This window comes from Ruditapes philippinarum, unplaced genomic scaffold, assembly GCF_026571515.1.
Source record: "Ruditapes philippinarum isolate M1 unplaced genomic scaffold, ASM2657151v2 ctg1064_1_1_1_1, whole genome shotgun sequence".
NCBI lineage: Eukaryota > Metazoa > Mollusca > Bivalvia > Venerida > Veneridae > Ruditapes > Ruditapes philippinarum.
In genome coordinates, this window is record NW_026854044.1 from 254121 (window position 1) to 398299 (window position 144179).

The following is a 144179-nucleotide window of genomic DNA, read 5'->3' on the forward strand; positions in this document are numbered from 1 at the left end:
TGGTGGTCCAAGGAACTGATTCCAGGGTGTTTCAATAAGCTTAAAACTTCCAGCAAAATTTAACTTAAATGTTAAATGTTACAATGTTAACTTAAAACAAAGTTATTCTACAATATATCAAGCCGTAAAATTCACACGTATACTTTTGCAATGTTTTTATCGTTTGCACCTGGCAAATTGCTCGCATATTTTAACATTCGAGTAAGGTCACTGTGAATATCTTTTTTAGCATTAAAATTGTAAAGTATTTCGCTTTGTTAGTTATCACCCCAATACAATGTCTTTATACGTATGTTTATTAAAGGTAAGGGTATCCTACCCTTTATTCTAAAATGATATACTGAAGTTGCGGGGCATCCGAATTCTAGTTATTAAAGTAGTTGATTTCAAACCACTTGCACCGCAATGCACGACTGTAGGCTCTAATCCCGTTTGGGACCTTCGATTAATCAATTTTGGGAAGCTTCCAAGCTACCTTACGGAGCTCAGTCTGAATTCATGCACGGTCGGTCACCTGAAGTCTTCCTTTACTAGTAATGCTTGAAAATCACCGTAGGACTTTAACAGAGTTTGTTTGACGTAAATTACAACAAGAAAAAATATTAAAAATGATTAAGATTAAAAAAAAAAAAAAAAAAAAAAAAAAAAAAAAAAACAATGACAGAGTCACCAAAAGTTGTTATCCTTAAAATACAAATCTACGCAAAGCAATATACTTAAAAGATGAGTATTATAATTATGCACCTATCATATTGCGTAGTTACATACTGCATGGCATACACATTTAAAATGAGTTGGTATTATGATGAAAAATATCCAATAACTTTTATCTTGAAAGTATCTTGTGATAAGAGAAAACATGAAATAATTTAATATGGATGTGGATGAGAAAATCTTTTGAACCAAGTAAAAAGGGGAAATTTAATATTTGCGTAATTTAAAATTTTCAAAATATTACAAATTATCATGTTTGAATTTTGATATAATGTATTAAAAATTTTTTGCATCATTCCGAATTCTGTCCCCTAAACGTTAAAATATAATAATACATCCCCCGGGGGAATAAAAAAATTAATAATATTATAAAACTGATTTAATTTTCCGTTCGAAACATAGATCGTGCATGGCTATCTCGTGTTTAATAATTAAACATTTTGTGTCATAAATAAAGGTACAAGGGGTAAACGTCTGTTTGTATCTAACTGACAAAATATACCTCAAATTTACCAATATACAAAATGGATTTATTTTTTGGATAATTTATAAAGTCAAGGATTAACTAAAATATTTAATTTCCCGAAAATACAATTTCAACATCATGAATTCAACTTCATGAATGCATGCTTTCAATTTTACGAATTCAAGACTTGATCTTCACGAATTCAAAATTTCAACTTCATGAATTCACGATTTCAACTTCATGAAGATGAAATGATGAAATTCAAAATAGGATTTCATGAAGTTGAATTCATGATGTTGAAATCGTGAATCCGGGAAGTTAAAATCGTACATTGTGATGTTAAACTCGCACGTTTGTGAAGTTGAAATCGTGAATTCATGAAATTTAAATCGTGAATTCACGAAGCTGAAGTTGTGAAGTTTAAAATGTAAATTCACAAAGTTGAATTCATTTAGTTGAAATCGTGATTTTGTGAAGTTGAGTTCGTAAATTAATTAAATTGAAATATCCCATCCGGTCATTGGTAATATCTCATTTCTATTCACCATTTACCTACGTTTAGTATTTTTTGTAAAATAAAAAATATCATTAAAAAATAAGAAAATAAAAAATTAACTCATATTTCTTTGCATTATCTTCTAAGAACCTGTATCATTTTTTATAATATTGATTATTGTATAAAAAAAATCATGCAGAACACAGTATACTGTAAGCTGTTCAGTCAAGATGCTGTATTTTGCATTTTATCATATGCTCGTAAAAGCGGTATTGCACGATCGTTCATATATTTTGACGTGGTGTCATTTGCGTTATACAAAATTTAATATTGCGTAAAGACGAGCAAAATCTTAGCGTTACAATATAGGCGCGTCTTTGAAAAAATGATTTTTTTCTCTTTAAGGACATTTTCGGGAGTTTTCATATAGACTTCAAAATTAAAAATGTTGAATTGCATTTCTTTAAACTGAACAGCATGTAAGAATATGATAACAGAAACATTTTAATCGAAAAAATTTGGGTCACCCTTCTCGTCTTTGAGTTATCTGCCCTTGAATCAGAATTTTCTACTTATTTGAGGTCATTTAAAGGGCAGATAACTTATACTTACGTAAATGAATACTTGTTAATGTTTTTTTGTTTTTTATTGTTAAATACATGTCATTCCTTATATCGTTTCTGTTATTTTTTTTCAATGAAAATAAAGGTACTTAAAAATCATAAAAGATATGCCATTTTTAAGAAAAAATGCACAGGTTAAGAGAAGAAGTGGAAAAAAACTATCCACACTAAATATGTTCTTGAAATTTTGCATATTGACTAAGACGAAGGTAAGCTTCGTGAAAATAAGAAGAAAAAAAGGTTTTATTTCGCTTCATTGCAAATTATCTGCCCTTGAAGTCAACGAAAAAGCCCAATTCAAGGGCAGATAACTCGAAGACGAGAACGGTGACTTCAATTTTTTTTCGTTCATAATGTTTTTGTTATCATATTCTGAAAAGTATGACGACAAGGTCGCTGCTACGGCATAATTGATTACGCCGTTGACTTCGAAGACGACTGCGGCATAAACTTTACGACTATAACAAAGGCTACGACTACGACAATGACGACGCGTTTGGCCACGAATACGACCTCTACATCTTTAAAAACAACGAGTCAAGCTAAGACGTCGGTAACGACGATGTTATTTGAGAATAAGTTTACACAAATGCTATATTAAGGCCATAAACGTTTAAACAAAACACTTTTATTGAAAGTGAATGTACGTATTGTATGTAAGTAATTTGGATACAAATAATGATAATTGACCAGTGACATCTGTATAAGGTACAGATATGCCCTATATTGCATTATTTCGGGCACAAGCACGCCTCTGGGTAGAACTACTGGCGTACTGTTAATTAGTTTGGTAGTTTCCCGACATGAAAGGATCTGACGGGATTCAAACCAACTGCGGTGAAAGGGCAAGTGGTTTCAAGTAAACGGCCTTATCCATTCGGCCTTGATCAATATTTTAACAGTGCTTGCTTGAAATATGCTTGCAATCTAAATAACTTGATCATTGTTGAATTAAAATGAACATATTTATAAAAAAAAACATTGAGACAAAATCTACATATTGCTCTATCATTTGATATCTTACTCGTAATCAAAATGGCTCTCTTCCATTTTTCATTGCAAAATTACAATTATTGCATACATACTTGAGTTTAAAAAACAAATAGCTTGAATTTAATTGCTATGTATACATATTTGTAAAATTTAAAGTTATCTTCATTATGCTTCCGAACAACATTTACAATGGCGTTAGCGTTTGTTTCTTTGTATTCTATTTGAAGATATTGTTGTCAAATCTATCAATTTATATACGTTATGGCGTGCAAAAAAATAGCTGCTGATTTGTGCCATTTGTGTTTTCCGCACCTCGAGAAAGTCGAGAATTGAGATTGCAGGGACGCAGTGTGAAAACACGTTTATTAGCAGGGCGCGGGGCAAAGTTAATTAAGCAAAACTTCGCCACGCGGGGCCGCAGGCGAGATTTAAGAAATAAAAAGAAGACGGCGCAGTGCGAAGTTTTGTTTATTAAAGTTCGCCTCGCGCCCTCGCTAAATAGCGTGTTTTTGCTCCGCAGCCCGGTCATTTTAACTTGTTAACTCTCGCTTTTTCGGGGATGAAAATAAGGTAATTCACGAGGGCAAATGTCAGAGCGTCATGTGTAAAAGAAAAGTTAGTAATAGGAAATAGTAAAACGTGTTTTGTATGCATTGATTAGGTGTACAAAAATTAATTAAATTGGTCGAAGGGCTGCGCCGTCCTTCACCAATTTAATTTTGTTAATACTTACTTACTAATGAACTCTAAACATTTAAGTGTCTGAAATTATAATAATAAACATTCCATTTACTAGACTGTTTAATGGTTAGCCGACTTACTAAAGTAAATTTGTTACATGTATCATTCATTTGAAATGCCGTAATCCTTCTGGCACGCCAGGTAAAATATAGGTTATCGCCGTTTATATGAAAAGTAAGGAAAAAAATATATTTTACGATGAAATGGTCCATTTCAACGCTGGTAAATGCTGCAGCAACAACAATTCAAACACGGTTAAAACAACTAAACGTTTTCTGGAAAATATACTTAAATCTACATTAGTTAAGTATTCCCGAAATCTGATATTTGGTGATCAGTTTACAAAATACATGTATATATAAAAAAAACTACCCTTTACCTTTGTTGACACCTGATTTTAACGTTATGCACTAGCTCAGAAGTGGCGATAGAGCGATTTACCGTATGCCTCCGAAAGAAGTAGCTCTAATGTTTACCTGTAAGTTAGTAATACTTATTTAATTTCATTTTGCTAAAGATCCTGTATGTTGCAATTAAGGATGTATCTACACTAACACGTAAATTTTCCTCTAAATATCTCGTATGCCAAGAATATTTTACCTATAAAATTCATGCTTGCATTTTAGTGAATAATAGCCCTTTCTGAACTTTTGGTTTCACCACGTTTATCACCGTATTCAAGTGATGGAAGGAAAATACGTAGTTGTTATTGGTGGAGGAACATTCAGAATGAGAAATTTCTGGCCGGATGCTGAAAAATATGGTATAAAGGTATACGTGCACCAACTTCTGTTTGTAAAAAAACTGATTACATGATTACCCCGAAATTGCAGTTGATATAATTGGTTAATATATTTATACATACATGTATATATGTTTTTTTATGTCAACCCATCTTCGTCTTAATTATATGATTTGCCATCGTCGGATACCCACGATTGAGAATCATGTCACATAACATGAACCGATGAATGTAAATGGTTCGGCCGTGGGTATCCGACGATGATGATTTGCTTACTTGTTCAGCTAAAGACGATATTGTTAACATGTGCTGAAAATAATATGAAAGAGGCATTTGTTATTCGGAATTAATTCATTTATAAATCATATGACCTTATTATCTAACTAACTTTATAATACATGTATGTGTTATATGAATATACATGTATATGTTTAAGATCATATAATTAAACTTTTGTAATATATTCTAGATATGTGACATGTTAATCATAATGTATGTTTATATATTCTGATGATATACAGAACAGACGGAACATTTTATGATACTTATACATAAGTACATTGTACTTGTGTTTAAGAATAAAAAATGTTTGACCTGTTCTGTTCTGTTCTGTTCAATAAACTATGTCTGGTTTTAACATTTCGGCTTAGACAATGAGATACAGATGATAAAAGATAGGCTCTAGAAAGTTGTGAAGATATTTGTCTCACTATAAATATTGTAAATACAATAACTATTACTGATTCCAGGTTTTACTTGTGGAATCTGATCCAAATCATATTGCACGAGATCTTGTGCATTGTTTTATAGAGTATGATTTCACCGATCATACGAGGGACCGCATGCATGCCGAAAAAATTATAAATACGATACATAGCATGGGAGTGAAGATTGACGGTTGCCTATCATTTATAGACATGTTAACACCCTTAGTGGCGCTCATTTGTGAATCATTAGAATTAAGAGGTATAGTATTAATTCTTAGTTTTTAACTTTATGAGATAAATTATCATTCAAAAGTAGTTCCGGATAATTTTGCAAAAATAAATGAATTTCAGTTATTTGACATGTTTTTTTTTCTGTTCGTTGGCCAATGCACAATTGCAGAAAACCAATTAAGAGTATAGAAGAAAGAAATGTCTAATTTAGTGATAAATCTCTAAATATAGTGCCAACTGCTTTTTCCGAGTTGTTGTGTTTTTATAACACCATTTGACTTTAAAACGAATTTTAACACTGGTGTTCTAAGCATTGACTCTTATCTGTATAATGCATATAAAACATAATGTGATAAACATTTAACTTTTTCAGGTCTGAGTTACAAATCAGCGATAATAGCGAACTCGAAATCACAAACACAGAATGTGCTGAGCATGAACAAAAATGAAAATGATGCTTTAAATACTGGGGTATTTTCTTCACAAGCAGTTCATCTAAAAAGTGATTCGGACTGTGAAATGTTACCGGAAAGGTTGCGTATTACGTCTAATTCCCTAATTACCTTTTTGTTAAGTACGTTAACGTTATTAAAAATGTGTGTACATAACGCTCCAATTACACGCCTTGACTAGTTCAACACATTAAAAAAGATCTTAGTTCATTTAAAGCGGCATTCATTTTTTTTATCTTTTTTATATTTTATTTATATTTTTTATAAAAAAACAACAACTATGTGTTGCTTCAAACTAATTATCTCAACTTTATAGTGACGAGCAAAAGTCCACGAAATACAGAGTTGAAATTTACTGAAATACTTAGTTTGAAACAACGCAGAATTGTTCTCCAACAAACAATACAAGCTGAAGGCCGCTTTAACTTTCCAGCGATATCAAAACTAAAAACAATTCCCCCTTAATAACATGATGTATTCTTGATCTTTTTAACTTTTTTTGTATCATAACTTTCAGTTTTAAGTTTCCGGCGATTCTCAAACTAGACAATTGTGCAGGAGGTGTCGGGGCTTGCATGGTCAAAAGCAAAGAAGAAATGAAGAAACAATTTCAACAAATAACACGTTCTCTATGCTCAGATTCGGCCTACCCCGGGATTGGACTCAGTCGCGGCAATTCAATGACAACCTTTGAATTTCACTCTGGTACAGAACATAATGTTGATGTCATTTTATATGACAAAACTCTTGTATGGGCATCTATAACTGATAGCGGGGTAGTGAGACAGCCCTATTATATAGGTAATGGAGCGAGATAAAAATAAAACAAGAATAAATGCTCGGATTATACTACAAACCTAACAATTTTAAAGTTGGTATATCCAAACACCTCTTAACACCATTTTAATATGAATATTTTAATAATTGAAATGCATGAATCAAATGAATTTTGTCAAAAAAAGAGAGATTAATGGCAACATTTAAAAAAAAAACATTTTTCGCTCATTAGGTACTGCTAAACGTCTACCTTCATTTCTACCAGACGAGAGCCGTAAAAAGCTAATAGACGCTGCCTTCAAATGTTGCTTAGGGATAGGTAAATATCAAATTTATTCAAAATCTATCTATATTAAAATATAAGATAAAATAAACATATTGAGACGCAACTCCTACGATAATAATTTCAAACGTATTTGTACATAGATATTGTAAACTATTAAATTCACCTTATAAAATGATGCTTTTCTATTATCTAAAGAAACAATGAAGAGAAAGGATAACACTTTATCCGAGTGATTATGAAAATACGCGACAAATCGCGTTTTAACAATACAATGATAATGAGTGCGTTTGTGAATGAGTCAGTTGGTGAGTGTGTGAGTGAGTGTCAAATGAAAATAATTTGTACGTGATAAAAAATACATAAGTCAACTGTTACAGTACATATCAGTAAATCAGTTATCCAATTATGTATGTAGATAATGATAACTATAAAGTTTATTACAAAAGGTCTAACGGATGGAACGTTCAATGTTGAGTTTATAATGACAGCAAACGGGCCAAAACTTGTAGAAATCAATCCAAGAATGTGTGGCTACGTCTTCAGGGAGTGGATAATGAAATTGTACGGACTTGATATGATGTTATATACAATGATGATCTCTTGTGGTATAAAACCTGAAATACCAAACAGTTCAACAGACACAATACAGATGGGCGTGATGGTGATTCCATCTTTACATGGAAAACTTCTTACAGATGATTATTACAAAAATAAATTGAGTGAGATGATTGATCGTTGCAAAGTCTTTTTTCTACAGTTTGAAAGTTTAGAGCATCCTCCCACTTACGAGGAACCTAGTTTAGGGCATCTGGCCACTTTCGAGGAACCGTTTGGAAATGTTTCTGTGTCTGGAACAAATCCGGTGGAGGTAAAGAGAAAGTTGATGGATATATGTAGAGCGCTCGACATTGACCAAAACGATTACCAAGTTGACACTTTTATAAGAAACTTCTGAGTGTCACACTAGATTATGGACAGAGTTGTCTTCCTATGTCAATTGAGGGGTAGAACGAGCATAAATATAATCAAATATGTAAACAATTTATATGTCTATTAACTTAAATATCGAAGACATTTAAATACCGGTTACAAACATAAAATAAAATGTAGTCCTTGTATTATCACTTTGTGTTTATTTCTCTCTGTTGTACGCCGATTTGACCACCTTATTTAGCCATATTACGGCGGTCTATTGATATAACTGGCTTTCCTGGGTAACAAACAAGCACTCAAGTGACTGGATACTTGAGTTGTGCCGACGACAATGAACATGGAAAGCGGACCATGAACTATAATTATATTTGGGAGATTCTCAAAACACGTTAAGCTGTAAGCAAGTCAAATACAAATTATTTCTGATTTTAAGACACATTTTATTAATGGCATTTGAAAGCAAAATAAATCTAATAAGATTCAGACGAATCGCAGCCAATGTCTCTCAAAAGCTTTGGCATTTTCCTTTTCATAAATTTATTATATAGTTCGTGATTTTCTCGGACTAGTTCATCGAGCGGTGGCGACGTCTGTGCCTGTTTTTGTTTTCTTGGGTTTCCCTGTTGCCATCGTTGTCACTATCGTTCTCAGAAGAGGAAAGCCCAGCAGCTATATCGTGGCACATGTCTCGTACGGGGGCGATTGCTGTATGCGGGAGCTGCTGTTCCGGCTGTGCTTGATCGTGACCGGCTGGTTGTGGTTGCGGTCCATCTACAGGCTGTGTCCTCGGCTGTTATGATTGTCCAGCTGCTTGTCTGTCACAAGCATGCGTTAACCCATTACTTCATGAGCTTTTTGTGAAAAATGGCTGTTTTCATTGAAAAGTCTCCCGTTACAAGTTCAAATTGTTATAAAACTATAAAAACTGCTTCAATACTTATCAAACTTGGCACAAATGTTGACTGGACCATTGCCTTTGCAACAACATGCTCAGGCTTAAATTTTCTGTTACCATGGCAACGAGGGGGCATCTCAAACTTGACATATGTCATTATTTTGCGTTTATTTTTTCCATCAAAATTGATTTCAAAGTGCTGCAACTTCTCAATGGATTGAGATAGAGTCAAATGCTTTTCAGCATTGGTTACACGTGACCTTATGATCGATCTGGGTTCATTTTTAGCCTCTCACAAGTCCAAAAAAAATTTGGCGATGAGGGGGACTGCCGCCCCCCTTCAAACCCCCCCCCAAACAGAAGGGGCACCTCTGGCAACCCCCTGATGTATCTTTTGGTTGGGGGCCGCGCCGAAAAAGTGGTCACTTTTTTTAACAACATTTATATACACATGTATAAATTAGGCATTTTTTCACCATTTGAGACAACAAAAAAGGGAGGGGGTGAAAAGGCGTTAAAAGGCGTGTATATCGCGTAATGGGTTAAGTGTCTTTTATGGCCGTAAATAATATGCATATGCATATAACAGTGTTTATAATTAACTTAGATTTTGTTACTGGTTGCTTATTGGAAAATATGGTTGTACTGTACGAAACCAGTATTACATTCATCGTAATGGTTTCAAATCTAATCTAATTTTGTGTAAAAATGCCTTAAAATCGTCGTGTATTCAAATATGACCTGTTTTGTTAATGATATATTGTAACATTTATTTGAGCCGCGTCATGACAAAACCAACAGAATGCGTTTGCGACCAGCATGGATCCAGACCAGCCTGCGCATCCGCGCAGTCTGATCAGGATCCATGCTGGTCGCAAACGCACTTTGTTGGTTTTGTCATGACGCGGCTCATTTTGTTTTGCAAAAATAATTTCTTTTAAAGTAGAATGCAACGATTTTTACAACAATTACACTAATATTCTTGCAATGTTTTCAATCTGATTCTGCAGTTTGGCCATCAACTTGCTACGTTTTGTTGACAGACGGTCCCATAAATGTTTCCCAGTTGCATTTCTATAAAGATCTTTGGCTGGCTGGCTTAACTGATTAATATTTTGTTTTATATCTCGATAATGTCCAACTACTTTGTGGGGTGAGCGAAATAGGATCGTTACATCAATTTTACTTCATCGTCTGTTATTTTCACAGCTTTTTTCTTGCGCTGTAATATCGTTACTGAAAATAATAATAATAATAATAATAATAATAATAATAACAACTGCTAGCATTCACAGATAGTTATTGTCAACACTGGCAAAATACGTCACGTGGAAACGGGAATTTTTCCAACAGTATCAGCTCATGCGACACATTGGAAATGACTTTTTTCCAGCTTCTTAATAGATATGTATGTCGTTACAGAGTTAAAGTAGAACATGCTATATGCTTAGTTAAACAATACAGAAGCGTACGCTCAATTTGGAGACACCCGGGTGATTTACGTACGGTTGTTGTTAGAATGTGTTTGTTTCATGTTTGTCGAAAAAACTTAGTGGTATAATTGATTAACAATTGTTGTTTGTAAAAAAATAAAAACTAACATATTGTTACATTTTACAGTAGTTGTATGATTTTCAATAAAACATGAAGCATTTTTTTTATTTTAAGACAACCCTACGAAACAGTACGTACTTCACACAGTCCGTTATCGTCTGCACAACTTTACTACTCTCGCACGATTTCCCATCATTAGACTCAATGCCCGAGCCCAGTTGTCATGGAGACATTTTGCCTTGCACGAGAATCGAACCAGAGGCCTCAGGATAACTAATCCGATTTTCTTTCCATGCGTAAAGTGGTACAGATACATTTAATCTCGCCTTTGTAAGCACTTATCATGTTATGCTAACTATTACGCGGAAAGTCCGAGCGGGGCCGAAGGCCCCGCGAGGGCTGTAGCGCTCTTAGATAACATGTATGACGCGTATCAATTCAAATGAAATCAAATTAAAAGTAAATGAAAATTTCAAAAAAATATATATCCTATACCTAATGAGCTGTGAAAAAATCCTTAGTTAATGGGCGCCGCCATTTTGAAATCCTTTTGAGCTAAATATAGATATCACAGCGCTTTTAATGAGCGTCTACATAATTCAGACTATTGCTAGCAGACGCATGCTTAATTACACTTCCGGTGAAAAAATGATGTACAAAATCAGAAAATAAACATTCATTTCATTCATAAGAACTATAGTAACGATGATAAATGTAAAATGTTACTTTTAAATCCTTTGGATAAATTAGCACATTAAAAATAACGTAAAATCAACATATGTGATTAGAGATTAACAGAAAATGGCGGACGGGATTCCAAACGCCAACGCATGCGCAGTGGTCCCTTTTCCGATGATAGGTTGAACACCACCAATTTATTCTTTTCTGCTTACACTACAAAATACCTGCATAATTTCACCATAGATCTTTTAACATGTACACTAAAGATGTTATGCTTAAATCATAAGAGCTTTCCGCGCCATCGGTAGCACCTAATTTCATATTAATTTATCACGTACCCGTGCCGTTTTTGCGACTTCTTAAAAAATGGTATCGCACGGCTGTGCATATATTTTGACGCGACGTATCCATATCGGTACCCTCTCTGCGAAATCTGCTGAAACGGTACCCTCTTTGCACATGCACAAGCCACTCTCTGCTAAAAACAAACCAGCGATGGATAACAATACAGTAAAATTTCAATATAATAAGGAAAGAAGGTATGACACGTAGAAAAGATGTATACCACGGAACACTAGAATGTTTAATCTATGTGCTGATTTGTCATGTTCCCGTTTTTCATGTAATACAAATTCACAATAAGCGACAAAAATCGACATGTCTTGCTTCGCCCATCACCTCGACATATTTTTTGGGCTGAAATGAACCTGTGGCTTGATTATACGCGGAAAGTCCCAGCGGGGCCGAAGGCCCCGCGAGGGCTGTAGCGCTCTTAGATAACATGTATGACGCGTATCAATTCAAATGAAATCAAATCAAAAGTAAATGCAAATTTCAAAAAAATATATATCCTATACCTAATGAGCTGTGAATAAAGTTTCCTTTTAAAGAGAAAGGCTTGCACAGTTGTGCCTTCATCCCAACCCTTTAAAATTGTTTTTTTTTTTGGTTTCAATTTATTATCACAATTTTTTTTGAATTAAGGTATTTGTATATCATAAAGGGTTTATTTAGTTTTTTTTTTTTTGGAAAACCGAATATTTTTTTGTCAAACGATTTAGATCTATTCTCTATTGTATAAAACTAATAAAGAAAATGATCAATCGTAAAAATATTAACGTGATACTGAAGGAAAACAAGTGTGCACATCTCATTTCCCCTTTTTCGCAGCGAAATCATTCCTTTGCTTTATAGACAAGTAAATGCACTAAAATACTTCGTTACGTGGTACCAATTAAAAAGCATGTATCAACTATGATACATAGATCAGCAAGTGGCAAGGTTAATGATATGCATGGGCTATTTTTAGATTACCTCACCAAGAAGTTGAATTGCGTTCAGTAGATCTAAATATAACTCGATCATGCGTGATTTGGTAAGCAGGACCACACTTTGAAGACGGAATAATACTACAGTCACCATCCTCTATTGTATAAAACTAATACAGACAAAAAAACAATTATAAAAGAAACTAACTTTTGCGTCTTGAAAAACAAATGAAACGGAACAATTTCGTTTATAATTTATTACGGTTTAAACCGATAAATCAAGTAAAAATAGAAATCCTATTTATAGACACAAACTGGGATTACCGAAGTAACTAAAATAGCTTAGATTTCCGTAATATTACTCCGCAGTATGACGGAATCGCCCGAATTGTCACGATTGCAATCGGAACTACATCGGCTATTATCATTAATCCGAAGACTGACGGAAAAGGCCGAAAAGTTGCGATTAGCACGATTGCAGCTGGTTTCCCGTTCAATCATGCACCGACAGATGTAAGCAGGAAACCACCTAACCGGAACAAGTTTTCCAAATGAAATGGCTTGCAGCCGTGGCTGCAAGCCAAAAATCCTTAGTTAACTGGGCGCCGCCATTTTGAAATCCTTTTGAGCTAAATATAGATATCACAGCGCCTTTAATGAGCGTCTACATAATTCAGCTATTGCTAGCAGACGCATGCTTAATAACACTTTCGGTGAAAGAATGATGTACAAAATCAGAAAATAAACATTCATTTCATTCATATGAACTATAGTAACGATGATAAATGTAATAAGTTACTTTTAAATCCTTTTTGATAAATAAGCACATTAAAAAATAACGTAAAAACAACATATGTGATTAGAGATTAACAGAAAATGGCGGACGGGATTTTCCAAACGCCGACGCATGCGCAGTGGTCCCTCTTCCGATGATAGGTTGAACACCACCAATTTATTCGTTTATGTTTACGGTACAAAATACTTGCATTTACTTATTAACGAATTGCATGATAGATCTGGTTAACATGTACACTAAACATGTTATGCTTATATCATAAATCATAAGAGCTTTCCGCGCCATCGGTAGCACCTAATTTCATATTATATGCATTATACATATTTAGTATGTTCATTTACATATCATCTTCGGACAAATGGCAGTACATTGTCAAAAATAATTGTAAAATTCATAAAAACACCCTACTTTCAGTTTTGCAGCGGCACGGGCTACCTCTCTTCATTTGAATTTTTATATCACAGGTACCCTCTCATTTTTCTACACATAGGTACCCTCAAGGTATGACATATGTTTTTATTTGCGTTAATCGTTAGGTATGTAATACGGGGAAGTCAAAGTCCGGGCCCACAAAGCGGACCCGGGCTTTGGCTTGCCGGGCTATAGACTACACGTGTATATTTAAAAGAAAATTCAAATAAAAAACAATTAAAAAATATATAGAATTCTATACCTATCAATGAAATTTTCAGTGTCAGTTCTAGTTAGGCGCCGCCATTTACAATGTAACTCAATGATAAAAGGCGGTGTATTCCGATAACGGAACAAATCTCAACTTTTCGGATTATTAATAATCGTCGAGTGTTCCGAGTGAAAAACGGAAGTGGTACATATAATACCGAATGACACCTTTAAAACGGAAAAATGAAAGGATTTTTTACCGACTTCCCCGTTCATAGGCTTTGCCTAATTTCATATTACGCGGAAAGTCCGAGCGGGGCCGAAGGCCCCGCGAGGGCTGTAGCGCTCTTAGATAACATGTATGACGCGTATCAGTTCAAAGGAAATCAAATTCAAACTAAATGAAAATTTCAAAAAAATATATATCCTATACCTAATGAGCTGTGAAAAAATCCTTAGTTAACTGGGCGCCGCCATTTTGAAATCCTTTTGAGCGCTTTTAATGAGCGTCTACATAATTCAGACTATTGCAGACGCATGCTAAGTAACACTTCCGGTGAAAGAATGATGAACAAAATCAGAAAATAAACCTACATTTCATTGATAAGAATTATAGTAACGATTATAAATATAAAAAGTTATTCAAACATATCCTTTTTGATAAATAAGCACATTAAAAATAACTTCTTTTTTTTATTATTTTTTTTTTTAATAAAATTAATAAAAATAACGTAAAAACAACAACTGTGATTAGAGATTAACAAAAATGGCGGACGGGATTTTCCAAACGCCGACGCATGCGCAGAGGTCTGGAGTTTTTCGGAATAGTCCGAGCGTTCCGATGATAGGTTGAACACCACCAATTTATTCGTTTTGTTTATTCAAAAAAGATCTGGTTTACATGTACACTAAATATGTTATGCTAAAATCATAATTCATAAGAGCTTTCCGCGCCATAGGTAGCACCTAATTTCATATTATTTCTTTATTTATGTAAACATACTGGCTTGTTCTCCATCGCTGGTTTGTTTTGAGCAGAGAATGGCTTGTGCATGTACAAAGAGGGTACCGTTTCAGCAGATTTCGCAAAGAGGGTACCGATATGGATATGCACCGTGGTCTTTTGCGTTATACAAAAGCGCTAAAATGTTAGCGTTACAATATAGGCAAGCCAATGAAAAATAATTCTTTTGAACTTTATTTGGGGTTTTGATGAATAGAATAATATACTCATTCAATTTTTTTATTAAGCATTGAACTGACACTCATTCAAGATACTCTCTATAAGTTGTATTCGATTAAAGTCATTTCATATACTATTTACCGTCTATTTTATTAGTTGCTACCGATGGCGCGGAAAGCTCTTATGATTTAAGCATAACATGTTTAGTGTATATGTTAACCAGATCTATCATGCAATTCGTTAATAAGTAAATGCAGGTATTTTGTACCGTAAACAGAAACGAATAAATTGGTGGTGTTCAACCTATCATCGGAAGAGGGACCACTGGGCATGCGTCGGCGTTTGGAAAAACCCGCCGCCATTTTCTGTTAATCTCTAATCACATATGTTGTTTTTACGTTATTTTTAATGTGCTAATTTATCAAAAAGTATTTAAAAGTAATTTTTTACATTTATCATCGTTTCTTTAGTTCTTATGAATGAAATGAATGTTAATTTTCTGATTTTGTACATCATTCTTTCACCGGAAGTGTTATTAAGCATGCGTCTGCTAGCAATAGTCTGAATTATGTAGACGCTCATAAAAAGCGCTGTGATATCTATATTTAGCTCAAAAGGATTTCAAAATGGCGGCGCCCAATTAACTAACGATTTTTTTTCACAGCTCATTAGGTATAGGATATATATTTTTTTGAAATTTTCATTTACTTTTAATTTGATTTCCTTTGAACTGATACGCGTCATACATGTTATCGAAGAGCGCTACAGCCCTCGCGGGGCCTTCGGCCCCGCTCGGACTTTCCGCGTATTATTTTGTTAAAGGATCACCTGTTATTGTACAACACGATGAATTGATAAAGGATATTAAAGTCTTTTTTTTCTATAAATACTTTCATAACCCATTTGTGCCGGAATTTTATTTTTATATAAGAAATGTATAAAACATATAGTAACCATATAGTTATAACATATATCCGTTTATTTTTCAAATATAAGTACTGTATTTTTTATTTTAGTGTTTTAATATTTTGTCTACAAAAGTAGACAACAGGCGCAAATGGGTATATGTAAAACACATATAGAATATATGTCCAGATAACCTATTGTTGGTTTATTTGATAACTTTTACTTGAAAAAATCCTTAAAGTTTATACAGGCAATGTTTTCTATTACTTTTCCTACAAAAGTAGACATTAGGAACAGAAGTGTTCACTCTGAAATTCATTCTGAATATGAATTATTATTGTTCATGTCTTTTGGCTTTGATCGTATGAATACCTAAACACTGTGAAACATTTCAAAGCATTTCCTGTGCACTCCAACATTACATTTGGAACATTGTGTCCTGCATTTTTTTCCACACAATGAACAGCGCACTTCTTTTGCTGGCTCTGCGTAATGATTTTTACCATCAAGTCGGATATGGTCTGGAATTCTTCTTGACAATGGCCTCATCCTACCTCTTGGTCTGCCAGGGCTGACAGCAGGTGTACGCCCCTGAGCAAGCAGCACAGTAACCAGAGCTCGTCTGACACCTAACAGATCTAATGGTTGCCTCAATCCTGCATCAGTAGCACGGTTAATGTGCCAGGTTTGCTGCACCGCAAGGTCAATGCAATACATAAACACTGGCCACCACCACTTCTTGGATCTGATAGAGATACGATACTTCTCAACATTTTGATCCATCCTGTCCACACCTCCCATTGTCTGGTTGTAATGCTTTATAAGGTATGGCTGCGGAAGGCGCACCCTAGCTTTTGCCTGCTTTGACCACCGTGTTGCTTGTTGCAATGGTTCAACTCCATGGCAATTTGACACCACATTCACTATATTGTTGTCATTCCACCTCACCACTATCAGACCTTTGTGTGCGTCATACCTTTTATCATAGTTTCCTCGTTGCGTTTTTCCCATGTCTTTTATATTTTTGACAGGACAATCTTCTATTCGGTTGGCACGGATGGTTCCTGTGCAAGATATTCCCATATCTGTAAGCCGGTCCACGAGCTTCAGGGAAGTAAATAGATTATCAAAAGTCAGATGGTATGCATCATCTTTCTGCAGCTCTGAAAGCAGGTCCATAACTACTGCTCCGCCCATTCCAAGGAAGCCAGGATCATGGGTTTGGTGGCCTTTTGCCCCTTGATAGGGCTCAAATTGTAAAACATATCCAAGTGCTGTCGTTAACGCCCACATCTTATAACCGAACCTAATTGGTTTCCCACGAATAAACTGTTTCGCTCCGTGTCGCCCATAGTACGGGATCATGCTTTCGTCGATTGAAAGGTTTTTCTCTTTCAAGAAGTATAACAAGAAGCGCTCATTCAGCAGACATAGCAGTGGTCTTACTTTGCTAAACTTGTCCTCTCTGTCAAGATTGTTGTTATCGCAAAGATGTACATATCGCACCAATATGTCGAATCTGTCTCGCGGCATTGTACAAGCTATTGCCTCATTCCTTACGTCATCATCCCGGCTCCAGAACTGTCTCCGTCTTGGCACAGTGTTATAGCCTGATATAAGCAGAATTGCTAGGAAGATCCTAATTTCTTGGGGTGAAGTTGAAAACGAATGGTTGCCCTTTGAACCAGCATATCTTATACTCTGTTCAACAATCATGTTGATCACGTCATCATCAAAAAATAAATTGAAGATGCCATCTGGTGTTTGCGGCCATCGACTTTTGTCTATATTTGAGCCATGCCAAGTGAATCTGTCTTTATCTTGCTCAGGTAGATCTTTATTTTCCCACTTCCTCTTTACTGGTGCAGGTCGTTTGGGACGCGGAGCTGGATCCCGTAGTGCAATTCTTACTTGAGGTCTTTTTGCAATATTTGCAGGCACTTCGTATTCATCTGTATCAGAAGAATCTGAAGAATGGTCAGTTTCCTGAAAAATAGAATATGATAAATATAAAAAATCTTATTCTCAACTGGATTTACTGTACACTATTTACTTACTTGCTTCGTATTTATTTATTTATCTATTTATTATTTATTTATTTTATTTATTTATTTTATTTATTTATTACTGACTAGATCGGAGTCTGATGCTGAATCAACAACATGACGTCCATCTAGGCGAATAACTGTCGCTGTTGCTTGTTGGTCTAACTGACGTCCACTGAGGTTGTTGTAACCTACTTCTTCATCTTCACTTGCACTATGTTCATCTGTCAGTTCATCTACAGGAGGTGGTTGAACATGTATATCTGCCTTTTCAAAGTTACCTTCATCCTCAAGCATTGATATGATTTCATTTACTGTGTATCTTCTGTAAACAACAAAATATTTTCATAATGATAAAACGTACCCATTTGATCCTATTGTCTACTTTTGTAGACAAAATCTAAATTGACTGTCATAACACATTTTATACATATTTCTGAATTATAAAACAGGAATTGAGCAGAAATATAATTATACAATATAAAACAATCATACTTTATGATATAAAATAAAAACAATATAAAGTTTTACATACCTGTTTCTGCTAGCCATTTTCAATAATATTTTCAAGGCAATTTTTATCACATTCTTGTTGAAAACACACTGCAAATAACGTAGTGGTCTGCATTTTGTCTAGCAAAATAGTCCAATTAACGCTTATCATGACAACAAGTATAGAATAACAATGATAAACAAATGTGCGCTCATAATTAGGTCCTAGTGTACTGATAACTGCTAGTGTCTACAAAAGTAGACAACAGGCGCAAATGGGTTTTATATCATTGAGTGGTAAGAAATTAAATATTTCATGACTAGCAATATGACAGTTTGCTAAAGTATTTACCTGTAAATCAATACAGTTAACAGATATGCTGACATTATAAATGGCAAAACTTATATAGCTATAGTGTAATCTTACTGAATTACTCAATACTTACTGAACCATACATACGGTCATAGTGAGTCTAGCACAACATTTGCAAAACGTCAAAATGTCTTATTTTACTTCATACAAATTGGATGTCAAGTCTACATACGAGGAGAAAACAGATGATAACTTTCCCAAATCAATGTTAAATCATCAAAGTTTTTATTTTATTTTATCGAAAGTGTCATTTAATTTGAAGCTTATTGCTCTTTACTACATGCAAAATGATCCACTAACTCAGTCAATATAGTTAAAACAGTTGGGGCATACCGTGAAAAAATATTACTTTGATTAAGAAATATAACGCCTTTTAAGTCCGTTTAGTTTAAATACAATATAAATATATACATTATTGTCCTTTCAACAAGTTATACAACATTAATAACCTACTTTTGTATATTTGGTATGATCTTTACGCTTTTAGGCACTGTACAACTTTGCAACTAAGTCACTAACAAGCATTATTCGTCCTTAAAATCACCTCATTTTTTTCTGTTGTTTTCTTTTTTTTCTGTGTGAATATGTTTGAAAGAGACAATCCACACACCACAATGTTGGTACCGGCGGTCGAGGAAATATCTTCCCGTGTGTGGGGTTTATGCGTTTGGTGAAATTCGAAGACTTACTTACCAATTATCTTACTGGTATTTTGACACAGATTTGTCCTTCATGCCTTCCATAACATTACCGTATTAATAAAACTGTAAGTGATCAGTCTTCAATCAAATAAAACACATTTTTAGGTAGATCTATAATTCTACAGAAGAAAGAGGCATGTTATCCTTCAGTTTTATTTGGAAATAGGGGAGAGACGGGGTTTTATACCTGTTCGCAATAGAAGTTGGTAAATACTCAGAGTCTTGTATGACTTAAAATCGTTTAACTTTGTGAATCTATTACATGTTACTGTGTAAACGTACTCTTGTAGTTCTACAACTGGAAACACGTTTTCTTCAACTCTATTATCTGTATTTGAGTTTTACAATTCATTTGTATATTTCAGGTACAGATATATATCTAAAAGTGTGCAAGCATGCTTATGTATTACTAGTATATGCAATGGAACATACGAGCTTGTAAACTTGTTGATGTTTTCCATGTTAGGTCAGTTGTAAAGATTTACATGTAAACTTGTTATTTAAAAGCGGGTGCCTTCAATTAAGAGGCATATTATTTGCGGTGAACGAATACAATCAAAAATGCTGGACATGCACCTTCGCATTTTCAAAAATAGTTTTCAAAAAGAGCACTTCACATGTCTGGAATTTTGGCAACAAACGCCCTCCATAAAGCGGGCTAAATTTCTCAGCCGACTTTATAGGGTCAAACGCACTCTGGGATCAAAATCGAGAAATTGACACCAACATTCGTTTATATGCTCTATATTAAGAGTTCTGTAGGTGTCATTTGAGTTTGGCTCTAAATACTGACTTATTTTTGATAGGGTATTGAAATATTTGAGGTGGAATTTAAAATGACGGTCGATATATACTTATATACATCACTGTTCAATTTTACAAAGTGTCTACTTAATCTGACGTAGCAGTAATAAAACACGTGTGGTAAATGTCTTATTTATTTTACAACATCAAATACCTGATAAATTGTGATCATATTATAACAACCACTACTAGTACTTAAATTACTTTTTGTGCCATATTAAAACCCATTTTAAATAGGATGGTGATGTAATAAAATGCGGTTAATATCATCTCAATGCATTTTATTGTCTGTTTAAATGACTTGTAAACAGGTAAGTAAGACAAAATATGTTTAGTGACGGCAACAGCTGCATTTCATTTCAAGATTATTTTACAATTCCCGATATTCCAACAATGTCGAAAAATCATTCAAGTTTTAGAAAAAAAAATAAGTTTTTAATTTTAATCTTCTTCATGATCATGACCATGATTACTTTTTCGGTTTTCATCTCGTAGAAAGCTGCCGTTTTGACATTTTTATGATTTGTTTTGTACGTCAGGAACCAATTACGTTATTTTATCAAAGTAACTGCTGTTGAGTAAATTTAAACTTTTGTAATGTTTGCAACTACTTATTCTTAATTTGTGGCCATTTTGGACGACGTCTTGAGGCTAAGAAATAAACTGATAGGAGTAAAATGTAATGTAAACGTTAATCTTATAGCACGAGACAGTTTATATTCTGAATCAATAAAAAGCAGGTTATTTTGGGTAATATTTCAGGTTTTGCAAATCGTATCTGTTTTATGTACATGTGTGTACCACCAAAAACTGCTGCCATTTTAAAATGATACGAGATGACAAGTGTTTTCCGAAAATTACTATATACGTGTTTGAAATAATTCCTGCTATAGTTGGACGTGAATTTCATCTTAATATACATGTATCATCGATCATGTTGAATATGATGAACTTTTTAAAAAAAATGGTATCCTTCTTGGAGGCCATGCAACACCGCACTTTGGGGTCAAACGCACTTTGGGGTCCGACCCCAAAGTGCGTTACGTACTTTGGGGTCCAACCCCAAAGTGCGTTACGCACTTTGGTGTCAAAATTTGACCCCAAAGTGCGTTAGACAGGTACATCTGCATTTTTTAACATCAAACATACGACCGCACTTTGGGGTCATAAATATTAAATCAATAAGAATAAATTTTAGTGATCTTTCAAAATAATGTCTTGTAGTTAATGTTAATTAATAACTAAAAAATCTCTAAAGAAAGTTCAAAACGGCAAAACGGCATAATTGAAAATGTTGCAGGCTCGGTTTTGATTGAGCATATACATGGACGATACTCTCAAGTACACTAAACTAGAAAACAATTTGCGGAAATAAACAAAATGGAATTTGAAAAGGGATCAGAGGCTATGAAGCCTGCATATCATAGATCAGACGTCAAAAGAAAATTTAAAAATAAGGCAACACATTCATAATCATATTTTCAAGCAGGAATATTGGAACCACCCTACTTGAAAATGCCAAATGATTTCCACAAACACTTCTTAACGATCTTTAAGTGTCGGAAATATAACATATCTATTTAGTTAACAATAGCAGACATAGAGGATATTGAATGAGTGTAGGTTTAATACTAAATTTATTGAACGAGTTGAATAAAATCATATTATGCGTTGTTTCAACGTTGAATTATGGTCAGATTTCAACGTTGAAATAAGGTTGGATTTATATTCGGATTTGAAAGTTTAAACAACGTTGAAATTTCAACGTTGATACAACGTTGCAGCTTCAACATTGGCACAACGTTGAAGTTTCAATGTCATTTCAACGTTGAAAACCAACCATACTTTAATTTTTGGATATAAAGCAAAGTAACCAAGTTTAACAAAATATCAAGACAATATTAAATACTTCAGATATTTTATTTCAAAAATACAGTTCAAGTGCAGCTTAAATTCACTTTAATAGTTTTAACAATTAAGCTACAATATGTGTATGTCAAGTGTTTGAGTACTTCTTTGGCTGTCTCTTACTGCTTCTGCAAATAAAAATAAGAAGTTTGTAGTTAAAAGTGACTTGGTCAATCTCAAATTATACATATAATTACTCAACTTAGTGATTTGTTTTCATCTTAAAATGCTTATCTCTAAGATTAACATCATTAAACAGCATAGAAATTGAAACATATCTAAGTTTCATATTGACAACAAAAACTGTACATAAGACAACAAAATCTTTTAAAAAAGAAGCTATTTAAAAGTCTCACCTATGATTGGTAAGAAAAACTGCTCCCCGTCTGTTACTTTCAGCATATTCCCAAGAAATTATCATTCTAGGCTCTAGCTAAGACCATTTTATGCAGCATCATGAAATCAACAAACATGTAAATTTTATATTAATAATGTTACAGGAATATTCTGAAAATAATATATTTTAAGACAAGATAGTTGAAAAAATTATACTTTGTATTGTAAAGAAATTCAAATATTAATTTAATAAGAATTAATTTCAATTTAACAAACCTAACAGTCCTTTTCATGTTGAATGTATGGTACAGGCTATGTACAGCTACAATACTCTAAATTTCAGCCAGGACCAGGATCTAGAATATAAAATAATACATTTATTATTCCCTATAAATTAACGTACTCACATTCCTCATAGTAAAACTGAGAGAACTGGCTTCCATAACATTATATGTCACTTTTATTTTGATGTTTGCTGTTCAAAGTCTCTTCAGCTAACAAAACTGTCATACACACCCCTGGAAAAAAATTACGAAGCGTATCGCTAATTAGTTTTTTTTAAATATCACCTTAATGCAGTTTATTAGAAGGGAAACAACCCTGGTATGTCATTAAGTTTTCATATACACTTCATCTCCCTTTACAAGTCAGGTGCCTTCTGAGTACCGTATACAACGGAGGCAGGCGACTTCAAGAATTCGAGCCGAGTTGTTACGGTTGCAACGGAGGCTGACGAGTGTACCGGATGCAGTAGTTCCGAGCATACCGGTATTAGTGAGGTTAGTGCAACGTGCAAAAGTAGTGTTCAGTGACGCCATTTTGACGATCTATAGAAGAGTCTAATTTATTTAGCTACTGCTCATCCAAGAAAGGTAATTGCTATGATTGTATTTACAACCCTTTGTAATCAATCTACACAGGTTCAATATTAGTGGCAGCGGTAATTTTTACCAATTCCGCCCCGGAAAATCGTCGCTACCAAAATTTTATTTTCCGTTACGGCGTTAGTGTAAGAATTTGCCCTCAAATTCTGTACTTATAGAAGGAAGTTTACCTCAATTTTTGGTTTCGTTCATTTATAGTCTAATCTACTTGAACGATTTAAACCGGAATTTTTATCGGAATCTCCGTAGTTGAGCAGGAATTGCCATATAGACTTGGGAAGGTCGGCGTGACGTCACTTCCCGTAGAAACCGATATTCTAAAAATAGCCGAGGTGAAAACAAATACATAGCAACGTATAAAATTATCGTTTATTAGTGTTTAGCCTGCGTTTTTAATCAAATAATATCAGCCAAAAATAAATTATTTTCTTTTAAATTATTTGTTTATCTATCTACGTTGTACTGGTCAATGTTTCCAGCAAATTGTGTTTGAAAAAGATTTTAATGATAATCTGATTAAAACACAGCTATATATAGCGTGCCAATAAAGTATTTTTAAAAAGTGGTTTACTGTCCATTTGAAACTGTTTGGAACTGGTTTTTTCCCTTTAAGAAAAATAAAAGTAAACATTAATTAAAGATGATAAAAACAATTCTTTAATAGCTCTAATAGATATTTTATCTAAGTATTTAATAGAGTTTTTGTCAAACTATAATTAGTGCAGTGTCTATTCTAAGATGCGCGATTGCGCGATTCACGCTAGTATTTAACAGATCGCGCACAATTCAAAATCATGTGCGTGAAAATCGCGCATCTATAAAAAAAGTTAATAAAACCGTAAAACTTCCATCCCTCATTATATTTGGTTGTTTTGTTAACATTTACACCGAAAACCGAAGGGAGGTAACTGTAAGCTAATAATAATAATTTAGTACCGTATGGTACTGGTTACGTGAGTTGACGGAAATTATTGGAATGTTCCGTATCGACCGGAACTAGTGTGCTAGGTCTGACAGTTGGGCGCCATTTTAGTGTAGTAAATAATCAAGAAAAATGAGGCAATTCCTAGCTTGGCTACGATCTAGACGTGAAAGATAGTTCGATTATTTGTATTGCCAATCCCTTTATAATCAATCGCGGCAGTTCTGTAATAATTTGTTTTCGTTTAAAAATTAAGGGGGGACAACTTCTACTGCCTTAAATAAATATAATCGTTTTAATTATTTCATCGGTTGAACGCCTCAGTGTAAACTTAATGCAGACGATTTAACATTGGCAGTTTATATTGGCACCCTTTGATTTTGAAAATCGCCCCCTTTTTTGAAATAGAGGGGGGAAAATCACCCCTATTTTTCAATTCCTAGAATAGACACTGTTAGTGGCATCTACTTTGAAATACATTCATCCATTCTTATTGCTAAACATTTTAGAAAGTGCTTGTTTGATACCCTATATTTTCTTCTAATCCAATTGGGCTATTTGAAGGGAATTTGGCAGATATATTAAATTTTTTGATTTCTAAAAATTATCAATCTTTATTACATGCTTTTCGGTGGTTTATAGAAATATATCAATGATAAAAAACTAGTAATTTCACTGTTTTAAACAGTGAAATTATCAATTTGATAATTTCACTGTTTTGAATTTAAGCCCCTTACGTTGTTTCAGTGAAATACCAGCGTGCACAGTACTGGGAACCAACATTATGACGTGACGTCGTAAATAACGTCACGTTGTATTATTATTTGGCGCGCTTTTCATTCAGTATTAGGTTTCATGCCATTTTAAAACGTTTCTTTGCATATAATAAAAAGAAAATTTGTTTAGTTTAGTGTAAGATCGAATATATTTCACCTTGTGAGCACCAAAAGTTCATATTTCACTCGTGGCTGCGCCACTCGTGAAATATATCTTTCGGTGCTCACTCGGTGAAATATATAGAGGATATTCAAGTTTTTTTCTATAAATACATGATTTATTTTCATAGAGTGGTATGAAAATAAATATTTCATGAGTGGCGGTAGCCACGAGTGAAATATGGTAATTTTCATGCCACAAGATGAAAATAAATCATGTATTTTTAGAAAAAACTTGAATTTTCTGTTTATTATATACATTTTTCTCTTTTTTTGCGATAAAGACAGACTTTCCCTTAAATTTTGTGTACTGGCAGAATTTGAAAGAAAGTAGTCCGGCAAGACACCAGTGAAAATACGGAAAATATGTTTCACTGCAGTGAAAAATAAATTTTTACAGTGAAAATACAGAAAATGAAAATACGCATTTTATTTTATCAATATTTCTCAATATTTCATTTATAAGTATATAATAAATTCCGATCTTACACTGAACTAAACAAATATCCTCTATATAACATGTGACGAGAATGTTATTCTGACAGAAAGTGTAGGACGGCTGAATTCGGATAGTGTATATAACTTATAATATTTATTATTTCATTGTCAAGTAAACATTTGATTAGTTTATACAGTGTTTTTTTTCTCTACTTACGGAATGGTGCCGGTACCAAACTGATTGGGAAAAATGCGTTATTTTGACTTAAATTGGGATTTTTTTTTTTATGCCTTTTTTCAGCTATAAATAAAATTAATCATCATGAATAAAGATAGCTAACAGCTTCCACTGTCCAGGTAGAACTATTGAGTGATGATGTATATGAATATGTTGGATTTGAATGATTTCAGAGAAATTACTTGGCCTTGTGGAAATTTTGAACAGGCATTTTGGGAATTAAAACATTGGAAATTGGAAATTTAAATGTCTATTTTCTATTGGGAACAGTACCGTTTTAGGGTAGTAGTTATATAGAGAAAGAAAACACTGTTATATACAGTAGGGTTGCTATATATATAATCATTATAAACTCTACTTAAACAGTGTCTATTCTAGGAGGGGGGATTCACCAATATTTTTGAGAATTCCCCCCTATTTTTTCAGGGGCAGGGGGAAAATTTTACATAGAGAAAGAAGGAAAAAAATCAACAAATGTTATAAATTCTCATTTTTCGACAAAAATCCCCCTGTTTTTCAAATCCTAGAATAGACACTACTTAAAAAGCATTTAATCAATTATTTGAATAACGAAAATGCCATATATGTCGTACTGTAGCTAGTAATTTCATGAGTGACATAAACGTCATGATCATTACATAATGCTATTAATGCTATTAATCAACTAGAAAAATAGTTTTAATGAACAGTTGCGCGTTCATATTTTTATATTTTGTAAATGTAGGCGATCCTTGTTTCTAATCGCATCTGGTAAAGTACGTAATTAATGATATTTTTCTTTCTTCCAAATGAATATTGTTGCAACACTTCAAATCGTTGGCATGGTGAAAAATATTCAATTATTTGTTTAATTCTACAGAGCAACAGATAAGGTGCGTATTTGCGTATTTACGCAATTAATTTTATAAAATACGCAATTGATTTTTGTGCCCCCACGTTAGTGGCGGGCATTTAGATTTACCCTTGTCCGTCCGTCCGTCCTTCCGTCCGTCCTTCCGTCCGTCCGTCCGTTCACTTTTGTGTCGCACGTAACTCAAAAAGTATTTGACCTAGAGTCATGAAACTTTACAGGAATGTTGATCAGCATGTGTAGTTGTGCACCTGGGTATTTTCGTCTGGATATTTTTAGTATTTTCAGAGTTATTGCCCTTGACTTAGTTAAATTTTGCAATTTTCAACTTGTGTCGCATGTAACTCAAAAAGTATTTGACCTAAAGTCATGAAACTTTACAGGAATGTTGATCAGCATGTATAGTTGTGCACCTGGGTATTTTCGTCTGGATATTTTAAGTATTTTCAGAGTTATTGCCCTTGACTTAGTAAAATTTAGCAATTTTCAACTTGTGTCGCATGTAACTCAAAAAGTATTTGACCTAGAGTCATTAAACTTTACAGGAATGTTGATCAGCATGTGTAGTTGTGCACCTGGGTATTTTCGTTTGGAAATTTTTATTATTTTCAGAGTTATTGCCCTTGATTTAGTAAAATTTTGCAATTTTCAACTTGTGTCGCATGTAACTCAAAAAGTATTTGACCTAGAGTCATGAAACTTTACAGGAATGTTGATCAGCATGTGTAGTTGTGCACCTGGGTATTTTTGTCTGGATATTTTTAGTATTTTCAGAGTTATTGCCCTTGACTTAGTAAAATTTGGCAATTTTCAACATGTGTCGCAGGTAACTCAAAAAGTATTTGACCTAGAGTCATGTAACTTTACAGGAATATTGATTAGCATGTGCAGTTGTGCACAAGGTATTTTCATCTGGATTTATTTAGTATTTTTAGAGTAATTGCCCTTCACTTAGAAAATTTTTGCAATTTTCAACTTGTGTCGCAAGTTTCTCAAAAAGGATTTGACATAGTCATTAAACCTTATAGGCAGGTTGCTCAGCATATTTTAGATTTGCACCTGGGGTTTTGCTTGTGGATTTATCCAGTATTTGTAGAGTTATTTCCCTTGACTTAGTAAAAAGATTGACAGAACAGTGGCGCGGTGGGGGCACCCGTGTCCTATGGACACATTTCTAGTTTAAGAATGCGTATCAAAACCCATTGAAAAAAATAAAATATGCGATTGTCTTAAAAACCCATGCGTATTGTCATTTTCATCACCGCAAAATTAACCTGTCGTTCGCTCGTAGTTTTGGACAAATTATATCGATATGCATGCTATGCGAATATTCCCGAATCAATGCTAACTAATCAACGGTCTCCAGTCTTTGACAGTCCCCGGTCTCCAAAGACCGACTAAGCCATATGAATAAAGCATGAGACCGTCGATTTGTCTACTCAGGTCGGCTGTCTTAACGGACCGGCAGAAACCGTTGATTTCGCTGAGACCGTCAATAAGTAGGTCTCAGCTGTATCAATAGACCATTTGAAGGCAATATGGCGTCGAACAACAGGGAAAATGATTTGAAACAAAACAGTCGTAAATAATCAAAAATCAGTCACAAAACGAACTTGTTAAAAATATTATAAAATATAACAAGAGCATTTTATATAAATAATAAAACAATTCTGAAAAGTTCTAGTAAATTGTAAATCCTATTTTCTTTATAAAACAGTTTAAATTTTATTGATATTGAAACCATAAAATTCATATCTTCATAATTGAATACCCAATTGATCTTGAAATCATAGGGTATCGAGTTTTGGAATACCCAATTAAATGGAGCCAATACCCAATTCCAAAGGAAATGATGGAGTAATACCCAATTCACTTTTAAAGCTTATCTGTTGCTCTGATTCTACAAAATGCAGTGAAAAACAACGACTGTCGCTAGCTTTGTCAAATACAAAATGGCGTCTGTTTTCACCATCGGCTTATTGCTAGGCAACGCTCTTCAATAAAGTGCCCTGATATCCGACCTGACCAATTCCGCTTGATTAGGACATTGCCTGAAACTCAAAGATGTGTTTCTGACTTCCTTTTGGTACTGCTGCTACTGTGGCACTGGTGAAATTAACTATTTGGTACCTTGAATCCCTCGTTCCAGTGTATCCTTTTTGCTTTTTAATTAAATAGCAGTCATAATGAGGCAAGTTGCATGTTATTGTTATGAAATCTATTAATAGTAACAAATTGCTGATAAGAGATACAGGTAACTTGCAAACAATATGGTGGCTGATAAAATGAAAAATATAGTAATTTTATATTTATAATAACAAACTTATTTTTCATTTAACAGCTTAGTTATAGTATTTTATATCATTAGAAATTTCATTTTACTCATATTTTTTTACATTGAAAAATAAATTAACAAAACATTTTCATTTTTTCATGGTAAAGAGTTAAACTTGGTGCTAAAAAAACTATTGAAATAACAGTTGAAAAATAGCTGAGCTTTCTTTTTTTAAAGAAAAAAAAAAAGAAAATTTGCTTATATTTCAAAAATATGAAAATATAGAACTTTCAAATGATATAAAAAAGAATCTAATAATAAAGTTATTAGAGTTTAAAAATTCTGCCGCTATATAATGAATATAAATATTGGTTCTTCTTGCCAACAGGTAAATCTGCTAAATTCTGGCAGCAGGTGCTTGTGATGTCACCATGCAATGGGCCTAATTGTTTTTTTAATTGAACCATGATTTCAATTTTAATATAATATGAAATTTGGCAAAGCCTATGAACGGGGAAGTCTGTTAAAAAATCCTTTAATTTTTCCGTTTTAAAGGTGTCATTTGGTATTATATGTACCCGCTGCCGTTTTCACTCGGAACACTCGACGATTATTATTAATCCGAAAAGTTGAGATTTGTAATCCGTTATCGGAACACACCGCCTTTTATCATTGAGTTACATTGTAATATATTTTTATTTATTTTTATTTCATTTTCTTTTAAATATACATGTGTAGTCTTTGACTTCCCCATATAATTTCTGTGGATTCATGGAGGGGGATTTACTTAAAGGTGAATCCTTAGAGTTTCCACAGGATGCAGAGGTTACGCATTCACCCTTGAATGTAAAGTCTTGGAGGCCACCCTTGGTCGCCATTAATTTTGCACCAGTGTAACAGTTGAAGGCAATTCGGCATGTTGGTACAAGCCTTGCCAAGGCTATTGTGGCTGTGCGGGAAAGCTCTGAAGCTCTGGTAATCTAACCAGGGATGTTTTACAAACAGGTGAGAGTGGTTTCGTTGAACTACCGGTTCGGCTAACTGATATTATATAATAAAACAGGTAGTGGTTTGGGCGAACTTAATTTTTATAGTGCAAACAATATCTATTGTATAATTGGCATGTCAATTACTGTGTGTCTAAATATGTGGTTTATCACATATTTTCATGCAATTAAAAACAAGATATTGAAAATTTAAGCCTATTATTTTTTCTTTTCTTTAGTTTAATAGTAATATTTACATAAAAGCATTACACAATACAAAAGAACAATTAACATCATAGAAATATATACACAACTATACATGTAAGTAAAACCTAAAAAAACGAATAATGATTTAAAATTTACACAAATTACATTTCACAAATAAGTGAAGCCTGTAAAATAAAAAAATATTATTACTTTTATTATCTATGTCAAACTATATATATATTCACAAATAGTAAAAGCTGAAAAAGAAGAAACAATGTTTTTAATCAGAATAAAGTCGACATATACACAGAGAAAGTAAAACATGTAAGAGAAAGAATTAACTAAGTATTTTATAATCTATATATATACACAAAAACAAGAAAGACAAAAAGCATATAAAAACATTAATCCAAAAAATCCAATATAAGAAAAAATTGTACCATTATTTTGTACTTAATAACCAACACATCTTTTTTTAAATTTTTTATTTATCACTATATAAACAATTGACACATGCATAGTATTTATGTATGGGTAAGAGTTCGTATTAAGACAACTGTAGGGAGTCTTATCGAACTCTTACCCATATAACTGCAAATCGGCTCTTACAACTCGATATCAGATAAAAAATATAGAGTGTCACCTCTTTAATTAAGCATAACATTATTTTTCCCCAGCAGTCACGTACAAACAATGATGGGGTCCAATTACTTAATCTGGCATGTAAAACAATGAGTTTTCAACAATACCTAGGATTGTTAATGCAATTCATTCCTGTCATATGAAACAAAATAATGATTTGCTTACTTTTTCTAGAAAATATAAACAGTCAGCAAATAATAATTGACATTTTTCTTAGAGTTAAAAGGATATCAAAAAGTTACTGTGTTTTCATTTGTCTCTGCGAGCTGAGCTTCATGTGCATTATCTATGTAATAAATTTGAATGTATCCTCACATTGCTACAGTGTTATCAGCCTTTTTAGAAACACCTGACCAGGCTAATTAAAATATGCCAATCACAATTTTCACTATCAGCACTGGTTTCTTCATGAAAAAGCGGCTACACTAATTACTAGGGGTGTAACAATACAGCAAAAACCGTATTGCAATATATTGCCATTTTGCTGAAACGTATTGCAATATATTGCAATACGTATTGTCGTGTATATGTTTTGATGTAAAGATGGAGTAACATTTATATATTATTATTATATGTATATATTTTAGTAGACACTTAATAAAAATGTAAGGAATAAATAGAAAGTAAAGTGTCTCACAATTTGAAAAACAAAACTAGTCGCGTGTGACCTTTCACATCTGGGCCGCTTATGTAAATTATGCGGCCGCTTATTGACTTTTAAGTGTACTAGTTGTCGGATACTTTTATCTTACGTTGGCGCCAACAAAATTAGCCAATTAAAGATTTTATGTGAAATTTGTACAAAATTAGAAGGCAAATAATTGAAAAATATGATTTTTATAAAATACCGGTTTTCCAAAAATCGTACCGCGGTACGAAATTAATTTTTTCATATTGCAACATATCGGTATACCGGTAAACCGTTACACCCTTACTAATTACTGCCGAGTAAGAGCCGATTTGCAGTTATGATTAAATAATACACTATGATTTTACGTAATAAACAACAACAATCTGCATTTATTCTTTATTCATCACTCATATAAAACTTAAAGATAACAAACAAATCATTATCAAAATAAGTAGAAAATATAGACATACTTGTACAATATATAATATTCATTAATGACATTTGGGTCAAAATTTAATTATAACAAAATATTGATGATAAAAACACTTAATATATATATGAACCATGTATTCTTTGCCTTTAATTACTATATAACATAAGATCTAGGAAACCACTTTCGCACCTCTTTTGATAAATTAAGTTCGCCAAACCTGTAGTTCGACGAAACCACCACAATTCTTACAAACAATCTGTCGACACAAGTTCTCCCCTGAGATGCTTTGTCAGATAGATTTTATACAAAATAAGTCTCGACTGATCGTAGTGACAGGCTAGACCATACTAGCTTGGAAGACGAGACAGACGACGAGGTTGATATAAAACCCACTGCACGAGATTGGACAGAGATGGTGAAGGTGGTGAAGGCGGCGACAACGGTCTTTGCTGCACATAATGACAGAAACATCAGAAACATGGGTCTTTGTCTGTGGTGAGTTCAGTTCCCATGAGTTAAAAATAATTCTTAGTCGTAAAATTTTTTCGGGATTATAAATAACAAGAGAACTCGATCAGTTTCATCTGGTTTTATTGTATATTTTTTTTTTAAACCAAAAAAAGACAGTTTGAATAATTTATTCCAATGTGTTTGCATATCTAAATTTGTTCCAATATATTGATGTATCGTTGATATTTATTTTGATAGAAATTTTGATATATCGATACAAAAATTTCTATCAATGACAGCCCGAAGGCCTAAAAAAAGAAAAACCCTGTATTTCAGGGAACCAACCCTACCTAGTAAAAGTCACCGACCCTAGAGTTTTTTTTTTCACATGTCCAATAAAATTTCAAAAAACTAAAAATATCTAATAATGACCTATTTGATACAATGTATTAAAAACAAAATTACTTGAAAGATATTGACCCCATGTGACCAAATTTTGACAAGTCAAATAAACAGCAGTAAACTTTGTCTTCAAAAAGATGCATCAGCATTGGAAAATTTTGCCGTAAATTACAAATTAAAAAAAATTGGTTTACAATGCCTGATAAAATTGCAGATGAATAACAAATCAAAAATACTCATAAAATATTTAACTTGATATGATCAAAATCAACAACAGCTAGAATTGCGAGTATTTCTGCAGTAAATAAACAAATTCTCAATTGTCACATATTTTTGCGATGCCGATTTTTACGATGAAAAAAAATAAAGTAACCAAAAGGAAAAGTTTGTTTTGTTCAAATGTGTCCAATAGCACTTAAAAAGGAGTTTATTAATTAAAATTACTTTTAGTATTGATAACATTAGTCTCCGTGGTCGATGGGTTAGAGTCGATGACTTCTAATCCAGTTACCTCTCTGGCGTTGGTCGATCCCGGGGAGATGCTTTAGTAGTTTAGCACGGAGTAAGGTAGTCTTGTACTGGTGTAACTCTCCAGGAACGATGGTTAGGAAAATACCCCCCTATATACTGTTGGGAAAAGGCATAAAATGAAACAGACAAACAAACAAACATTAGTCTAGATTGAGAAATTTGCCAGTATGTGTTGTAAAATGAATAAATTTTTAAGGGAGGAGGGGGGTTTGAGTTAATCAGGAAGAAAACAGTGTACAGTAGCAGGGCCTTTTTACCCTTATGTACTGTAGCCGGTATTCGGCTACTTCCCCAAGCCAACTTACTACCTTTTTTCCCCAAAAAACAGTCTAAAATTCCCCTTCTTGCAAAGATTTTCCCTTTCAGAGAAATGTTACATCAAAGAAAAAAACTTGTTAACAAACTTTCTTGTTTAAAAATAGATCATTGTTTTTGTCCAATGAAAGCTAATTACAGTGTAACTTCCGAATTCCGGAACGTCTGAAATCCGGAAACTTCTAAAAACCGAACATTTTTTTCGGTCCCGATTTTTTCCCTTCTATTTTCTATAAACATAATACTTCTGAATTCCGGAACTTCTAAATTCTGAATTCCGGACGATATTTTCATTAAATTGGAGTCAAATCAATGCAATTTTACCTCCAAAATCCGGAAATATCCTAAGGTGTGAAATACATTGTAAATCGAAAATGTTTACCCTGCAGGAAGATTTAATCTCCCTATCGATTGTTTACCAATTAGCGGTGATCGTGTAATTTGACACACGTTAAAATCACAAACTGTGAAATGGTATGTTTGAAATGATTAATTTACGGCGGTCAGTTAATTTGAAGTGTTTATTAGCGGATTAAATGACAATTAGTTGGGACAATGTATGCATCAAACGTCTTTAGGGATTTTATTGCATTTGATGTACTAATTAATTAACTAGCATCGGACAATATGTAAGTTTATGCAATTAACAACATTTCTACAAACTGATAGAAATTCAAAGGCATTTGCAGTATTAAATAAAGTGTTAAATATAAATGTTTTCTTTTCCTTCACATCTTTATTTTGATTAAAAGACTATTTTATATGATATTACAGTAATGGCCACATTTTCCTTGACATTTAATGACATTTAGTGGCTTAGTCTTGTCCACATTATCCGAAACCTCTGAATTCCGGAAACCTCTGAAATCCGAACTTTTTGACAAGTCCCATGGGTGTTCGGTTTTCAGAAGTTACACTGTATTCAATTACCCACTAGAGGGATACCTCAAATCAAGAACCCTCACATGTCATACGTAAATTTTCTATAATTAGGAAATATGAGTTAATGTATTCTTAGGCAAATAAAAAGTGGCAATAAATTGATCTGTAAAAAAATCCCTGTAACTTATGTTGGACAGAAAGCTCCTAAAATAAGTGTGTTTGGGGGAAAATATGCAAATATATTATGATATTTCCCCCTAATGTATGATTTAAATAAGTCTTTATTCATAGTAATAACGGTTAAACTGCCAGTGGAAAATGTGATTTTTTTCCCCAAAAGTATTAAAACCGCACATTTTTTCCCCACAAAAAGGGCTTGGGCGCCTTCCCCAAAACTAGTGAAAAGGCCCTGAGTAGTCTTATGATACAGGGTTTTAGAAATTATATTAAAAATATTTTCAATCACAAAACATGCAGTGTTTCCCATTTGGAACATGTATATTACCATTTTTCTAAATAAGCTTTGTCAGCCAGTGACACCCCCTTACTCTGCTTATTCATCATATTCATCAACTATAAAAATGCAGGAAAGGCTGCTTAACATATTCAACGCGATTTGGTATTCCCTTTTCTGGTTTGGGAGTATCAGGACTCCTATTTTGAAATTCCTAGTGAGAACCCTATGGTCCTCATTTTGCTTTGTTTCTTCATTGAAAAAATCTGGAAACAAAGTAATCCCTCGGAAGCATGAATCACAACAAAATTACATAAGAATTGCAGACTCGGTTTGATTGAGTCTGTACAAGAGGGATAATGAATAAGTGCAACATTCCTAATGCCCCCTAGCACCATCTTGATTGATAATCAATTCTCAACACTTAATAGTGCTGGCATCAATGATCCGGAAGGACCAGAAAAATATTACGACACTGAAGTGAAGTACGGGGGCAACTTTTTACAGCTGCCACACAGCACTTGACACCTGCGGTTGTGAAGTATAAAAATCTGGAAACCAAGTGATCCCTAGGAAGCATGAATCACAACAAAATTACATAAGAATTGCAGACTCTGTTTGATTGAGTCTGTACATGAGGGATAATAAATATGTGCAACATCCCTCACGCCCCCTTAGCACCGGCTTGAGCGGTACTCAATTCAGTACTTAATAGTGCTGGCATCAATGATCCCGAAAGACCAGAAAAATATATAACAACACTGAATCAGTTACCTCTGGCGTGGGTTCGATCCCCAGAAGATGTTTTGCTACCCGCCTTTATGACTGAAATACTGTTGGGAAAAGGCGTAAAATGAAGCAAACAAGCAAAACAAACAAACGAAACATCAGGTGCGATGTGTCCAATACCACCACACTTGCGGGAGGTCTATGACATGTCTTGTGGCAGCCTTGATGAAAATCAATGAACTCAGTTGGTGCAATTGCTTATTGAATTTCAAGATGTTTTTGCCAAGAGTGAGTTTGATCTTGGTAACTTCACTGACGTAGAACATGTCATTGATACTGGGGATGCAAGGCCTGTAAAGCAACGTATGCGGCGTACGCCGGCATGCTTTGCAGGGGAAGAAGAGGCCCATCTTCAGAAAATGCTGGAGGCAGGAGTCATACAAGACTCTATATCAGATTGGGCATCCGCTCCAGTTTTGATCCGTAAACGTGACGGCTCTGTGCGCTATTGCATAGACTATAGGAAATTGAATGAGGTTACAGTCAAAGACGTGTATCCTCTGCCTTTAGTCGATGATTGCATGGACACAGTTGCTGGCAGTGTTTTGTTTTCAAAATTGGATGCCAATTCTGCATACTTCCAGTTAAAAATCCAAGAAGAAGACAGGAAAAAGACTGCCTTTATTACAAGGTACGGTCTTTTCGAGCATGTTTACATGGGCTTTGGTTTGTGTGGCGCCAACACCACATTTGCCAGAGTGATGAACTTAGTTCTCAGAGGCTTGATATGGAAGACTGTCCTGGCATTTCTAGACGATATCATCATGCTAGGATGCAATTTTGAGGACCATCTCTCAAACTTGCGTGAGGCCCTTTCGAGATTTCGGAGGCTGAAGCCAAAGGAATGTATCTTCTTCCAACAAGAAGTAGAGTTTCTGGGCGGAAAGGTGAGTAAAGAAAACATTGCTATGACCAAACATGACATAGCTGTTGTGACTGATTGGCCTGTTCCTAACAGTGCCAAGCAGGTAGAGAGGTTTATGGGGTTGGTAAACTATCATAGAGGGTTTGTAAAGGACTTCTGTAGGATAGCTGCCACATTGTACCCCGCCACAGGCAAAGCCAATTTTGTCTGGGGCGAAGAACAAGCAGTCATTCAGAACTTTGAAGAGCTTGTTGACGCAACCTCCAGTGTTGGCATTGCCTAACCAAACTGACAGCTTTATCTTTGATACGGATGCTTCCAATGGATCGATTGGAGCAGAGCTCTTGCAGGTGCAAGATGGCCAAGAGAAGGTTGTCGCGTATGGTAGCTATGCTTTCACTTAGGAGCAACACAGGTACTGCGTGGCCATGAAAAAGCTGCTAGCAGTGGTTCGGTTCACAAGACAGTTCTGACATCACTTGTTAGGCAGACCATAATGGTTAGGACTGACCATTCCAGTCTGAGATGGTTAATGAACTTCAAGAAGTCACATAAGGGCAACTGGCGAGATGGCTGGAAGAGCTTTCTCAATTTAACATGGTTTTGAAACACAATGCAGGCCATGAGCACTCAAATGCTCACACAATGTCAAGAATACCTCTGCAAAGTGGGACATGTCGAGGCTTGATTGCTGGGGCACGGGTGGATCAGTTGCCTTGTGGTTGGTGTGTCTATTGTAAAAAGGCCCATGAAAATTTTTGTAGGTTTTTTACAGAAGTAGATGAGGCGGTACCATTGGTCATAAAACCAGGGGGGTCATTGCCCAGTTTTGAATGCTGGTTCAGGTGACCAGTAGGGTGCCGGTGTCTCTGCCATCTACAGGGAAAGGGATTTTTAAAATAACCTATCAGAAACAGAAACGGTCCTTACCATTGAGGTCGGTGAACATGGTCAACAGGGTCTCTCTGAAGGCCAAATCTTCAGTAGAGATAAAATCTGTGTTGAAAGTGGTTGCGAGAAAGACCAAACCTGGGACATCAGGGCCATTCCTGATCCCAGGGATGCATTAATGCTGGCAAAGGCTTTGGAGTATGTTTGATGGGACATGCATGGCATGTCTAGAGGGGATGAAGTTGCTAGCATTAATATAGTATCCACCAGGAGATCAAAGCTTGCTACCAATGCAAAGCATTCTGATCAGATGGGAGATGAGGAGAAAGATCTCCTACGGTTACTAATCCAGTGGACAGGTCAAGGGACAGTGAAGCCCTGCAAAGTTGGGGTTTTTCTGTGGAAAGCCTTGATTATGAGTTGAAGCTTGTTCTGGATTGGTTATGTGATGGAACAAAGGCTGACCCTTCAGCTTTGTTCCAGTCAAGTCCAGGCACCAAGTATTACTGGTTAACTAAGGGTTCGATGCTCTTGATTGCCGGTGTGTTATATCAAACTGATAAACATACTGATGACAAGAGGCTTGTTTTACCTGGTGTTTAAGGCAAGAAGCACTTGCTTTGAAAGCCCATGAAACAGCTCGCCAGTCCATGAATACCGCTTCAAATTGAATGAAGTGTAATTATGATTTAGAGATCTGGCGAGGGAATTGGATAAGCTCCAGTTCTATAGCAATTTATGGATCAGCCAACATGTCCATGAATTGCCAACTGCCAAAAAGCTGCAGTGAGAGCCAATGGAGAGCCAACAGGGACCTCCAAGGACATTCTCCTGGCTAATTGGACCCTTCAATCAAGGTGATTCGCTCCGACTGTGGAGCCAAATCCCACACGTCATCTGAGTCCGTTGCCCTTTTGGACGAATTTGAGGTGGAAGTGAAGTCTGGGGATGAGAGGAAGTTGCTGGCAAGTCTTGCCGTTCACCTCTCAAGCCAGTACCCCCTGTCAAAGCAACTGTCAGGGTCAGTTCCCCAAGGAAGTCATAGGCTGAGGACCATAACACAGTCTGCGGCTCCGAGGTCATACGCCATTGTGGTGACTTCAGGGCCTTCAGAAAGCCACAAGCTGAATGTGGTCGAGTGTCTCGGGAAAGGCCTCCACCAGTTCTGACCAAGCCAAAGGTCAGAACAGGAACTCTAAGGGTAGGAGAAATCTGAGTGGCCAAAGCACTCAGATCTCACACTATTCTGTGGGTGAGCGCCTTGACTGAAGAAGACTGGCACCGACCACTGGGGACCATAGCTCCGTCCTGAAGGAGAAGCACTCCAAGGTGGTGCCCTCCAGTGCTTTAAGGACATCTCGGTGCTGGGGTGTAGTGGGGACTTCACCCAGAAGCATGCTTAGTGGAGGCCCACCTCCTTGGCATCTTGGTTTTGTGTCAGTGGCGAAAGTGTTACCAATAGGAGGATAGGAGCACTGAAACTAGTGGTCAGGTGACTACTGGGGTTCAACAGCACTTTGTTGAATCTCATAGCCTATTTGGAGAGTGTTGGTGTGCCGGTTTTCCATGAAACCTGCACCAACAATCTCCAGAAGGTAGCGCATGAGTTCTGTAAGGCTCTTAGGGTGCCCATGCCCAAAGACCTCACTTCAAAGAAACATGGAAATGCTGTGACAGTATTGTTGCAGTGGCGTTGTCTTCTAGCCTTGGTTTCGATGCTGGAAATACATCAGGAAGACAGTTTTAAATCCATGTTAGAACAGTTACTGTCTCCTTAAAAGAAGGAACTCACTCTGAGTCTTTCGAAAGCATTTGACAGCCATTGTCATTTGGATAGGACAGGCAGAGAATTAGCTTTGTAGGTTCCATCATTGGCGGCCGCGAAGACTCTGAGTGAGGAATTCAAGGTCAAAGTCACGGGAGCAGCAACCATTTGATGTGACCCTGATAACTATCGGATTCACTGATCCAATGATGGGTAGATGAAAGGGTTGTTGTTATCTGTGGCATTCATCCCAAAACGGATGTCACAGATAAGAGGTTAGAGCGCTTGGCCAAGATTTTGGAAAATCCAAATGTTGCCGGCCTCGACGAGGTTGGAGTGGATCACACTAACGCGCCTGATACCTGGTCCAACCAGATTTTAGGCCTGGATAGGGTCCTGAACCTGCTCAAACCTGAGCATATCTTGGTGTTGCATATGCGCAGCATGTTGGGAAGTTGGGGATGAGACCATTTTGTCCCTAATGTACCAACTAGCTAGCCATCCAAAGGTTCAGAGGGAGCAGTTGTTACATCTCCACTGCTACTCTGGTACCAAGGCAGTCATGGATCGTTGGATTGAGCAGTTTTTGGGTTAACCTCCATGGTAAGACTGTTTAAGCCATTGAATCCTGACAAGATTGCTGCTGTCTGTGACATTCAGCCCAGCAGAATGTTACTGGGGACAGATGCGCCGTATTTTGCACCACAGGGTACAAACGTTCGACTCCAGCTTTGATCGGAACAGCAGCTGCCTGTGTCGCCCATATGACACATTGTCATTGGTGGAAAGTTTCCAGCAAGCCACTGCTAATGCAGAGCGCCTGTATCTTGATCGGAAGGCTCTTGCCTCTGATTGAGTACTTGGAGTGGCGTCCTGGCTGGAAGGATCCAGTCATGTAGGTCCTGTTGTCCAGCCCTCTGGCGCATGGGCGAGTACCAGTACTGGTTTGATTCTGGGAAGCTCTAGTCTGTCCTTGGACTAGAGAGGCGTCAGTGATGGGTTAACTTTCGTGAGCTACAGACCCCTCCTAAAGAATTGGACGGGGAGGAGTGTAGTACCGTAAGGTATAGGTTCCGGAGGTTAACAGAGGCTGACGAGTGCTCCGGAAGCAGTAGTTCTGAGCATACTGGAACTAGTGAGGTTAGTGCAAATGCAAGCTCAGTGATGCCATGTGGACGATCTATAGAAGACTGATTTATCTGGTAGATCCTGCTTAGCTACTGCTCATCCGAGGAAGGTAATTGCTTTGATTGTATTTACAACTCTTTGTAATCAATCTGCACAGCTTCTATATGTTCTTAAAATTTTGTTTTGAGTTTATTTCAATCATCAAGTTTAGTTCAAAAACTTATAAACTTTGAATGCATGTTTTACATTGTTTGTGAATATCTTGTTTATGTTCAGGTCATATTCAAAGTTTTGTAATGCTTATACATGTATTGAAGCCATCCGAAGCACATGGTTTTTGTGTCGCCTTGAAAAAGGCGACATATAGGGGTTACTTTTGTCGGCGTTGTCGTTGTCGGTGTCCCCTAAAGCTTGTCCGGAGCATAAGTCAGTCATTATAAGTCGGATTGACTTCAAACTTGGTATGCATGCTTCTTATAATGACCCGAAGTGCAGTGCACAAGAACCGGTACTCTGCACTTCTTATTTTTTGAGTTATTGCCCTTTGTTTATTTTCATACTTTATTTTTGTTCAGGCCATTTCTCCTAAAGTATAAAAGCTATGGACCTGAAACTTCATAGGATGATAGATCTCATTAAGAAAAAGTGCAGTGCACAAGAACTGGTACTCGGCATTTCTTATTTTTTGAGTTATTGCCCTTTGTTAATTTTCATACTTTATTTTTGTCCAGACCATTTCTCCTAATGACCTGAAACTTCATAGGATGATAGATCTCATTAAGAAAAAGTGCAGTGCCCAAGAACTGGTACTCTGCATTTCTTATTTTTTGAGTTATTGCCCTTTGTTAATTTTCATACTTTATTTTTGTCCAGGCCATTTCTCATAAATTATAAAAGCTTTAGACTTGAAACTTAATAGGATGATAGATCTTATTGATAAGAAGTGCAGTGCCCAAGAACTGATACTCTGCATTTCTTATTTTTTGAGTTATTGCCCTTTGTTAATTTTCATACTTTATTTTTGTCCAGGCCATTTCTCATAAATTATAAAAGCTTTAGACTTGAAACTTAATAGGATGATAGATCTTATTGATAAGAAGTGCAGTGCACAGAAACTGCTGTTCTGCATTTCTTATTTTTTTAGTTATTGCCCTTTGTTGATTTTCAAATTTCATTTTTGTCCTGGCCATTTCTCTTAAACTATATTGTTCACAAGGCGACACATCCGACTCGCGGAGTTCTAGTTGTGGAAAAATGGCTGCCATGATGCAATATTCTGACGATATCTTTATGCCCCCCTTCAAAGAAGAGGGGGTATATTGTTTTGCTTATGTCGGTCTGTCTGCTGGCCGTCGGAGACCACATGGTTTCCGCTGATTATCTTGAAAACTATTTATCACAAAGTCTTTATATTTCACATAGTGATTGGTCATAACTAGTAGATGACCCCTATGGATTTTGGGGTCACAAGGTCAAATGTCAAGGTCACAGGGGTCTTGAATGGTAATATGATTTCCGCTTGTTATCTTGGGTTACTATTTATCACAAAGTCTTCATATTTCACATATTGATTGGTCATAACTAGCAGATGACCCCTATTGATTTTAGGGTCACTAGGTCAAAGGTCAAGGTTACAGGGGCCTTGAATTGTAATATGATTTCTGCTTATTATCTTGGTTACTATTTATCACAGTCTTCATATTTTGTTATATCGATTGGTCATAACAATTTGATGACCCCTATAGATTTTGGGTCACTAGTTCAAAGGTATAGGTTACAGGGACCTGAAATGTCTCATTTTTTTTTTAAACTATTTATCACAAGGTCTTCATTATTTTTCATTTTTCCATAATTGAACATATCCATGTACCCATTTATGGCAAATCCGTGGCCGAGTGGTTAAGGTCGTTGACTTCAAACCACTTGCCCCTCACCGCTGTGGGTTCCAATCCCGACAGGGACTTTGGATTCTTTCATGTTAGGAAGCTATCCAGCTAGCTTACGGAACGTCTGTGGTTCTACTGAGGTGCCCGTTCGTGCCTGAAATAATGCACAGAAGGGCACCTGAGGTCTTCCTCCACCAGTAAAGCTGGAATGTCGCATTATGACCTATAACGTGTTGATGTGACGTAAAACTCAAAACAAACAAACAAAAAAATTATGGCAAGTATCTCTTACAAAATTACCATTAATGTGAGTCAAGGGCTAGAAAGGGGGGCATATGTGTCGTTCGACATTTCATGTTCAATTTTCTTTGTTTTGAATGACTAGCTTTGTATGTATTGTTGCTACAAATCAAGCTAAATGTATAGTTACTCTAAATGTGATAAAATATGATAAACAGGTGCCTGCATCCTGTCGCCTGCTTAACAGTCATGTTAAAGTCACTTGACCAATATGTCATAGGCGAAGTAGTTAAAGTTTAATTTAAGACTGATAGACACCCTAATATGATTAGATTCTATAATGAAATTATGAATTTTTTTTTTTCTTTGCAAAAGCTTTACCATGAGAAACCTTGGAAATGAATATAATTTTAAAGATTCTATTTATTCCAGTATGTTCAGTATGAAACTTCCAAACTGCCCGGCTGACTAACAGTATTCCTAAATAATTTTATATTTAAGGCACATTATGTCGCAGACGTTCATAATTTTCATTTATTTTTCTTAATTCTTTAGAAAATGAAATTTGATAATGTTTTAGTAATGGATTCAGGGCGATTGACATAAAATTAGTTATGGATTCGGAGACTCAGTATTTAACATAGCGATAGACCGAATGTGCAGTAATGCGTCATGAGGGAGGCAAAATGTAAACAAAGTATTTTGACTTCTATACAAAATACTTATTCACTATAATTAAATCTTTACCAGTTACCGGCATGGCGGGAGTAGCAAAGGGTTCATGCATACGGTCAACGAGTATTTTTCATGAACTGTAAATAAAATTTTTTAATTGATAACAAGAAAAAAAGTGATAGCATTTCTGTGGCATAGTGGGCCTTTAAAGTTAAGCTTGCCAATATGCAAGAAGTATTTTTATGCCAAATTGGCTTTTAATTTGCACATGTTCATGATAATCAATATGACATTTCCAACTTCAGGAGTTATGAACTGTATAATATTATATTAGTTTGATACTTCCGATTTCCGGCCCCGCCACAGGGGGTCATTGGTTTCCCTATATGCATATTGTAAAAACTTAAAAAATCTTCTTTTAAAGAACCCAAAGAGCTAGAGCTAAGATATTTAGCATGAAACATCTTCTAATGGGTGTCTACCAAGTTTGTTCAAATAAAAGCCCTGGGGTCAAAATTAGCCCCGCCCCAGGGGGTCATTGGTTGTTCCTATATGCATATAGTAAAAATTTAAAAAATCTTCTTTTAAAGAACCCAAAGAGCTAGAGCTAAAATATTTAGCATGAAACATGTTCTAATGGATGTCTACCAGGTTTGTTCAAATAAAAGCCCTTGGGTCAAAATTGGCCCCGCCCCGGGGGTCATTGACTTTCCTTATATGTGTATAGCAAAAACTTAAAAAAAAAACAAAAAAAAAAAAAAAATAGCTAGAGTTTAGATACTAAGCATGAAACATCTTCTAGTGAGTGTCTACCAAGTTTGTTCAAATAAAAGCCCTGGGGTCAAAATTGGCCCCGCCCCGGCGGTCATTGATTTTCCTTATATGTGTATCACAAAAACTTAAAAAATTCCTTTGAAAAAACTCAAATAGCTAGAGTTTAGATATTAAGCACGAAGCATCTTCTAGTGAGTGTCTACAAAGTTTGTTCAAATAAAAAGCCCTGGGGTCAAAATTGGCCACGCCCCGGGGGACATTGATTTTCTTTATTTGTGTATAGCAAAAACTTAACAAAAATCTTCTTTGAAAAAACCCCAACGAGCTAGACCTTAGATGTTTAGCATGAAACATCTTCTAATGGGTGTCTACCAAGTTTGTTCAAATAAAAGCCCTGGGGTTTAAACTGGTCCCGCTCTGGGGGCCTATATACAGGTGAGCGACTTCAGGGCCATCATGGCCCTCTTGTTTATTGTTCTCTCTGCTAATAAGTACAATAACAATGAATTAATATTTGTATGGAAGTCAAAATACTAAATTGTTTACATTTTGCTACTTTAATGACAGATAAATTCACATTCAGTGTTACTTTTTCAGGAGATAAGCTTCTGAAGTGCTCTAAAACCATTATTTAAATGTTATAAAACCCATGTTTGACTTTTCTAAAGAATAAAAAGAAATGTATTCATTTCTGAGGCATATTGTGCCTTTAAAAAATACAAAATAAAATAAAAAATAAATAACAAACATAAATAGAAATTAAAAAAAAATGAAAAGTGAAAAATAAATGAAAAGTGAAAAAAAATAAAAAATAGATAAATAATAAGTAAAAAAAATAATAAGATAAAAAAGCTACAAAAATAAAGATGAACACAAAAAAAGTATAATAAAAAAAAAAAGGAATGATGGTTAGGAAACTTAACCCGCCTACAGTATATGACTGAAATACTGTTGTGAAAAGGCGTAAAATGAAACAAACAAACAAACAAACAAATATTATTAGCTTAGCGTTAGAAAAAAATTTAAATTTAAAAGTAAGTAAAAATCATAACTGGTAATGTAAATGAGGATCAGAAATCCTCGTGTTTTAAAAATGCAACAAAACTGATAATTTATTTGCAACAGTTTCATTACAAAGGTTAGCTGGAAATTCAAATAATATCATACAAAAATTAATTCATTCTCGATCAAACCCCTATTAAAAATGGTCACTTTAAAAACAGAAGTGGTACATGTGCGTACATCTTAATTGTTCAGACTTCGGTTTCAAAACTTTCTGATTTATAACATGAAAACAATTATTCGAAGCACTTGAATAGGCAGATCAAATGAGAAATGAAAGTTAGGTACTCATTTAAGTAATTCTGTGTTTGGGGTTAACAGATATTAATAACGTCCCCCGCATTTTTCATCTCTTTTAACCATAAAATTGTTAAATGTAATCCAAGGTAAATGTTCCTGGATACTCTATCTGCAGAACGTGAAACAACTTCGAAGAACCTGCATTTGCCGCAATGACGCTATTGAAAGGCGAAGATTCCCGTACTAATGCATGTGAAAACGTATTCCAGTACCATATTCCTTTACCCATATGATCACATGGCAGGGTTTTTTTTTACTTACAAATTGACACCGATAGTCGGCGTCTTCCCCTCGGTAAATAGCCAAGTTTTTTCCCCAAAAATTCTATTTTCCCTTTGAACTGTTAAGGGATTAAATACTTAAAAGGTAAAAAATATTAAGTTTTTCCTTTTCAGCAAATGAAACCCACCAATTGTTGCCCAAAATATCCAAAAACATTGCAGAAAACTGCAAGTAGTGTATGAAAAATGGAGGCTGCCTTTTTTTTTCTTGGCTATTTTCCGTACTGAAAGGTACTTTAATTTCTGGAAATCAAATGCTATCAAAATATCATCATTTTCTTGGTTATTTTTAAGTAAGATAGTATAAAATCATTCACCACTATACATATTAAGATGCTATACTGCAAATAATAATACTTTGCATGATGATAAAGTATTTAAGGAAAAACAGATGTTGTTGTGACTCTGTACAATATGTAGTTAAGTATACAGTATGTATAACAGGATTTTCTGTTTACATTTTAACTTTCCCCAAATTGACTTTTTTCGTATATATTTTTCCCCTCCCTACCAGCGTCCAGCGTCTACCCCTTTTCCTGCATGGAAACTTATTCTAGTATCGTAGTCCTTTACCCATATGATCACGTGGAAACGTTAATTCCAGTACCGTAGTCCTTTACCTATATGATCACGTGGAAACGTCAATTTCAGTACCGTAGTCCTTTACCTATATGATCACGTGGAAACGCATTCCAGTACCGTAGTCCTTTATCCATATGATCACGTGGAAACGTATTCCAGTACCGTAGTCCTTTACCCATATGATCACGTGGAAACGTATTCCAGTTCCGTAGTCCTTTACCCATATGATCACGTTGAAACATATTCCAGTGCTGTGGAAACATATTCCAGTGCTGTAGTCCTTTACCCATATGATCAAGTGAAAACATATTCCAGTACTGCATGTAGTCCTTTACCCATATGATCACGTGGAAACATATTTCAGTGCTGTGGAAACATATTCCAGTGCTGTAGTCCTTTACCCATATGATCACGTGGAAACATATTCCAGTACCATAGTCCTTCACCCATATGATCACGTGGAAACGTATTCCAGTACCGTAGTGCTTTACCCATATGATCACGTGGAAACATATTCCAGTACCATAGTCCTTTACCCATATGATCACGTGGAAACATATTCCAGTACCGTTACGTCCTTTACCCATATGATCACGTGGAAACATATTTCAGTGCTGTGGAAACATATTCCAGTGCTGTAAGTCCTTTACCCATATGATCACGTGAAACATATTCCAGTACCATAGTCCTTCACCCATATGATCACGTGGAAACGTATTCCAGTACCGTAGTGCTTTACCCATATGATCACGTGGAAACATATTCCAGTACCATAGTCCTTTACCCATATGATCACGTGGAAACATATTCCAGTACCGTTACGTCCTTTACCCATATGATCACGTGGAAACATATTCCAGTGCTGTAGTCCTTTACCCATATGATCACGTGGAAACATATTCCAGTACCATAGTCCTTTACCCATATGATCACATGGAAACATATTCCAGTACCCATATGATCACGTGGAAACGTATTCCAGTACTTTAGTCCTTTACCCATATGATCAAGTGGAAACGTATTTCAGTACCGTATTCCTTTACACATATGATGAAAATGTATTCCCGTACCATTGCACCTGGAAACATATTCCCGTACTGTATACTTTTACCATATGCTTTGAGCACTCTATTTTACCCTATTCTTACAATCTTGATAGATCTACATTTGGGCATCAAATTTATAATTAAAAAACCCATAAAAATAATTAGTTACAGAATCTTAAAATTTCTATATCCTTCACAATATTTTCATCTCGCCTTTTTATTTGGATAATTCTTTTAATGATTCTGTACAAATAAAAAGATAACATGTTAAATCAATACACTAATATTGATAATTATTGAAGTTGATTGTATAACTTTTAATGTAATTACATTGTATTTGGTTAATCACTTGAAGTTTACCTATGTTTATGTGACTTAATCTTTTAATGGACTGCGGTTGTATTTTTAGAACTGGCGAAAGTTCTGTTACTCTCTCTCCCTTTGATTGAGAGTAAATTAATTACTCCCTAATCTAATATAACAAACCAAAGACAAACATAGGAATGACACTCTGTATTTGGCAATAATTATCAACAATTCAATCGAGCAAATTCTTTAATATTAATCTTGTCCAAGTCAAACAGCATTTCTGTAGTATTCTAAAAGGCACTGAAACGAGACTAACACTAATGTTAATAAAATATCGTAAAAATGAATGGCGATGTTACAAACTGAAAAGAAATGTTGTCTTAATATTGTCAGTTTAACAATTAATAGAAATAAAATATATTTGTACATTTTCTTAATTGTATGGGCAGGACAGTGGGGTGTACATGAATATCTACATGTAAATACTGTAGTACTGGCAAAATACTTGTGTCGAGTAAAATAGGCGGACTAACAAGTCTATATATATCAGATATTCACGAAAAAAACTTGAAATTAATGAGGAAAACTAAAACATCTTAAGGTGGTATACACCTAAGCAGTTAATATATTGGACACAAGAATAATTTCATTTTATCGTGCTCGCACTAAAGTAATAAAATTTGCAGTTTTCACAAGCTAACTGTGACCTAACAGTTGTTATGTTTCACTTAACACAGATATAAACAACCCTTTTATTACCCCCCCTAATTTATTGTTCAAAAATGGTCTAAACATTTATCCATAAGAATTCGAAAAGTGCGACATACCTATAGTTTTGACAGCGACAATGCTCACGTTTATGTGACAATTGATCACATTTTTCCTCTTAACATCTATTATGCCAAGAATATTTTACCAAAAAATTCATGATTGCATTTTGAGTGAATAATAGGCCTTTCTGAACTTTGGTTTCAGCACGTTAATTTCCGTAATTAAGTGATGGAAGGAAAACATGTTGTCGTTATTGGTGGAGGGTCATGCAGAATGAAAAACTTCTGGCAGGATGCTGAAAGCTATGGTATAAAGGTACGTGCATTAACATCTGTGCACCAATTTGTTTATAAAATAACTGGTTGCATGATTACCCCAAAATTGTAGTAAATATAATTGGTTAATATATTTATACATGTATATGTATTTAGCTCACCTGTCACAAAGTGACATGGTGAGCTTTTGTGATCGCTTTTTGTCCGGCCGTAAATTTTTACTTTAAACGACATCTCCTCATAAACTGCTTAGCCAATTTCATCCAAACTTCACAGGAATCTTCCTTTGAATCAACTTTAAAAATTGGTCAAAGAATTAAATTCTAAGCAGAACTCTGGCAACCGAAAGAAAAATCCTAAAATATCTTCTTTTAAAAAACTGAAAGAGCTAGAGGTTAAATATTTGGCATGAAACAACACCATCAAGTCAGTGTCTACCTAGTTTGTTCAAATAAATGCCCTGTAGTCGAAATTGGCCCCGCCCCAGGGGGGGGGGGGCATTGATTTTCTTATTTGTATGTAACTTAAAAAATCTTCTTTTGAAAAGCCCAAATACCTAGAGCATAGATATTAAGCATGAAACATTTTCTAGTGGGTGTCTACCAAGTTTGTTCAATTAAAAGCCCTAGGGTCAAAATTGGCCTGGCCCCATGGATCATTGTTTTTCCCTTTATGTATATAGTAAAAACTTAAAATATCTTCTTTAAAAAAAAACCTAAGAGCTAGAGCTCAGATAGTAAGCATGATACATCTTCTAATGGGTGTCTACCATTTTTGTTAAAAAAAGGGCCCTTTGGTTAAAATTGGCCCCGTCCCGGGGATCATTGATTTTCCTTATATGTATATAGTAAAAACTTAAAAAATCTTCTGTTAAAAAACTCAAAGAGCTAGAGTTTTTTATTAAGCATGAACTATCTTCTAGTAAGTGACTACCAAGTTTGTTCAAATAAAAGCCCTGAGGACAAAATTGGCCCGGGGGGGGGTTCTTTGTTTTTCCCTATATGTGTATAGTAAAAGCTTAAAAAAAGCTTCTTACAGCTAGAGCTTAGATATTTATCATGAAACAGCTTCAAATGGGTGTCAACCAAGTTTGTTCAAATAAAGGCCCCTGGGTTAAAATTGGCCCCGTCCCAGGGGCCTATAGACAGGTGAGCGATTTCAGGGCCATCATGGTCCTCTTGTTTTTATGTCAACCCATCTTTGTCTAAATTTCATGATTTCAGCTAAAAACGATATTGTTAATATGTGCAGATAATGATATGAAAGAGGCATTTGTTATTCGAAATTTATTCATTTATAAGTATAATGACCTAACTTTAAAATACATGTATGTATTATATGAAAATATATATGTTTAAGTACATATGATTAAACTTTTGTAATATGTTATTATAGATATGTCACATATTTATCATAATTCAGATGATATACATGTACATAAAATGTTTGGTCTGTTCTGTTCTCTACAACATATGAGCCGTGTCACCACAAAACCAACATAATGGGTTTGCGACCAGCATGGATCCAGACCAGCCTTCGCATCCGTGCAGTCTGATCAGGATCCATGCTGTTCGCTATCAATTTCTCTACATGTAATAGGGCTTGTAAGCGGACAGCATGGATCCTGATCAGACTGCGCGGATGCGCAGGCTGGTCTGGATCCATGCTGGTCGCAAACCTGTTATGTTGGTTTTGTTGTGACACGGCTCATATTAGGTTCGGCTAGAGATGATAAAAGATAAGCTCTAGAAATCAATGAAGGGATTTTGTCTAACTACGAAAACATTTATTATAAATACAATAACTATTACTGATTCCAGGTCATACATGTAGAATCTGATCCAAATCACTTTGCAAGAGATCTTGTGCATGGTTTTATAGAGTATGATTTCACTGATCATTCGAGGGACCAAATGCATGCCGAAAATATAATAAATACGATACATGGTATGGGGATGAAGATTGATGGTTGCATATCATTTATAGACGTGTTAATACCCTTAGTTGGGCTCATTTGTGACTCATTAGAATTAAGAGGTATGATATTAATTTTAGTTTTTAGCTTTTTGAGATAAATCATCATTCAAAGTTAGTTCTGAGAAATTTTGCAAATTGAATTAATTTCAGCTATTCAACATGCTTTTCTGTTTGTTGTCCAATATACATGGCGGTTAATCCATTTAAGATATAGAACTGTCTAATTTAGTTATATTTCTATAAATCTCTTTATATAGTGCCAACTGCTTTTTTCCGATAGGCAGTGTGAAGTTGTGTTTTTATAACACCATTTGCATTTTAAAACGAATTTTAACACTGGTGTTCTTAGCATCAATTCTTATCTGTACATGTATATGCATATAAAACATAAACGTGATAAACATTTATAACTAATTCAGGACTGAGTTACAATTCAGCGATTATAGCGTTGTCGAAATCACAAACACAGAATGTGCTGAGCATGAACATAAATGAAGATGATGCGTCAAATGCTGGTGTATTTTCTTCAAAGGCAGTCCATCTACAAAGTGATTCGGACTGTGAAATGTTACCGGAAAGGTTGACTATTACATATTATTCCCTATTTAATTTTTTGTTGAGTTATGTAAGGTTATTTAGAATGTGTGTACATATCGCTCAAATAACTCGCATTGATTAGTTGAAAACATGAAAATAGATAGCTCATTTAATGTGGTCATCAATTTTTGTGCCCCTTAATTGCAGGCATTTAAATTTACCCTTGTCTGTCCTTCCATCCGTCTGTCTGTTCTCTTTTGTGTCGAAACTCAAAAAGTATTTGACCTAGAGTCATGAAACTTTACAGGAATGTTGATCAGCATGTGCAGTTGTGCACCTGGGTATTTTCCTGTGGATTTATTTCGTATTTTTAGAGTTATTGCCCTTGACTTAGTAAAATTTTGCAATTTTCAATTTGTGTCTCATGTAATTCAAAAAGAATTTGACCTTGAGTAATGAAGAATGTTGATTATCATGTGAAGATGTGAACCTGGGTATTTTTGTGTGGATCTATATAGTATTTTAGAGTAATTGCCCTTGACTTAGTAAAATTTTGCAATTTTCAACTTGTGTCACATGTCAAAAGAATTTGATATGGAGTCATGAAACTTTACAGGAATGTTGATCAGCATGTGTTGTTGTGCACCTGGGTATTTTCCTGTGGATTTATTTCGTATTTTTAGAGTTATTGCCCTTGACTTCTTAAAATTTTGCAATTTTCAACTTGTGGCACATGTAACTCAAAAATGATTTGACATAGAGTCATATAACTTTACAGGAATGTTGATCAGCATTTGTAGTTGTGCACCTGGGTATTTTTGTGTGGATCTATATAGTATTTTTAGAGTAATTGCCCTTGACTTAAAAATTTTTGCAATTTTTAACTTGTGTCGCATGTAACTCAAAAAAGGATTTGACATAGAGTCATTAAACCTTACGGGAAGGTTGCTCATCATATGTAGTGGTGCACCTGGGGTTTCACTTGTAGATTTATCCAGTATTTGTAGAGTTATTTCCCTTGACTTAGTAAAAACCGTTTCATTATGTTGTTATTTGTTCCTTAAGTGCTTGAGTAAGAATCAACACACTTTACAGGAATAATGATCAACATCACTATGCACTTGGGACTTTGCATGTGGATTTTTTTCAGTTTTGTTAGAGTTATTGCCCTTGACTTACAGTAGTATAAATTTGCAATTTTCATCTTGTTCATGCATAGCTCAAAAAGTATTTGACTCCTAGGCCTGAAAGTTTTCAAGAATGTTTGTCAGCATGTGAACTTATGCACCTTGGGGTTTGCTTATGGATTTATTCAGTATTTGTATCAGTGCCCTTTACATAGTAAAAGATTTTTAGTTATCAACTTTTGGTACATGTAGTCCAAAAAATATTTGACCTAGAGTCAAGATTGACAGAACAGTGGCGTGTGGGGGCACCGTGTCCTATGGACACATTTCTAGTTTTTCATCTTTTTTTATGCCCCCGCCATGTAATGGCCGGGGCATATAGTGTTACCCTGTTCCGTCCTTCCGTCATTCCGTCCTTCCGTCCTTCCGTCATTCCGTCCTTCCGTCATTCTGTCATTCCGTCATCATCAGTTTCCGTTCATTATCTTAGTAACGGTTGCACATATTCAACTCAAATTTGACATATGGATATGTCATGAGAAAATACAGGTCAAGTTCGAATTTGGTCATGGTTCGATGATTTTTGGCAGAGTTATGCCCCTTTTACTTTGAAAATAATATGAAATTTTCAGTTTCCGTTCATTATCTCCCCAACCGTACAACACATTCAACTCAAATTTGACACATGGATATGTCATGAAACAATACAGGTCAAGTTCGAATTTGGTCATGGTTCGATGATTTTTGGTAGAGTTATGCCCCTTTTACTTTGAAAATAATATGAAATTTTCAGTTTCCGTTCATTATCTCCCCAACAGTACAACATTTTCAACTCAAATTTGACATATGGATATGTCATGAGAAAATACAGGTTAAGTTTGAATTTGGTCATGGTTCGATGATTTTTGGCAGAGTTATGATCCTTTTACTTTGAAAATAATATGAAATTTTCAGTTTCTGTTTATTATATCCTCAACATTACAACACATTCAACACAAATTTGACATATGGATATGTTTTTGGAATGCCCAGGCCCAGTTCTAATTTGTTCATTGTTCAATGATTTTTGGCAGAGTAATGCCCCTTTCACTTTGAAATTAATATGAAATTTACAGTTTCTGTTCATTATCTACCCAACAGTGTTACATATTCAACTCAAATTTGACATATGAATATGTCAAAGGAATGGGCAGGTCAAGTTGGAATTTTGTCATGGTTCGATGATTTTTTTGGCAGAGTTATGTCCCTTTCACTTTGAAAATAATATAGATACATCTTAGGAATAAGCAGTTTAAGTTTGAATTTGGTCGTGGTTCAATGATTTTCGACAAACTTATCTTTCTTGAATATTGGAAAAATTTTGAACTTTCAGTTTCAGCACTCATACTTTTGTGGAAATATATGTAGCCATTATTTTGGCTACAAATATGAAATATGCTATTTTCAAAAGGTTAAGACTGAATAATTTCAGTGCCTTGAAAATTGTATGGAAATGGTTTGTGTTAACATTGAAAAGTTTTAAGGGCTTTGAACTTAAAATGAAAACAATAATTTGTGCAAACAAATTTGGAACTAAATATTATAACATCTGAAATTTTGGCTGCATGCGGGGGCATCCGTGGCATGATGACACATTTCTAGTTTTTATTATCCCTTGCTGAAAGGCGGCAGGGGATATAGAAATAGTCTCCCTCCTTCCTTCCGACATTTTTGTCCAGAGCATATTTCAACAGAATTTGAGGTAACAACTTGAAACTTCATAGGTGGATAGATCATATTGAGGAGGAGTGCAGTGCACAAGAATGATAACTACCTTGCATAATTTTTCAGTTATAAGCTATACTTTTTTTTTTGAAAAAAAAGTAGATGTATTGTGATAGTCCTGGTGGCGTTGCCGTAGCCGTTGCGGTATGCAAACTTGTACCTGGATCATAACTTTTTAGCTCACTTGTCACAAAGTGACAGGGTGAGCTTTTGTGATCGCTTTTCGTCTGGTGTCCTGCCGTCCGTAAACTTTTACTTTAAATGACATCTCATAAACCACTAAGCCAATTTCATCCAAACTTCACAGGAATGATCCTTTGGTGGTCACCTTTAAAAATTGTTTAAAGAATTTAATTCCATGCAGAACTTTGGTTGCCATGGCAACCGAAAGAAAACAACTTAAAATATCTTCTTTTAAAGAACCCAAAGAGCTAGAGCTAAGATATTTAGCATGAAACATCTTCTAAAGAGTGTCTACCAAGTTTGTTCAAATAAAAGCCCTGGGGTCAAAATTTGCCCCACCCCAGGGGGTCATTGATTTTCCTTATATGCATATAAAAAAAACTTAAAAAATCTTCTTTTAAAGAACTCAAAGCATATATGTGTATAGCAAAAATTTTAAAAATCCTCTTTGAAAAAACCCATTGAGCTAGAGCTCAGATGTTAAACATGAAACACATTCTTATGGGTGTCTACCAAGTTTGTTCTAATAAAAGCCCCTGGGTTAAAATTCGCCCTGCGGGGGAGGGGGGGGGGGTTAAGGGGGGAGGTCATTGTTTTTCATCTTACATATGTAGTAAAAACTTAACATTATGTTATATGTGTAATAAAAACTTAACATCATGAAGCATCTTCTAGTGGGTGTTCAAATAAAACTGGCCCCTCCGGGGGCCTATATACAGGTGAGCGACCTCAGGGCCTTCTTGGTGTATTGTCTTCATACTTGGCCACAACAATCCTTGGGACGAAAACTTTCAGTAGACCACACCAACCTTGACCTTCATCCATAAATGACCTTGACCTTCAAGGTCCAAAGTCCAAATTATGCTTGTTCTTGCTTTTATTGGGTGTAACTTTGTTATTTTTGAATGGATTGTCTTCAAACATGAACATAATAATCATCAAGGATAGCCCTTAAAAATAATCTGAGAGACCTTGACCTTCACTTATAAATGACCTTGACTTTGAAGGTCAAATTATTGAAATTTTTATTCTTTTGGCTATTATTGGCTGTAATTTTGTTATTTTCCAATGGATTGTCTTCAAACTTGAACATAATAATCTTCAAGGATAACCCTTAAAAAAACCAGACAGACCTTGACCTTCACTCATGAATGACCTCGACTTTGAAGGTCAAATTATTGAAATTTTCATTATTTTGGCTGTAACTGGCTGTAACTTTGCTATTTTTGGAGGGATCAACTTCATATTATAACAGAACATACTTAAGGACAAGACCTTGTTGTTTATCAAACACTTGGGATCTTTAATGACCTTGACATTGAAGTTAAATAACTGATTTTCTCAAGATTTGTGCATTAAATGATCATATATATTTATAGGTGTGTATATATATATATATATATACAGTCTAACTTGCCCATGCGACCACGTGTATTAAGCAACTTTTGTCTTAAACGACCACTTTAAATTCCCCCGGATCATTTTCTCTCTATATCTTTAATGTATTAAGCGACTTTTGCTCAACGTGACCAGCGACCGCTAATTAGTCACCTAATTGACATCAATCTTTTCATTAAACGACCACTTTTACCTGTAATTGTGTTTTTAGCGAACGCCACCTCGTTATGTCACAAGTGTCAGCAATCAAAACACAACAAGAAACTTGTGAAAAATTCTATTTCCCATACCGTTTTAGCGTATGCAAATGAAGTGAAGTATACACGTGACGTGTATTATCCAATAATATCGGATAAACAATGCAACGCTCCGCCCATACTGAGATGGTGTATACGCTTCGCTTGTTGACATTTAGACTGCTTTGAATTGACCTTGAACTTGATCAGCCATTAAATTAATTGTAACAAATAGATGTAGTTTGTTTATTTCAAATGAAAAAAAGCACAACAGAAAACATCTTCACTAATAGGGTTTTCGTGTTGGAGTCAAGGAAAAACAACGGAGAAGTTAAAAAATTCTGGAAAAAATGTCAAACATGATCAAAACTGTTTTGTCAATAAATATCAGAACGTTATTTTTACATTTGCATCCGTTTAAATGTTTAGATTATCGGAGTGTACTTATTATTCAACATTTATATAAAAATTAGGTTGATAAACAATCCCATCGAATAAAAAAGATGTCATTTATAAATTTTGACTTTTATATCATGCTGACTGTCTTAAGAGACCGTTTCATTAAGCAACTGTTTTTGGTGTTTCCCTTGCCTGGTCGCTTTATACACGTTTGACTGTATTTATATATCATCAACAGCGGCAGGGGCTGCTGCAGCTGATGATGATGATGATATATGAGGTCTTTTTGTAGAATGCATAGCGTGTATCTGTTTATAGAATGCATCGCGTTTATCTGCGGCGGCTGTGACAATGACGACAACAGGTGTATCTGTTTATAGAATGCATCGCGTGTATCTGTTTATAGAATGCATCGCGTGTATCTGTTTATAGAATGCATTGCGTGTATCTGTTTATAGAATGCATCGCGTGTTTCTGTTTATAGAAGGCATCAATTGTATTTGTTCATTATAGAATGCATTGCGTGTATCTGTTTATAGAATGCATCACGTGTTTTTGTTCATAGAAGGCATCGCTTGTATCTGTTTATAGAATGCATCGCTTGTTTCTGTTCATAAAAGGCATCGTGTGTATCTGTTCATAGGAGGCATCGCGTGTATCTGTTCATAGAAGGCATCGTGTGTTTCTGTTCATAGAAGGCATCGCGTGTATCTGTTCATAGAAGGCATCGTGTGTTTCTGTTCATAGAAGGCATCGCGTGTATCTGTTCATAAAAGGCATTGCGTGTTTCTGTTCATAGAAGGCATCGTGTGTTTCTGTTCATAGAAGGCCGTGTATCTGTTCATAAAAGGCATTGCGTGTTTCTGTTCATAGAAGGCATCGCGTGTTTCTGTTCATAGAAGGCATCGTGTGTTTCTGTTCATAGAAGGCATCGTGTGTTTCTATTCATAGAAGGCATCGTGTGTTTCTGTTCATAGAAGGCATCGTGTGTTTCTGTTCATAGAAGGCATCGCGTGTATCTGTTCATTGTACGCATCACATGTTTCTGTTTATAGAAAGCACTCAAGTTTCTGTTTATAGAAAGCATTCCATGTTTCTATTTATATATGCAAAATATATAGACAAAACTAATGTGACAAGACAGACCGATTAAATTTATAAAATAGAAACGTTAAGATTTGTTCAAACATTTCTTTGTTTGCTTTTAGAAAAAGTAAAAAAAGTCAAGAGTTGCCCCCGCCCGGCGGTGGCTCTGTTGCCCGTTGTTATTTTTCAAACTTTTTGTCCAGAGCATAACTCAAAAAGCTTGTGACATATCAACATGAAACTTCATAGGTGGATATATCTCACTCAGGAGGTGTGCAGTGCGTATGAATGATAACTCTACCCCTCATAATTTTTGAGTTATTGCCCTTTGTTATTTTTTGTACTTAATTTGAGTGGAGCATAACTCAAAAAGTCTTTGAGATGTCAACATGAAACTTCATAGGTGGATAAATCTTATTAGGAAGAGGAATTATATGCACAAGAATGATAACTCTTCCCATTATAATTTTTGAGTTATTGCCCTTTGTTATTTTTCATACTTTCTGTCCAGAGCTTATCTCAAAAAGTGTTAACAGGTATCAAGTTGAAACTTCAAAGGTGAAAAGATTTCATCAAGGAGGAGTGCAGCACATAAGAATGATAACCTACCCTGCATTATTTTTCAGTTATTGCCCTTTGTTATTTTTCATGCTTAATTTAATTTTGTCACGAGCATTACTTAAAAAGCCTTTGAGATATCAACATGAAACTTCATAGGTGGATAGATCTTATTGAGGAGGAGAGAAGCACACAAGAATGATAACTCTACCCTTCATAATTTTTCAGTTATTTTTCATGTTTAATTTTTGTCCAGAGCATAACTATAAAAGCCTTTGAGATGTCAACTTGAAACTTCATAGGTGGATAGATCTCATTGAGGAGGAGTGCAGCACATATGATAACTTACCCTGCATTATTTTCCAGTTATTGCCCTTTGTTGTTTTCAGCTATCAGTATTCACAAAGGTTTCAAATCTGTAATCACTTCAGCCATCAGTTTTCATTACCAAAAGACCTCTTAAAATTGAATTATTCTGCTCTACTACATATACATTCTTCCAATGAGCAAACACATTCGCCGAGGGATGGCCATGTTGACATGGCTCTTGTTTTATTCATATTTTTGTAGAAAAACAACTCTTTGTTGCTTCAAACTAAAATTATTTTAACTTTAATATGACAAGACTCACTTGATCTGCCTTTCAGTAGGGAAAACATATTTTATTTGTATACAGTAAAAACTCGCTAATGAGACCAAAGAAGGGACTTTACAAATCTGGTCTTAATAGCGGGTTGGTCTCATTAATGAGTTTGGCCAAACAGAAAACTAGGCAATATATTAAGGGGTACCATGTACTGTATACATGTTTAATTCTGGGCTAACCTATTTCAAATGAGAAGATATAAAGCATACTGTACACTATTATTTTTTTTATTTTCATTTATTTTCTTTTACTTTTTAACATTATAAAAATTTTAAACTTCTTTAGAGGTACAAAATGTATTATGAATGTCTTTAAACACAAACATATTTTTACATTCTTGTTAAAAGAATGACACGACTTACTCTATTAAATCACCATTTTACTACAAAGCACACCGAACAATTAACCTTTAATTATTTTCACAGTTTTCATCGCCGATAACAACTTCAAAAACCTAATCGTATTTGTTTAAAATTATGGAACGAAAGAGATAATGATAGCAGCAACACCTCTAAAAAACTTATTGAAAGTTTTCTGTTCAATACTTTGTTGTTTTAATCCCCCAGTTATGACATTAAAGGTGTGAAATTAAGAAATTATCGACAATATTATTGATCATTTCCGGGTATAATACAAAGTAACCTTGACCTCTGCCATAAACTGGATGTCGTTAAATGTCGTAAAACTAGGACAACTGTTGTTTACATCACGTGTCAAAAAGATTTCAGCAATATACACGCATGTCAATATCAAGGTGAGAAAGTGCCCGCGGTCGTATTTATGGGTTTCCAAATGTACAGAATTTACGAAATGGGACTGAATTTACTGGTCGCATTACGGAATAACGGGGTGGTCTCAAAATCGGGGTTAGCGACCATTAAAATAAAGAATAAAAAATTCGGGTCTTTAAAAAATCGTTCGTATTAGCGGGTTGGTCTCGAAAACGGGGTGGTCGTAAAGCGGGTTTTTACTGTATTATTCTATGAAAACAAATCGCAATAATTACCATCAAGACAAAAAAATAAATTTAACATCAACCATATTTTCCAATGTAGATGTAAATCAAACGCAGTATAGAAATGCTTGAATAATGCTGTACATGCATTAGCACTTATAATGAATATGATGCACTTTTGCAAGATAAAGTCACTGAAATACAGAGTTGAAATTTACTGAAATGCTTACTTTGAAACAACACAGAATTGTTTTTCCAACAAGCAATATAAGATGAAGGCTGCTTTAACTTTCCTGCGATATTAATAATAGAAAAAAAATCCCTCGTAATAACATGATGTATTCTTGATTTTTTAACTTTGTTTGTATCATATCTTTCAGTTTTAAGTTTCCAGCGATTCTCAAACTTGACAATGGTGCAGGAGGTGTCGGGGCTTGCATGATTAACAGCAAAGAAGAAATGAAGAAACAATTTCAACATATTACAAGCTCTCTGTGCTCTGATTTGGTCTATCCCGGGATTGGACTTGGTCGCGGCAATTCAATGACAACATTCGAATTTCACTGTGGTACAGAACATAATGTTGATGTCATTTTGTATGACAAAACTCTTGTATGGGCATCTATAACTGATAGCGGGTTAGTGAGACAGCCATATTATATAGGTAATTTCTATAGGTTAAGAGGTATAGGTAAATTGGTAGAAAATATTTTCGAGTTCGTGTTTTGCTGATAACTTTAAAACTTAATGCTAATACACTGGAGCCGTAATATAGCGCTCTTCAATATAGCGCTAATCTCAGTAGAACGCTCACATGCCTTGGCCCCCCCCCCCCCCCCCCCCCCCCAAAAAAAAAAATCGCATTTTTCGAAGATTATATTTTTTTCATGTATATCAATACTGCATCTTATCCACTATAACCCTTGTTCAATGTGTCAGGCGAGTGCAATAAACAGTCGTAATTACTTCAATCATGATCAGAAGGTGTGAAGTCATACACAGGTAAGCGTTAATCCGCTCTTTTGTTCATTTTGAACTGTTGATCAGTCAGGTATCAAACTGTTAGCTAAGACATGCAAACACTGAAGAGTTGAGTAAATCACACAAGCATACAATTAATTTTAAAAAGCATGCACTTTTGATCTATCGGCAAAAAATTTGTTGAAGATGACTGATTTTTTCACAAGAGACAGCAGGAAAGACGATTAATTTAGTCCCATCAACTAGGTATCAATTTTCATGACTACATTAACACTGTTGTTAGTCCCCTACCGGTTTACCGGAGGGGACTTTAGGTTTACCCTCCGTCCGTCTGTCCGTCCGTCTGTCCGTCTGTCCGTCTGTCAGTCCGTCAGTCCGTCCGTCCACAAAACTGGATCCCGCGATAACTTGAAAAGTACTGAAAATATTTACATGAAACTTGGTATATGGATAGATGGCAGTATGGAGATTATGCACGTCTTTTTCTTTTCTTCCTATGTTGAAAATTCTGGTTGCTATGGCAACAAATAGGCTGAAAATATGGCAAATTTTACACATAAACTGGATCCAGTGATAACGCAAAAAGTACTTTAAATATATTTATGAAACTTGACATATGGGTAGATGGCAGTCTTGGGATTATGCACGTCTTTTTCTTTTCTTCCTATGTTGAAAATTCTGGTTGCTATGGCAACAAATAGGCTGAAAATATGGCAAATTTTACACATAAACTGGATCCAGTGATAAAGCAAAAAGTACTGGAAATATTTTTATGAAACTTGACATATGGGTAGATGGCAGTCTTGAGATTATGCACGTCTTTTTCTTTTCTTCCTATGTTGAGAATTCTGGTTGCTATGGCAACAAATAGGCTGAAATTATGGCAAATTTTACACATAAACTGGATCCAGTGATAAAGCAAAAAGTACTGGAAATATTTTTATGAAACTTGACATAATTATGGGTAGATGGCAGTCTTGAGATTATGCAAGTCTTTTTCTTTTCTTCCTATGTTGAGAATTCTGGTTGCTATGGCAACACATAGACTGAAAATATGGCAAATTTTACACATAAACTGAATCCAGTGATAACTCAAAAAATACTGGAAATATTTTAATGAAACTTGACATATGGGTAGATAGCAGTCTTGAGATTATGCATGTCTTATCTGTTCTTCCTATTTTGAAAAAATATCAGTTGCCTTGGCAACAAATAGGCTTAAAACATGGCAAATATAACAATATTTGTGATTAGTCAAAAAGAGCTGAAAATTTTTATGAAATTGCATCTTTAATTCAAGAGTTATCTCCGCTTTAAGAATTTTGCTTTTAAAATGTTATATTTTGGTAACAGGGATGTTTTAAATATTAACTTTAGAGTGTCCTTCAGTCCGTCTGTCTTTCTGTTCATAAAAACTGTTTCCTGTGATCACTTTTAAAGAACTTTTCCAACAAGTTTACTTAAAATGGAGAAAAATTGAAACATTAGTGAATGGCCAATGGCCCTTCAGAATGTTGATGGGGTTCTAACCGGTAGGGGACATATGGATTGCTTGCAATACTATGATAATTGCTTGTTTTACTGGAAATTTATATACATTTGTGGTTTATATTTTTTAATTTCATGGTTATATTAAACATATTATTCAGTAATGCTTTACAAAATAATAAATAATAATATATAAAAAAGTTTGGACTGATATCAACTGATAGGTAAGTAAACAATCAATTCCACTAACAAGCGTCATATGTTTCGGCGATAGGTGGGGTAATGCGATATTTTCGCTATAATTACAAAATGAGCGTTATAAAAAGTTACTCGTTACAACGCTGTCTTGAGATCATTGACCCCAACATGAGCGCTATAACGGAGCTCCAGTGTACAACTTATTTCACACGAGATTGAATGTTTTTGCTACTCCTTTGCAAGTAATAGAAAGAGCATTGAAACACCAGGCTATTCTATTTGTACAAGGGGGCGTACCCACCGAGTATAAATCAGATTGCCTAGTGCCTTGATGTTCTTTCTCTTTTGTATCATAGACACAAATGATATTAAACCCCAGAAAAATGTAACCAATGCATGAGAATCTGAGTATGTTCTTTTCTATAGTTATCTTGTGGTTGCAATAAGTAAACCACAGCTATAGAGTGCAGGTAAACTCCAGTTAATTCATATTGCATGCATATGTATACGAAACAACTCCAACACATTTTTAACAGAAAAAGTCCCCAAACTATGACACAACAAGAATAAATACTTGGATTGAAACATTTTACACTACAAACTTAATTATTTTAAAATTGGTATATCCAAAACACCTCTTAACACCATTTTAATTTGAATGCATGAATCAAATGAATTTTGTAAACAAGAGATTTATGATAACATTTTTTAAAAACATTTTGCCTTCATTTTTCACTCATTAGGTACTGCTAAACGTCTACCTTCATATCTACCAGATGACAGCCGTAGAAAGCTAATAGACGCTGCCTTCAAATGTTGCTTAGGGATAGGTAATTTCAAATTTATTCGAAATCTATCTATATTAAAATATAAGATAAAATACCAATATTGAGACGCAACTCCTACGATCAAAATTTTAAACGTGTTTGTACATAGATATTGTAAACTATTTTTATGGTCCCTGAAAAATTTCAGGGAAGCATATAGTCGGCGCCTTGTCTGTCCGTCCGTCCATCTGTTAGTCTGTTGGTCCATTGTCTTGTCACGAGCATAACATGAAAACCCTTGGAGATAATTTGTTTAAACTTCATAGAGCGGTAGAGGGCATTGAGGCGGAGCGCAGTGTCAAAGAACCAAAACTCTATTATACCTGGTTTTTGAATTATCTCCCCTTATAGAAAAATTTTGTCCGGACATAACTCTAAAACTATAAGAGATATCAACTTGAAACTTAATAGGTGAATAGATCTCAATGGGTAGATGTGTAGTGCATAAGAACAATAACTCTTTTTGTCCTAATTTTGGAGTTATTGCCCTTTGTTAATTTTAACACTGAACTTTGTCCTGAACATAACTCTAAAACTATAGAGATATCAAGATGAAACATTGTAGGTAGATAGATTTCATTGAGTAGAAGTGCAGTGCAAAAGAACCATAACTCTGTTAAGCCTCATTTTTTTATTATCTCCCATTTTAGAAAAATCTTGTCCAGGACATAGCTGTTAAACTATAAGAGATATCAACATGAAACTTTGTAGGTAGATATATCTCATTGGGTTGATGTGCAGTGCACAATAATCATAACTCTGCCTTGCCTAATTCTGGAGTTATTGCCCTTTGTTTATTTTTACTTTTTGAAGTTGTCTGGGACATAACTTGGAAACCATAAGAGACATCAACAAGAAACTTTGTTGGTTGATAGATCACATTGATTAATAGTGCAGTGCAAAGAACAGTAACTCTGCCTTGCCTCATTTTGGAATTATTGCACTTTGAACTTTTTCCAGGGACATAACTCTGAAACTACAAGAGGTGTACTTTCCTGTGTCCAAAACCTATTAGGGGAGCATCACCCGGCTCAAACCGGGCTGTTGTTATTGGTCTTTTACTTTTTTTCCTCCATCTCTATAGATTTTTTATTAGTTTAAATTACTACGTTAATTCACACTCTAAAATGATGATTTTCTATTATCTAAAAAAACAATGAACAGAAAAGGATAACACCTTATCTGAGATATTATGAAAATACGTGAAATATCAAGTTTAAACAATACAACGGGAATGAGTGTGTGAGTGAGTGAGTTGGTGAGTGAGTGAGTTTCAAATACAAATACTTGATAAAGATACATAAAACAACAGTACTTATAAGTATATAAGTTATCATGTATGTGGATAATGTTAACTATAAATTTTATTACAAAAGGTCTAACAGATGGAACGTTCAATGTTGAGTTTATAATAACAGCCAACGGACCGAAACTTGTTGAAATCAATCCAAGAATGTGCGGCTACATCTTCAGGGATTGGATAATGAAGTTGTACGGAATTGATATCATGTTATATACAATGATGATATCTTGTGGAATAAAACCTGAAATACCAAACATCACAACGGGCACAATTCAGATGGGCGTAATGGTGATACCATCTTTCCATGGAAAACTTCTTACAGATGATTATCACAGAAATAAATTGAGTGAGATGATTGATCGTGGCGAAGTCCTTTTTCTACAGTTTGATAGTGTTGAGCATCCTCCCACTAACAAGGAACCTAGTTTAGGGCCTCTGTCCACTTTCGAGGAACCGTTTGGAAATGTTTCTGTGTCTGGTACAAATCCAATAGAAGTAAAGAGAAAGTTGATGGAAATATGTAGAGCGCTCGACATTGACCAAAACGATTATCAAGTTGACACTTTTATTATAAACTTTTGATTGTCACACTAGATTATGTACAAATCGTGCGTTGTTTTCAATTGAGGGATAGAACAACCATGAATATAATCAAATATGTAAACAATTTGTATCTTTTTTTAGCTCACCAGTGCCGAAGGCTCAGGGTGAGCTATTAGTATCAAAGGGGGATACTCCGTTGTCATGCGTCAACAAACATCTTCTCTGAAACCGCTGGACAGATTTACTAAAAAATTGGTCTGTAGCATCCTTGTGACAGCCACACCTAAATTTGCTCATATGATTTCAATTGGCCCCTTTTAGTGGTCAAGAGAGCTAAAAATAGAAAAACCTTTAGACAGCTTTTTCTACAGAACTTATTGATGGATGATCACCAAACTTTGTTATTAGCATTCTTATAGTAATCTTTTATAAAAAATTGCTCATATTTATTTGATTGGCCTCTTTTAGGGGCTGCTAAAGCTAAAATACCCCTGACCATGGCATTTCTTAATGAAAGGGAAACAACTCATGTTGGAATGTCTTTCATACATGTGAGTGATCTGTATGCTGATGAAATTATTTGAGGTCATGACCTCAGACAAGAGAAATGATATCTATGAAATAACTTGAGCACATTATAAGGACTTAGTATCAAGCTTTATTTTGTTCATTCATATTCATTTAATTACATCACTACATGTCTATTTATATTAACGTGGTTCTATGCCACACTTTGATAAAAAGAAGGCCACTATGAACAGATTCTGATATAGTATTAACGGTGTTCTTCTATGAAAATAACACAGAATTTTTAAGAAATGCAGCATTTTCATAGGACGACAAATAAATATGGACACTAAATATGTTAGTATTTTTCCGAAGCTGTTCTACAGAAATTAGAAACATTCTCCTGTAACTATCATTGCCTTTCTGAAAGAACACTAACATATACATAATAATTACCAAAAAGCCTGTCACTAATGATGATTTTAAATTGTAAGTGTTGTCAGAAATGGGTAATACTTAATAGAAAAGACAGTATACAGCTTTTTAATACAGTAAATGCTTATTTTTTTTGTGAATTAAGAATACTTTTTACATTGAATCAATAATTACACTATGTGCTTTGTATCTGAACAGAAAACATAATTATCTGCACATTGTTTTTCATTTGACATGCTTAAATAAGACCCTGAGCCCAAAACTCACTATGGCAAATTATATCTGTGGTACTATAATTTCTTGTGTATGCATTCTTGTTAGCTTATAATTTAATGTTGTGTATGCAATCTTGTTTTCTAGGTAACAATAAAATAAAATCATCAAATAACATTTAGCTCTAGAATTCAGACTCCCATTAACTCCCATTCTGTTCATCTTTCTAGGTCAGTGTACTCAGTAGAGAATTTTTCCACAGGAAATAAAATTAGGCCTAAAGAAAGAATACATTTGATTCTGTAACTTACAAACAAAGATGCTCTATTTTTTTATTGAATTTTGTTAAAAATTGTTGTTTTTTTTTGTCAATTTTTGTTGAATTGGATTCAAACTTGGAGAAAGCACATTTCAATAAAATTTGCCTGATGTTTTTCATGTGCATAATTGAATTTTGGTGTCAGTTGAGCTGTTATTTATATTTTTGAAAGATACCACCTACTTCCTTGTTGTTTTTTATGGTACAGACTTGAAATTTGGGTCAGGAATGTAATTTCTGATGCAAATTGAATTAAGATAGTAACTGACTACTTTTGATAGTAATGATATCGTTTGACCTTGTTTCTTGTTTTTTTATGTACTTAATTGAAATATTTGGATAATGGGTTTAATTTCTGATCCTGAATTGAATTTTTATATCCTCTAGCCTACTTTTGATATCATATGACCTTTTTTTAGCTCGACTTTTTTTGAAAAAAAGTAGAGGTATTGTTATAGTGGCGGCGGAGTAGCCGTTGCCGTCTGTCCAACTTGTACCTGGATCATAACTTTTTAGTTCTTGATGTATTGTCTTCATACTTGGCCACAACAACCCATGGGACAAGACCTTTCAGTAAACCAAACTAACCTTGAACTTCATCCATAAATGATCAAGGTCAAAAGTCAAAAATTTGCTTGGTCTTGCTATTATTGGCTGTAAAATGGATTGTCTTCAAACTTGAACATTATAATCTTCAAGGATATCCCTTAAAAATAACCAAACAGACCTTGACCTTCACTCATAAATGACCTGATATCAGTTTTTTTACTTACATGAACATACTTGAAATTTGTACAAGGGGTGTAATTTCTAATGCTGAATTTAATTTTGTTATCATCTGGCCTTCTTATGATATTTTTTTACCTTGTTTGGCCTTTTGTCATTTTTTTTTAAGTACAGTTATGCTACCATATAGGATTTATAAAAAGTTTGTTGTCCCAAACTGTCAACACCTTACATATTTTGCATGTGACATTTTGTGTATTCATTCACAAAAATTATATAAAAAATTGTTCCATCAAAATTAATTGTGCTAGTGGTCATTTATTCTGCATTATTTTATTCTACATAGTCTCATGGGAACACACTTGCAACATAGATATTTTTAACAAAGCCTTTTCAAAATATTAGGGCAAAATATTTCAATAACTAGAAGGGCAAGTAAAAATTGAGCTGGACTGGCCTTTTAGCAAGTTTATTTGAAAAATAACACTGAAAAACAGTTATTTCTGGTGAGCAACTCCAGGCCATCATGGCCCTCTTGTCTTAAATATTGAAGACATTTGAATACCAGTTAAAATACATAAAATAAAATGTAGTGCAATGCTTTATATCATAGTTTTTTTTTTAGCTCACCTGTCACAAAGTGACAGGGTGAGCTTTTGTGATCGCTTTTCGTCCGGCGTCCGTAAACTTTTACTTTAAATGACATCTCCTCATAAACCACAAGGCCAATTTCATCCAAACTTCACAGGAATGTTCCTTTGGTGGTCACCTTTAAAAATTGTTCAAAGAATTTAATTCCATGCAGAACTCTGGTTGCCATGGCAACCGAAAGAAAAAACTTTAAATATCTTCTTTTAAAAAACCATAAGAGCTAGAGCTAAGATATTTGGCATGAAACATCTTCTAGTGAGTGTCTACCAAGTTTGTTCAAATAAAAGCCCTGGGGTCAAAATTGGCCCCGCCCCGGGGGTCATTGATTTTCCCTATATGCATATAGTAAAAACTTAAAAAATCTTCTTTTAAAGAATTCAAAGAGCTATGGCAAAGATATTGAGCATCAAACATGTTCTAATAGGTGTCTACCAAGTTTGTTCAAAGGAAAGCCCTGGGGTCAAAATTGGCCCTGCCCCAGGGGGTCATTGATTTTCCCTATATGCATATAGTAAAAACTTAAAAAAATCTTCTTTTAAAGAACCAAAAGAGTTAGAGCTAAGATATTTGGCATGAAACATGTTCTAATAAGTGTCTACCAAGTTTGTTCAAATAAAAGCCCTGGGGTCAAAATTGACCCCGCCCCGGGGGTCATTGATTTTCCCTATATATGCATATAGTAAAAACTTAAAAAATCTTCTTTTAAAGAACTCAAAGAGCTATGGTTAAGATATTTAGCATCAAACATGTTCTAATAGGTGTCTACCAAGTTTGTTCAAATAAAAGCCCTGGGGTCAAAATTGGCCCCGCCCCGGGGGGTCATTGATTTTCCTTATATGCGTATAGCAAAAACTTAAAAAATTTTTTTGAAAAAACCCAAATAGCTAGAGTTAAGATATTAAGCATGAAACATCTTTTAGTGAGTGTCTACAAAGTTTGTTCAAATAAAAGACCTGGGGTCAAAATTGGCCCCGCCCCGGGGTCATTGATTTTCCTTATATGTGTATAGCAAAAACTTAAAATCTTCTTTGAAAAAACCCAAATAGCTAGAGTTTAGATATTAAGCATGAAACATATTCTAGTAAGTGTCTACAAAGTTTGTTCAAATAAAAACCCTGGGGTCATAACTGGCCCGGCCCCAGGAGTGTCATTGTTTTTAACTATATGTGTATAGTAAAAACTTAAAAAAAATCTTCTTTTAAATAGCCCAATGAGATAGAGCTTAGATGTTTAGCATGAAACATTTTCTTATGGGTGTCTACCAAGTTTGTGCAAATAAAAGCCCTTTGGTTAAATTGGCCCTGCAACGTTTGGGGGGGCCTATATACAGGTGAGCGATCTCAGGGCCATCATGGCCCTCTTGTTTCTTTGCTGTACGCCAATTACCTTATTTGGCCATATCAAGGCGGTCTATAGATTTAACTGGTTTTCCTTGGTAACAAACAAGTACTCAAATGACCGACTTCTTATCCCACATGATTTTGCATCATTAGACCTGAGATCAGTTGTCATGGACAAATTTCCCCTTAACTGAGAATTAAACCAGAGACAACTTCCCCTTGCGAAAAGCAGCCGGAAATTCTGTTCATATTTTTGTAGCATCGACTTTTTGGGTACTTATCATCTTATGGAAACTATTAATTTATCACATACCCATGCCGGCTTTTCGACTGTGTAAAATGGTATTGCACAGTCGTGCATATATTTTGACTTGACGTCATTTGCGTTATACAAACGCGCTAAATGTTAGCGTTACACATTAGGCGAGCTAATAAAAAATAGTTCTTTGGAACTTTACAACAGTCTTTATTTAGGGGATGTGATAAATAGAATATATTACTCATCTTGGGTGAGCTTTTGTGATCGCTTTTTGACCGTCCGTCTGTCGTCCGTAAACTTGAACTTAAAATGCCATCTCATAAAACACTAGACCAATTTCATCCACACTTCACAGGAATGTTCCTTTGGTGGTCACCTTTAAAAATTCTTCAAAGTATTTAATTCCATGCAGAACTCCAGTTGCCATGGCAACCGAAAGAAAAAAAATAAATATTTTCTTAAGAAAAAAATCAAAGAGCTAGAGCTAAGATATTTGGCATGAAACATCTTCTAGTGAGTGTCTACCAAGCTTGTTCAAATAAAAGCCCTGGGGTCAAAATTGGCCCCGTCCCAGGGGGTCATTGATATTACCTATAAAAAGTATATGCTTCTAGTAAAACCTTAAAAATCTTTGAAAAGAACCAAAAGAGCTAGAGCTAAGATATTTAGCACGAAACATCTTTAATGGGTGTCTACCAAGTTTCTTCAAATGAAAGCCCTAGGGTCAAAATTGGCCCCACCCCAGGGGGCATGCATTTTTCCTATATGCTTACAGTAAAAACTTGAAAAATCTTCTTTTAAAGAACCCAAAGAGCTTGAGCTTAGCTATTAAACATCTTCTAGTGGGTGTCTACCAAGTCTGTTCAAATAAAAGCCCTGGGGTCAAAATTGGCCCCGCCCCAGCTAGGGGGTCATTGCTTTTCCATTTATGTATATAGTTAAAACTTAAATAATCTTCTTTAAAATAATCTTAATAGCTTCTTTTAAATAACCATAAGAGCTAAAGCTGAGATATTTAGTATGAAACATCTGCTAATGGGTGTCTATTATTTTTGTTCAAATAAGGGCCCTCGGGTTAAAATTGGCCCCGCCACGGGGATCATTGATTTGTCTTATATGTATAAAGTAAAAACTTAAAAAAATCTTCTGTTAGAAAACCCAAAGAGCTAGAGTTTAGATATTAAACATGAATTATCTTCTAGTGATTGTCTTCCAAGTTTGTTAAAATAAAAGCCCTGGGGACAAAATTGGCTCGCCCAGAGGGGGGGGGGGGTCATTGTTTTTCCCAATATGTGTATAGTAAAAACTTTAAAAAAAAATCTTAGAGCTAGAGCGTACACATTCATCATGAAACATCTTCAAGTGGATGTCGACCAATTTTGTTCAAATAAAAGCCCCTGGGTTAAAATTGGCCCCGCCACGGAGGCCTTTATACTGGTGAGCGTTTTCAGGGCCATCATGGCCCTCTTATTTTATTAAGCTTTGAACTAACACTCATTCAAGATCCTCTCAATAAGATGTATTCGATTATAGTCATTTGATATACTATTTAGCTCGGTATCGTCTATTTTATCTTTAAAAATAATTTAACTTTTTTATTTAGTTTTTGGCATTTAATGGTAAAATAATATACTAGGACGAAAAAGAAACGCCGGGTAACCTATAATGATTGTTTTAAGGGATAAATTGTATTGGATTATTATACCGGTATTCATTTTTGTATGAAATGTCATCTGTAAGGAACCAGCTGTTGAAGTTTCAATCGATTTCCGATGCTGATTATGTGAAAAAATACCACCTTTTAACGATGACCCTTCTTGTTTTGCGAAACACGACCGGACATATCAGTATCTTGTGTGTCCTCCATGCGCAGCTGTGGCAGCCCTGATCCGTCTATGCATGGAATTCACCAGGGTGTTAATCATGGCCATGGGGATGTTATTCCCTTCTTCATGCAAGGCATGTGTCAGCTGGACATGATTAGTGGGGGCATTTGGACGTCTCCTTACCCTCCTATCCAGTTCGTACCACAAATGTTCAATTGGGGACAAATCTGGACTGAATGCTGGCCAATCGAGTGGGTGTATGTTACTGTTGGCAAGAAATTGCTGGCAAACTGGCGACATGGGGCATTATATAAATCTGACCGATTTTCATTATTTTAGGCCAAGTGTACCGGCGTTTCTTTTTCGTCCTAGTATAGATCGTTTTATTTGTTTGGGTCGTCAGACCAAACAAATAATGGTACCGAAATTTCAGAGTCTAATGTTGTTAATTGCAAATGCCGAAAGTAGTCCACTTTTTTGAAGCGGTTACTTCCCTTTCTATGTACACTAATGCCGAAAAATTCAGGGGAGATCACTGCGTAAAGATGGTCTAAGACAGGCACATTAATTTTCAAGCAAAATAATTCCGGAATGGTCGAAGATTTCTAATATTGTTTTATTGTATTTTCTGATCGAAAATAAGTAAATACAAAGCGGACATTCAATCTCTGACACAGAAGTTTACGACAAACCTAACAACAAGTAGTTCTCAAAACAGCTTAAAACTATCGATTTAAAAGAAAGAAATATTTTTATTTTGTTACAAGTATCCAACAAATTACAACGCATTCAAAGTTTAAAAATAGCGGTGGCTTATAGAATTGTCAATAAATGCATAATCACAAATTACGCGGATGAATATGATTTTATCAATGAAAATACTATTTTTAGCGATGTCGATTACCGAATACTACACAAACCGAGTAGTGGAATATATAGATTCTACATGTCGGACTGTTTGGGTGAGAAGATTTTCGCTAAATTATTTACTACAATTTTAAACAACAGGTTTATCATGAACTACCGAAATGCAATGGAAGTTCTAAATTAAGAATGACTTGATGTTATTCAGATATTGTTTGTATAACTTCTCCGTGGGGCAGGGGTAACGCGCTCGCTTAGTGAGTGAGAGGTCTGGCCCCGTGTTCACAAAGAAAAGATCAGGATCAAGTGATCCTGATTTTTTTTTATATAACTAATATTGATCGTATTTTGCTAGAATTGAATGGTACATAAAGTTAATGTAATATTTTGCTGATTTGCAAAGAAACAATCCTGTTTTGGAATAAAATAGACAAATAACGAAACAAATACAAAAATAATGGGATCAAAATGAGGATCAATTTTAGGATCAAGATCAATATTTGGATTAACTGTAAAATGCCCATATCTTTCAAAAATTACAATAAATTTATTCTTTAATTTCAAAAACATGCTATTTCAAGTCCCGTATTATCAAGTTAATATTAGATATCTAATCTATTAGAATTTACAATGGATAATATTTGAGTTTTTAGATTTGATCTTGATCCTGATCCTAAAATCTTTGTGTACACGTACGGGGCCTGGAGTTCAAATCCCAGTAAAGGAAACTTTTTTAAATTCTTTTTTAAGTGTCAAAAAACGTGTCTTTGTTACGGAAGTAGCCATGATATGCAAGGATAAAGTGTAGCTGTCATAAAAAATGAACATAAATGATATTTTGATGCAACTCTAAGTTATGCAGAATTCCGTATGTATCAAACTCTGGTGCCTTGCAAAATGAGTTATAATACATAAAAATAAACTTATACAGGAAAATACATACAGATATACAGTACGATTTTAGATTGCAAAGATCAGAAAATACCACAGAACTTGCAGCCCTTTGATTCTTTATAAATATACATATGCTTATAGTAAGCTCCAGGATTATTTACATCTGTGTTAAACAACAGTTAAAGTCATTACAAGCCCTAATTTAGTATAATGTGGTTTTCTTAAGGCCGTTTACATATAAATTCACCGTGGCTGAAAGGTTTTCGCGCTCGCTTAGGAAGCGAGAGGTCTTGAGTTCAAATGTAAAGGCAACTCATTTTTTTTCAAATTGTTTAAGTCAAATAAACATTGGATTGAATATCAGTGTTGCAATTAGTCTTATAGCCAATTTACTACAATTAAACCGCTGGAAAGCATTGGTGGCACTATACATATAATCCCACAACCTGTACCTTTCTTACATTCTGAGACCCAAACAAATTCAGCGCCTTCTGTGCTTTGATTCATATATTACATTATTATCATTAATATTATTTTGTAAAAGGATCACTTTTTATTGTACAACACGATGAATTGATAAAGGATATATTTAAGTCTTTTTTTATATAAATTATTTCATTAATAATATTGAGTGGTAAGAAAATAAATATTTCATGATTGGCGGTATGATAGTTTGCAAAAGTATTTACCTGTAAATCAATACAGTTAACATATATGCTGACGTTAGAAATATCCTAACTTATAGCCATAGCGTAATCTATTGAATAGGAACTTGCTGAACTACTCAATACTTACTGAACTATACACACGGTGATATCGACTTTTGCAGCTTACTCCGATAATGATAATTTTCAGGGGTTTCCTCAAAGTAATAATACTGTATATAATTTAAAGTTAAAGGGAAAGTAAATGAAAATAAACATCTAGTTTTCAAATTTATAAATTTGAATCTATTTCTTTCCGTCTGCAAACAATCATTACAGTGTTACTTAACAATTTTCTTGAATGTCTCCACACCGAGCTTATAGCAGTTGGAAAATTGCATGTTCGCAATCACCCTGTATGATTTTACATATACCTATTATATTTTCGTGAAACCCAACAGTGTGCGTTTGTGACCAGCGCAGGCTCATCAGGACCCATGTTCTTTATAAAAATGTTGCACTAGCTTTTAGCAAGCAGTATGGATCCTGATGAGACTTTGCGGATGCGCAGGAAGCTGGTCCAAAACGCCCATTGTTGGTTTTCACGTAGAGTGGCTCATTTATTTTTTAATGAATACTAATAACGTTATTTATCTTGGTTTTGCAACCAGAATAGCTGAATCAAAGTTTCAAAATACAATTCAGAAAAAAAAAATCCATGACTTGATCAAAACGTGATTAATCTCTCTATACTCATACACGCTCTAAAACCGGCAACCATGGATCAACATGCCGGAGAGAACAACAATGGCAGGGGCAGGGGTAGAAAAAGGCCACTAGCAGCATTGATAAGAGAAAATCAGCTGGCATACAACAAGTTCATCACAAAGAAAGTTCCCAAATTTTTAAGAGAACTCTGAGTCAGCTCCGATGATAAATGAAAAAGAAAATACATAAATGCACCATCGGACAATTAAATGTCATATAAATATTAACGTGTCTTTGTCTTTATCAACAGACAAATTGTAACTTCCGATACACCCATGTACAGTATAGAAGAGAAAGTTCGATGTTCTGAATTGTGACTCTTTTTCAGTGAGAAATTCTCCGCAACATTTGTTCGTTATCAGATGTCTGAGTGAGCTGCAAAAGTTTGATAGGGCGTTTAGTACAACAATTGCACGACCGAATAATGTTAACGTCATCGTGTTCGACTTTTAGTAATTCAATAACTTTTTAACCTTTCACTTTAAGAATTTTCACGGGTTCACTCAAGCATGAGATTTTCTTAAATATGTTACAAAAAGACTATCTCATCACATTATGGGTAACCAAGTTATTATTATTATCCATATTTGGGACTTAGTTTTTTCTTTATTCTTCTATGAATTGTTTAAGTAATAGAAGATTAATTATTATGCGTGATATCTAGATGCATAATAATTTATATGCCATGAGACAGTGATAAATAGATAAGGCCGTTTCCACTATGTTTTAAATATGATATTTGTTTTATTTTAGAAATAAAGTTGGTAAAAACTCGTGTACATTGGAATGCAACGGGCACCCGCAAAATTTCTATCCAGTCCGCGCGACAAACTTGTCGAAATAGGTCAATACAAAACTTGCAGAAATTTCAAGAAAATCGGATTGACCTCCTTATTTTTAAAGAAGAAATTTTAGACCAATGAGAACAAAGGAGGCAATCTTCTCTAAACCAATCAAAATTAACTTCATAAAGCGGGTGTTCGGTAGAACTCACAAAATCTACAAAATTTAAAACAAAGTCTGCTAATTACAAACATGTAATTAATCATATGCACCCCAATGTATTCGGTTTACAACATTTAAATAGAACCAACATAAATAACAGTCAGCCCACATTGCATTGATCAGAAAACGTTCCTTACATGCCTTCTTCGCATGTGTATGCGAACACTATTATAATTATAGGTAATTATTAATTTTTTTTTTAGTTATATTAAATAGACCTGTTATAAAAGACGGTAACTTATATAAACGTCTTGGCCAATTTCAAATTAAGTGCATTTTAATTATTAACTTTTAGAATTCTTAAACTTAGTATGGGATTGCCCCATCTTCCTCCCATGGCAGAGGTTGTACGTGGAGACTACCCTGTCATGGGGGATATGGTATGCACATAAACACATGTACGGATATAACAACAAGTAAATAAACATCAGCTCCCCCTTTTTAGCTCACCTGAGCATATGCTCAGGGTGAGCTATTAGGATCACTCTTCGTCCGTCGTACGTCGTCCGTTGTCCGTTCACACTTCAAACGACATCTCCTCTGAAACCATAAGGCAGATCATAATGAAACTTCACAGGGATGTTCCTTGTGTGAAGCCTTAACAAAGTTGTTCAAAGAATTCCATTCCATGCAGAACTCTGGTTGCCATGGCAACCAAAAGAAAAAAACTTTAAACATCTTCTTCTAGAAAACCCAAAGAGCTAGAGCTTAGATATTTGGTATGAAACATCTTCTAGTGAGTGTCTACCAAGATTGTTCAAATAAAAGCCCTGGGGTCAAAATTGGCCCAGCCCCAGGGGGTCATTGATTTTCCCTATATGCATATAGTAAAAACTTAAAAAAATCTTCTTTTAAAGAACCAAAAGAGCTAGACCTAAGATATTAAGCATGAAACATCTTCTAATGAGTGTCTACCAAGATTGTTCAAATAAAAGCCCTGGGGTCAAAATTGGCCCCACCCCAGGGGGTCATTGATTTTCCTTATATGCACATAGTAAAAACTTAAAAAAATCTTCTTCTAAAAAACCCAAAGAGCTAGAGCTTAGATATTTGGCATTAAACATGTTCTAATGGATGTCTACCAAGTTTGTTCAAATAAAAGCCCTGGGGTCAAAATTGGCCCCGCCCCAGGGGGTCATTGATTTTCCCTATATGCATATAGTAAAAACTTAAAAAAATCTTCTTTTAAAGAACCCAAAGAGCTAGACCTAAGATATTAAGCATGAAACATCTTCTAATAAGTGTCTACCAAGATTGTTCAAATAAAAGCCCTGGGGTCAAAATTGGCCCCGCCCCAGGGGGTCATTGATTTTTCCTATATGCATATTGTAAAAACTTAAAAAAATCTTCTTTTAAAGAACCCAAAGAGCTAGACCTAAGATATTAAGCATGAAACATCTTCTAATAAGTGTCTACCAAGATTGTTCAAATAAAAGCCCTGGGGTCAAAATTGGCCCCGCCCCAGGGGGTCATTGATTTTCCCTATATGCATATAGTAAAAACTTTAAAAAATCTTCTTCTAAAAAACCCAAAGAGCTAGAGCTTAGATATTTGGCGTAAAACATGTTCTAATGAGTGTCTACCACGTTTGTTCAAATAAAAGCCCTGGGGTCAAAATTGGCCCCGCCCCAGGGGGTCATTGATTTTCCCTATATGCATATAGTAAAAACTTAAAAAAATCTTCTCTTAAAGAACCCAAAGAGCTAGAGCTAAGATATTAAGCATGAAACATCTTCTTATCAGTGTCTACCAAGTTTGTTCAAATAAAAGCCCTGGGGTCAAAATTGGCCCCGCCCCAGGGGGTCATTGATTGTCCCTATATGCATATAGTAAAAACTTTAAAAAAATTCTTTTAAAGAACCCAAAGAGCTAGAGCTAAGATATTTAGCATGAAACATGTTCTAATGGGTGTCTACCAAATTTGTTCAAATAAAAGCCCTGGGGTCAAAATTGGCCCTGTCCCAAGGGTCATTGATTTTCCCTATATACATAGAGTAAAAAGTTAAAAATCTTCTATTAAAGAACCCAAAGAGCTAGAGCTAAGATATTTAGCATGAAACATGTTCTAATGGATGTTTACCAAGTTTGTTCAAATAAAAGCCCTGGGGTCAAAATTGGCCCTGCCAGGGAGAGGGGGGGGGGCAAAAGTCATTGTTATTCATTATTTGTGTATAGTAAAAAATTAACATCATGAAATATCTTCTAATGGGTATCTTCCAAGTTTGTTCAAATAAAAGCCCTTTGGTTTAAACTGGCCCGGCCCTGGGGGCCTATGTTCAGGTGAGCGGCCCCAGGGCCATCATGGCCCTCTTGTTAAAAGGTTATAAATGAAGTATATGCTCGCCCATATGGTCTCTTTCCGGTGGCGAGGGTAAACACACCCAAACACACACACATTTTTACGCTAACATTCTGTTTCAATACAATCGTGGCATATAAATTTCAACTCGTATTATGCCTATGATCAGAGTTGATAAGAGAATTGCAGAAAAGGTGGTTTAAAAATACCCGTATTTTACTCGTTGTTTTAAAAAGGAGGTTAATTGTAGCCTTAAATTCTAATTACTCAAAATTTACGCCTTTTAACATAATGGTCATATATTATCAATTATTAAGTAAAAATACATAATTGAAAATATATATTGAATTTATAATTTTCATTATAGTCAAACTACCAAACAATTCTATTTTTATGAAACGTTTTTATTCCAATTTACTAAGCTGATCAGAGTAACATAACACAACAACACAGCATATGGATCTCAATTTTGAGCATCGGTTAAAATATATGAAAATTTCCTCTTATCACGAAGTGCATTAGACTAAGTGTAATACCATATGTGAAACAGGAATTAAGCCAATTACAGTTTTTTTTCCTCAACTCTTTTTAACATTTATATATAATTCAAAGGTTATTTGAACAAAACCGAATTGTGATTTCTTCCCTCCTGACTTTCCTCTATATTTACCACTTTGTGTTGCAAATATTTATGAAGACCGCCAATTTCAGTTTTGAACTACATATTTGGTTCATCCAACGTGAACATGTACTTTCTGCCTAACGAGTGTCTATTGCTAGTATTGCGTTTCCTCTTAAACAAGACCATGAAGACGTTGGTTGTTTTTTGTTTGGTATTTGTATATATATTTTGTTTGGTTGTAATTTACATCCCTTTAACATTGAAAAGTCATACGTCGATTTACAAGCATTACTGCTTGAGGAAGACTTTATGTGACCGACCGTGCATTAATTCAGAATGAGCTCCGTAAGGTAGTTGGGTAGCTTCCCAACATTGATGAATAAAAGGTCCAAGACGGGTTTAGAGCCAACAGTGATGCGTTGCGGAATCAACTACTTTAATAACTAGACAGTTAAAATAAGCGAGCAATGCAAGGTTCAAAAGATAAAACATTGCAAAAGTATGCGTCTGAATATTGCGGCTTAAAAAATGGTAATATGAATTTGTACACCTTGTTGTAAGATACCCTTCAACAATAATATCGTTTATGACACGACTTGCGTTTTATTGCTTATTTATTTTCTTAGTTCATTTATACAGTATCTATTTAAGTTTAATTTTGTTGGAACCAACCAGTAATAAGCGACAGGTTGAAAGTTACTCGGAAACAACGGGTTGCCTCTTAAACGAGTTTGAACCAACGCGGCCAATAATCCGACGGAATTTTAATTCAATATTTGTAAAGAATTAAAACGCTACATATACTTTTAAATAAAAACCAGCCTTTAACGTATAAAAAGAAATAAAAACAAACAGAAAACATAACATTATACGTATCAAGTGACACTGTATAATTAATTATACATGTACATGTATTATGTACTATATTTCTTTTTAATAAAAATCTCAATGGTATCTTGATCGATAATGACGATATTATAATTATCTATATTTTTGTGATCTGGGTGATTTATAACTAAATGATATATGCATTGTAAACCAGTCCGTGTTTGGTTTAATTTAATGGATTTGTTTTATTGAAATGCTTAATTCATTCATGTATATATTTCTTTACAGCTTTATAACTTTGCAGGCCAACGCCGTGATATGTTAAACATTAATTGATGTAAAATATGATATTAAATAAATGACGGTCGGTATCGTTTAATCTTTACTTGAAAATGAGGTTTTCCTGTTCACTTTTCTAGTGTCGTAAATAAAAACCCGAACCAACCAACCAACCAACCAACAAACAAAATTTATTTCTAAACATTCAATTTTATCCATTAAGAATTTGTACGCTTACTTTTTGCTTTAAATAGTACAGGGTTATTGCATTTAAACTCGTATTATGTTTATGGTCACAGTTGATGAAATATTGAAATACAGAATTAATAAGCGAACCAGAATAACATAACAAAGCACGGGTCAGAGAGAACAGGAATGGTAGAGCTAACCCCATATGAATCTCAAAATTGAGCATCGGTAAAATATAAAGGTGAATTTCTGCTGATCAAGATGTGCAATATTATACCATATTAAGAAAGAAAAGATAGGTCAATCAAGTGTATGTTTTCAATAGTTTTGTTAAATTAAATGTTTTCTTTGAAGAAAATTGAAATGTGATGTTTCCCTAGGACTTTCCTCGGATTTTTATGCAATCTCCGTCAGTATATTCTTTCCGTTCGTGGCTCTAGTGTGTTCAAAACATTCAATCTCAATTTTGAAATACATATGTGGTTCAAGCCCCGTGAACAGCTTTAATTGAGATTGCTTGTACAGTGTCTTTCCTTTCAAACAAGACGTAACGTTTCATGACACTCATCTACTTTCTACATATATAGCTAAACTCTGGTGAAATATTTCGTAGCAGTACATTGTCGCACATCAGCAGTACACATCTCTTTTTAAGTCATTGTTCTAACAAAAAATCTAATAATGAAATGCAAAGTATGAAGTGTAAATATCTAGGGATGTACGGCACGATTGAGAATATTGCAGATTCCGTTTGAGATAACGTGTCTTTAATATGTATAATATACAATTCACGTTTCTAGCACGAGTTCAATCTGGCGCTAATCACTGACCCTACCACGTGACACTTTCTCTGCCATAAGTCTTTAACCTTAACAAGAAACTTTAAAAGTATCCGTTTTTTTGTTGTTTTCTTTTCTTCCTTTTTTTAAATTTGAATATTGCCTTTTTAACTTAAATTATACAGTTGATTTGTTTGTTACATGGAACTGAACAAGATAGTATATACAATATCATACTCGAATTTACGTACAAATTGTTAACCATCCTTGCGGAGAGTTGGCATCAGATCTGATAATTTATTTACTGTATGGTACTACCACAAATCTATCAGTGGAAAAACATATCCGTATAAAGATGCATTATTTGACAGGCACAATTTATCTTATTTTCCGATTTCTTGTAGAGTTTCCTCGCATTGTAATGATACATTAACCGATTTTAAGGACTGTTATGTTACGATAGCATTCGCAAATTATATGACATGCCTGACTATCATCTGCATATAATATCGAATAAGAACATGAATAAAACGCCTCATTTCTCATAACAATATTAATCCTTGGTAGAAAATTGATATGCTTATTTTCATTCATGCTCTATCATTTATGCCTCATTAAGTTTTTAAAGGAGAAAAATTGTAGCAGGTGTTGTCTTCCATTCGAATCTTTGTTTGAAATGCTTTGCACAGATTATTAAATGTAACATGTACATATATACCCAATGGTATATATATATATATCATTGTGTGCTTATGATATCGGTTAAAAAAAGACAAACATATTTTGAAGATCATTCTTAACTTTGTTAATATGTATGACAAAGTACAGTGAAATTTCCTGTTCATTGCTTTTGTGAACAACACGACAACTGTAAATATGATAAAAAGAAAAGACAGAAAGAAATCTATAAACTATTGTATGAAATCTATTCTAAATGAATAATAATCTGTATGAAACCATTTCTGTTGGGTTTTTTTTTATCACACACTCAAATACTATTTTCATACACTCGTTGTTTACCTTGAATAATCGAATATGGGTGAAGACAAAAATTACTATAATTGTAGTTTCATATTGTATAAGACAGGTAGTTTCAAATTGAATGTCAGCACAGGGATGAAAACAAACGGCCAAGAAAACATATTACATTCGGCTAAGTAACAGCGTATTACGCGACATTGATGCATTCGTAAACTGATGAATTGCATAAAATGTTTTTTTATAAATTCCTTATATCTCTTATCTAATTTGTCTTAGAAACAATTTTAGTATTTTACAACTATGCTTCATAATCTCTGATCTAATTATTCCGTCAAATGCTTTCTCGTCTAGTAAACACATCCTTAAACTGTGGGTCTAAATGTACCAATCGCTATTAGGTGACATCTGCATATGTCTTTAAATCTTAAAAAATAGTTGAAACACATATTAACGTTTAAGTGTTGAGTCCACCTTAAACCGGTTATAAGATGCTTGAGTTATAGCCTGCATGCAGCTCCAGAGATGCAGCTCCAATAAACATGCTTGATGAAACCAACCTTACAACATTAATGATAAGCCGTGCTAGGTTTATATCGATTACTATTCTAGCTTATCGTTTAAGATATCGAAATGAATGACAATTAAATTGAATATCTTATTTAAGACATTTGAAGAATAAATGAATAATTGAATATTGAGTATGAAAATTAATACTCTGTGTAAATCCATGGACCTTTTGCAAAATTTTCTGTAACATAGGTGAATTCACTCGATCATGTGCAAGATCATGGAGGACAGAAATATCTGCCAGTGACACAAAATGGAGAACCGACACCTGTTAAATTATCAGAATGTGTAACTACAGTGTGCTCAATTTGACTCTAAAGACAAAGCTTCTGTGACTTTAAAGACGAAGCTTCTTGATCTCAACGTTCAGGAGAGAAAAGAATCGAGATTTATTGAGACGGGTGCTATTAACATGACATTTTCTAAATACGGCTTCATCCATAATGATTTTATTTGCTCCGCACTCAAAGGCGCGGAGCTATTTTGTCCATGGACCCGATTTTGATTTATCAATCCCTTCGATTTACAGCTAAAAGTACATTTGAAACCAAATATTCCGATTTCTTTTATGTAAATTAATATATTGTTCCACTGCGGTGATTCGCAGCATGTCATATTAATGAATGAGAACAGGAACGAATTTAACGCCTCAATCGCTGTGAAGGCAGTTAAAAAGACAAAACAAAAAATAAACTTAAATTCTGTAATGTATTTCTTACATTTGTATCTTCTACAGGAAATTACTTATTATTTTGTATTGCGCGGTGGGATATGTATGTATTTATTGCTGCGCAAGACTGGTTACATTACTTTGAAAGCTATACATAAATTACCTTAACATTGTGAAAATCCGAAAATCCATTTATAAAAGTAGTTTTAGTTTTGAGTCTGAAACTGTTTTAAAAAACATATTTAAAAAAAAACTAGTCGTGCAAAATGTACTGCAAAAAATTTATACTGATCAGAGACATATATTACAGATCAAACACACCTAGATGTGAACTTACGTAAGGAAAACTAATGCGTTGTCTCCCTTTTCTGAGTCTATTCGATTTGTCTCCCTTTATTATATAATGGTATACCATTTGACGTTCATTTTGAAAAATGAAGTCGATGAAAGTTTTTGTTTTAGAAGTTGTTGATATTTGTAGAATATAAGTAGCATTGTAGATGAAAAAGAAACTGCACATACTATGATACATTATTATCATCTTTTATTACTGATTACAGAAGTGACACAAACAGAACAATGTTGCACTACTGACATGTCACATTATACATGTTATAAGTCTTGTATTGGGATTACTTTCATTTCCAGGTATGCATTGGTGAATTTCAAAGCATTTTTTATTTAATATCCTGCCCTTCTGCAATGGACAGTGCATTACGATAAGTATAATTATGCAAATTTATGTTATTTACAAATCATCCGGAATAATATACAATAGTACTTAATCTCAATAGAAAATGACCTGAACGTAGGAATGATTTGGTTAGGTATCTGTAATGAGCGCATTTATGGGGGGAGAGCTTCTCAATTGCTGCATTTGTACTTGTAACCATTAGATTTTTACTGGAGGGGGGGGGGGGGGGTTAAGGTGATAATTCTCTGAAATTTGAGTATTTAACGATTCCTTAGCAAAGGCTTCTTCTTTTCCACTTCTTTGCATTTCTATGTGGTTTGTAACCGAAAATAATTTGACTGGAAAAAAAACATCATAAAATCGTTACATGGGTTTATTTGTCATGACACAACAGTCATTTTAATCGATATTTAAAATGAAAAAAAAAGACTAAATACAATAAATCGTGAATTATAAGCTAATTAATGTAATGTGCTTGTTATTGCTTATGGTCAGATGATAGGAATCGATGCAAAAATCTAGTACAATTTCTAAAGGTATTTGCACTTTCCAGTACGTGAAACGGTGCAGATTTTCCGTGTAACGGTGCTTCAATCCAGAATGGAAGAACGAAAGACAACAGGAACGTGTCATAGTTTTATCTATGTATTTAGACAAATATGTTAATAAATATATAAAGAACAAAATACAAAGATCAGCTGGAAATACATGAAAACGATAATAAAAAATATACTAAAAAATAAACTGAAAATTGCATCTAGATTTAAATTAACGTTATTATATTTAAACAGTATCAAAATAAATATGTGATTACATTTACTATCGTTCTATCAATTTATTGAAAAATACAAGAATATATAATTATACCGTGTGTAGTTTAAAAATTCCTTATAGTTTAAAAATTCCTTATAAAAATGTCAACTTGATAATCGTTTTTGTCTATGTCGAGAGCTTTACACACATTCATCAAACTCTTCTTTACCTCAACCGAGTTTGACCCGGAAACAGAAACATTTCCAAACGGTTTGTCATAGGTGGACAAATGCTTAAAACTATCTAAGAACTGAAGAAAAAAGACCTGGCCACTATCAATCATTTCACTCAGCTTATTTTTGTATTGATCATCTGTCAGAAGTTTTCCATGTAAAGATGGTATCACCATTACGCCCATCTGTATTGTGTCTGTTGAAATGTTTGGTATTTCAGGTTTTATTCCACAAGAGATCATCATTGTATATAACATGATATCAATTCCGTACAACTTCATTATCCAATCCCGGAAGATATATCCGCACATTCTTGGATTGATTTCAACAAGTTTCGGTCCGTTGGCTGTCATTATAAACTCAACATTGAATGTTCCATCCGTTAGACCTTTCGAAATATAATTGTACATGTAAGTATCACCTGTATATGTCGATCAAAGAATTGCAGAGAATGAAATTTACATAAAATTCTATCAAATGTCTGAAACAAATCTTATGTCTACAAAGAATAGCTTAAAAAATATTTATATTACCTATCCCTAAGCAGCATTTAAAGGCTGCATCTATCAGCTGATTGCGGTTAAACTCCGGTAGAAATGAAGGCATCCGTTTGGCAGTACCTAAAATGTATTTGTTAAAGTAATATATTCAGAAATATTTCAACATTCTCCTACAAAAAGCCTTTAGGCGATTATTGGCGCATACTGCTAACTTAAATTTAGATCGTGTACAATCATATTCAAGGCAAGTCTATGTTTTTGCCGTGTAGATAAATTGTATATTTCGAATTGTTTGCGTAATATACAGATTGTGCTTTATAAATTATAGTGTTTTATTACTTTGAATCTTTGCTTGAAAGCATTATGTTACTATAAAATTTAATTTAATTGAGCATTACAACAGTATTTTTTGGAAACGCAAGCATGTATTATACCGTCTTAGTTCTAATTCCTCTCACCTTTGTTTTGTCTATAATTGCTTTCGGTGTGACATGTAGAATCTAAAGTTAAACGCTTCTTTAAATACAATAACGATACCTATATAATATGGTTGACGTACTATTCCACTGTCAGTTATAAAAGCCCATACAAGAGTTTTGCCATGTAAAATGACATCGACATTATGCTCAGTACCATTGTAAAACTCAAATGTTGTCATTGAATTGCCTCGACTAAGTCCGATCCTGGGAAAGTCTGAATCTGTGCACAAGGAGCTTGTTATTTGTTGGAATTTGTTTTTCAATTCCACTTTGCTTGTAACCATGCACGCTCCTATACCTCCCGAACAGTTATCTAGTTTGAGTATCGCCGGAAATTTAAAACTGATAATGAAAAAATAAACATGATTTAATTGGACAAATTGTTTCGTTGAACTGATTGTGTAACTGATTGTATTATAAAATAAAAAACGATTACACTTTAAAAGTTATAACGTAGACCAAGCGACAGTAAAAAATCTATGTGATACGCATGCTTTTCAATTAATTATTTCTTACTTTGATGCATTATTTGGATTCAAAAGTTTTCTTTATGTATTGTGTACATTTACTTTACTATATACTTGATAAAAATCGTATTTTATGCAATTGTTTTATCTTCTATATATTAATGCTCTTATGTTAATATGACAGTGATTCTTATGTATCTAAACAAAACAAAAAAATATTTTTTTCTCCAGTGTTAAATAAGTAAGTAAGTATAATGGTTTGACTATTGTTCATACCTTACTCAACAACAAACAAATAAAAATTCCGAAGAATAAATAAGACAAATAAACGAAATACCAACACAAACCTTTCCGGTAACGCATCACAGTCCAGATCTCTACTTAGATGAACTGCATGTGAACAAAATACATCAGTATTTGACACATCGTCAATTTCTATATTACTCATTTTCAACACATTCTGCGTTTGATATTTCGAGTTAGCTATTATGGCTGATTTGTAGCTCAGACCTAAATTATTATTGATGTAAAATAATTATAAATCAGTAAACATGTCATATGCGAATAAAGACAAACGGGTGCTTAAAATACTAAAAGACCCATTATGCCTCAGATATTCTTTTATGTTTGGTGTCCGCTTGTAATTGTTATAATTGATGTTATGCATCTTAAATGCTTTTATACCATTATCTCAATGTTACAAAACTCTTATTTGTCTTTTTTACAGAAGAAAATGTTAATTCGTTTCTGAGGCAAAATGTGCCTTTAATTGAATGTCACTGCTCTCATAAAATAAAATGGTAGCTAAATCATATATTTACACACCACTATATATCGACATTTCTAAAACTAAATTTAATTAAAGAGTTACATTCTAAACTCTGGTTCTTTGTATTGTTTTTTTGAAATCTGATAGGTACAATCGGCATATACAAAACGGCACAATGCTTGTGTAGTTATCTTGAATATATTATTTTTTGTGGAAATTCAAACAGACATGGTACCAGGGCGTTATGTCGATTTATGCAAAAACGTCACTTTATAAATTGTAATTATATTATGCTACCTGTCAATTCTAATTGTTCACAAATTAACGCTGCCAATGGTGAAGAATCGTTACAGAATGACACACAACCATCAGCCTTTATTTCCCGTCTGCGTAATAAACTTATGATTTCACTGGCATGCACGTGGTCCATCGTATGGTCAGAGAAATCATACTCAAAAAAACAATGAACAAAATCTCGTGCAATATGATTTGGGTCATATTCCACAAGTATGACCTGAAAAATTAGACACATATAATTAAATAGTTTCAACTGTAATCGTATCAAAATCTATAGACAAGGGACTTGCTTGAATTTACCGCGGCTGATTTAATCTTTATTCAATAAAAATCTTATTTCAAAGTTTTTAACCTCAATATTTATTAAACAAACACTAACATAAACGCGCGTATTTTAATACGTCACCCAAGTCGGGCTTCCAAGAACATCTGAAACGGCAAGATTTTTTAACCTGTACCTTTATTCCATATCCCTCAGCATCCGGCCACATGTTTCTCATTCTATAAGTTCCTCCACCAATCACAATAATGCGTTTTCCTTCCATAATATAATGTTGTTACTTCGGTGATAATCGGCTTAATCTGCTCTAAAATTGTCTTTTAAATTCCACGAAAATGCACATTCTAATACATTTAACACGAGACACGATTATATATTATCCATATATGTTGTTTTGTTACTTTTAAACTCTATTTTTTGTATTTAATTGAGTATTAATATAATTCCGTTTTGTTAAAGAGTGGATGCTGTGGAAAATGTAAGAGACTACAATGACAAACATTTGCTTTATCAAATATTTTATCCGTCGCCGTCATGTTTTCTTGAATTTCTTTTGAAAATGAACCAACGAAAGTGAGCAATAAATGTTTACGAGTCATTAGACAGGTTGAAAACTTAACATCTAACACGCATGGGCAATTTATTGATCTCATTTCATACTATATCATCTTACATTTGAATAACGTGTTGCTGTCATTTCATGCATGAATTATTTTAGTAAGATCAAACACATCTTTGTTGCATTTTATTACTTTGAGTGTACAATGCACGTATTACAAGGCAATCGCCAATTTAACGATACTTCAGTCTATCATTAGTTACTGTAAGGCAAATGACAACTTAAAAAAGAAATAATTTCACAGCAAATAAACCCAATTTTTTGACGTGCGCCGGTATTACATTACTAAGATAACTGTTTGACGTTTCTTTTTCACGACACGCCGGTTACACGGCTTTTTTGTTTTCTTATTAGAGACGATTTCCCATTCAAATGATATATAATTCATGTTTTTTATCAATAACTCACAAGACAATAACTGCATTGCACGAAATTTTTTTTTGACAACCCTCGTATAACATTACTCCACCAAAGTATTCCTAAGCAAGCAGTTTACTAGAGTAAGATGCCTTCATTTTCGTTAGGAACTGTTAGTAACTCCAACAATTATTAGATGATTTTTCAAAAGATTGACCATTGTACTGATTATTGACCAATTATTGACAATGAAACATGTGTGCGATAAAATGAACAATTATCTAAATTATAACAAACCTCAACACTTAAAAATGAACATAAGGATACATGCCAAACGATATTTATGACAATATTTTCCTCAAACATGGTCAATGGGCATGATTATACCTGCTTTAAACTAGAACTGCCACTGTCATGACGTGAATACCGCCGCATACCACTTTGTCAGAATCAACAGTAGTAATTTAGAGCTCAAGGACAACCTCCTGGCAAAATCTGAGGGAAGTAAGCCGGTGTATTGCTAAGTTATGCATTCTACATGTTTTAGGGGCAAAAAGACATTTACCTTTATATTATATGCTTCAAATGTGAAAATGTAAAACTCAATACATTGTGAAAAGGCATTGAACAGACAAGCTTATTGTAATAAAAGCCCCTGTGACCTTGACCTTTGACCCAGTGGTCTCAAAATCAAAAGGGGTCATCTTATTATCATAACTAGTGTACATGCCAAATACGAAGACTGTGGGTCAAAGGATTCTTTGGTAATTGGGTGGACAAACTTTAATTAGTCAAGGCCTGTGTGTCCTTGACCTTTGTTGTGGTGACCTAAAAATAGATAGAATTCATCTACTAATCATGACTAACCTCCAAGCCAAATATGAAGACTGTGGGTCAAGGGATTCTTAAGTTATTGGGCAGACAAGCTTTCTTCAGCCATGCCCCTGTGACCTTGACCTTTGACCTGGTGACCTTAAAATCACTAGATAGATAGGATTCATCTTCTTATCATAACTAACCTTCATGTCAAATATGAAGATTGTGGGTCAAAGGATTCTTAAGCTATTGGGCGGACAAAATTTTTTCAGTCAAAGTCCATGTGACATTGACCTTTGACCTGGTGACCTCAAAATCGATAGGGGTCGTCTATTAATCATGAATAACCTCTAAATATTAAGACTGTTGGTCGAAGGAATCTTAAGTAATTGGGCGGACAAGAAAAAACCGACGGACGCCCGACGGCCGGACGGACAATGTGATTCCAGTATACCCCCTTACAACTTTGTTGTGCGGGGGTATAAAAAGGAGATTCAAGTTTACCTACAAATTACAGAGGTATTACTTTGATAAGCTGTTTTGCTGAATTATTTACTGTAATTATTATAAATGAACTTTTGAAAAAATGGGCACTTGTAAAATTATTTTCTTACTGATGCCCTGTTTGTATAGCACAGTCCATGCTTTTTTCTCTTACATTCTTTTATTGAAAGACAGCTTAATAAAAAAGAAATTATATTGCTGTTTTGTAGCTTTAATGAAATGTTTTGATTCTTTATACCGAAACGACCTTCGGGTCAAATTAAAAAAAAATGGTGTAAATGGAAGAATATTAATGTTATAAGATTTTTGTATGATATGTGTTCGACTTGATGATACATTGTCAGATATGTTCAATTGTGATGTAGGCTTATTTCAGGGGAAGATAATTTCGTCGATTTTGTTCTCACTATTCTTAATTAATAAATTAGAGATGTTTTTACAAAATGACAGTACTTCTTGTTTAACACAATATCAGTTATCAATCTACCTATTACTAAAAAAAAAAAGTAAGGTTAATTGTAATTTTTTGTATAAGACTTCAGGATATATATGTAAATAACTGAACACAGGACATGTCGACCAGATATTCACTTTTATTATAGAAATAATATCTAATAAATATTAGAATATTTTGCAAGATAAAATAACCAATTTTGATATGTACTCATTCAACGTCCGTTGTGTCATCAACTTTTTATTGAAACTGGTAAACATAGAAACATTGATAGAAATGATAGGAAGTGCCAACTATGCCAGTGTTTTGATAATGAAGATGAATTTCATTTGTTTTAATTTGTTCAGCGTATATTATATTTCAAACCAAATGCATTCAAAGATATTGTTGTACACGCCCAAGTATGTTATAATTTACTGAATTGATAAAATATCAGATGTAAATATTTTAATAAATTAGCCAATTATTGTAAAAGGGCAGCTGATGTTCGAAAAAGTCCAATAAACCTTAAAAAACCCATAAAAATGACGTATGCATTAGATATCATTTAGACATATATTTTAAAGAGAATACGATGAAATTGTGTATGTATGTATGTATGTATGTATGTATGTATGTATGTATGTATGTATGTATGTATGTATGTATGTATGTATGTGCGTGCGTGCGTGTGTGCGTGTGTGTTGGTGCGTGCGTGTGTGCGTGTGTGTGTGTGTGTGTGTGTGTATGTAACGATGAACTGATTATTTTTGTGTGGACAAAAGATGATTTCAAACACTAAATATGAATTGCTATAATTCTTTCATTTTATATTTTAAGGAAACATTTGTCGTTTAAAAGTATAAACCTCTTTTTTAATAAAAAACAACAACAAATATTGCTATTTCAATACACTACATACTATTTTAAAGCTGTCATGGGGAGGGGCTGATCTAACTTGTTTTATCAGGAAATATCAAGCGGAATAACTGGTTTTCTTTCAAGTTCATCGATGTGTTTATTATCGACCTATGTTCTTATTGTGGTGGAAGGTCATTTACTGCCACACATGAGAAAATACTCGGGTCGTTTACCACCACATATGGTGAAAACAGATGACTGATTTAACAAATATGATCACTACTATAAAAATACACGCACTAAGTTCTCTGCTTTAAAGATATACTATGCTCATTCTTAAGTAAAATATTTTAATAAAAAAATGCAATGAAATGTATTAAATTATTTCGTCTATAAATTTGCATAAAAATATGATTTAACTACATACATGTATTAGAGGCTACGTCCCCTATTACAGGACAGTAAATATGGTATTTTTTTGTAAAAAGTTGCAAGCTGTTTTAACGACACTATATATTCATAAAGAGACTGTGTAGCAATTATTAATATTTTGCGATATATTTCCTTCAATAGCTGTACTATTCAAATCACATTTCATTTTGACAGTACGATCAAACAGAAATATACACGTGTTTTTGAAAATATAATAATTACATAGTTTCAGAAGATTGACTGTAATAATTAAAATTGACCAACAGTTGATATTAAAAATATTTAGAATTAAATACAAATGAGCCGCCTCACGACAAAGCCAACATAATTGGTTTGCGACCAGCATGGATCCAGACCAGCCTGCGCATCCGCGCAGTATGATAAGGATCCATGCTGTTCGCTATCAGTTTCTCTACTTGTACAGTACTTGTACAGTTGGTAAGCGAACAGCATGGATCCTGATCAGACTGCGCGGATGCGCAGGCTGGTCTGAAGTCATGCTGGTCGCAAACGCACTATGTTTGTTTTGTCATGACGCGGCTCAAATATGTCTGAAATATGTTAAAAGACTGTCCAGCTCTGTTAATAAATTAAACATTACAGGAAAATTCTGATTGATATTTGAATACATTTCCTTGGGCTACATGAGTTATATATCCTTCATAAACTATAAACTATAAAATTGAAAGGTATCGTCATGACAAAATGTAAACTTTCTTTTTTACATCTCCTGTTCACTTCACTATATGCCCGTAGTGGGATCGAATATTTAAATTAGTGTTATAATGACAAATGTGTTCATAACTGACAGATCAATAAAATCAAGCTTTACGCTAAAAAAATGTTTTTATTACATCTACAAAGAGAATGTATAGCAATCACAGGTATCATTGTTTTCAAATAAGAAATTTGAGTATATTATATCTTTAACTTATTGTCGATTTTATCAACGTTATCTAACTTAATCATAAAGTTTCTTTTATCGCTATCACAGAGAAAAAAATTGAGAATTAAAATTGTAATCATAATATAAACTAAGGTAACTTATATATTTTATTTAACATAAAATTGAATACATATAATTTATAGTTGTACAATTCAGTTATAGTAAATTAGCCGAGAAGTATTGTTGCCAAGCATAAAAAGGTTACGGCAAATCTAACAGAGTTTGCATAAGAATATTTATACATTTAATAAACAAATATACTTCAACAAAGTAGAAAGATATTTGTTAACGTTGCACTATATCATTATGTATCAAATAAACGGCAATCATTAATATTTCAAAGATGACTTAACCGTCATATTTATGTACTAAACATTTTTGGTCGTAGTTATCTCCCTTTTATAAGTTTGCATACTAAAAAGGCTAGCTGCAATGCCTCCAGGTGATCCAAAATATTTCAAGAAAATTAAACTTGATTTTAAGAAAAGTAAAAATATTTAAGATTCGAGTAATAAGTAACATGTTAAGTAGGATTAAGGACTGATTTTGAAATATTTCTACTGCGTTGCTTATTTTGACATGTTTTCGTAATTTATGTGGGTTGTAAATGTTGCTTGCAATGTGTAAATTCTTTTTTTTGTTCACTTCACAATATTTCACTTTTAAATACATTTTTTAATCATAATGAAAATAAGCATGAATCTTGATGCATGCTGTTTTAAATGCATAACACAGATAAATTGTCAGATTATTAATTGTTCGGATATTTGTGCTTGTCAGTAGTGTTTCCGATTTCTGCATTGTAGGCCATTTAAAAAAAAAAAATATGGTTTGAAAAAATTTCTACGAAAATTTTAATATTTTGGGCATATTTAGTAATCACTATAAATTGCTTGAACTCTAATCTTAAATAAACATGCATTTTACCATGTGCAAGAGATTAAAATATAATAATACTCTTTGAAAACCATTCTTTATTTCATATTTATTTTATATTTATTTCATATTCATACTCACTGCTTTACATTGTCATATTAAATGATGTTCAACAAAGATGTCGTTTATGACATGATTGACGCTTTATGGGTTATTTATCTTTTATTCATTTTAGAAGAGGAGTAAACCACAATCTTTGGTCTAGGTTTTAAGTAACAAAAAATTTCAGCATATAAAATGTCATACAAATCCCCTCACAACTAAAAACAAAATAAATGTGATATTGAATCATATACATATATGTGATGTGATGTTAAACAATAAAAATGACAAGTATTACCTTACGTTTGCTTATTCCTTTTTTATACATTAAGGAAACACTTGTCCTTTAGACTAAAAATTGACCTCTTTTTAAATAAAAACAAATATTGTTATTTCAATAATACACTACATGCTATTTTTCAACTTACATTGAGTGTGGGGGGGGGGGGGGGGCTGGTCTGATCTAACTGGTCTTATCGGGAAATATCCAGCACATATAAAATGAATGAATTGGTTTTTCCTCCAAGTGAATCGCGAAGCTACGTTCATCGATGTGGTTAGTGCACGTTACAGCACTATACATTGCTGCTCATCGTCCTATGCTATTGTGGTGAAAGGTCGTTTACTGCCACACAATAAGAAATACTGGGGTTGTTTACTACCACATACACACATCGTACAATAAAATGGGCAGACAGCAGTTCAAGCGTCGAGCTGTACCAGTATATACATGTCGGTGCAGGAAACACAATTGACGGACGGAAGTATTCATCTATTTTCAACATATCCGAGTAAACCAATGTTATGGATTCATAGTCAACATCCAAAGGAGCATGCTGACAAATTTCTGGCCCTGTGCAAGTTTTACTTCACGTGAATTTGGACTGAAAATAACCACACTATTCGATGAGATGCGGCATTTTTATATTTTCTCACGATAATAAATCCTTTAATTATACGATTCGTAAACGTCAACATTTCGTCATTAAATTTTCCAAACCATACCTTCAAAATGCTTTTCTGTTAAAGTTATAGGGTATTCAAGTTTGAGTGTCGTCAAAATTTTAGTAACGTCATCAGCCGTTCGCCTTTTTTTATTATCGGTAAGAATGAATAACGCTGAAAGTCGTTCAAAGACACAATATTCAGGGCTTTTGTGCTACAGTAACTAGGAAAGAGTAAAACGTTTTTGTTCATTTAAAATATCAAGTTATTCATGAAACTTTCTAGTAGACCTCATGCTTACGAAATCCATATCTTCTTCAATAATTTCTAAATTTTCCATCATTATAAATGATTTATTTTACAGCATGTAATTTAATTTAAAGTATGATTATTAGTTAGTTAGTTAGTTAGTTAGTTAGCAAGCAAGCAAGCAAGCAAGCAAGCAAGCAAGCAAGCAAGCAAGCAAGCAAGCAAGTAAGTAAGTAAGTAAGTAAGTAAGTAAGTAAGTAAGTTAATTAGTAAGTTAATTAGTTAGTAAGTAAGTAAGTAAGTAAGTAAGAACGTTTATTAGTTAGTTAGTTAGTGTGTTCATGAGTTCTCTTGACGGGCTATTATTTGTTGTATCTTAACTAAGAGACCTTTATCTCCATTTAAGCATGTAAATTAATTTAAATGATTATGATTATTAGTTAGTTAGTTAGTAAGTTAGTTAGTTAGTTAGTAAGTTAGTTAGTTTGTTAGTTAGTTAGCTAGTTAGTTAGTTAGTTAGTTAGTTAGTTAGTTAGTTAGTTAGTTAGTTAGTTAGTTAGTTAGTTAGTTAGTTAGTTAGTTAGTTAGTTAGTTAGTTAGTTAGTTAGTTAGTAAGTAAGTAAGTAAGAAGGTAAATAAGTAAGTAAGTAAGTAAGTAAGTAAGTAAGTTAATTAATTAGTAGGTAGGTAGGAAGGTAGGTAGGTAGGTAGGTAGGTAGGTAGGTAGGTAAGTAAGTAAGTAAGTAAGTTAATTAGTAAGTAAGTAAGTAAGTAAGTAAGTAAGTAAGTAAGAAGGTAAGTAAGTTAGTAAGTAAGTAAGTAAGTAATGTAAGTAAGTAAGTAAGTAAGTAAGTAAGGTAAGGTAAGGTAAGGTAAGGTAGGTAAGTAAGTAAGTAAGTAAGTAAGTAAGTGAGGTGAGGTGAGGTGAAGTAAGTTAGTTAGTTAGTTAGTTAGTTAGTTAGTTAGTAATTTAGTTTATTAGTTAGTTAGTTAGTTTATTAGTTAGTTAGTTAGTTTATTAGTTAGTGTGTTCCTGAGTTCTCTTGACTGGCTTTGTCCCATGGAGTGAATAGCTGTGTTACCCGAGATGTCTGCCATATAAAATGATTTATTTAAAGCATAACAATCAATTCTAAGAATGATTATTATTTCTATTGCATTCTATTGCACTATCCAATAAAACCGCTTTTAAAAATAAAACCATGTATGTATGTATGTATGTATGTATGTATGTATGTATGTATGTATGTATGTATGTATGTATGTATGTATGTGTTTTGTGTGCATGCGCGTGTGCGTGCGTGTTTGTACTTCTGTGTATACTGTATGTGCGTATGTGCATGCGTATGTGTGTGCGTTTGTATTTGTCTGTACGTGTAAGTGTTTGTTTTTATTAGAGTGTAATTTTGTGTTGACTATGAATCCATAACATTGATTTACTCGAACACAGTTGGGATAGGTTAAAATAGATGAATACTTACCGTCCCTGCGCCAACATGTATATTCTGGTACATCTGTCGACGCTTGAACTGCTGACTGCCCATCTAATTGTACGGTGTGATACAGTGAAAACAGATGACTGATTTAACAATTTTTTTTGTCATGTTTTGGGTTTTACCGCGGATAGTTGCGCACCCCCTTTTACTGTTGTAACTTGTCACTTGTCATCTCGTGTATAGATTTTTTGTATGCCAATGAAAATATTATAGTATATTTTTATGTATTTAAGCACAATGAAATTTCGACAATAGGCGGCGATGAATTTTGGTAGCAAACAGATAAATAATAAAATATTTTAACATTTTTCAAACAGGGAGGGGATGGCAAATGTCCGCCCCTTCCAATGATATGAGGGGCAATGTCCGCCACTGCAAAAAGGGGGCAAACTTCCGAGGGGCATCTGTCCGAAGGGCAATGTCCGAAAACCCAGCAGACCACGAAATACTTACATTTGTATATTGGAGGCAAGTGTGAGATATATGATCCAAAACTATATTAAATATATAGCACATTATAAAGTGTTCTAGAATAAAATATGATCGTTCATCATAAATTTTTTATACTAGATCACTTATAGCTTTATTAACATTTTAAAATCGTAATAAGTATGCTATATAGTGCCATTGATATGAACTTGAACAGCTGAAGCGTCCATTTTGTTATATTGTGAAATTAATGACAGAAAAACCACTTAGATTACTATTACTTTGAAAAATGACGCGATTAAATAAATATTAAATGTGTCCTAACTTTGATATGCTATCCATTATTTTTTTATTCAAAATTTAATATAGGGATGTTGGAATAATTGCTTAGTGCATTCAATTAACATTAATTTGTTTAAAAAATGTATCCCGATTTTGTAAGACAGGAACATTATGACAATCATTTACATTTTATTTCAATTTTTAATTTTTGATTGCATTTCATGTTTTCTTTGTCTGCGCATTGGCAGGTCTATTTTTTCACGTGTATTTCATGACCGGGTCTGTCTGACTAGAACAGACCTGTGCACGTGCAAAAGATAGACCTCATAACGGACTTTCTTTTGTTTAAACAGGTCTATCCGAAAAATATAGACCTGTCACAAACAATAGAGGAGGTGTGTAATGGTGGAGGAAGACCTCATGTGCCCTTCCGTGCATTATTTCAGGCACGAACGGGCACCTGAGTAGAACCACCGACGTTTTGAAGCTAGCTGGATAGCTTCCTCACATGAAAGAATCCAAAGTCCCTGTCGGGATTCGAACCCACAGCGGTAAGTGGCAAGTGGTTTAAAGTTAACGACCATAACCACTCGGCCACGGAATTTAACAAATGGTCACTACTATAATAATACATACACGCAATAAAATCTCTGCTTTAATCTTACTTATAATCATATTTCATTCAATGGCTGTACTATTCAAATCACATTTCATTTTGACCGTACGATCAACAAGAAATACTCAAGTGTTTTGAAAAACATAATCATTATACGGTAATTTTAATTATATACTGATCAGATGAATGTTTACTAAGGATAACATATGAGATAAATATATTTTATTGAGTGCAATAGTTATTTCTATTAGACGTATACAGACTTGAACGAGGTTCTAGCCGAGTCTGATTTAAGACGAGTCCAATAGAATCAGTATTGTACTCAACAATGTATAATGACCTCCTTATTTTACAGCACCAGTCTATGACATGTTTGACAGAACATTGTTAATTCACGTAAAGTTAGGATATAATATGAGCCGTGTCACGAAAAAACCAACATAATGGGTTTGCGACCAGCATGGATCCAGACCACCCTGCGCATCCGTGCAGTCTGATCAGGATCCATGCTGTTCGTTATCGGCGTCTCTACTTGTTATAGGGTTTGTAAGCGAACAGCATGGATCCTGATCAGACTGTGCGGATTCTGCGTATGACCATGCTGGTCGCAAACGCACTATGTTGGTTTTGTCATGACGCGGCTCAGATGGATTTTTTTGCTGAAAATAAAAAGGAGGCTATATGGAGAGGGAGGGAGGCGGGGGGGATACAGTATGCATTTGATTTTTTTCTCAGGAATTTGGAATTGAAAACGAGGCTAATTAAATAAGACTGGATCCGATGAGTTCTTTTGGAAAATCAAGTGCAAGCGTTATTATATCTTGTAAGGTATGAACGTAAATATGATAAACAAGATCAACAAGGAAAGGTGGTGTTCAATGAATGCAACCACCTACACGACCCAGCAACAACAGCCAGTGGTCAGGAGCTCAGGAGGGCCCCAAACAAAAACAGGAGAGGGCACAAGGCAAATCACAGACAGGATAATCTTGTGGGGGCAAAAAATAGAATAACACAAAACTAAGGGGCAAAGGGAAGATACTGACAGTAGACGAAAAAACAACAAGAAGGGACACAAAAATGTCACCATAACAGTATGAAACAACATAGACAATCATCACAGCTGAGGACCACAGAGGGCGCCATTAATACCAGTCATGTTAGTATAACATTAATAAGCGATACAAAACGACACTACATCTTAACTGTCATATCTTTAACGTGAATAGGGTAAACAATGATGTGTGTTTTTTTTTTATTGCGTCTTTACTTTAAATTACTTAGCTAATTGGCGTTATATAACAACAGTTATTTTCGTCCTTCCTCACTGAAGTTTCACGAATGAGTGTCAGTTGTTCGTAATGTCTTTCTTTTGACACAGGACGTAACGTTTCATAACACTCGTGTCCTTTTAATGTGTATTCTGGTGACATAATTCTCAGCTCTCTTTCACATACATTATTTTGGTACACTTCTGCATCGTTTTGTACCTTTGCACTAAACTCCGGGTTAGAGTTTAATAGCCTTAAACGCTCTTTAAGTCCTCTCCCTAACACAAGGTCCGGCTCGGCATATATGTGAAACTGAGCACTACCACTTTCACTCTTAACAGATGCAATACTTTCCACGTTTCTTTCGTCAACTTTAGTCTTTCCTGATTTGTAAATTTTCTTTGGTAGAGTTGAACACGGTTTTTTGAACGTATTAAATGTGTTATATACATAAAGCGCAGAGAACCGGTTTACCTCGGATATTTCCGAAATGCCTCTTGACAGGCGTGTTTTTGAAGTAATATCAAACGAGTAATCCTCATTCCCACTCTGGTTCTTATACTTTGTTAAAACGCACTCATAATTGCCCGGTAGAGCTGGTTCTTTGTCCTTTAGGCCTTTTTTGATAATTCTAGACCTTATTATACACGCAACATATACAATGGCGAACGTTAATATGATAATGAATACAATTCCAATTTGAATCAATAAAGACTTATTAAAAATCGGATCCTGAGACATTCCGTTTAATTTTTGATATTGGTTCATACAGGTTCTTAAGCATTAAGACAAAAGACAAAAATATGTTGATCTTTGGTAAAAATTGCTAAACAAATCTATACGATATCGTGTTATTAGTCTGCGACATGATGTTCCAAAGCCACTCTTGCTCTTGTTACTAGTCTATTTTCCGAAGTTACTGTAATAATCTTTTATGTAAGTCTATTCGGTACAAATATACAATGATCCTAATTAAGCAATAAATGATTCATTTTTACTTAAAACAAAAGAAGTCTTCAATCTGTTTTTAAAAATATTTGTACATAACTTTCGTAAAAGAAGTCATCCTGACGTTTCAACAAATATCTTCTTGCACGGATGTTATTGTTTGCTACACCAGTTCTCCATTTCTGCATTCGGTCACTAGTTTGCAGTGAATACAACATAAGATATGATTGTATTGTAACACAAAAAAACATTTTATTCCGCTTGTGTGTTATCCATTTTGATATCATTGATGCTGCATTTTATTTTCTTTCTACTGCCTCATTTTCAAAATGAAGTTTTCCATTACGAATTTAAACATGTTCATAAACAGAAGATGATTAAGAAAGTAAATTAGGCACAAACAAATGTGCATCTGTTTGAATGCTTTGCACGTGACTTTGCACGTTATTATATATTACACGAAAATGACTAGAATCATGAATTACATTTAGTCACTCTCGCAACTGTTTCACTACTATATGCTTCACGGAAAATAATGACGCCTATTGTTTGTCTTTGTATTTTCTTTTTACATATATTACTGTCCTTCCTTAATCCGTTTGCATCATGGACATGTGTCTACATGTATATATCTAATATTAATATGGATTGGGGTAGGCAAATTTGATCTAGAATAATTAGATACCAATATACATTGCATATTTATGGTCATGGATTTCTAGTCAAAGGAATATATAGCACTTATACCCTAAAAATATGTTATGCATCAATTACAAATTCCCATTAGATTATAGTGACATAACATGTATGCCATTCGAAGTTAGTGTGAATGATTTATGAACATGTTAAATTGAAAAGAATTAGACATTTTACCATAATGTATATGAAATAAAAATCAATTATTCACCTGATCAACGGAAATTTCTATACATATTATTCAGAATGTAATGGTAACGCTCAATTCTTAAGAAGAGTTAGGCAGTCTTTTTATAATTTAGACAGTTTTAAAATTGTACATTGTGGATTATTTGCCAATTACCATTATAATAGCCGATTTTGTGATACATTCTTATTTGAACTTAAATTTAACAGGGAATACAATGAGCATTACTTCACTTTAATCGTAACAATTTTCCAACTATCAGCATCACCCAGTCATAACCAGAAACCTAATGTTGGATTGTACCATGCATTTGTAGTTGTTTGAAATAGTATCATGTGCATGAAAATAAAACCAATTTTCAGATCAGACATTAAGTATTTTTTTTTTTACAATTCATGTACAATTACAATTTCAACTTTAGTTTGACCTTATTTTTTAACATCATTCAAATCGATAAATAGTTTCGATAAGTCACTGATGTATATAAGAAGTTTACTTTGCAAAAGACGAAAGTGCGTTTGAGTCATAAGCTATATTTAGAAACGTTTGTGCATTATGTTCCTGTTTGTGTTTTTTATGTTTTCCCTAACAATAGCTTATTCACTTATTGTGTATTTTTTCAACTTCGAATCTGCATGTATTTTTAATTATTGTTTTTTTTTTTAAATGTTGTACAGTATTTTGGCGGTGAAATTATATTTTTTCTTCAAAATTTATGAAAATTTGAATTCACAGAGAATGTGGATTAACAGAATAAATTTGTTTAGATATTTTGCCAGAAATACGCTCCATTGAAAAATAAAGTGTGCTTATTTACGAGAAGCACATAAAATACATACATACAAATATCGTATTCAACTTTTTTTACAGAATATTTTTTCAGCATGAAAAATGTGACGTTGCTTCATGGTTTTAACTTGAAAGTTATTTTTTTTTTGGTCAGGAACATGCGTTTTGATTTATTTTGTTACTTTGTTTTTAGATTAAAGAAAATGTATGTATAGTATGAAAATAAAACAATATAATACGACTATTAAGTAAAATTTCTTGAAACAGGAAGTGTTTAGTTGTGGTCGATATATAGATGATATCGTGCTATGATTAACGATACGTTATATAATTTACCCTAAATAACAATCAATCAGTCAATCAATCAGTCAATCAATCAATCAATCAATCAATCAATCTAAACAAAGAAATAAATCAATCGCTAAATCTAAATAAAATAATTCAATCCATCAACTAAACAGTCTTTATAATAAATAAGTAAAATAATTACCCCCCCCCCCCTCCAAAAAGATAGAACGAAAGGAAAAGAAACAGAAATAACACAATTACAATAACAGCAACAACAACAATTATAAATGAATAAAACAAAATAAATTCTAAAAGGAAGGAAAAAAAGTTTATAATGAATATAAACCAAGCAGTTTACAAAATATTAATTAAAATTCAACGGTCGAGTTTATACCATAAGGTTATGGAAAGTACATATGAGTCGCGTCACGACAACACCGACATAATTGGATTGCGACCAGCATGGATCCAGACCAGCCTGCGCATCCGCGCAGTCTGATCAGAATCCATGCTGATCGCTTACAAACCCTATAACAAGTAGAGAAACTGATAGCGAACAGCATGGATCCTGATATAAATAATATAATAATAAGATATAAATAATGATAATAATAATGATGACGATGATGATGATAATCATAATAATAATGATAATAATAATAATAATAATAATAATAATAGATATATAAATGAATAAATAATGTTGGGAGAATACGATCACCGGGAAAATATGATAAAATAAGGTATGCCATTGACTGGAAAGTTGAGCATTTATCTCCCTTTATAATACTTAATAATGCTCGTTACCCTATCGGGTATAATTTATAGCATTTATTCATTGACTTATGTTTTTCACTTTCCAGTACCGTACATTTTCCATTTTGCCGTATTTATGCTTTCTTTAGGCATTCTGTTTTTCTCTATTTTTCATTTATTTAGCAGTGTCGTTCATATTTAGTATGAAGATACTTTAGGTGACCCTCTATCCTTGTGTGACACTATGATAAAAGTTAGTGGTTATTAATTTACTATTTACTCCAATTCTTCATAATAAGTTAAATAATATTTCCATCCACGCTTCTTTACCGTTTAAATAATACTAATATTTATGGCCAGAACGCGTTCCTTCCTTGTTAACACGGTATAGCAAAAATAATAAAGGCCATAATTATATGTATTTGTCAATGTACCTATTTACACTGAATTTTTATACAGATATACCAATCGAATTATAAAGTTTGTAAAGAAGTTCAAAGCGACCTTAATGTATATTAGTTTTGCTTGAGTGACACCAAACAAAAAGTTTGTATACAATTAACATGGACGACTAGTACATAGAGTACCTTATTACGAATTGGGTCCAAAGTTCCGCATGTAATATTTATCAAAGAATGAGTATTGTAAAAATATTCTCGTGTATTATCCCGATTGAAGCGATCCCACTCAGAAAAATTTGTCTTTGAATATAATTCTATAATTTGATTTTATTCTGTGGAAAGAACGACAATGCATCTTCATTACGTTCATTATACACCCACTAGAGTATAACATAATAACATCATTAGCTGTATTCTAGTATCAAAATGAGAAAGAAATACAAATACCATTTTTACGTTTTCCATTTATTGTAGCACAGACTACAAGTTCCAATCTGTACAAGAATAAAAATATAAAACATACCATATACTTATAAATGAAATATTAAGAAATATTGATAAAATAAAATGCGCATTTTCATTTTCCATATTTGCACAGTAGTGAAACAATTTTTTTTTGTATTTTCACTGGTGTCTCGCCGGACTTTCTTCTTAATTCTACCAGTACACAAAAGTTAAGGGAAAGTCTTTCAAATTGTATTGTCAAAAAAAGAGAAAAATGTATAAGATAAACAGAAAATTCAAGTTTTTCTTTTCTATAATACAGGATTTATTTTCATCTTGTGGTATGAAAATTATCATATATTACTCGTGGTCACCCCACCATAAACTGTTTATTTTCATACCACTAAATAATAACATTATTATTGTCTTTATTGAAAAACACTTTAATATCCTCTGTATATTAAAGATATCATTATTTTTGCCGAAACAGAATTTTTGCAAGATCACATATACCGGTTATTTACAAGAATCTGCACAGAAAAATTTACTGCTTTGAGTGACAATTTGATCTATCTATCTATCATCCTATCCTATCCTATCCTATCCTATCCTATGCTATCCTATCCTATCCTATCCTATCCTATCCTATCTATCACATTTTCAAAATGTAGTTAAAATAAATTTGTCTATGACAAAAAACGAAATATAATTTTCGTCAAGAAAGATCTAATCTTATAAAACGGAATTTGAACAATTCAATTGACGAGTAAAGACTATTTTACTTCAGATTAAAAGTAACTCAATCCTGTAAAGTATATCTTAAGTAACTTGTAAAATATTCACAAAACATTCACAATACAAATCTCAAATTTAAGGAACACAGTCCGACGGTTGATACTGAACACAGTCCGACGGTTGATACTGAACACAGTCCGACGGTTGATACTGAACACAGTCCGACGATTGATACTTGATTTTTGTTGTTATATTGTTTCCTAGACTGCGGGATCCATACAATCATGTAGTTCAGTCCTTTTTTCCCTATAATTTATTTACAACACTTTGTCTTGTGAAATTGTTTCGAAATCTGCTAACTCATTTTTGTTACAAAACACTTATAAAACACTATATGTTCTTGTAGATTCTTCTATGTTGCCGTTAAGAAGTAAGACACTAGATAATGAATTACAATTGCATGACCAACAAAAGACAATAAAATATACTGAAAGGGCAGACGGAAGCGTTACTTTTGGTATCAGCTGGTTAAAATTGAATATGCAGTCTGGGTGTTCTCTCGGCAATAAGATATCGGGTTATTCATTTCTGAAATTCTTGTTTTAAGAGTACCGAAATGATAAGAAATTGTGGATTCAATTTGGTGCCATTCAGTAAACACACGTTTCCGGTTTACATAAAGCAAGCTAAAATCATGCTTACTGAGTAAATATAATATCATTGTCATTGAATTTTAATTTAGAAATTCTTTAGATTGTTTAATAAGTTCAAATAAATCATGGACGGCTAGTAGAGGTTAGGAATTTATTAAGAAGCAAAGGTGAGTTAAGATTATCAATTTTTTCGATAAACGTTAGAAAAATTTCCTTGATGTACATAATTAGAGTATTTAGTATATTTAGAAGTACGCTGCATACTTCATATTGCCTGTACGTACATGTTTGCTCATGGATTTAACTCAATACAGTGTTGGAGCAGCACTTCTAGACGCTTGCAAAAATCATGATCACAAAAAAGAGAAATACCACTTTCATCGCCGAATTTTACTTTTGTAATTCATAATCGTAAATAGATGAATCAGACGTGCAGAAGTGCGTTTCGACGAATGTAAAGGCGATATTAAAGAGCCACCTTGTCCGTTATATAGCGGTATACGGTATTTAATGTGGTGCTCCCATCCTTTTTGGCTTGCCATTTGTTTTGGAAAAGTTGTTCCGGTTAGGTGGTTTCCTGCTTACATTTGTTAGTGCATGATTGAACGGGAAACCAATCTATGTTTCCGCTGCAATCGTGTCAATCGCAACTTTTCGGCCCTTTCCGTCACTCTTCGGATTAATGATAATAGCCGAGGCAGTTCCGATTGCAATCGTGATAATTCGGGCGATTCCGTCATACTGCGGAATCAGGCAAAGTAATATCTAAGCTATTTTATAGTTACTTCGGTTATCCCAGTTTGTTTATATAAATAGGATTTCTATTTTTACTTGATTTATCGGTTTAAAGCGTAAGTAGAAGGAAAAAATAAATTATAAACGAAATTGTTCCGTTTCAATTCTTTTTGTTAGTTTCTTTTATAATTGGTTTTTGTCTTTATTAGTTTTATACAATAGAGAATGGTTACTGTAGTAGTATTTCGTCTCCAAAGGGCGGTCCTGCTTACCAAAAGATCGTGACAGAATCATACAGAATATTAGTGCATCATCTACTGAGTCTTTTACTAACGTTTAAACGTCTTGGTGAGGTAATCTAAAAATAGCCCATGCATATCATTAACCTTACCACGTGCTGATCTACAGATAGCGCATCCTGTATTGTCGGTATATCTGTGATCATGTAACATAGTTGATACATGCTTATTAATTGGTACCACGTAACAAAGTCTTTTAGTGCATTTACTTGTCTATAAAGCTGCTATATAAATGAAATTAGCAACTGCCAAAACGAATGACTCTCTGCGAAAAAAGTGGAAATGAAATGTGCACACTTGTTTCCCTTCAGTATGATAGATAGATCTCCACGTGGGAGAGCCAATGTTAGTATTTTTACGATTGATTATTTTCTTTATTAGTTTTATACAATAGAGAATAGATTTCAAATCGTTTTTGACAAAAAATATTCGTTTTTACAAAAAACAACTAAATAAACCCTTTATGATATACAAATACCGTAATTCAAAAAAATTGTGATAATCAATTGCAAAAAAAAAAACAACAACAATTTTAAAGGGATGGGATGATGGCACAACTGAGCAAGCCTTTCCTTTTAAAAGGAAACTTTATTTAGTCTTACTCTTTGTTTATTGGATAAAAACGTTTGTTTGATAGAAAACAATATAAATCAATAAATACAGTTCAACCTCTGCAGAACGTCTACCTGAAAAACAACAGGACCATTTCTCCCAACAGAAATATTTTGTTATAAACCTACCATTCCTAGATCTCTAATATCTCTCATCAACAACCAAAATATTTGTCTCTTTAAGATTGTGGCTTTGCTGAGCGTGTACTGTTATAATTATAGAATTTTAAAAGAGTAAAAAATAAAACATATTAATCTATACAGTTTTTAAACATGATATTGAACAATAACAAAAAGTTTCCGCTTGACATTCACCATACTATAACCCGGTTTGCACTTATAGTTCACATAGCCATTTTAACCTTTCACCTAAATGAGAGACATTTTCTCGATATGGCTATTGTTATCATACATAGGGTCTGGTCATGTTACATGCCATTTGTAAGGGTATGTCAATGTAATTATCTTAATAATGTTAGTTTTAAAATTATTTTGAACGTTATTTTAATTCATTTTCTAATATTGCACAAAAAGTTTGAAGCTTCAGATTACGCATTAAAAAATAGATGGATGTCTTTAAATTCAAGACACTAAAATCAACAAATTGACCTTTCCTCAACCGATCAAGTGGGCCAAAATGATCCTAGATGGCTCACCTGACCCATTAAACCCCTCCGAACAATTAACTAGACAAGCATCCTGTCCAAATTTGATGACAAGTTATTTAAAAAATGTGACCATTAGAGTATTAACAATGTTTTTCCATATTTGGGCGGTATGACCTAGTTTTTGACCCAGGTGACCTATATTCGAACTTGATTTGAAATCATCAAAACAAAGTTTCGGACCAATTTCCAGAATATTTGGCTCAAAACAGTAAACACTAGAGTGTTAACAAGGTTTTTCTATTTGTAGCTCATATGACCTAGTTTTTCATCCGAATTGACCTATGCGCAATTACATAGAAAAGCATCCTGGCAAAGTTTGATGATAATTGAGTTAAAAATGTAACCCCTAGAGTATTAAAGAACAAAAGTGGATGGACGACGGAAGACAGATGACGGACGACGTACGACGGACATTCAACGATCCTAAAAGCTCACATTCTCACCTTAGGTGGGCTAAAATCAAAAGTTTCCTAACTCTTTATGACAGTATCTCTAACATACACATGCATAAACCATAAAATAAATAAAAATAAAGTAATCACATTGTATAGTTGCAAAGTCAACAACATATTTACAAGGTTACTATTATTAAGATATTTCTCACCTTGGTAGAATTTTACTTCATTAAATACGGCCTTTATTATGGCGCAATGACATTATGCAATTATATCAAGTATCCATATAAGAATGGTTCGGGCGCTTACTATTGATTGACTGTAGTCAATTCCCCGCGGATATCTAGTTTGGGTGATAGCAAAACAAAAGATAACCCCCAAACCCGCGCATCAGGTGAAGGATCCACTAGTGTAAAGTTGTAATATCGTATATAGTGCACGGCTATAGTTAGTGCTTTAACCCTGCTTTACACGCATGTGTAATGAAACAATTTGTAATAAATGCCTTGCTTCGAGGTAAAGAATTAAAACGTGACTCCTCCCGAAAGCCAGCGTCGTACTATTGATTCACATCCTCGCCAATTGCAACAAAAATCAAACATACAATAAACTCAAACAACAAAAACAACGACAACAACAACAACAACAAAAAAAGAAAATAACACACACACTTACGCACACGCGCGCGCACACACACACACACACACACACGCGCGCGCACACGTACACACACACACACACATACACAACCCTTTCCGTCTTGGCAAGCAAGTTTCACAAATAAAGTATAAACTGCTAAATACATTAATAAAACATGTTAACAGATCTAAAAGGACGATAAGCATAATAGAATCGACAAAAAGAAATAAGATAAGCCGCAATAAGATATAGGGAAATCTCTTTCACTATCACAAGCTACAATAAACAAACATTTGTGTCATTTAGAAAATATCAGTAGGTAATAATGTAATTGATCTAGAACTGCAAGTGTTTGTCTTTGTCATGGCCTTGTTTATTGTTCTCTTCTAACCATCATTCTCGTAGATCTTAGTCGTATTTCGTCGTGTCCAGGTAGACGGCCATTACCGTTCAAGCTGAAGAATTTGTGCTCACACTTGGAAACTGGATACCACCATCCCGCTTTCAGATCATCCACATTTGTATCATTCACACACATATGAAGATGATCATAATCTATTCGGAATGGAACCAAGTTCAAGGAATTAAACAAGTCGTCGTTTGTTATTCTATTGCGTTCTGAAAATGTACATAACTATTTTCCATCAATAAATTATTAAAAAGTCGTTAAAGCGTCTTTGAATTGAACTCATGAAATCCAAAAATGTACTCTGTTTTAAAAAGCGTTGAAACGTTTTTAAATTTAAACTTAGCTGTACAGACACGTTTTTTTAATTTTAAAAACCTTACTTTAATGACTTCTCCTCTGTGCACTGTAATATACAGATTGTAATTTAATTGCTAAATCATGTTAACAATAGTTATACAACAATGATGGTAGTTATGGTCAACTTAAGTAAACTTACTTAGTAATTATCCTTTAATTCATTGTACATTGCTGAACTATAACGCTCTCTTTTACTCTATGTATATTGTACTTCTTTCAGTTGTACAGAGAAGTTTAGTTTGTAGCAAACAATTATTTAATTACATTTTGATCTTGAACTTATAACAAACACATAGGCTTTTAATTTCTGACACGCTTTCTATTTTTACTGTCCTGCTAAAGTTTACAGAAAAGTTACACATTGCCATGCATTAGCCAATTACTTTACCATCTTTTGCCTTAGTTACTTTTTACCTTCAGTGCTGCTTTGCTGCGGTGATAAACATTTAACATGCTCTAGACTCAGTTCTGTTATGTTATTATACACATTTTCGCACTTTCTAAAGAGAAAATATTCATTTCTGTGGTAAAATGTGTCTGTAAAACATTTCCTTAAATATTCAAGTAATACAAGTATACCCGCAAGAGGAAAAATTATATTGGCCAAAACATTCTGCAAACCCTATTGCCCTATGACATACACCTAAATTTTTTAGCTGACATACAATTCAGAGGTAATTATCAAATAATTGTGTACACAATGTCAATATATTTAACAAAAGATTTACCTGCTTTCATTGGCGGTTTCGACGCAGAGAATGTGTATGTATCTCCAAGAAGTTTAAATTCTCCATATACCTCGTTTCCAGAGACACCAGAGGTTGTTACCGCTTCCCACCTTAAATCGCTCGGAAGATTTGTAATTTCTTGAATATACTTTAATCCTATAAAAAGAACAAGTATTTTAATCTATTAAAAACACAAATGATTATAATATTTTTTGCAAATTAGTGGATTAGGATGCAGTGTAACGTTACAGTCTCTAAATACAGTTTATTACATGATATAAAAACATGTACAAGATACGAAATATAAAAAGCAAATTAATATGCTCTCTCTCTCTCTCTCCCTCTGAAAGACATACGAACACGCACGCACACATATTTACGCACACACGCACACGCACGCACGAACACACTTACACAAATCAACCATTTGCTCGAAACAGTGACTTGATCAAAAAGTAGGAGATAACCCGGCAGCAATTAACAGTATGTTATTATGTGTTTAAGCATTCTGACAATTTAAATTATTATAATACCTAACCAGAATTCATCAGCTACGTCACCAAACCCATTCGTATATGCAGATAAATTCCTGTTAAACTCTAACGATCCTATGATTCGGTTCTGGAATACCTTTAACAAAAATATATATTAAAATTTCAGTAATAAATTCTTTAAAAAGGGGGAGCAAATAAAAAAAGTGAACACAACTTATTACTGTGTGGTCTGTGTGAGCATACCTATTATCGTGAGGCTTCAACTAATTATCTTGAGGCCTTAATATATAATTTTGTGACATCATCTTGAGGTCATAACCTACTATCTTGAGGCCACGACTTTTTTAAGCGTTTAACAAATGTTAGTATCACACTGGCCATAGATTTTTACAGTAGCACCGGGTTAACGCTGCGACAATGGAGCGTAAGAAATAGAAGCGGAATACACGGGGAACTTTTAAATAGCTATTGTACCTCTTTCTTCTGTTTTGTATGGTCAAACCGAGTCTGCAATTCTCTTGTATTTTTTTTTGTGATTAATGCTTCCGAGAGATCTCTTTGTTTCCAGATTTTTTCTCTATTTCTTCTTGAATATACTTGGATTGTCAATTTATCAAATCACTTGCCTTTACACATGTGAATTTGAATCCCGTTAGAGATATGCAGTCAATCTTGCCCATGCGACCACGTGTATTAAGCGGTCATTTGTACTAAACGACCATTTTGAAATCCTCCCGTCGATAATCCCTATATAATTGCGTTGTGCTCAACGACTTTTGTCTTACGCGACCAGCGGCCATTCAAAGGCGGCAAATTTATTGATCTTTTTTGCTTTAAGCGACCGTAAAATAATAATATATCACAAATTGTCACTAATTTGTATAATAAAGGTCGACATACAATAGGTGCGAACGTCTGTAAACAAGTGCTAATTGCCATCCGCTTAAAAACTGTAACGTAATAACCATGCATTATCGACTAATTAAAACCGCCTTCAATGACCGCATGCAGCCAATCACGATTAAGCTTTCTATTTACGGTTAGCGTGAAGGACCGCCTTTTTTTCCTCTGCTCTGTGTAATTTAAAACCTTGTGTAGACTTTCATGTCAGCATATTCTATTTACATCTTAACATACTGTCGGTGTTGTACAAATTAATAATACGTCGTATAAAAATTGGATTATTTTGTGAACAGAGATAAATAGCTAACATTTGGATTATTTACTGTAAAATAATGTCGAAACGTAAAGTGCTGACTTTGGACGAACGCGTCCGTGTATTGGAACTGTCAAAAAATAAAAGTGCTCGAAAAATAGCCGATGAACTAGGTGTTGGGAAAACACAAATACAAAACATTCTGAAAAGAAAGGCGGAAGTATTGGAGGATGTGGAAAATAACGTTTCTGGGCACCGAAAACGTCTGAGACACACATCTGGAAATGAGGACATAAATGACCTTGTGTTCAAATGGTTTACAGATGTAACCGCCAGAAGAATGCCTGTGTCTGGTCCGCTTCTGCAGGCATAACTCTAAGATTTGCTCAAGAGTTGGGTGTTGAAACATTCAAAGCATCAACTGGGTGGTTAGCGTCTTTCCTTAAGAGAAATAATATTGTGTTAGGGACTATGTCTGGTGAAGGGGAGATGTTGACAATGATGTTGTGAATGACTGGAAGTCAAGCTACCAAATATCTGTGCTGGATACCATCCAAAAGACATATTCAACATGGACGAAACAGGGTTATTCTACAGAGATACAACCAGGAAGTCCTACCATTTGAAAGGTAAAACAAAAAATATATCTACTAAGCAATTATTTTAGCAGGTCTAAAATTATTATCTTAGAAAAAGAAGAAAAAAAAATTATCAAACTTTATCTATACCACACTCCTCCCAACTTTATATATCTAAAATAAGAGTTAAAATGTCTCGGACACTGATAATGTATTTGAAAAAAGCTAAACCATTATTCAACCTACATAGATGAAATTTTTCCATCCATATTTAAATCTTAAAAGTTCTACATAACTAAATCTGCGATTAAATCAAATGCACAACACTGATCATTTTTACCTATTTTTCACACTAAATTTAAAAAAGTTATAAAATCAAATTCCAATCACATGTAAAAAATTTTATTGCTGTATGTCTTTATGTATTAATTATTAATTGCAGGAGATGAGCTAGTCGGTGGGAAGCGCTCTAAAGAGAGAATAACGGTAGCATTGTGTGCTTCCATGTCTGGTGAAAAGCTTAAGCCTCTAGTGATAGGCAAGTCCGCCAAAACCGAGATGTTTCAGCAGGATAAAACCAGAAAGACTCCCAGTTACATATAGAAACAATAAGAAGGCATGGATGACTTCCGAGCTCATGATAGACTGGCTAAAATCGGTTGATCGTCAGATGAAAAGGTCAGGTCGTCACATTCTCATGTTCTTGGATAATGCTCCAGCTCATCCCAAGGTGACTTTAGACAATATCAAGTTAGTATTTCTTCCTGCTAATACTACGTCTGTTGCTCAGCCCATGGACCAAGGGATTATTCAAACCCTCAAACTGAAATACCGTAGTCGTCAGCTTAAATACATTCTAAGTCAAATGGAACATAGTGATAAAGTAGGTTCCACAATTCTTAGGGAGATATCAATTCTTGACGCAATCTACTGGATAAACGGGTCGTGGAAAGAAGTTGAAGCTTCTACTATTCAGAAGTGTTTCGCAAAATGTGGTTTCACTCAATTCAATGTGCAGGTAGATAATATTGACTGTGATGATAAAAGTGATAATGATGATGATGATGATGAGGTGCCACTTGCAGTTCTAAGACTGAGCAATGAGTTGTTTGGATGTACATTTAGTGACTTAGTGGACATTGATAAAGCAGTTCCAACATTTGACTTAAACACTGTTAACTGTGATAGGAATGCACGGGATATGATAAAAGAAATCAGAGACAGTAATAATGATGATGATGATGATGACAATGATGATATTCAAGAGACAGGTGCTATTATTAGTATGAGTGATGCAAATGAGATGTTGTATAAATTGAAAGAATTAGCATTGAGCAAAGGTCAAGACAAATGGCTCGAAAGCATAATGACTTTACAGGACAGTTTTGTGAGTTGTAGAGCTGAGGTTGATACAAAGCAATCAAAGATTAGTGACTTTTTCAAGTAAAGAGATGGTTACCATGAACTGTATTAAAAGTTAGAAATAAAGGATAGTGCTACATTAATCACAATTCCAATGTAGCAAATGTAATTTTTGTAGAAAAAAGTTATTATTGTAGCTTTATTGCTTGATGTTGTTGACTCATTAAAACAGATTATTAAATAAAGTAATAAATTTATTAATTCATATCATATCTTTTATATGTAAATGTCTTAATTTTCAAAGAATGTTGGAATATATGATGAAATAAAAATATTAAACTTTTAAACTGTTTCATTTCCTGGTTATGTTTTATTGATATTAGTTCATGCTATGACCCGTGAAAAATTGGTTGGAAAACCTAGTTTTGCATTAAGAGACCGTTTTATTAAGAGACCACTTTTGACCTCACCCCTGAGCGGTCTCTTAATACAAGATTGACTGTGTATATTATTATTCTTGAAGATATATCACGATTTCACAATGATAAATGACTAAAGACGGGTTTTCTTAACTTTTTCTTTTTAATCAAAACTGTCAGGAACCTGTTTCAAAGACACATATTCTTTCAAGATATTGTTGTTCTTTGATTCTGTTGTTTGTTTGTTTTTTATCTTTTTTTCTTTATTCTTTTGGATGTATGTGTGTGCGTCAACATATAAGGTAAATGATAAAGATGACTTGAAGGTATTACCATCCTAATGCATTACCTCCGCTTTGAAGAGTATTCAAATAGGCTAGAACTACTGTGAACTACATTGAAAATGAGGGCCGTGAGTTCAATCCCAAGAAGGGTCAACTTTTTTCTTTCTTTTTTTCTTTTAACATTATTTATGTATCTCTCGTGTCCCATTTGGAAAGAAAAAAGTGTTTAATTTTAATTTTTTAATTTATATAGGTATTTATTGGCTAAAATATGTTAAATCTTGTAATAAATATGGTACCTGATATTTTCAAAGTGTAATAAAGTCAAAACTAGACGGTAAAAGTATTTCATATTTTACAAGATCAACCAATATACTTCTTTAAAAATTTAAGGAAACTTTGAAAACAGGACTCATTTGGGTAAACTTTTAAGCATTTTTTTTAATTAGGCTCCCTAAGTAGGAAAATGGTCAGACACTTGGTAAAGATGAGTGGGGTAGGGTAACATTTTGATACAGATTTCATAAATTTTAAGTAGAAACCATAATTTTGCTTATGTGGATTGTTAGCTGAATGGTACTATTTGTTTCTGACCAAACATTAATGGGAAAACATTTTTCATTAGAAAGTTATTATCGATTATTTAAAGGTTCCTCATTTCTAACAAAAGGTCCTCATAACATCCTAGCTTGAGTTCAGAAAAGTGGCCATAACTTTATTTTCGTACGGTAAACTTTGTTTAAATTTTGCATGCAGGTGTACTTTAAGGTATATATCTGACCTATAATGTCAATTCTTTTGTTCCTTATAGTGCCCATTAAGGTGGTACTACCTTAAAGCATGGTCACTTATACATCCGATCTGATATCCATAATAAAAACATTTTTACATTATCTATCACAATGATGTAATTATGATGAACAATATCAACAGGAAAGGTAGCTTTCAATGAACGCAACCCCAACAACAACACAGGACCAGCGGCAAGGAGCCCAGCAGAACCTCAAACAAACACTGGACACCGCACAAGGCAAATTACGTACATCATAATCTCTTCAAACCATGTTGCCATGCGGCGCTAAATGTATAATAATACATTAATTAAAACAAGATTTTTTTTATCTTTTTTTCAAGCATTGTTTTTTCACATGAATATGAAATATGATTATTATTATAAAAAATTGTTATTTGTTATTATTTTTTTATTTTAAAATGCTTAATTATGTGTTTAATTCTGTAAAAAAAAGATAAATGAACATTTTATAAGTTTATTACTTTGTTCATGTCTCAGCTGAAGATGAAACGACCAGTTTCTTTGTCTAAGTCGTAACCTGAATACAATACGTCGCGGCCTCAAGATCAAAAGTTATAGACACGATATAATATACCAAGACCACGAGATATAAGGTTATACCTTGTGGTTTCAAGATAAGTTCTGCCCACATGATAACATCTTGAGTTTCAATATATTAAGTCGTGGACAAAAGATAATAAGTCCTGGTCACAAGGTATCAATGTCTGGCTACAAGAGAATATCTGGAGGGACGGAGTCATTAATTGTGGCCAAATGATAACACAAATAGTGCAAAAGTCACCTCTATGCCATCAGTTTTATTTCTGTGTTAGTAATATCTAGGCCTCATGCCCAAAATACAACAATACAATCAAACAATAGAGTGATAAATTGCAAAAACATTTGTAGCTAAATGATATGGATTGAACTATAACACGATTATGCATCGTATTTAACGCTCCTATCTATAACTCTTTTAAGCCCAGATTACATCTAACGTTAACATACCGTCCATCCACCTCCATCTGTTGTCATGTCACAAAACACACTGATCCATCCCGAGCTTTTCGGTTTTATCTCATAAACGCCACTTTTTGCAAGTCTGTTTTTCTCCAAAATGTCCTTGCAATCGATGCTGATATCTAAAACTGTAAGAATGTTGCTAAATAGTCAGGGTATTAACCATTTATCAAGGGGCAGGACGTGAAGTGGTTGCACACTTGGTTCAAGCGAGCGAATTGGTTGCAAACTTGACAAAATGGCGAACACGGCGTGTTTTTTTGAAACGGGTGAACGAATTTTTGCCAGGCAAGTGGGTTTCTTAGTTATTTTGAAGTTCATTAGTGTGTCTATTCCATAATGCAATATATATGCCACACTCGATTAAAGGTTTCAGCATCCTAGATTCTGTTTTGACAAAGTTATTGAAGATATAAACTGATCATGTAGATATTTTGAAATTTGACAAGTGACTGTTCTGGTCGGGTTTTCGCCTTATTTATTCGAATCTGTAAGTTTTGAACTGCATTTAACAATAACAAAATATGTTTCTGTCAATGCTGTACAAATGGTTTAGTTCGCAAGTCCGAAGATAACGTTCAGTACACAAAAATTTCTTGTTCAAGCACATTTTGGTTGCAGACTTATACTTCAAGCATTTTTGGTTGCAAACTTATTCTTATTCAATTGAAATCCTTAGTAAATCTTTGCAAAAGGAGTGTAGAAGATTATATTTATTAATCTATTTTCAATGGCAATTACATGTATTGACATTTATGTACTGTTACTTGTTTTTGTCATACATGTTATTTATACTTTCTTCTTTTACAACAATGATGCACTTTATGTTTCAAATTGCATGGTTCTCAATTCAATACTATAATAATTAGTAAAAACATGCTCACAAAATAATAGCATATAGAAAAATATTTATTGATAATTCAATTCTAAAATATGTCATCATATGTAAAATGCAAATGAAAACTGCATACAAAACAAACGTATGTGAGAGTACTGTTGTATGTAAGTAAATTATTTTCATCATAAACATAAGGACATGTGCACATATACGATGTTACTCGGTAAAATTTCCAAAATTTATCAAAACCACAAGAAATGTTAATTTGTTTGTTTCGTATGTAAAGATGCAGCAGTTGCTTTAGACATAAAGTATCTAAATGTACTTAAAATATTTTTACAAACCAAAAGTTAAAATAACATGCTTGTTTACAATATTTCGGATTTCATGTACATCATATGTCAATTGGTATTCTGAAGATGGTTTTGATTATTAGATCATAATATAAATGATATACGATTGGTTATTTACATTGCCTGATACGTGAAAAAACTACTTAAAGTCATTGTTCGAGTTAGGGAATTTGAAAGATGTTTCGATTAGTCAATAATAATTAAGGAACAATTTAAAGAAACATGTGAATAATGCCCTTGTGTCAATGTTAATATAGTTTTTATCTACTATACAATCAAATTTATGTCAGATCTCGAAAAAGAACAACAATGAAAGCTGTTTGTTGCTATTTTTTCTTCTTTCCCCTGTACCTGTTAGTCATGCCAAGATTAAAAAAGTCCTAAGACTTTGTAAAAAGCAAAGAAGTATATCGAGGAGAAAAATGATGAAGATAAACACAACTGAACTTCAGTTTAGCATATTGTGTTATATATCTATTTGAAAGACCCTGTGTTAGGATATATCTGCACGCATGCACAATTTCTATGTATAACTCTCATAAGATGAACGGGTATAATTGCCTCAATATTGCTAATTATTTAAAAAAAAAAGATTTGTTATTCCTCGCTGAAACTATGCATGCCACATTATTGACACAATAGTTTGCAACCAAAAATGCTTGAAGTATAGGTCTGCACCTAAAATGTGCTTGAACAAGATATTTTTGTGTATTGAACGTTATCTTCGGATTTGCGAACTAAACTATTTGTACAGCAATGACAGAAAAATAGTTTGTTATTGTTAAATGCAGTTCAAAACTTACAAATTCGAATACATTAGGAGAAAAACCGACCAGAACAGTCACTTGTCAAATTTCAAAATATCTACATGATCAGTTTATATCTTCAATAACTTTGTCAAAACAGAATTTAGGATGCTGAAACCTTTAACCGAGTGTGGCATATATATTGCATTATGGAATAGACACACTAATGAACTTCAAAATAACTAAGAAACCCACTTGCCTGGCAAAAATTCGTTCACCCGTTTCAAAAAAACACGCCGTGTTCGCCATTTTGTCAAGTTTGCAACCAATTCGCTCGCTTGAACCAAGTGTGCAACCACTTCACGTCCTGCCCCTTGTTTATTAGGTCCCCTTTAAAGAAGTGGGGATATATTGCTTTGCATTTGCCTGTCCGTCGGACCGTCGGTCTGTCGGTCCATAGACCAAATAGTTTCCGAGTGATAACTAAAGAACGCTTAGGCCTAGGAATTTCAAACTAGGTATGATGATTGTTCATGACCATCAGATGACCTGTATTGATTTCGGGGTCAAAGTGTCAGAGATCAAGGTCACATTGACCTTGTAGGTATAAGCGATTTCCTATCAATAAGTAAAGAAGGCTTAGGCCTAGGAACTTCAAACTTGGTGTGATGATTGTTCATGACCAGCAGATGACCCCTATTGATTTAAGGATCAATCGGTCGGAGATCAAGGTCACATTGATCTTGTAGGTAATAGCGGTTTCCGATCAATAAGTAAAGAAGGCTTAGGCCTGGGAACTTCAAACTTGGTATGATGATTGTTCATGATTAGTAAATGACTAATATTGATTTAGGGTCAATGGGTCAAAGGTCAAGGTCACATTGACATTGTAGGTAAAAAACGTTTCAGATCAATAACTAAAGAAGGCTTAGGCCTAGGAACTTCAAACTTGTTATGATAATTGTTCATGACCAGAAGATGACCCCAATCGATTTTGAGGTCAATGGGTCAAAGGTCAAGGTCACATTGACCTTATAGGTAAAGATGGTTTCCGATCAATAACTAAAGAATGTTTAAGCCTAGGAAATTCAAACTTAGTATGATGATTGTTCATAAGTAGTAGATGACCCCTATAGATTTTGTGCTCAAGGGGTCAAAGGTCAAGGTCACACTGCCCTTGTATGTAAAAACGGTTTCCAATCAATAACTTAAGAATGCTTAGGCCTTGGAACTTCAAACTTGGTTTGGTGATTGTTCATGACCAGCAAATGAGCCCTATTTATTTTTTTGGTCGATGGGTTAAAGGTCAAGGTTACATTGACCTTGTAGGTAAAAACGGTTTCCGATCTATAACTTGAAAACCCATGGGCTGTTGGTCCTCAAATTTGGTAGGTGCATTGGATTTGGTCAGTAGATGACATCTATTGATTTTGGGGTCAAGGGGTCAAAGATCAAGCTTGCATTGACCTTGTAGGTAAAAACGGTTTTCGATCAATAACCTGACAAGCTATGGGCTGTTGGCCCTCAAATTTTGTAGGTGTATGGTCGTGGCCAGTAGATGACCCCTATTGATTTTGGGGTCAGGGGATCAAAGGTCAAGGTTGCATTGACCTTGTATTTCAAATGTGTTTTCTATCAATATCTGGACAACCCATTGACCTTCAAGCTTTGCAGATGCATTGCTTTTGGTCAGAAGATGACCTCAATGGATTTTGGCGTTAAGGGGTCTGAGGTCAAGATCACATTGACCTTATAGGTAACAACGCTTTCTGATCAATATCCCAACTCATTGGCCCTTTACCTTTTAACTTCGCAGTTGCATTGGTCTTGGCCAGTAGATAACCCCTATCGATTTAAAGGTCAAAGGTCAATGTCATATTGACCTTATATGTAAAGACTGTTGTTGACCAATAAAATAGAGAAATAAAGAATCCCTAAAGAAAGCCCAACACGATAAAATTGAAAATGTTGCAGGCTCGGTTTGATTGAGCCTGTTCATGGACGGTACTGGAAAGTGCAAGTTAACGCCCCCTAGCACCGGCTTAAGCAGAATTCAACATTTGACAGAAAATGGTGAAATTTTGAATTAAGAAACATCCGCAGATTTGTTCATACGGCGGTTATCAAGGAACCTTTAATGTGACACAGCAGTGCCATTTCATGAAAAGCGGCGTATGGTCCCCAAGTAAAAGAATGCTTGTGCCCTAAACGAGAAAACAATGGGCGGAACTAAATATAATGGAATTTTTAAAGGGGATCTGAGGCTATGAAGCCTGCATATCACAGATATGACGTCAAAAGACAAATTTAAAAAGCAGGCAGCATATCTTAAGGGTGTTTATACAGTATTCAAGTAGGAATACTGGAACCACTCAAGTTGAAAAGGGCCAAATAGAAGAAACTTAAAGTACCACATAACATGCATACACAACAATAATGTCGTGCTGAACGATCTTCAAGGATCGAAAATATAACATCATTGATTCAATGTACGGGGAGACATTTTACAGCCGCCATACGGCTAAAATAACACGGATGTGACAATGAAATAGAGAAATACAGAATCTCTAATAACTCAACAACTCAAGTTGTCTTAGTTGATATTTTTTATTAAACTAAAAATTCTTTTGGTATACACATTTCAAGGTCTTATGTGATATAACAACTTGGCTGTCATTAATGAGGCCTACGTGATTCATAAATTTTATGCATATATTATTTGGTAAAATTTGTAATAACTTTGTCATAAAATTGCTGCACACAAGCTTTGCGGTCACAATTACCTAGTCATGACCAGTAATTAACCCTTATTGTTATTTTGGTCACTAGGTCAAAAGTCAGTCATAACCTGATCACATGATTAATCGGCTTCCGATAGGGGGCATACATGTTTTACAAACATATCTTGTTAATGCATGCCTGTAATGTTCCATGTAAGTTTCAAGTAAGTAAACAAAAGGACGTGCCAAATTACGTATAAGATTTACAGATATAACACAAATTAGCGGTTTTATCCTTTTCTAGATTTAGAATTTGTTGAGTTTAGGATTGATATTACAAGAAGCAATTTTTTAACAAATTTTACATGAAACTTGTCTGATGTTGTGAAACACCAGTTGGAAAAAAAGATGACACATAATCTTTACTAGACTTGACAAGCTAATTGAATGCTTAACAAAACTAATAATTTCTCAAAAAAAAAAAATAAATAAATAATGATAATATATGTAATTGGCAAGGACAGGATAGTTTGAAAGAAAAAAAGATATTAATTTAATTGAAAATAAAAACACATCACTTACCTTTGCTAGAAAATTGTAGTGATCCTGACAGTCTTGTAATCGCTTGCCACTCGACTACTTCACATCCAATGCACTTGAAATTATCTGGGTGATACACAACCGTAAGACATTTGTTATGTTCATAACACATTTTGCTGCATGCCAAAGAGTCAGGAACGTCGTCGCGGATGAAGGTAAAATTAGTTGAGCGACACGTGGATCTATATGAACTATCTTCAAAGCGAAACTTTGTCCAGTTGATTTTAGTTGTCGATATAAAAGTTACCAAAGTTATCCATAAAAATATTCCAATGATAAACAATTGAATATGTCTCATTTTCGGAACGCTTTTTAACTGACATGCAGTTTTGTGCGACGTTATGTGGAATTGTGAGTCTGTAAAGCAATACGAAATAATACAAATGCCTGAATGTGACGTTACGTACATATATAAGAGTAACAGGAGAACCTGTTTCTTATGTTATTATTTATTTAGAAGGACTGGTTGCATTTTGAAATTCTCCTTTCAAAGAATTTGCTACTTTGCTACTTCGTAAAAAGATTTAAGAAAATATATCATATTGTATCACACTTTTAAAAATTCATATGTTCAAGCGGCTTGCGTTTAGAGATGAAAGAGTGACAAAGCGAGTCATTCTGGTAAAGTATGTACAGGCTTTTTGCACGTTATACAAAGGGTATTACTAGTAACATAAAAATATGACGAAATTCGATTGTATATTACCTATAATTATTTCTTTCCGTTACATTATATCCAAAAAAGAAAAGAAAAAACAGAATCCTTTAAAACGGCAAAACTGAATATGTTGCAGGCTCTCTTTAATTGAGCCTGACCATGGACGAACGTGAAATTGCAAGCTGCCGTCCTCGTTAGCACCGGCTGAAGGAGAATTTATCATTTTAACATAAAAATGGTGAAAATTTAAATTTAGAAGCATCCGTAGATCTGTTTATACCTTGGTTTTCATGATTCCAACTTAGGCCAAACATGCGCCAAACGTGCAGCTGAAAAGAACCACCGACATCAAGTAAGCTAGCTGGTTTGTTATTATTAGTGTCCTGTTTTCTCTACAACAGAAACACCTCCTTTCTTCTTTTGCTTTTTGTCAATTTGTATTTAGTGTTTTGCAAGGATATCAAAACTCTAATATGTTTCCTGTTTGCTACCTTAACGGTACTACATATTCAGTATTATGTTCTTTTGTTGTTAAACAAGAAACATGTTTAACGTTTATTCATACATTATTCTCTTTCGAAAGAAGTTGAAATGTTTTTGTTGCTGAGGCTTTAAGTGCCTTTAATTTCTATAATTGCTATGCGTTTCAATTTCAAAATATTTATATTTATGTTCTCTAGAGATATTCTGCTATAACCTGACTGAATAAGATATTTAGATATCTGACCACTTTAATTTTTTTAAATACGAATCAAGTCAACATTGTCCCCATGAACACAGTGACCACTCCGATTTTGAAAACTGACTTGTTCGTGAATAGTTGTGCTCATATATCATATCATATCAAACAATCGAAATTAAGCCTATCCTACTGTGACTAGTCTATATGTCATCAATTGTCGCCGATAAAATTTGGAAATCATCTTTTATCCAGAAAATACTATATATCGGAAAACACCTATAAATAAAACATTCTGCGTTTCTAAAATTTGTAACAGATAATATTCACTTTGTATTTTGTGATCAAACAGTAACACAATTCATATAATTGCTTTCTGAAGGTTTTTTTTTTTTAATTTTTGTATATATAATAAGGTTTTGGTCATTGCATGGCGAGATTCTTTCAAATGTCTGCCATTTGTTTTATTTTATTCTTTTTTTATAAATCGTTTTCTATATAATTCTGCCAATTTTGTTTAAGACAACAATTTCAACAAGTAAATTATATTTCGAAAATGTTAAGCAGACAGAAGTTTTATGAAAATATTTGAAGAATGTCATTTTTGTTTTTGTATATTTGTGACACATCGTTTGTCTAAATTGTTCTAATTTTCATATTAAGAACGATTGACACAGTTTATTACAATAATAATTTGCATTATTTGTAAAAAAAGTATAAATAAATTGTGGTCATATGTACTAGGTTTCACAAAGTATATAATTATGCACATTGAAGCTCAAAAATGTCTTTTAGTCCTTGCTTTTTCCGTTCAGCTTGCAGGTTTCGTTCTAGGCATCAAGTCTAATGACTCTTACATGCTTCATTTATGTAATGAATTAGTCGAACTTTCAGTAAAGAGTTAAACAGGTGAAAGTTGATATAAATTTATACAAGGGTATGGAATGATGATTATAAGCTGATAAAATCATGTGATAGTATAAACTAAGCTAGTGGTTGTGAAGGTACATGTATATAGAAAATACATAGGCGTTTTTGTCTGGACTATATTTTCAATGAAGTGAAGAAATCTGTTTTAAAATCAAATGTAGACTCAACAGAGTTCCGAAAGCTTAAATACATAATATTTGAATGACTTACAAAATTCGTGCAAACTAATAAAATAATATACACGGAAAATAAAAATGATAATGGTATTTTTCTGCCATTCTTAGACATATTTGAGCGGAAAGTACCGTCGTGCTTTTCAATTTTGGGTCGTTTGTCACATCAAAGAAAACTAAAAAAAAATTCCTGATGGAAAAAGTTTTAATAGTTTATCTGAAATTGCATTTAACAATGTATTGATCAAAATTGTTTTAAAACGAAACGTTCCAGGACTATTGACAATTTGACACGACTTGCCACCAAAGGAGTATGAACAAACATAACCAGCAATAAAAATATTGGTCCAACGAACTGGTCAAAGTAAATGTGCATAAATATCACAACTGTAATCATCAATACATTTTAACCTGGTGAAACCGAAATGAATGATATAGTATTGAACCAAGTAAGGTTGAACATCCGTGAAGATTTAAAGCTCTGTGATGAGGGCTGACTAACTTACAAGATTGAAAATGGTCAGTTTCAAAAATGGATGCTTGAAATGTTAATTTAAAAAAAAATGAATTATATAACATATAAAATAGAAATAGAGAATAACAGAATCCCTAAAGAAATCTCAACACGGCAAAATTATAAGACTTGCAATTCTGTATCGTCTTTCCAATATGGCCATGTGAGGTGAACAAACCTGCTTTGAGCCGGGATGTGTGGGATTTTATCAAAACTATGGTGATTTCAACAAACATTGGGTTACTATTCTCGGGCCCTACAACATCATATCCAAGTGTACGCTATGTAGCCATATAAGTAAAAGAAGGTGATACCAAGAGACATACGTTTTCATCTGGATACTTTATTGCTAAGAAGAAATTAAGGTCGTGAATTCCCATAAAAGTCGACAATTCCCAAGGCGAGGCAACCAGGAAGAGAAGTGAATGATAAAGGAAATGTTATTTATTTATGTATGGATGTGAAATTTCCCACCAATCAAAAAAGTTAAAAGGAATCATTTATTATTGATTAATTCAGCAATAAAGCTCAAGCCCAACTGAGAATACCGGATTCTGCGAGGCCAATTTGACAAGATTAGGGTAATACTTGTCCTGTGCTCGGATGTGTAGGTTTCTATAATACCGTTTCAGAATTCAACAAACATTGGATGTCTAAGCACGAGCCATATAAAACATACAGCAAATGTGTTTGCTGTGGATATATCACAAAGCGTAAATACGAGCGTTCACCGCTTTCCTTTTCGACATCGTAATGAAATTGGAAATATTTAAATGCAGAAACTTACAATGTTTTGTATGCTCCCACATGTCATGAATTTTCAAAAGACATTTTCATTTGATGTCGTGAAAAAGCGACAAAGCAAACTCATTTAAATTTAAACGAAATAAATCCAACTGATTTCAACATTTGCTTTTTACGGCTGTAATTTCAAGTATCTATAAAACAGTACATATGTTTTATGATGCAGAGTGGGACATTTGAGATTTTAAACAAATATCTATTCGGAAAGCATTTTACGTATAAGACAATTTCTAGTTTAGCTTTTCTTACTGACAACGCGACATTTCCTGTCAAAAATTAATAACGAAAATTTCATCTAGTGATAAATGTAATGGATGCAGAATTTCACTAAAAAGGTAAAAATAATTGCTCCTGTAGATCAAATAGTAAAATAGAGAAAGAAGAATACCCCAAGAAACCCAACATGAAAAATGGTAAATGATGCAGGCTCGGTTTGATCTAGCCTGTTCATGGACGGTATTGTCAAGTACAAAATACCGTCCACGCCCCTTACACCGGCTTAAGAACAGCTTAAGAAGAATTCAACTTTTAAAGACGAAAAGGTAAAAGCTTGAATTAAGAAACATCTGCAGATGTGTTCATACGGTAGTTATCATAGAACCTTTAATGTGACACAGTAGTGTCATTCCATGCAAAGCGGGGTATGGTCCCCGAATGATATAAAGCGTGTGCCCTAAACGAGAAAAAATGGGCGGAACTAAATAAAATGTAATTTTGAAAGGGTATCAGAGGTTAAAAAGCATCAACATTATCCTAAGGGTGATTATATAGTATTCAAGAAGAAATATTGGAACCACTCAGCCTGAAAATGCCTATTATTGTATTGTAATAAACTTATTTCGCGAAGCAAGTAATGGAATTAGATCAACAAAATCAACAAGGAAAGGAAATACATGTAATAGTTACCGACAGGGAAATATAATTGATTGATTTATAGGCCCACGAAGATAAAAGGGCACGTGGGAAAGGGACTTGAAGTACGGGGAAGGGGAGTGGCGAAATCAAAGGCAAAGACGCACTATGTATACTTTATGTTACAAAAGCTGTTATTCAGTAGAACTGACAACCTTACGTAGACTGATAGTTTTAGTAAATAAACAACAACAACAACACAAATCTCCACATTTTAACGTTTCTTTCATTGCATTTATTTTTTTTCTGTAAAATTCCTCTCTTCAATTATGTTAGATACACTGTCTCATTTATTCTAGTAATTTGTTTCTATTATGTAATCTACGTGCTATGCCGAAATGTCATGGGATTTAAAATAATCTATAATTTCATCATCATGTTTATCTATCTTAGCAACTGTTAAAATCTTGGAGTGTATTATATAAAGAAATCAGTAGTAACAAAACAGTTTTTTTTTAAAATCATATTGCATATGAATAAAAAGGCTTACATTTTATAAAATATTTGCAAGTATGTATTCGTGAATTTGTAGCTATATTCTTCAGTACCTATAATGTTTTAAATGTTTGATATATTCGTCAGTACCTGTATGTGTTTGGATGTTTTATTGTTTGATTTCTAAAGTTATCCTTGTTTTTTTGTATTTTATTGATAACAAATGACTTAACAGTGTACTATAGAAAAAAGGTAACGGCAGGAATGTGTCCAAAGCTTATCCATTAACATATCATTTATCTACTAGAAAGACGTCCAGCCAGTATATGAAATAAAGAACTGCTTTCCTAATCTAGATGTTATGTTATATACTCAAGTGGAAGTTTAAATTGAGGTAAATTACAATTTATTGTCGTTTTCGTCAACATATGAATCCAATTATAGAATTAGTGCAGAAAAATGTCTACCGTGAGATATTTGTTACTGGATTGTTTGTTTTGTCTTTAACTTTTTTTTTTATTTTTCAATTCTATCTAGTTCCAAACTTGAAATACGATTTTACAAATTTGACACTAACTAGCGGATTTCTAAAAATGCATGGACATACAACAATGGTCGACATAAAGAAAATAGAGGGAAAAAACTTAATCTCTTAAGAATTCAAACACAACAAAAATGTAGATGATGCAGACTCGGTTAAATGGACGGAAGTGGAAATTGCAAGCATGTTTGATAGTGTATTGCCACCGGAATAAGTCCATATTAGGATATTTAAATATTTTTTTTTCAAGATACTTCTTAAAGTACCGACATTGTTAAGGTTTAAAGTTCATTTCTACATAAAGTATAGTTTATCACAACAAAAAGAAACTTTTGCTACGAGTTAGTACATACAATTTTATATTGTCGTTAAGAAATTAAACAAATGAATGTGTAAATGTAGTAACACAATGATCCAATTGTCTTAAATGTAGTAACATAATAGTATATATTTAAAAACGTAAGGATATGTCTCTTAGATAAACCAACACAATATGTCTAATTTAAGTATTTTATAGTGCGTCCTAAGAGCGGAAATATTTATTTCCTCTATAATGTTCATCCGAATAATGAATATAATGAGAAAATCTAATTTCAAGTGACCTCCCAGCGTTTGATTGGTTAACGTTTTGTCTATTCTAAGAAATGGGTTCATTAGAAGTTCAAGGGTGAAATTATCGACATCTGTAAGTAATGGTTATTCGTGAAGAAAAACAAATGACTGAAAAGTAAATTAAAAGTGTATTATTATTCAAATATATCGTGCGTAATTTATATTTTATTGTCTTTATTAAATCATTTATCATTGATTCATATATCAAATATTTGATATTAAAGGGACTCCAATTAGGTTTTTATGATATGATGGGTTTTAAGATCAAAGTCAAGGCACATACAAGATCACTCACTCTTGCTTGTTCAGAATAATTGTTTTAATTGTGAAAAATGTCTCAACATTTAAATTGAAATTTTCACTCTAATCGGGCTAAGACTAATTTGTGTGTATTTTCCTTAATTATATTTTGCATATCTTTCCGTATTAAGTGCCCAAGCTGATTTATGTAAGAATTTTATGTTTTTCTTAGGATTTGGGACCTTAGTGGAGTTCCTTTACAAGAGAACTTTTGAAAATCACTTTTATTGAACTTCTGCCTAGATATTTAAAACACATGATTAAACGATTAAAATAGTATATCTGCTTGTAAAACGATATGTAAAATATTATATAAACAGCCACTTTTTGAATGTATTAATAAAACTATCAAACTACATTATATTCTGATATACACATACATGGCTAATTGAATAACTTTTCATTACATTTTTTCAGAAGATGAAATGAATGTTAACGGTAATATTTAATCGTTTCTTTGTATATTCTTGTTTTATTAGCAATTACACTATACCAAGCCTTTCTCCGATAAACATTCTTTTTTTTTCAGTCGACCTAACTTTCCACTTTTTTGTTCACTTCTTATAACAATATACAAATGTAATTAAATGAATATAAAAGTTTTTAGAAACATGTATGTATTAACTCGTCATCCATGTGCATGCAAAATCTGAATTTCAATATAAAATACTTTACAACGATTCCATTGATGATTGGACAGTGAAAACATTGAATGTTGAATAATCCCTGCTTAAGTCGTAATTGCACTATTCGGCCATGTTATTTTTGTTTGAGGTAAGAATTAAGACAAACGTTCATTTCAGACAAAATACCGAGGCGTAATTCGGCATTTAGTTCATTAATATTCCCATGCGCTCGAAAAGGTTCCTGAACTTGTCGACATTTGACACATAATATAAAGAGTAAGAAATAAATAGCAGACAAAACACGTTACCAGCTAGTTTATTGGTTTCTTTCATCAAAAGTCAATTATTGCTTGTCAATCTTCATAAGTATAGTCAAAGGTCATAATATCATTTACCTTGCAACGCGTTGTTTTCAATTCACCGTCAAAGTTCATGTCATATGAATGATAAACGTGTGTTAAAGTTCTTGATTTTTGAGATATTCACTTGCATGAAAGATGGTAAATTTGTAATTTGTTTTATTGTTCATATTTTTGTTGTTAAGATATTATTAAGATAATGAAGACAGTATTTTTACGTGCTTATAATTGATTTTGAATTTAGTATATATTTAGAGGATACGTACATGTTACATAATGCTATATGACCAACAATTAAAAGGCGTTGCAATGTTTGCCAGTCAAATCGGGCTAAGGATAAAAAACAGAAATACGATTTCCAAATCTTAGAATATTTCTTGATTTTTTTTGTATTTCTTTCTGTTTAAGTATCCTATCTTTTCTTTGCATGAATTCAATCTTTCTATTTGTAGAAATTTGAACGTCAGTGTAGTTCTTAGTACGGTCTTCTACTTTTCGGTCTTCACAAAAATATGAATCATTTGGTACTATATTGTCAAGAATGCTATATGTACACTTTTACGACATGTAATGTGTACTATATTATCGTTGAATTATCAGTTTCCTAAAACAACGTAACTATATGTAGTTTACCATCATCTGCATTTGACTATTGACTTTGTTTCACCGAATATCCCTTTTGAAGGTGCCATCTAAAATTATATTCTAAAACACCCATAAAAAGCTATTGGGTTAACTTATGTGCATATAGTAAAATTTCATTTTCAATAACAAACTGACAGACAATTTTGGTTTTATATTTTTCCGATTTCTTTTTTTTTTCAGTTACACAACGTAAAATATCAATATTCCCCTTCTCTTCTTTATAACCTTGAGATGTCTAAATAATGATGTTTTCTCTTCCAATTTCGTTTTAAATTAGTCATTGGCTTTGTTTGTGAGATAAATCATGAGTGTTTTCAAAGAACAAATACTTGAAATAGCAATAGGTTAGGTAAGGCATAATTGTATTTAAACTTCCACCGTATATTATAGTAAAATGAAAAAAATAAGGCCTGGACTGGAAATTTTTAAGTCACAAATAATAGCCAATTATAACATTGAAAAATGTGTTGCAAAACAAACGGTCAGGTATGAAAACTTTGAAAAGTCATGGCAACAATTTAAAAGTCTGGTTCTTACAGTTGAATCCAAATAGAGAATATTATATCCATGTACTATACTTGAAAGGTTTTTTTTTATGAAATTTCTATTTAACATAACTATATACAAAGCAAAAAAAAGAAGAAAAAAACAAACAGTTTTTCTGAACTCTCACCCACTACAATTATAATGTGTCTTCCACCGCCTTATTCACATCCTTTTTGATTCTCATTTTAAATTTTTCTTATTTATCATTTTTCTTAAAGAAGGAAACTCTAGTAGTTTACACCAGAAACCTTTTATATATCTATTTTTTTATGAATCAATTCATACATAAAGCTTTCTGTCTACATTTGTATTTATATTCTGATAACGTGTGTATTATTTATGTACATAAATTTGTATACACTCATTTTGTAATAAGTGTGATAAGTTTAGTCCTTGACTAAGAAAAGTATACAATTCACCTGTCTAGGCTAGACCTGAAGTATTTAAAGATGTGAATTTTTTTTAAGATCTCACATGATGAAAGAACTTGTTCATATTAACATTTAAAAGTTGTTTTTTTTTCTAGCAATTAGGCATTACCATTATATTTCATCTGAAACATAAATATAAGTGGTTTAAGGGAGATAACTCCTAAGCATACTAGAAAGATTGTTTATTTACTCACTACCACAGGTACTTGAGGCAGAGTGTCTTCGGTGTTCTATATGGGCAATATACTGCGATAAGACTGTAGTATATGGCAAATATAGAGTATTGGAGATAGTTTTGTTAAGGTACCAGTGCTCACTACAATTAAAATTGCTTTATTATATTTAGCTGCAGTTTTTGTCTGTGAAGTTGTTATACATTAAGTATTGAATATATACACTAAATATGTGAATTATGTACAATCAAAATAATATAACATACAAAACATGGCAGTTAGCTTTGGCTAGAAAATGTTTTTTTAAGATTTGTGAAACATATTTTTTTTAACATAAACCCCCCCCCCCATCTTTAAACACTATATAAATCTGCCCCCATGGAACATTTTATTTTCTTTCAACATTATATATGGTATGAATATGTATGTATCAAGCCAAATCGAGCCGATGTCAAATTAGTCCCTGGTATTCGGGTCGTAGAAGACCACGCTTCATATCAAACAACACTTTACAAGAGAAATGAGTAAATACTTTATTAAGAGACATTTAGTTAAAATTAACAACTGAACAACAACTGAGAGTGTTTGAAATGACAAAAAAAATGTTGAAGCTTTCTTGTATGTTTTCTTTATAGTTCTGTTGTTATGTTGAAAACACTATAATTATCGTATAACATAACTTTGTATGTTCCTTTATTGGGATAGATGTTTGACATTGTTAGTGGAAGTGGTGGATGGTTCCCAGACCCCACTTTCCACATGGACGGGGAAAATAAATGAGCAACTATGTTGCTGAAATTAAAAAAAACAAAAAACTTCCACCGTGACCTATGGCACAAATAAAGCTATTTGTACATTCAGTGAAAACACTCGAGGACAGCAAACTTCCAATATAACGTCCACTATTTTGCTTTAGCTGTAAAGAATAATGCAGCGTCACGCAATCACTATATACCATATGTCGTCCTCAACGTCCTCGTATGTACTTATTAAACTTATTGTGACATTTTGTAATGTTGAAGCGTTGCCTTTCTGATTCACACCGTACAATCAATTATGCAGACAGCCGTTCAACCGCCAACAGCCGTACCAGTATATACACATATATAGTGGGTGTACATGTCGGCGCAGAAAACACAATTGACGGACGGTAAGTATTCTTCTAATTATAGCATATCCCAACTGTGTTCAAGTAAATCAATGTTATTGATTCATAGTCAACATCCAAACGAGCATACTTACAAATTTCTGGCCCTGTGCAAGCTTTACTTCACGTGAATTTTGACTGAAAATAACCACACTTTCCGATGAGATGTGGCATTTCTTAAAGTCACAAAAACTTATATTTTCTCATGATAATAAATCCTTTTATCATAATTATGTATGTATGTATGTATGTATGTATGTATGTATGTATGTATGTGCGTCCGTGCGTGCGTGCGTGCGTGCGTGAATGTATACATACGATTGTTCTGAGACCAATTTAATCAGAAGAGCTTGAAATAAGTTAGAATGGGCGTTATTTTCAATACCGTGCGCAAATGATTCACGAGTCTATATATTAAAAAGTTAAAAAAGGTTACAAAACAAAGAGAAAAAAAATCTTGAAGACAAATCTTTAACTCATCTATGATTAGATGAATTTGTAACATAAAAAAGTCAATAACTTTTACAATGGTTATGGCTTATTTATATTTGATTTGGTACCTGAGCATGATGAATATTTATATGCATTTATGTACGCTGCTATTGAATAGCTGGTTTAGTCTGCGAAAGATATGCTTTTAAATCAAACTGTTTTAGAAACAAGAGACGTAAAAATGAATTAATGTCATTAAAGAAATGTATGAACATGTCTGTTATCCATATAAAAGAGATAAAATTAAGAAATGGTACATAATTATTTTGATATTAAAACAAAGAAAAATAGTCGTGTTTCCCATTTAATTTTCTATTAGTTTGCAATTCGCCTATCTATGTATAACATACCTATTTGAAATCTACATTGAAATGAGTTATGTACTTTCTTTGTGATCGAAGTTATGTCTTAAACGTCCATAAAGGTCAGTTTTTGAAACATTATTTCTTTAAGATATATTGACAGGCAGATGCATAATTACCTACTTTTTCCTTATCCTTTTCGTGCTTGTCGACAAAATGAATTACGAACATTAGGCTTACATTGTAATGACCGATACATTCCTCCGCCAGACAGTATTTGATAGATTTAACTGAATAACCAAATTACTTATCTGTCAAATTAATTTATCCAGAATGAAAACGTCGCACGCAAGTGTCACAATCACTATATCGGTATGAAACATAATTATTATAACTAGTCAGAAATCTGTCATCACAATGATATAAATCTGAAATATTTCTGTATCAAAAACATTTTAAAATGCTTAGTTTGGGAACATAACCGATATAATTATAATTTTACTTTATTTGATGATAAATGTGTGTTCAAAACATACACCAATTTTACGCAGCAAAATCATGCACTTAAGCTGCGACTTTGTAAATATGTTTCCATTCAGAAAGCAGAATTAATGTAGAAACTAATTCCGTAAAACTTATTGTGAAATATGCAAACAATACCTTTGACGGGGAATGTGGTGTTTTGAAAACGAATCTCTCAAATCTCCTGTTTAATTATGATCAACTTAAATGAAAATAACGTAATGGATAAATATAAGAAATTATTCTGAAATCGGTCAACAATAATTAGAAACATCAAATTTTCCTACGTTTATTGGCTTTTACTTACACTATCATAAATAATATAGGGATTATCATGTTTTGAAAGAAATAAAACAAATTACAGATGTCTATACAACTACACAAGTAGACTGTATATTATAAAGATGAGTTTTAATTTGTAATTCGTTTGTGTTGAAGGGGTTTTCAGTGCTGAACCTGTAAAAAACTAGCTGTCTGCTCAGTTTTACAGATATAACTGAACTGGATTTCAAATTTCTTCTTACGAAATATTGCAAATAATTTCACGTAAAAGACATCAAATATATTAAGCAAACGCAAATTCAATATTTTGATGTAATATCTTGTCTAATAATGTATCTTATTCCCGTACAAATTATCAGTCACGCAACATTTAATGTCCATCACAAACAATGGAAATGCATAATTTGGAAAATTAAATTGTAAATGTCAAAGAAGAAAACAACATCAATCAGAAACAATCTGAAACAATCGCATATTAAAATGTTTCCCATCAATTTCTGAGAACATTCACCTCTTTATTGAAAGATTCTGAAATGTGATTAAATTTTAAGAGAGAAGAAATTTAGAGAATTTCAATATTTCACAAATTTGTTTTTATTCTTTTTTTTTCTCATTATTGATTATAACGTCGTATGACATAAAGTTTTATATCTTCGTCGTAACAAAAAGCGACATAACAAACTACTAGATATTTACTGAATACATTTGTAACGGCATAATAAAGTATTCTAAATAGTATCCCACTAATACAACAATCTTGCTTATTTAAGTAAACATTTCTTCTAAAGTATGGAGGTATTCATCACTTCTGAGAAAAATTAAAACCTATTTGAGTACAAGGATTTTTTTTCTAAAAATCTTGATGTGTTACATGTATTGGATACATTATTTATACGACTTCTTATCTAAAGAATTCGAAAATTGCATTTCACTGGTCACGCAACATCTCACTGCTTTACGTAAAGAAAGAAACAAAATGCATTGACAATCATATTAAAATGTCTGGAAGATAAACAAAATCTTGCGAGAAAAGTGACAAACAAATAAATTGGTTTCTGTAGATGTGACTACCTTTAACAGTTTTATTGTTTGGAGAACAATTTTAATTTAAAAGTAGTTACTTATTTTATTATAATGAGAATTTTATTATATTTCAAAGATGTATATCGGGTAAAATGTTTTTCTAAGTTTAACTTTCCATCTATTCAATTGTTTAAGACAGCCAGATACATACCTTTGTTCATCCAGATCAAAACACAAAATGAAGAAGAACTTGGAATTACAGTTGTAGGATAAGTTCAATAAAACAAATTATTTGAAAAATGTTCACACCATATTTATGAAATTGGAATACATTATATATTATATAAAATGCAAAGGAGGCACTATATTTTAAATTGCCAACGTTCTTCCTGATAAGTTGTTAATTATAACAACAACAACAGCAGCAGAAGAAGACACACACGCAAGCACGCACGGGAATACTTAAATTAAGACGTCTGATTGAACAAAATCAACAACAACAACAACAACAAACACATCAAAAAGCACACAGGTCATATTCATACTTAGGTGAAGTTTAGTTTCAATTTATAATTAATGCTTGCAAGAAAGATGTGAACCATTTTTACAAATTCTAAAGTCGGAACAAATAAATGTTAACAACAAATAGTTACAAATAGTTCACAGTTATTCCCCCTTTTTAAAATCTTTGTCATACGTTTACTAACATTCAAGGGAGATGGTTTTTATTATTGAAACAGATGCATTCGTTGTGTTTTACCGTTTGGGAATTTAAGCATTGTTACACACCAGCATCGAAAATTAATAAAGTCAATATGTACAATAAAAATGACTCCAGTAACGTTCAAAAGTGTAAGAAAAGTTTATTACTGTAACAATTTTAATGTTTCTCATATATCAGCTGCTGCACTTTAAACGAAACATTTTCAAGAAAAAACCCGAAAATGCGCCAAAAATAAATATAAAATACTATAACTTGTCCGCTTTCAAGTACAAGCATTTATACGCCTTTCAATATTGGGTCATTTTGCAATATAAAATTATTCTTCTGAGAAAAGAAAAACTAAAACGGAGAGAGCACACAATTTGTAGATTTTGTCACAGTGAAGAAAAAAAGATGTAATACTTAATAATAATAAAGATCTGCTTTACCAATCAGTCGAATATGTGATTTTGATTTTTAACTATTTTAATCATAGACATATAATTCTCCTACCTGATTTTAAAGCAATTTTATCATGACTTAGTTCATTCCTTTCTGCGTATGAATCTATAAATTTGTTTACCCCCCACCCCTCCCAGTTAACACGAAAATAAGCAATAAGTCATATGCATCAGTCTTTTGTATTCTGGCTTGTTGTTTTGGTACATTAAATAGCAGTCATGCATTATCTTTTATCAGATATGACTATAATTATGCAAATGTTACTCCTAGCCATTTCTCAAAACCAGGCCAAAAATTAACGTCAAAACTGTTTGAATATATTCAGCATAGTTTTCTATACTGTATTCAACTTTTTATAGCCATATATGTAATTCTGTTGAAAAAAGAACTACTTTTGGATTATTCTTCGTTGTTTCTCAGAAAAAGTTAATTATCTAGATGTTATATAGTCAAGTGGGAGTATAATTGAAGTAAATTAAGATATATTGTTGTTCCCCTTAACATAGGAATCAACTTACAGAGATAGTGAAAAGAAAGAAATACCTAAAGAGGATTGTGTTGTTTGCTCTCTTGTATAACATAATTATATCCTTTAGAATTATTTCCGATGAAAAAATATGATGTTCCAAATTAAGCAATATCTAACAATACGTTGCGTCTTCTTCACTTAGACTATAATTCGACTTTTTATAAACGTTATTTTTTGAAGAAGCTTAGATAAAATTCAATGATAGACATTGAGAAACGTTCATAAAGATTTTAGACTTGATAACTTTCAGCTTCAGTTTTCACTTTCTCTTTACCTTTCAATCTCTTTTAAACCATTGTATTTTGTAAAAGCTGTAACTGTAACGATTTTCTTTTTACTTGAAGATTTCCTAACCGTTTTATTGGTCAACAATAACCATTGCCGCCATGACCTTTATAATTGCAGAAAGCTGAATACTGTTTAAACTGGTGCTAGAGTACATAAAAGACAATGCAATTAACATAATTATTCAAAACGGAACGTTTTTAAACTGCGTCTGGAGCATTTTGTTTTCGAGAGCTCTCTATTTCCATAACGTATTTCCTCTTTTCGATCGAGAGTTATCATACATACTACAATGTTTAATGACAGTTGTATATGAAAGGGATTATACGCCACTCTAATTAATATGAAATCATTGTTATTAATATAAAGACATTCTTATTCTTATTGATGGAAGACATTATTATTATTATAAAAACATTGTTATTAATATGAAGACATTATTATTAATGCGTTGTTATCATTATGCAATATTAAGATAATGTACTTGCTGACGTAACTCGAGTTCTTATTGAAATATGCGAACATTCAATTTACACTTCAGTTCTTATGCTGTAAGCATGCAAACTATAATTAGATATTTAATTTGCTGGCTTTCATATAATTTTTCCTTTATTTGAATTTGCTTTCTAAAATTAATTTGACACACATTTTATTCTGACAGTGTTTCACTATATCGGTATGAAACATAATTATTATAACTAGTCAGAAATCTGTCAACGCAATGATATAAATCTGAAATATTTCTGTATCGTAAACATTTTAAAATGCTTATTTTGGGAACATAACCGATATAATTATAATTTTACTTTATTTGATGATAAATGTGTGTTCAAAACATACACCATTTTTACGCAGCAAAATAATGCCCTTTGGCTGCTACTTTGTAAATTTGTTTCCATTAAGAAAACACAATTTATCTACTAAATAATTCCGTAAAACTTATTGTGAAATATGCAAACAATACCTTTTACGGGATATGTGGTGTTTTGAAAATGAATCTTTCAAATCTCCTGTTTATTCATGATCAACTAAAATGAAAATAACGTAATGGATGAATATAAGAAGTTATTCTGAAATCGGTCAACAATAATAAGAAACATTAAATTTTCCAACTTACATTGGCTTTTACTTACACAATCAAAGAAGTTTGATATTTCTTGTGTTTTTATAATAATGCAGAACTCATTTTATTTTGCTCATTGCCAAGCAAATTGTAAAATATCGTTACTTGTTTTTTATCATTAACACTGTAAAGTAGGAATTAAAAAATAAAGCAAACGTTCAACAAGTTTTATTGTCAAAACGAGGAAAACTCTTAACAGGAAGGGCTTTATGTTCCTTAAAACAGTGATTGTATAGGTTTTATTGTAAATTCTACTAGGCATAAGCGTTGTGGAAGCTGCCCTCCTTGCACACATATGCATTTAAAAAGAGAATTATAAAAGAATTATAAATAATAAAGGGATAATCATCTTTTGAAAGAAATAAAACAAATTACAGGTGTCTATACATATACACATCTAGACTGTATATTATTAAGATGAGTTTTAATTTGTAATAATTCGTTTGTGTTGAAGGGGTTTTCAGTGCTGTACCTTTAAAAAACTAGCTGTTTGTTCAGTTTTACAGATATAACTGATCTGGATTTCAAATTTCTTCTTACGAAATATTGCAAATAATTTCACGCAAAAGACAACAAATTATATAAAGCAAAGGCAAATGCAATATTTTGATGTAATATCTTGTCTAATAATGTATCTTATTCCAGTACAAATCATCAGTTACGCAACATTCAATGTCCAGCACAAACAATGGAAATGCATAATTTGGAAAATTAAATTGTAAATGTCAAAAAGGAAAACAACATCAATCAGAAACAATCGCATATTAAAATGTTTCCCATCAATTTCTGAGAACATTCACCTCTTTATTGAAAGATTCTGAAATGTGATTAAATTTTAAGATAGAAGAAATTTAGAGAATTCCAATATTTAACAAATTTGTTTTTATTCTTTTTTTCTCATTATTGAATATAACGTCGTATGACATAAAGTTTTATATCTTCGTCGTAACAAAAAGTGACATAACAAACTACTAGATATTTACTGAATACATTTGTAACGGCGTAATAAAGTATTCTAAATAGTATCCCACTATTACAACAATCTTGCTTATTTAAGTAAACATTTCTTTTAAACTATGGAGGTATTCATCATTTCTGAGAAAAATTAAAACCTATTTGAGTACAAGGATTTTTTTTCTAAAAATCTTGATGTGTTTCATGTATTGGATACATTATTTATATGACGTCTTATCTAAAGAATTCGAAAATTGCATTTCACTGGTCACGCAACATCTCACTGCTTTACGTAAAGAAAGAAACAAAATGCATTGACAATCATATTAAAATGACTGGAAGATAAACAAAATCTTGCGAGAAAAGTGACAAACAAATCAATTGGTTTCTGTAGATGTGACTACCTTTAACAGTTTTATTGTTTGGAGAACAATTTTAATTTAAAAGTAGTAACTTATTTTATTATAATGAGAATTTTATTATATTTCAAGGATGTATATCGGGTAAAATGTTTTTCTAAGTTTAACTTTCCATCTATTCAATTGTTTAAGACAGCCAGATACATACCTTTGTTCATCCAGATCAAAACACAAAATGAAGAAGAACTTGGAATTACAGTTGTAGGATAAGTGCAATAAAACAAATTATTTGAAAAATGTTCACACCATATTTATGAAATTGGAATACATTATATATTATATAAAATGCAAAGGAGGCACTATATTTTAAATTGCCAACGTTCTTCCTGATAAGTTGTTAATTATAACAACAACAGCAACAGCAGCAGAAGAAGACACACACGCAAGCACGCACGGGAATACTTAAATTAAGATGTCTGATTGAACAAAATCAACAACAACAACAACAAACACATCAAAAAGCACACAGGTCATATTCATACTTAGGTGAAGTTTAGTTTCAATTTATAATTAATGCTTGCAAGAAAGATGTGAACCATTTTTACAAATTCTAAAGTCGGAACAAATAAATGTTAACAACAAATAGTTACAAATAGTTCACAGTTATTCCCCCTTTTTAAAATCTTTGTCATACGTTTACTAACATTCAAGGGAGAGGGTTTTTATTATTGAAACAGATGCATTCGTTGTGTTTTACCGTTTGGGAATTTAAGCATTGTTACACACCAGCATCGAAAATTAATAAAGTCAATATGTACAATAAAAATGACTCCAGTAACGTTCAAAAGTGTAAGAAAAGTGTATTACTGTAACAATTTTAATGTTTCTCATATATCAGCTGCTGCATTTTAAACGAAACATTTACAAGAACATCCCCGAAAATGCACCCAAAATTAAGTTGAAAAACTATAACTTGTCCGCTTTCAAGTACAAGCATTTATACGCCTTTCAATATTGGGTCATTTTGCAATATAAAATTATTCTTCTGAGAAAAGAAAAACTAAAACGGAGAGAGCACACAATTTGTAGATTTTGTCACAGTGAAGAAAAAAAGATGTAATACTTAATAATAATAAAGATCTGCTTTACCAATCAGTCGAATATGTGATTTTGATTTTTAACTATTTTAATCATAGACATATAATTCTCCTACCTGATTTTAAAGCAATTTTATCATGACTTAGTTCATTGCTTTCTGCGTATGAATCTATAAATTTGTTTACCCCCCCACCCCTCCCAGTTAACACGAAAGTAAGCAATAAGTCATATGCATCAGTCTTTTGTATTCTGGCTTGTTGTTTTGGTACATTAAATAGCAGTCATGCATTATCTTTTATCAGATATGACTATAATTATGCAAATGTTACTCCTAGCCATTTCTCAAAACCAGGCCAAAAATTAACGTCAAAACTGTTTTAATATATTCAGCATAGTTTTCTATACTGTATTCAACTTTTTATAGCCATATATGTAATTCTGTTGAAAAAAGAACTACTTTTGGATTATTCTTCGTTGTTTCTCAGAAAAAGTTAATTATCTAGATGTGATATAGTCAAGTGGGAGTATAATTGAAGTAAATTAAGATATATTGTTGTTCCCCTTAACATAGGAATCAACTTACAGAGATAGTGAAAAGAAAGAAATACCTTAAGAGGATTGTGTTGTTTGTTCTCTTGTATAACATAATTATATCCTTTAGAATTATTTCCGATGAAAAAATATGATGTTCCAAATTAAACAATATCTAACAATACGTTGCGTATTCTTCACTTAGACTATAATTCGACTTTTTATAAACGTTATTTTTTGAAGAATCTTAGATAAAATTCAATAATAGACATTGAGAAACGTTCATAAAGATTTTAGACTTGATAACATTCAGCTTCAGTTTTCACTTTCTCTTTACCTTTCAATCTCTTTTAAACCATTGTATTTTGTAAAAGCTGTAACTGTAACGATTTTCTTTTTACTTGAAGATTTCCTAACCGTTTTATTGGTCATCAATAACCATTGCCGCCATGACCTTTATAATTGCAGAAAGCTGAATACTGTTTAAACTGGTGCTAGGGTACATAAAAGACAATGCAATTAACATAATTATTCAACACGGAACGTTTTTAAACTGCGTCTGGAGCATTTTGTTTTCGAGAGCTCTCTATTTCCATAACGTATTTCCTCTTTTCGATCGAGAGTTATCATACATACTACAATGTTTAATGACAGTTGTATATGAAAGGGATTATACGCCACTCTAATTAATATGAAATCATTGTTATTAATATAAAGACATTCTTATTCTTATTGATGGAAGACATTATTATTATTATAAAAACATTGTTATTAATATGAAGACATTATTATTAATGCGTTGTTATCATTATGCAATATTAAGATAATGTACTTGCTGACGTAACTCGAGTTCTTATTGAAATATGCGAACATTCAATTTACACTTCAGTAATAAGACAGTAAGCATGCAAACTATAATTAGATATTTAATTTGCTGGCTTTCATATAATTTTTCCTTTATTTGAATTTGCTTTCTAAAATTAATTTGACACACATTTTATTCTGACAGTGTTTCACTATATCGGTATGAAACATAATTATTATAACTAGTCAGAAATCTGTCAACGCAATGATATAAATCTGAAATATTTCTGTATCGTAAACATTTCAAATTGCTTATTTTGGGAACATAACCGATATAATTATAATTTTACTTTATTTGATGATAAATGTGTGTTCAAAACATACACCAATTTTACGCAGCAAAATCATGCACTTAAGCTGCGACTTTGTAAATCTGTTTCCATTCAGAAAACAGAATTTATGTAGTAACTAATTCCGTGAAACTTATTGTGAAATATGCAAACAATACCTTTGACGGGGAATGTGGCGTTTATTGGCTTTTACTTACACTATCATAAATAATATAGGGATTATCATGTTTTGAAAGAAATAAAACAAATTACAGATGTCTATACAACTACACAAGTAGACTGTATATTATTAAGATGAGTTTTAATTTGTAATTCGTTTGTGTTGAAGGGGTTTTCAGTGCTGAACCTGTAAAAAACTAGCTGTCTACTCAGTTTTACAGATATAACTGAACTGGATTTCAAATTTCTTCTTACGAAATATTGCAAATAATTTCACGCAAAAGACATCAAATATATTAAACAAACGCAAATTCAATATTTTGATGTAATATCTTGTCTAATAATGTATCCTATTCCCGTACAAATTATCAGTCACGCAACATTTAATGTCCATCACAAACAATGGAAATGCATAATTTGGAAAATTAAATTGTAAATGTCAAAGAAGAAAACAACATCAATCAGAAACAATCTGAATCAATCGCATATTAAAATGTTTCCCATCAATTTCTGAGAACATTCACCTTTTTATTGAAAGATTCTGAAATGTGATTAAATTGTAAGATATTAGAAATTTAGAGAATTCCAATGTTTCACAAATTTGTTTTTATTCTTTTTTTTTGATCATTGAATATAATGTCGTATGACATGAAGTTTTATATCTTCGTCGTAACAAAAAGCGACATAACAAACTAGTAGATATTTACTGAATACATTTGTAACGGCATAATAAAGTATTCTAAATAGTTTCCGGCTAATACAACAATCTTGCTTATTTAAGTAAACATTTCTTCTTAACTATGGAGGTATTCATCATTTTAGAGAAAAATTAAAACCTATTTGAGTACAAGGATTTTTTTTCTAAAATCTTGATGTGTAACATGTATTGGATACATTATTTATACGACGTCTTATCTAAAGAATTCGAAAATTGCATTTCACTGGTCACGCAACATCTCACTGCTTTACGTAAACAAAGAAACAAAATGCATTGACAATCATATTAATATGTCTGGAAGATAAACAAAATCTTGCGAGAAAAGTGACAAACAAATAAATTGGTTTCTGCAGATGTGACTACCTTTAAAGCTGCACGCCTCCAGATGAGCCAAAATATTTCAAGACAATGAAAATTGAGAAAAATGTACTAATATTTCAAGAAAGGTAAAAACAATCAAGATCAATGTTGAAGTTTACATGCTATTTGCGATTTAAGACTGATTTTGCAGTATTTTATCCCCATATTTCTACTGCGTTACTAACGCAGTAAGGGCTTTTTTGCACATTTTGACCTCTTTTTGGTTATTTACATGGATTGTAAGTGCCAATTGCAATATGTAAATCACTTTTTGTTCACCTCACAATATTTAACTGTCAAATACATTATCAAAATGTTCATGAAATTTAACATGAATCTGGAGGCGTGCTGCTTTAACAGTTTTATTGTTTGGAGAATAATTCTAATTTAAAAGTAGTTACTTATTTTATTATAATGAGAATTTTATTATATTTCAAAGATGTATATCGGGTAAAATGTTTTTCTAAATTTAACTTTCCATCTTTTCAATTGTTTAAGACAGCCAAATACTTACCTTTGTTCTTCAAGACGAAAACACAAAATGAAGAATTACTTGGAATAACAGTTGTAGGATAAGTTCAATAAAACAAATTATTTGAAAATAGTTCACACCATATTTATGAAATTCGAATACATTATATATTATATAAAATGCAAAAGAGGCACTATATTTTAAATTGCCAACGTTCTTCTTGATTAGTTGTTTATTATAACAACAACAACAGCAGAAGAACACACACACGCACGCATGCACGAGAATAACTGAATAAAGACGCCTGATTAAACAAAATCAACAACAACAACAAACACACAAAAAAGCACACATGTCATATTCATACTTAGGTGAAGTTTAGTTTCAATTTAAAATTAATGATTGCAAGAAAGATGTGTACCATTTTTACAAATTTTTAAGTCGGAACAAATAAATGTTAACAACAAGTTCACACTTATTCCCCCTTTTTAAAATCTTTGTCATACGTTTACTAACATTCAAGGGAGAGGGTTTTTATTATTGAAACAGATGAATTCGTTGTCTTTTTACCGTCATTGTTACACACCAGCATCGAAAATTAATAAAGTCAATATGTACAATAAAAATGACTCCAGTAACGTTCAAAAGTGTAAGAAAAGTTTATTACTGTAACAATTTAACTGTTTATTATATATCAGCTGCTGCATTTTAAACGAAACATTTACAAGAACATCCCCGAAAATGCACCCAAAATTAAGTTGAAAAACTATAACTTGTCCGCTTTCAAGTACAAGCATTTAAACGCCTTTCAATATTGGGTCATTTTGCAATATAAAATTATTCTTCTGAGAATAAAAAACGGAAGGAGCGCACAATTTGCCGATAATATCACAGTAAATGAAAAATGTCTTACTTAAAAAAATGTAATGGAACCTGTTACAGGAGTTCAGATTTTTAAAATACCAAGTTTTTCTTTGCATATTTACACCTCAAATCAACTTATATTAAAACAATACTAAATCTCCTTTCTCATTTGTTACGAACAAAAGAAGCTTCGACGCTTGCTTTTTACTTAAGTTAGAAAACCATACTTCGTATTATATTTTGTTACAATAGAAATTTTTAATGATGACAATATAGAAATTTCAAATCCCAAGACATTACATCTGCAATAACACGTAAATTTCATTATAGAAGCGCATTATGGGATTTTGCGAGTCTTTGTATGAAATATTATCAAGTAGCGGGTTTTTTAAGAAAGGAATAATTAAATGAAGGAAAAAGTTAAGATGTGGGCTGTTTGTTAATTCACCTCCTACGTAAGATTGTCAGTTCTACTAAAATTTCTCATGAGCAACATAAAGCACACGTTGAAATGTCTGTTTCCTAAAACAAAGTGTCTGTATTTTACCATGAGGATAATTAAGTTAAAATTTGATTGTTGATTTTGTTTCGCCGAATGCCCCTCCTGAAAATTTTATTCTGAGACACATTAAAAAGGTTATTAAGTTAGTGATTTGAATATAATAAAGCTTCATTTTCAATAACAATCTGACAGTTCTAACGTTTGGTTCAGTTTTGGTTTTATATGTTTTCTGATTTCTTTTTTTTTAGTCAGTTACATTAATATACATATTTGAAAACTGCATC

At 33.4% G+C, this 144179-nt stretch overlaps 7 protein-coding genes, 1 long non-coding RNA gene and 1 pseudogene across 10 annotated transcripts; 4 read left to right on the forward strand and 5 right to left on the reverse strand.

Moving 5' to 3' along the window:
- The first annotated feature begins 5631 nt into the window (after positions 1–5631).
- Positions 5632–8335, forward strand: LOC132738774 (carnosine synthase 1-like). Its single transcript, XM_060726368.1, has 5 exons — positions 5632–5741; positions 6087–6246; positions 6683–6966; positions 7175–7261; positions 7675–8335. The coding sequence occupies exons 1-5, from the start codon at positions 5654–5656 to the stop codon at positions 8181–8183; spliced, it is 1128 nt and encodes a 375-aa protein (XP_060582351.1). The 5' UTR covers positions 5632–5653; the 3' UTR covers positions 8184–8335.
- A 7720-nt stretch (positions 8336–16055) lies between these two features.
- LOC132738773 (piggyBac transposable element-derived protein 3-like) lies at positions 16056–18880 on the reverse strand. Its single transcript, XM_060726367.1, has 3 exons — positions 18646–18880; positions 18198–18435; positions 16056–18051 (listed from the first exon to the last, which is right to left on the reverse strand). The coding sequence occupies exons 1-3, from the start codon at positions 18660–18662 to the stop codon at positions 16438–16440; spliced, it is 1869 nt and encodes a 622-aa protein (XP_060582350.1). The 5' UTR covers positions 18663–18880; the 3' UTR covers positions 16056–16437.
- A 3289-nt stretch (positions 18881–22169) lies between these two features.
- LOC132738776 (uncharacterized) lies at positions 22170–23901 on the reverse strand. The gene is made up of 4 exons (XR_009626917.1): positions 23779–23901; positions 23001–23080; positions 22745–22821; positions 22170–22516 (listed from the first exon to the last, which is right to left on the reverse strand). It is a non-coding gene; the product is annotated as an uncharacterized LOC132738776 (long non-coding RNA).
- Positions 23501–67844, forward strand: LOC132738775 (carnosine synthase 1-like). Of its 3 annotated transcripts, XM_060726370.1 has the most exons (8): positions 32047–32660; positions 40218–40746; positions 48768–48878; positions 50659–50875; positions 51235–51394; positions 60085–60368; positions 63115–63201; positions 64575–67844. In XM_060726370.1, exons 3-8 carry the CDS (start codon positions 48792–48794, stop codon positions 65081–65083), a joined length of 1344 nt encoding a protein of 447 aa, XP_060582353.1. In that variant the 5' UTR covers positions 32047–32660; positions 40218–40746; positions 48768–48791; the 3' UTR covers positions 65084–67844. The 3 variants fall into 3 exon arrangements, with proteins under 3 accessions (XP_060582354.1, XP_060582353.1, XP_060582352.1); XM_060726371.1 differs by lacking the exons at positions 32047–32660; positions 40218–40746 and adding an exon at positions 23501–23596; XM_060726369.1 differs by lacking the exon at positions 32047–32660 and having other exon boundaries at positions 36434–40746.
- A 16203-nt stretch (positions 67845–84047) lies between these two features.
- Positions 84048–87728, reverse strand: LOC132738757 (carnosine synthase 1-like). The gene is made up of 6 exons (XM_060726348.1): positions 87360–87728; positions 86902–87118; positions 86183–86345; positions 85427–85710; positions 84923–85009; positions 84048–84777 (listed from the first exon to the last, which is right to left on the reverse strand). The coding sequence occupies exons 1-6, from the start codon at positions 87444–87446 to the stop codon at positions 84299–84301; spliced, it is 1317 nt and encodes a 438-aa protein (XP_060582331.1). The 5' UTR covers positions 87447–87728; the 3' UTR covers positions 84048–84298.
- Positions 87729–108032: 20304 nt separating this feature from the next.
- LOC132738758 (angiopoietin-related protein 4-like) lies at positions 108033–110586 on the reverse strand. Its single transcript, XM_060726349.1, has 4 exons — positions 110548–110586; positions 109687–109783; positions 109154–109309; positions 108033–108277 (listed from the first exon to the last, which is right to left on the reverse strand). The coding sequence occupies exons 1-4, from the start codon at positions 110584–110586 to the stop codon at positions 108033–108035; spliced, it is 537 nt and encodes a 178-aa protein (XP_060582332.1).
- A 296-nt stretch (positions 110587–110882) lies between these two features.
- On the forward strand, positions 110883–111176 carry LOC132738759 (jerky protein homolog). The gene has a single exon (XM_060726350.1). It carries the CDS (start codon positions 110883–110885, stop codon positions 111174–111176), a length of 294 nt encoding a protein of 97 aa, XP_060582333.1.
- A 198-nt stretch (positions 111177–111374) lies between these two features.
- On the forward strand, positions 111375–113247 carry LOC132738761 (tigger transposable element-derived protein 6-like; annotated as a pseudogene).
- Positions 113248–115238: 1991 nt separating this feature from the next.
- LOC132738762 (uncharacterized) lies at positions 115239–120864 on the reverse strand. The gene is made up of 2 exons (XM_060726351.1): positions 120499–120864; positions 115239–115387 (listed from the first exon to the last, which is right to left on the reverse strand). The coding sequence occupies exons 1-2, from the start codon at positions 120812–120814 to the stop codon at positions 115239–115241; spliced, it is 465 nt and encodes a 154-aa protein (XP_060582334.1). The 5' UTR covers positions 120815–120864.
- Between the last annotated feature and the right edge of the window lie 23315 nt (positions 120865–144179).

What these genes read in the sequence shown, in the direction of transcription:
- LOC132738774 (XM_060726368.1), top strand. Translation starts at nt 5,654, where the DNA reads ATGGGAGTGAAGATTGACGGTTGCCTATCATTTATAGACATGTTAACA. An exon ending in TGAATCATTAGAATTAAGAG is followed by an intron (nt 5,742 to 6,086) that starts GTATAGTATTAA and finishes TAACTTTTTCAG; the next exon opens with GTCTGAGTTACAAATCAGCG. An exon ending in GAGACAGCCCTATTATATAG is followed by an intron (nt 6,967 to 7,174) that starts GTAATGGAGCGA and finishes TTCGCTCATTAG; the next exon opens with GTACTGCTAAACGTCTACCT.
- LOC132738773 (XM_060726367.1), bottom strand. An exon ending in CAGCATCAGACTCCGATCTA is followed by an intron (nt 18,052 to 18,197) that starts GTCAGTAATAAA and finishes TCTATTTTTCAG; the next exon opens with GAAACTGACCATTCTTCAGA.
- LOC132738775 (XM_060726371.1), top strand. Translation starts at nt 48,792, where the DNA reads ATGGAAGGAAAACATGTTGTCGTTATTGGTGGAGGGTCATGCAGAATG. An exon ending in GAGACAGCCATATTATATAG is followed by an intron (nt 60,369 to 63,114) that starts GTAATTTCTATA and finishes TTCACTCATTAG; the next exon opens with GTACTGCTAAACGTCTACCT. An exon ending in CAAATGTTGCTTAGGGATAG is followed by an intron (nt 63,202 to 64,574) that starts GTAATTTCAAAT and finishes TTATTACAAAAG; the next exon opens with GTCTAACAGATGGAACGTTC.
- LOC132738757 (XM_060726348.1), bottom strand. Translation starts at nt 87,446, where the DNA reads ATGGAAGGAAAACGCATTATTGTGATTGGTGGAGGAACTTATAGAATG. An exon ending in TGAACAATTAGAATTGACAG is followed by an intron (nt 86,346 to 86,901) that starts GTAGCATAATAT and finishes ATAATAATTTAG; the next exon opens with GTCTGAGCTACAAATCAGCC. An exon ending in ACGTCAACCATATTATATAG is followed by an intron (nt 85,010 to 85,426) that starts GTATCGTTATTG and finishes AATACATTTTAG; the next exon opens with GTACTGCCAAACGGATGCCT.
- LOC132738758 (XM_060726349.1), bottom strand. Translation starts at nt 110,586, where the DNA reads ATGGCAATTAGCACTTGTTTACAGACGTTCGCACCTATT. An exon ending in AGCTGATGAATTCTGGTTAG is followed by an intron (nt 109,310 to 109,686) that starts GTATTATAATAA and finishes TTCTTTTTATAG; the next exon opens with GATTAAAGTATATTCAAGAA. An exon ending in GAAACCGCCAATGAAAGCAG is followed by an intron (nt 108,278 to 109,153) that starts GTAAATCTTTTG and finishes GTACATTTTCAG; the next exon opens with AACGCAATAGAATAACAAAC.
- LOC132738759 (XM_060726350.1), top strand. Translation starts at nt 110,883, where the DNA reads ATGTCGAAACGTAAAGTGCTGACTTTGGACGAACGCGTCCGTGTATTG.
- LOC132738762 (XM_060726351.1), bottom strand. Translation starts at nt 120,814, where the DNA reads ATGAGACATATTCAATTGTTTATCATTGGAATATTTTTATGGATAACT. An exon ending in ACTACAATTTTCTAGCAAAG is followed by an intron (nt 115,388 to 120,498) that starts GTAAGTGATGTG and finishes ACATTCTTACAG; the next exon opens with TTTTAGATATCAGCATCGAT.